The sequence below is a fragment of the Oryctolagus cuniculus genome, chromosome 1 (genome assembly GCF_051225735.1).
Source record: "Oryctolagus cuniculus isolate XC-2025 breed Fujian yellow rabbit chromosome 1, ASM5122573v1, whole genome shotgun sequence".
NCBI lineage: Eukaryota > Metazoa > Chordata > Mammalia > Lagomorpha > Leporidae > Oryctolagus > Oryctolagus cuniculus.
Window position 1 is genome coordinate 46,183,243 of NC_142867.1, and position 127,811 is coordinate 46,311,053.

The following is a 127,811-nucleotide window of genomic DNA, read 5'->3' on the forward strand; positions in this document are numbered from 1 at the left end:
GAAAATAGCAAAAGCTGGCAAGGACATGGACAAAGAGGAACACTGCACACTGTTGATGGGAATGTAAATAAGTACAGCCACCGTGGAAAACAGTGTGGAGATTTCTTTAAAAAGTAGAAATAGAATTGAGCCGGCGCCGTGGCTCAATAGGCTAATCCTCCACCTAGCGGCGCCGGCACACCGGGTTCTAGTCCCGGTTGGGGCGCCGGATTCTGTCCCGGTTGCCCCTCTTCCAGGCCAGCTCTCTGCTATGGCCAGGGAGTGCAGTGGAGGATGGCCCAGGTGCTTGGGCCCTGCACCCCATGGGAGACCAGGAAAAGCACCTGGATCCTGGCTCCTGCCAGGATCAGCGCGGTGCGCTGGCTGCAGCGGCGGCCATTGGAGGGTGAACCAACGGCAAAGGAAGACCTTTCTCTCTCTGTCTCTCTCTCTCACTGTCCACTCTGCCTGTCAAAAAAAAAAAAAAAAAAAAAAAAGTAGAAATAGAATTGCCATATGATCCAGCAATCCCACTTCAGGGTAAACACCCAAAAGACATGAACACGTTGTATCAAAGAGATACCTGCACCACCATGTTCATAGCAGCACTGTTCACCATAGCCAAAGTTTGGAGTCGGCCAAGGGGTCCGTCATCAGATGAATGGATAAAGAAAATGTGGTCTATATACACAATGGAATGTTACTCAGCTATTAAAAAGACTGAAATTCTACCATTTGCTACAAAATGGATGCAACTGGAGAAACTGATATTGAGTGAAATAAGCCACAGAATGACAAATACCATTCTCCCTTACATGTGGGAGATAAAATTGAAAAATAAAAATAAATAAATAAAATGACTATGTGTATCAGTATTGCTGCAAATATAGTTTTGTCAATTTTTGTTTTGTGTCTTTGCCCAACCATTGGTTAAGAATATTATATTGTTATAGTTTTAACGATCTGTACTTTGAAATTTACTGCATATGGGTGAAATGATCATCTTTCCATTTGAGTACTGTTTACAGTCCTTGCCCATATTCCCCCTCAACTAGGGTCTTTTTGCTTTTTCCTTGTTAAATTTTTTATTTGGTGCAGCATTAAGCCCTGATTGCAATATAAATTTTAAATATGCTATCTTGGGGCCGGCACTGTGGCATAGCAGGTACAGCCGCTACCTGCAGGGCTGGCTTCCCATATGGGCATTGGTTTGAGACCCAGTTGCTCCACTTCCGATCCAGCTCTCTGTTATTACTTGGGAAAGCAGTAGAAGTTGACCCAAGTCCTTGGGCCTGTGCACCCGCATGGGAGACCTGGAAGAAGCTCTTGGCTCCTGGCTTCAGATTGCCCCAGTTCCAGCAGTTGCAGCCATCTGAGGAGTGAACCAGCAGATGGAAGACCTCTCTCTCTCTCTCTCTCCCCCTCTCTCTGCCTCTCTGTAACTCTGCCTTTCAAATAAAATCAATAAATCTTAAAAAATAAACTTCTTTATGCTTTTCTGTATCTTTTAACGTTAAGGATGCTCCTTTGTAACTTTAAGAAAGTAATTAAAACTACTCTGTGTTCAGACTGGCGAACTATACTTGCAAGTATCAACACCTGTGATTTTCTTCTCAATGTCTAACCTTACCTAGATTGGGGTTGGTGGAGGGCAGAGACCAGGGGACTGCTGCATGTATTGGGCAGTCGTATCTCCAGCCACGAAATGACCCAAAGTAGCTGTGACACGGGCATTGTGAGCACACAGTTCCAGGACAATGACTGGCGGCAGAGTTGAAAGAAGGGAAACTCTGTGTCCCTCCTGGTATAAGGATTGAGGAAAGGCTGCTGTACACCCCGAGACTGACAAATGGAGTCAGAGCGGATGCGGTCAGTGAACTGAAAAGCCAATCAGAATCCGATCGGCCCGTTGCCCACTCGGCAGGAGCCCAGGAGGCTTGGAGGAGACAGAGAAGGCCCAGGACACCTTGAGAAAGACTGAGGATGCTCACAGGGCATGTGTGAGGATTTTTCTTTGTGCAAGGACTTGCCTTGCTCTGGAAGCTTTCACTGTTGGCTGCACTGTGCAGGTTGGATTCTTACAGGCTCTCTCTACTGTCCCTGGCCTCTGATTCGGGGACCATCCTCTTGGACCACCTCCCGTCTGTCCTCCAACGCCCTGTGGATCTTTTCCTCACCCATGGGAGTGTGTCAGCAGCATTTCCACTAAGCAGCCCGCTGCAACACTGCCCATGATGCACAGAGCGCTGACACATTCCCGACAAACGCCCCACCAGCTGTGTATCCCAGCCGAGGAATGCAGCTGCACAGGCTCCCTTCATTGACTCTGCTTCCAAGTGAAAGAAGTAAAATTGGTTCAAAACCGCGCATTTGATGTACACTAATTAGCATAAAATTGCTCCTTTGTCTCAGCTGTGAGGGAGGATAATGGCGCAGGGACTGAGACTGCTGCCCGGCCCTTCCTTCCCGCACCCTGAGCTCAGCAGGCTGCTCCATGCACAGAGCCCGAGGCAACAGGGATCAGCCACCAGCGGGGCCCTCTGGCCTGGACCCCTTTCATCCCTGGTGGAAGCGTAAAACCCGACCTAGTGGCCTGCCTGGCACAGAAGACCATCTGCCCCCTGGCAGTGAAACAGGTCATCAAGTCATTCCTTGACTTGACTTTCCATTCCTTGACTTTCCCAAGAAGAACTTGGGAAATTCACCAGCCCTACAATGCTGAGACTCAGGTATACAATTTCGATTCTAAAGTGCACCATTTTCTACATCTCACTACCTCTTAAATAAGGACACATCCTATAATCAATAACACTCTAATTTAAAGAGTGGTGTGTCTGATAATGGAAGAAAGTGTCTCGAATTAGATGAGAGCTCCACAGTAAAGTCAATAGCAGAATGTCTGAACTTGAGAAAGAAAAAAGCCCCCACTGATAAGCTCTGCCCATCTCATAGGCATTCCCTCCCAGTCCCAACCCTCCCCAGACATGTTTTCCGGGAGACAGAACATGCTTATCAATCTGAACACAAGGTTGTATATCGGACATTCTCGAAGAGTGCCTGGCTCCTGGCCGACACTGCATGAAAACTCAATCGACTTTGGGCAGATAGACTTGATTCTAAATTCCGTTTGTGGCACCTTTGATTCTTCTCTTTTTGAGTCCTTATTCTCCTGAACTGTATAAAGTAGCTGCCAAAGTTTCCTTCCTTGTTGTTGTAGGAATAATTGAGATAAAGCATGGTACATAAGAAACCCTCAGTGAAAGTCACTGTCCTCTCTATACGTAATTATTATACTGGACACAGGTTCCAGCTACCAGACCTGCCCATCAGATAAGGAACTGAGGGAACTTGAGCAAGGTTGCACAGCTGGTGAACGAGGCAGAGGTTTGGGGCTTCCAGACAGATCTTGGGAAGCCACGTCTCCGGTCCCGTCTTCCACACACCCAACGACTCCATCAAGATCCTCATCACAGGATCTGCACCGACCAGTGCAGGGTCCCCAGCAAACCCTGCATTCTGTCTTTCAAGAAACCATGACCCATTCAAAAATCAAGCTCAGCAGACACAAATCCAGAGAATGCCATTAAAAAGGCGAGGCTGCTTATAAGACATTGATTGATTCTAGTGAACATCTGGGTGAGCCATTGTCATCGTGTCAAAAACGCAGGGGTCCTAATGAGCTCTGATAGGAGCCAATGCCTGTGACCCTCTCCTCCTGACACCCTCTGGGGACCACGAGTCCTGGCCTGACACAGCTGCACGGCTACCCCAGTTTGCAGCTATATTGACACAGCCATTTTCATGGTAGGCCTGTTGTAAATTTGTTGTTACATGGTGCGTCTGCCCCAAATTGCACGGTATACGTAAATTTTTGTGTGTGTGGTGGGGCTGGCACGAGGGTTGGGGGGGCGGGGAGTACCAAGGCTGAATGGAGCGTGTGATGGGGCAACCCGCAGGAGACCTAACCCTGATAAATTGTTTACTTGTTAGTGATGGGGCTCAAGACTGGGCTGGGGGCTGCAGGCTCAGCAGGACAGACTAGAAGGTGGACCCACGCCAATTACCAGCCATTGTGGCGTCCCACCCCATGATTGACACCAATGTCTCCCCTCTCACCATGGGTCCTTTTACTATCCAGACCCAACACAAGCCCCACTGTGCTAATACCATGGTGTCTTCAATTTCCTTTGCTGCTAGCAAAAATTAACCTAGGCCTCCAGCCTGTAGAAGACCTAAGGGCTTTATTTTATTATGCATTTTCCCCCAGTTTTTCAAGGATGAGTAAAAAAAATAGAGGTTGCTAAGGCCAGTTGGGCAACAAAGGAAGCAAAGGGACAAACATTATCTTTGGATGACTGACTTCAAAGTTAATGATCTCCCTCACGGAATTGTGCCCTCTGCAGTTCAATGAGGTCTTTGCCATCAGATAAAGAAGCGTCTCTTTAATCCACTAACACTTCTTTGTCCCTTTGTGGCAAAATGATCATTTCATCAGTTGTGGGTACACTCTGCCCAGAGAGTTTTTTAGCCTGAGTGATTCAGAGCAGGAGAGACAGAGAAGGGTATTTCTCGACTTCATTTTTCCTCAAGTGACGGCTGAATAACTATGCAAAAAAATTAAGGCATAATGACCCGGCAACAGTGACAAAACCTAATTAGTCACGGAGGCCACTGGGTAATGAGCCGCAAAACCCAGCTCTTGAGTGTGTAATAACTGTATTTTTCTCCATTTCTTCCCCTTTAGTCACAGCCTTGTGTGGCATTTTTAACTAACTAAAATGGCACCAGATGCAACAGGGCTCAGACATTTTAACTTGAATTAAGAAACCATATGTTCCGATAAGTCATGGTCTCTTCTTTCCCACAGGCTGGGTCCTCCATCTGTGAGGCAGCGCTCCAGCGGTGAGGACGATGGCCGTGGGGACGATCCGAGGCTGGGTCTCGGGTGGAAGATGGCAGCAGGGTCTACACAGCCCTCCCCATACGGAGGTGGCAGCTCCTGCGGGTGACTTCACAAGGGGAGTCCCTGACCTGTTCTGAACGCACCCAGCGGCCAGCAAAGCTCAAGTGGCAGGAGAAGGCGGGAGGGAACAGGGGCAGGAAGGACCCCGACAATTGCCTTTCACGTCCCTACCCGCTTCCACGTCTAAGTCCTGAAGCAGGTTGAGGCACGGAGCAGCCAATTCAGAGATGTAAACATCCTGGGCTTTTTTTTAGCTCTCTTTTGTTGTTGTTCGCTTGTTTTAGTTTTAAGATGAAGCGAGCCAGGATCAGTGAAGGTAGGAAATTGCCTGGGTCATGGCTCGGGATACAGGACTCATTCTTACAATCCCGCCCGTGATGAGTAACCCATGTGCTGCCCATGTATGTGCTCAGTTCTGTTACTGGTTATCAGACTTTCTTCTGAACACCAGAAAAATGTTCAAGGGAAGAAAGCTGACCCATCACACAGTTTGCCATGATAGCTCTCTTTAACACTCAGAGAGGGAAGTCCTTCCAAAGTCAGTTTGATAAAAACACCATGCACATGCATCACGCTTACTTTGAGTACGGGGTCATCCACCATGGGTCCAATGTGAGAGATTTCACATCCCAGCCAGTGAAGGAGACCCTGCCCCCACTTTGTGTGTTGTGTGTCTGCTCTGTCTCTATGAATGTCTTCTGCCACTGTCACTAAAACTGGGATCGGGCTTGCGTTTAGAAAAGAGCAGACAGCGTAATCTTGGTTCTCTGAGACAAGGCGGCTGACTTTTCTTTTGTACCGCTCCACACCCGGGAGATCAAGAAAAAAAAAATCCCCCCAAGATGAATTCCCAAGTTAGTCCCTGGATTTCAGTAAGAGCCTCATTTCCTGCTGCGCCTCTAGCTGTGGAATCTCCTAAGGGAATCCTGAATTAAGGAATTCCATATGGAATACGGAGAATAGAATTAATTGCACAACACAGACACAGGTTTGGACAGGGACTCTTGTCCCCTTGGAAAGTCTTGAAATAGCATGCATTAAAAAATTACAACAAAAACTCCAGGACCTCTTTCTCACAGTAATGGGGATATGATATGAAATGAAAAACACAAGCAAAGCAAAGTCAGAAGTAGCCATACAGTTCTTAGTGATTCATTTAATGTAAATTGTACCCTTACCCTCCCCTTCATATAATTGGGACACAGCAAAGGTCTGATGTCTGGGACTATGTAATGTGACAGCTCTTTGTCTCTCTAACCTAGGTCCAACTGCATAATGTGCTGGACCCAGTGCAAGATGAGGAAATGTTTCAAAAAATTCTTAGGATTTTCAAGACAGCTAACAGAGCATTAAACCAAGCACCCCGGACCCCACACCCACGAAGCCAGCCCTGCACGGAGAGCGAACGCAGCAGCAGCAGCAGCCATGTGGCAAAGGCATGCGCTCGACGAGTATGAACGGGCCACAATGGACTGTGGGCCGGCCAGCAGAGCAACATCCCACTCATAACTGTTCCAAATCGACTCTTTCTTCTCTCCACTTTGAACTTCAGAAAGTCCACTTCTGCGTCTCAGCAGAACCGTATGTAAAACGGGGAGTTTCTCCGGGCAGACAATGCCGTTTCTTCTCAACTCTTCCCCAAACTTTCATCTATTCTAGTCCTGGCAAGCTGTGCTGCTCTGCTCATTGGGCCTTTTCCTGCACTCAGGCCAAGTCATTATCCTCTTTTTATATACTGCACTTCGTGCCCTTGTGAACCTGTTGAAAAATAGTGAAAGAGAGTTGAAAAGTACCACTGGCTCCTAAAAATAGTGCTGACTAGGAGGCAGAAAGGGGGAACTCCGGTTTCATTCAGTGCTAAAGATAACACCAGCAGAATGATAGACTCCTCCGAATTGTTTGTCCCCACTGGCCATTGTCCTCAGGGCACTGAATGAGCCTCTTAGCAGCTCTTGAGGGCCTGTCACAGGTAGGCACCCAACAGAGATAATTCCCAGCCTATGGTTCACTGCCCCTTTATAGACACTCACTCTGGCTCTGAAAGGCCTCAGACACTGTTGAATAAACTCCTACTCGCTTCCATAAACTTTTTCTCCCACTGAATTTTCCGGGGATGTGAACAGCTTCCCAGCCTCCCCAGAGGATGCTTCTGAATGCACTCCTGCTCTGAATCAAAGCCTGACAGCCAAGCCTCTTTTCAAAACAAGAGAAAAAAATGGGCCATCGGTGCCCTGGCAGAATCGCCGAGCCTTCTCCTGCAGGTAACGGCAGCTCCCAGCGGCTCTCGCCCGCTTCCTGCTCCGCATCCTCCTTACATCTTCTTGGCTACAGGAGGTTCCTCTTACTTACGACAGAAGAAGCCTTCTGTCTGTTGTCTGCACCCTGCCCCCTTGGTTTCTTGAAAAGAAGGGCGTCTCCACGGGGCATAGGGACTCTGGACGGCATGTTTGACTTAAGAATGGGCTGGAGGGCCTGGGCCTTCGAGCTCTGTCATGCTGGACTGGAAGACAGACCCACCACTTAGTAACTTACAGAGCCTGGGAGCGGCCCCCTGCCTTTCTGAAGCTCGGTTTTCTCATCTATAAATCAGGGCTACCAATAGTCTATCTCGCAGGCTCTTTCCCCCCAAAGGTTGACATAGATAATGTATTCATAGTAGAAAAGTATTTAGCATGGTTCTCAGTAGGTAACAGAGCTGAATAAAAGATACTCTTTATTACTCTAAAATTACTAGAGGTTTTTCTTCTGATTACCCTATCTTAGAAGCTCTTTTAGGGCAGTTCTTGCCTTCTGAAATTATTGATTACCTACCTACCCTTCAGGTCATCCTAATCTGGCTTCTAAGTAAAGGAGATATAGTTTCTTTCTTTCTTTTTTTTCTTTTTTTTTTTTTTTTTTTTGACAGGCAGAGTGGACAGTGAGAGAGAGAGAGAGAAAGGTCTTCCTTTGCTGTTGGTTCACCCTCCAATGGCTGCTGTGGCTGGCACACCGCGCTGATCCGATGGCAGGAGCCAGGTACTTCTCCTGGTCTCCCATGGGGTGCAGGGCCCAATTACTTGGGCCATCCTCCACTGCACTCCCTGGCCACAGCAGAGAGCTGGCCTGGAAGAGGGGCAACTGGGACAGAATCCGGCATCCTGACTAGGACTAGAACCCGGTGTGCCGGCGCTGCAAGGCGGAGGATTAGCCTAGTGAGCCGTGGCGCCGGCCTTTAGTTTCTTTCTTAATACTTACAACTCAGTTATTTAAAATGTCCTGGATAGATCCATTTTGTTATATTTTCTCATCCAAATAATGGAAGTAGAACTGACTGTGACCTCTAAGAGCTCTTTTAGGTTCACTGAGGCAGTGGGCATGAGGATGCCTGGGAGATTCTATGGGACTTTGAATCATGGTTCTTTCTATTTTGTATTTCTTTCTCAGTTTTTGTTTCACTTTGTGAGATAATGTGAACACTCTTGCTCCCCTCTTCTGGGAGGATCAAGAGAGCAGAAAGAGGAAAATGAGGCCACAGATGGTAGTCCCCTCTTCAGTCTCCCAAAGATTCCCACATGGAATGTCATTCATACATTAAGACTTCAAGAAGACGTATATCTGAGACCTTAATTTTTTTAAGTTCCTTTTTTTTCTTTGTTTATTATATAGTTATTTTTTATTTAATAAATGTGAATTTACAAAGTGCAACTTTGTATTGTTGTGGCTTCCCCCCCCCAACCTCCCTCCCTCCCATGGCCCTCCCCTCTCCCACTCCCTCTCCCATCCCACCCTTCATCAAGTTTCATTTTCAATTACCTTCATATACTGAAGATCAACTTAGTATAAACTAAGCAAGGATTTCAACAGGCTGCCCTCACACAACCGCACAAGGTATAGGGTATTGTTCGACTAGTAGTGTTGTTTTTAAGTTTCATAGTAGAACACATTAAGGACAGAGATCCTACGTGGGGAGCATGTACTCAGTGACTCCCGTTGTTGATTTAACAATTGGCACTCTTATTTATGACGTCAGCAATCACCCAAGACTCTTGCTATGAGCTGTCTAGGCTATGGAAGCCCCTTGAGTTCACCAACTCTGAACTTGTTTAGTCAAGGCCGTATCACAGTGGAGGTTCCTTCCTCCCTTCAGAGAAAGGCACCTCTCTCCTTGATGGCCTGTTCCTTCTGCTGGGGTCTTGTTCACCAGGATCTTTCATTTAGATTGTTTTTTGCCACCGTGTCATGGCTTTCCATGCCTGTGAGACTCTCATGGACCTTTTAGCCAGATCCGAATGTCCCAAGGGTTGATTCCGAGGCAGGAGTGCTGCCATTCTATGAGTCTGCTGTGTGAGACCTTAATTTCTAAATATCAAGCATCAGCAACACTCCCTTGATGGACTCCCAGGGGACTTGCTCAACAAGCCAATTGAGCTACTATTCTTCAAAAATCAGCAGGGCTGATGGTTAAGGAAGAGGTTGCTCCACTGAGCACATCAGCATCCTTCCTTTTTTAAAAAATTTTATTTAAGGTATACAAATTTCATGTATTTCATATATACAGATTTAGGAACTCAGTGATACTTCCCACCTTACCCTCCCTCCTGCCCACACTTCCACCCTTTTTCCTCCTTCCTCTCCTGTTCCCACTCTTAATTTTTACAATGATCTACTTTGAGTTTACTTTATGCTCATAAGATTAACCCTATGCTAAGAGTTCAACAAACAGTAAGAAGGAAAAAAACACTGTTCCTCAGCAGTAGAGACAAGGGCTATAAATAATCATCGAAGCTCAAAATGTCAATTTCACTCTTACACGTTACTTTTTTGGTACTCTATTAATTATCACAGATCAGGGAAAACATATGATGTTTGTCTTTTTGGGACTGGCTTATTTCACTAAGTATAATGGTTTCCAGCTGCATCCATTTTGTTGTAAAAGACAGAATTCCATTCTTTTTTATGGCTGAGTAGTAATCCATACTGTATACATACCATAATTTCTTTATCCAGTCATCAGTTGATGGACATCTGGGTTGATTCCATATCTTAGCTATTGTGAATTGAGCTGCAGTAAACATGGAGGTACAGATAACTCTTTCATATTTTGATTTCATTTTCCTTGGGTAAATTCGCAGAGTGTGATTGCCAGGTCATATGGTAAATCTATTTTCAGGTTTCTGAGGAATCTCCATACTGTCTTCCACAGTGGCTGTACTCGTTTAAATTCCCACCAAGAGTGGATTAGGACACCTTTCCCCCCACCCCACATTCTCAGCAGCATTTATTGTTTGTTGATTTTATTTATTTATTTATTTATTTATATGCAAGGCTGAGTTACAGAGAGAAAGAGTCAGGAACTTCTTCTGGGTCTCCCACATGGGAGCAGGTGCCCAAGCATCTGGACCATCCTCCACTGCTTTCTCAGATGCATGAGCAGGGAGCTGGATTGGAAGTAGAGCAACCAGGACTTGAACGGGCAGCTATCTGGGATTCCTGCCAGCTATGCCACAGCACCAGCACCTGTTTGTTGATTTCTGGTGAGAGCCATTCTAACCAGGGTGGTAGAATGTGGTTTTGATTTGCATTTCCCTGATGGCTAGTGACCCTGATCATTTTTTCATGAATACATTTGTATAGGATTCTAATTGACACCCCCCCCCCCCGGCTTGAGGACTAGTACAATCTTCCCTGGGGTAAAGTACCAGAGCAGGTTGATCTCAGCCATCAGGAAGAATCCACGCCTCTGCCTCCCTTCACTCCAAGCTTCATAAAGCAGGAGGGCTTGTGAGTAATCACCAATTCTTCTGTAATTCTTTACTGAGCACCTACTCTGTGCCTTGTGGACTGTGTGGAGATAGAGAAACAAGTCAGCAATAGACCCCATGGCAAAGAATTGTATATAATGAACTCTAAGATGTGCTTTTTCCAAAGTTTCACTATGCCACCTAAGGGATATAGATAAAATACTGTGGGAGTTCAGAGGAAAGATTAATCCAATTTTGAAGATTAGGAAAGGTCAGGAAGATCCTCTTGAATTATATCTTAACAGATGAAGAGGACCCGTCCTTGTGGAGATCAGCCCAGAGGAGGAAGAGAGCTTCCAGATGGAGAAAGAGCAAAGCAGGAAAACATGGATCAAGGGCATGGTCAGGATCCAGGGGCGTGGCCTGCGTCCATGCAGTTCTCTAAGAGAAGTGAATGCGGAGAGAAAGCAGCCAGGCTCTTGTGCAGCCTTGGAAGTTATGCACCTTGTTTGGAGCCACCTTCCTGCTCTTGGTTATATTCCACCAATGCCTACTTCTCTCCATAATACACAGAGTTCTTCCAAGAGGTCTGGGAAGTCAAAGCAGGGTGAGACTGGCCCCGGCCCCTAGAACTCACAGCCATATTTCCCAGCTCTGTTCCCTCCCAATCACAGTGTTTAACATCTTCTTTATTACACTGAAATTATCTATACATGATATACTTAAAAAGTGTGCATAAAATTATATTAAAAATAAGTTTATTTTGATGCAAAGATTTTTAAAATCCATGTATGTTTTTTCATTAACCCTCTGAAGACTTTTCATATATGTCACTCCCCCTCTTCGTGGAGGAGCGACACAGGACCCTGCGTTGTTCTTTTGTCTGCTCGGCCCTTCCCGGGTTTGCTGCTGGTTCTTCCCGGGTTGGCTGCCGTCCTTCCACCTCCGTGGAAGGGCAGTTCCACCTGCCACTTTCCCCACTTCCGCGGGGGAGCGGCACACCGCCGGCCGGCTCTCTCGGGGGCTGCTCAGATGTTATTCGGATGTTCCCCTTAGATGTTCCTGGTGCATGTTGTCTCTCTCCTCCTTTATAGTCCTCTTCCACCAATCCCAACTCTGCTACCCACACGCCGAGTACGCTGCTCTCCTCCAATCAGGAGCAGGATCAGCTCCTGCAGGTTACTGGTCGAACTGGAGGCACCTGTGTAGAAGTTGTTTACTCCTCTCCCAGCGCCATATTGTGGGAGAGCAGATGCATAGAATAAGTCTTAATTCGAGTAACTTAGTCTAGTCCGAGTTGCTCCCCACACATATATATGGATTTCAAAAACTTTTTCACCACAATAAACTTAGTTTTTCTTCAACTTCCACAAATGTGCTAAAGTATGCCTATATATTGCTATATATGGTATATTCTACCTGCACATATGATCCATATGATGCCCCATGGGTAATCTAAAGGAGAAAGATGAAGAAAATATTGTATAATGAAACAGAATGTGCTTCAATTTGTAAGTGCTTCAGAAAGCTTTAAATAATAGTTACGGGAGGTCAGAGGTTTTCATCTAGGTGTAGAAACACTGTAAGTGCAGACAGCTATAAAAGCAGACTGACACAGCTGTGTTTTGTTGGGAGACTCAGGTACCAGATGCAGTGTTGTCCATCAGTGGATGTAATTTTTGGCATTGGTGAAGAACTTTCAACCAAAGACCCAAAACTAAACAAAGTATAATTATGCTTTTTAATTCTTAACGACACAGTAGTAGCTGCATTCCTAGAGAATTCTCAGTGTGTTCAAACTGTGCAAAAGTTATTTGGTGTCTATAAATAAAACAGAGTTAGGTTTTAGCCCTTGGATGAGCATGTTTTTAACCTTGGATGTCTGGTGGGACAGTGGGAAGTCTTGTGGGTTGTGGGATAATTCTTTATTGCCTGATACTGTCTTGTGTATTATACAGTAAATGACAATGGTGCTCCCCAATCAATGTGATAACCAATCCCTGCAAATGTAAATTTCAAAAGTGTGTCCAAGGAGCAGTATCATCTCCATTGAGAACCACAGGGTTAAAGGATAGTTGGGGAAGAAAGGTCCATATCTCAAAAGACAATCAATAGTATAAGTAATCTTTGGGATGAGAGTAATGGCTCCTACTTTGAAAGGTAAGTGGAGAGGATTTGATGATACAAAGTACCTAGGAAAATACTTGGTACGTACCAATACTTGGTACTTGCTTAACAAATAGTAAACATTACTGGTATAAAAGCAACAAAGCTGGACTTTGAAAGATGGCATGAGTGAGGAGAGCTAGGAAGGCACCGCCTGATCAACAGTCTGGAGACAGGCCTATTAGTGGCAGATTTGGGGGTCAAATAAAGAGGTAAGTTGGGCTGGCAGAGAAGGTGAAAGTAGGAGACAGGATTGGAAAGGTGGACACATTTAAGAGTCTAAACTTTGAATGTTTTGCTTGGGGGGCTGGTATTTATTCTTACTGGCTAAAGGAAATCAATGAGCATGGAGCATCCCTGGACCCAACATAGATAAAAGCAAAGTGCAGACAAGTCAAGCAACACCTAAGCCCTTGCTGCTCTAAACAGCCACGTTCTGGGCCAAATGCTTCTTCTCACACCACTCTATACCTCCCTTATTGTGAACTAGGGTGGCTTTGGACTTAGCAGCCTGTCCAGACATCTATGATTTACGCTTTAAAAGCTTGCTTTGTAAAGTTCAGCTGACACAATTAGAATCCTCTCTTGAGAAGTTGAAAAGAATAATGCAGGGGCCAGCACTGTGGTGTAGTAGGTTAAGCCTCCACCTGCAGCACCTGCATCCCATATGGGCCCCCGTTAGAGTCCCAGTTGCTTCACTTCCAATCCAGTTCCCTGCTGATGGCCAGGGAAAATAGTGGAAGATAAGTCCAAGTGCTTGGACCCTTGCACCCACTTGGGAGACCTGGAAGAAGCTCCTGGCTCCTGGCTTTGGACTGACCTAGCTCCAGCTGTTGTGGCCATTTGGTGAGTGAATCAGCAGAGGGAAGCCCGCCCTCTCTGTCTGTCTTTAACTATGCCTCTCAAATAAATAAATAAAATAAAAGTAAAAGGAAAGAATGCAGTTAGCACTACAGCTGAGTAGAAACATCTTGAGGCCGATCTGGGGCAGCAGTATATAGCTGGGGCTGTGAGAGGAAATTAGGAAGAAGACAATGAATAGAGACCTAGAAGATTGGATTGAACATGCACAAATGCAACAACATCCTTAGGAGGAACCAGATGGCCCATAAGAAATGGACCAAATGAGTAGCCTGTGTTCTTGGTGGGTTTCTGGTTCCAGATCCAGTTTATGTACCTCCTTACAAAAACCCCCCTTTCCTAGGCCCCCAGACTTCTCTAAATTCAGTGGTGTTTATCCTCTCAGGACGTATAAGGACTAAAGAATTCCAACCCCTTAAAAAGTCTTAAGCATATGAATGGTTTCAACCTGGATACAGCCTATATATGGAAACAATATGCCAAATTATAATTTATAATACTATAAGAAATAAAAAATGGATTCTGATTGGAGAATGATATGAAAAATCTTATGTTTAATGTTCTGTGCCTCAACAAAATTTCTACTAAAACTATCAAGGAAAATCAACTGCTGTGGGTGTTGTGGTATACAGTGGGTTAAGCCATCACTGGGACAACTGTATCTGCTGGTTTGAGTCCCAGCTTTTCTGCTTCCAATTCTGCTTTCTGCTAATGCATTTCAGAAGACAGTGGAAGATGGTCCATGGACTTGGATCCCTCCCTCCTTTATGAGAAGATCTGGAGGAGTTCTGGGCTCCTGGTTTCAGTCTTCCCTATCCCCAGGTGTTGGGAGCATCGAGGAATAAACCAGCAGATTGAAGGTCCCCCTCACTCTCTTTCTCCCTCCCTCTGTGTCACTCTGCCTCACGAGCAAACAAACAAATCTTTAGGGGAAAAAGGAAATCAGCTGTTATGGGGGAAAAAGCCATCTACTGCTGGAAACTAGGGAATGCCGACACTCACATGCTAGCAATTTTGAGGAATTTCTGCAGATCATAGCATAGGCAGAAACAACTTGCTGGGGAGACTGCCAAGCTGCCATGTGGCACAAAGCACTGTCCGAGTTGTGAGTGAAAATAGCTCCAGTGGGATGCAGATAGCAATCACTTGCTTGCATCATTTCTTGGGGAAATCAGTGAAAGGACAAATGTCAAGCTTTCTAAAGCCTCTAGAAACGCAGGGTGCTGTCATTCCAGAGGATTAGGGATGCTGCTGCAGCTAAGCACACCTGACAGGGATGGATGAACTGTCAAAACATGGAGACAGCCACCAAAATGATTCTAGCAAGAGCAGTCCTCTAAGTTACGGAAGAGGATGGTGGTGAGGTTAGTCACACAACTGCATCCAAAGAAACAACTCACAAACAAAAGCAAATGCCCCTGCTTTATTACCTCTGGTAGCCACTTCTCTCTACCTCATGAGCTGACGATAACTCTGGTCAGTGAAAGAATGAGAGATCACTGGTCACCCCCATTGCCATTCGCCTCCTCTTCCTTAATAATTAAATGGTTGGTGGAGCACACTGCTGTGCACTTTCCAGAATCTTCTTACAGATACAATTCATAGGACTAAATTCTAGGCAGTGGGCTGTAAGTAGAAGTATGATATTGCAGCTGCCACAAACTTCCCTCAATCTCCTTTTCCCTAAATCCTCCATCCTGTTATTTGGCACATGGATGTGACAGTTGGAACTCTATCATGTACCATGGGAATAAGAAATATGTCCCTATATATTGACCCTCCTTACAATGGCCAATCCTTATAAAGGAAAGTTATAAAGAGCCTGATGACTTGGAAAGAGCTGTCTTGCCAGTCCTAGGTAAATATCTCTGGACTATTAAAAGAAACAGAAGTTTCTGCCTCATTTAAAATACCGTTATTTCATATTTCATACAGATGCACCAATTTCCAACCGCTTCAAACAGTAAAACTGGAGTGTGTACTTTCTTCTTTAACTACATTTAAAAAACTCTATAATGGCCATGTATAGTCATAGGACATTCAATGCTGGAAAAGTAAAATAAAGACTTTGTAAATATGAGCAAAGAAGAGAATTCCCCGGATGTCTAAAAATATTCACGAATTGGGCCACGCTGTGGCACAATGGGTTAACGCCCCGGCCTGAAGCACCAGCATCCCATATGGGTGCCAGCTCGAGACTCGGCTGCCCCACTTCTGATCCAGCTCTCTGCTATAGCCTGGGAAAGCAGTAGAAGATGGCCCAGGTCCTTGGGCCCCTGCACCCATGTGGGAGACCCAGAAGAAGCTCCTGGTGCCTGGCTTCAGATGGGCACAGCTCCAGCTGTTGCAGCCATCTGGGGAGTGAACCAGCGGATGGAAGACCTCTCTCTCCCTCTGCCTCTCCTCTCTCTGTGTAACTCTTTCAAATAAATAACTAAATCTTTAAATATATTCACAAATGAAAAAAGAAAGGCTAGTATTAGGAATGCAAAGAACCCAACTATAAGAAGCAAAGGCAAACTGTGGAAACATTTCCAATATGTACTGTCAGTAAGCTCTAGGAGCTACTGATCTATACAACAGGATCAAATTGGCAACATAAGAAAAAAATCTACTTCGAGGAAAAGGTCTTGCACAAGCTGAACGCGATGGATGAGTCTCAGAATACAGTGAGGGCAATGAGCAGCAGCTCGAGTGCTGCAGAAAGGTGGATGGCCCTGGTTACCGACCTTGCACACTCCACACTTACACTATTCCTTCTCAAGCTCACAACACAAATGCATCCTACTCTCTACAACACGGGGCTTAACCTATTATCACTATGAATATTAAATCTACAATAAATCAAAAATTCATGGAAGATGAGTTAAAAATGTTCATCTTTGTGCAAAAAAATTTGAAATCCATAGTTTCTCATGAACTCTTTGAAGACCCCTAATATACATAAATTTCAATTTTTCCACAAACAACTGAACTCCATTTCCCACAATCATTTTGAAGTACTCCTGTATTTTGCATGAATCCATCAGAGTTTTCTCTATACATCTATACTTCTCCTTCTGTCTACACTCTCACTGAAAGGCCTTCTGATTTAAAGGAAAGATTTATGTGTTTCCCTGTTTTAAGACCAATCCTTTAATCAGTATCCTTAATCATCCCCTTCCCTAATTTCTCTAAGATCAAGACCTAGGCCAGCACCGCGGCTCACTAGGCTAATCCTCCGCCTTGCAGCGCCGGCACACCGGGTTCTAGTCCCGGTTGGGGCGCCGGATTGTCCCGGTTGCCCCTCTTCCAGGCCAGCTCTCTGCTGTGGCCAGGGAGTACAGTGGAGGATGGCCCAAGTCCTTGGGCCCTGCACCCCATGGGAGACCAGGATAAGTACCTGGCTCCTGCCATCGCATCAGCGCGGTGTGCCAGCCGCGGCGGCCATTGGAGGGTGAACCAACGGCAAAGGAAGACCTTTCTCTCTCTCTGTCTCTCTCACTGTCCACTCTGCCTGTCAAAAAAAAAAAAAAAAATCAAGACCTTTCCCCTTCCTCCTTCTCCTATATTTTCAGCCTCTCATCCTTCAGCGAGTCCTTTTGTGCAGATGATAAATATATTCAAGTCATTCATCTTTCAGAAAATCCTGCCATGCTTCATTGTCCACTAGAACCACATCACCTGTCATCTCCTAGCTCAGACTTAGTCACCGTAAGAACAGGATATACCTGCTACCTCTGTCTTCCCAATTCTCAAGCACTGTTTTATAAAAAAGAAGTTGCTTTTCTTTGTTTTAAAATTTTGAGACTTTAGTGATACACAACACAAAAATTATCCATAGTCCTATGACTCAATGACAATTACTGTGACTATTTTAGAGTTTTTAAAAATTGACCTAGTGTTCATATATTGGACAATAGAATCAAATCCTACTGTGATCATAACTTTATAAGTTTATTTTCATTTTCTATAATATTTTACAGTCTTTTATATAATGAAATGTTCTTCAAAATATGATATTCATTGAAACAACTTGTATATGAATGTTCATAGCAGCACTACTCACAATAGTTAAAAGATATAGATAACCAAAGATAATTATCTGATGAATGGACAGACAAAATGTGGTACAGCCACACAATAGAAGATTATTCAATCACAAAAAGAAAGATAAGTTTCAACACAGATAACTCTTGGAAATATGTTGAGTAAAATAAGCCAGACACTACAGGCAATGTATTGTATAATTCTCTATATACAAAAATACATAGAGACAGCAATTAGATTAGTGGTTGCCAAAGGGATTAAGGGATGGGAAAATAGGAAGTAACTGCTAAAATGGGTATGATATTTCCTTATTCTGAAAGTAGATAATAAAGATGATGGCAAAACATTCTGAATAGAACTAAATGACATTGAACTATACACCTCAAAATGGTTAAGATGACAAATGTTTAGGACTTGTGTATTTCACCACCATTGAAATATGATATTCAATGACTCCAAGAGGTTATATTGAGTGGTCATGCCATAATTTAATTATTCATCTATTATCTAGTATTTGAGATATTTCAAATTTACTTTTAGCCCAATATTACAATAAATTTACTTTGTTGTTGTTGTCAGATGATCCTTTATTCAAAAAATTTCTCTGTACTTCTTAACTGGCTGGGCACTCCACGGCACCACTGTTAATGTCATCGATGATGTCATGATGGTGGTGGCTGTCAACATTGCAGCCCACAGACTGCACGGTCCCCAGGATCTCCTTAATGGTTCTGGAGAGTTCTCTGGCTAAAGACTGGTGGCGCCTCTGCTGGCGATGTTGACAATCTCATCGAAGGTGATGTTCCCACTGTGTTTGATGTTCTTCTGTTTCTTTCTGTCTCTGGGTAGTTCCTTGAGGGCTTTGGTGATGAGAGCAGAGGTAGAAGGCATCACCTCGATCTGGGCCTGTCTGTTCTGAATGGTCAGTTTCACAGTAATCCTCAGCCCCTTCCTGTCACCGGTTGCCTTGGCAATGCTATCACCAACCTTTTTGGGAGACAGACCCAGGGGGCCGATCTTGGGGGCCAAGGCAGACGTGGGGCCGACCTCACCGGCCAGTGCACTGCAGTTATACGACTTTGATCTTGTTGGGATCAAACTTGGGTGGCATGGTGGAGGCATCTGATGTCAGATGAACCTGGATTTGGGACGACTGAAAAAAGTTGCACCTTGGCATCCTCTGAGCTGAATACTGAAAGCTAAATTTACTTTTAATAATTTGACTCAGGATATAATTATTACCATTGATTTGATATACACTCTTCGACTAGATTGAGGAAGTATCAATCTATTCCTAGTAGTCTACAAATTTTGGTCAGAAATAAGTGCTTAATGTTATCAAGAACCTTCTCAATATCCACTGGCTGAGATAATCACTTCCTTGTTATGTGACTTTTTGTCACGATATACTTTCTTTGTGTATTTCCTTATAGCAAACTGTTCTTGCATTGCTATTGTATGTCTCACTTGGTCATAATGGACCATTGAACTTTGTGTAATAGCATTTTATTTTGGACTCTCCCAAAGATGAGATGATCTACAAAAGTATTTCCATATTTCATGTCTCAGAATATCTACCAGTGACAAACACATTTTTTAAAAATTTGGGTGAACACATTTCAGGCACTTATTTATTGCAGGGATTCCCTGACGCTCCCCCATTCACGGAGGAAGGACACCGGACCCTGCGCTGTTCTCTTTGCCCCGCCCTTCCCGGGGTTTGCTGCCAGCCCCCCGCCTCCGCGGAGGGGTGGCACCCCCGCCGCTTTCCCCGCTTCTGCAGAGGAGCGGCACGCTGCCGGCCAGCTCTCTCGGGCTGCTCAGATGTTCCTTAGATGTTCCTGGTGCATGTTGTCTCTCTCCTCCTTTATAGCCCTCTTCCGCCAATCCCAACTCTGCTACCCACACGCTGAGCATGCTGCTCTCCTCCAATCAAGAGCAGGATCAGCTCCTGCAGCTTATCGGTCGAACTGGTGAGGCAGCTGTGTAGAAGTTGTTTGCTGTCTCTCAGCGCCATATTGTGGGAGAGCAGATGCGTAGAAGTAGTCCTAGCAGTTCCAGTAATTTAGTCTAGTCTCGGTTGCTCCCCACAATTCCCAGAGCCCTTAATTGGCAAATATAAGTATGCCTGTCCAAGGGAAATATACAATGTGAGAATTTCCCACATTCATTTGACCTAAAAAAAGTCTGACTTCATTTTTCAAGTCAAATCTACTAAAGGAACTATGTTCTGTAATATGGAGTGTGTTCCATAGACTATCATTAGAAAAATCTGCCTATATTTTTCTTGAATGCTAAATTTGAACATACTAATAACACATTTATTTCCTAAAATAAGTCAGGCATCTTTTCCTCTTGTCCATTGAGACAAATATGTACATAATGTAGACACACATATACACTTGTTCTCGATCTTTCAAAATATGAATTTGCAGAGGTTTTTCTCCTTGCTCAATTTTGTCAAAGATTGACTGCTTCGATTTACTTGTTTTTATTAGTTTCTTTTAAACTCTTTTTTTTTTTTTTTGGACAGGCAGAGTTAGACAATGAGAGAGAGAAGACAGAGAGAAAGGTCTTCCTTTACCGTTGGTTCACCCCCCAAATGGCTGCTACAGCCAGTGCTGCGCCAACCTGAAGCCAGGAGCCCGGTGCTTCCTCCTGGTCTCCCATGAGGTGCAGGGCCCAAGCACTTGGGCAATCCTCCACTGCACTCCCGGGCCACAGCAGAGAGCTGGACTGGAAGAGGAACAACCAGGACAGAATCCAGTGCCCTGACCGGGACTAGAACCTGGGGTGCCAGTGCCGCAGGCAGAGGATTAGCCTAGTAAGCCACAGCACTGGCTTGACTGCTTGGATTTACTGAAAGGAATAAAATAGTAAGTTGTTCCTTGACAGTCGGGACAAGGGCTGATCAAGTCACTGTTTCTCATAGTGTCCATTTCACTTCTACAGGTTTCCTTTTAGGTGCTCAGTTGTCACCGATCAGGGAGAACATATAATATTTGTCCCTTTGCGACTGGCTTATTTCACTCAGCAGGATATTTTCCAGATTCCTCCATTTTGTTGCAAATGACTGGTTTTTTACGGCTGTATAGTATTCTATAGAGTACATATCCCATAATTTATCCAGTCTTCTGTTGATGGGCATTCAGGTTGATTCCATGTCTTAGCTATTGTGAATTGAGCTGCAATAAACATTGAGGTGCAGACAGCTCTTTTATTTGCCAATTTAATTTCCCTTGGGTAAATTCTGAGGAGAAGGATGGCTGGGTCATAAGGTAGGGCTAAATTCAGATTTCTGAGGTATAGGAGAGTATTTTAAATAATATAAATTGTATAGGCCATTTAAAGCTATATAGAATGTGTTGAACTTTTCCTTGTGGCCTAGTATTTTTTCAGTATCATATATGATCCATGAATGCTTAAAATAGTTTGCTTTACTGTGTACATTTTGCTAATTTAAATCTGCAAATTATCTTATTTCTACTTGATATCAGAAAACATCAATATCTTTCACTGTAACTTTGTCATTATTAATTTCTCAACAGTTTATGTAACTTTGGCTTTAAATATATTTGATGCTTGGTTAGTTGACTCACAGAAATCCTGATAATTAATTCTTCCTTGGGAATTACACATTTTCTCAATTAAATTATCTTATTTATTTAATCAACTATTTTTACCTTGAAAACACTCCAGAAAAGGTAGTTCCATGCTTTTTACTAGTTATCTTTTCTTCCTAGGCTACTTTCACAATGTTCCAACCATTAACGCTGAACTACTTTTAGGTTAATAATTCAGTGTTAATTCCACTTTTAACTATGCCCCTAAACATTGACTCTTATGCCCCAGGCAGGGTGTCTAAAACACACATCTTATTTGGTTGTTGGTGAAAAGAGAGTGGAGAGATTTTGCTTTGAGTTAACAACCTAATAACATCTGAAAATAGCAAATGTTTCCTGATCATTTCATATATGCAAAGACCTGTTTTTAAAATGCTACTGACATGAAATGATTTAACCCTTATAAGCACTGTCTGCTGACCTGACATACATAACAGCTTCCCTCCTCAGCTGCTCTGAACACATCACCATCATCATCTCCTCCTTTGGCAGAGTCTTTTCCTAAATCCCCTGCTGCAAAATCACACTCACAGAGCGAGCCAAGTCCTTCCTAGCCACAGCTGATGGGACTAGGACCCAGGGCCACAACCTACGGATTAGACTGAGCTGTTCCTATATTTTGACCAAGAGACATGGAGATATTGTTATGCGTGGGCTCTCGTACAGAAAGGGTAAGTGGAGTCCATGCCAGGCGGCCCTCTCCAGCCACATGAATGTTGATAATACAGTCCTGGGAGGCGGAACCAAATACACAGAGAGCAGCAGTACCAGAGGCCATCTGATGCCTGGAAGAGAGGCAGATGGAGCGAGCTGTCTGACAAATTCCAGCTCCTATGATGCTGAGCTATACTTCATATATTTTGCTACTCTGATTTCCTTGCCACTTTTTTGATAATCCTCATTTAAGTTTCACTAGTTTTAGGTAGCCTTCAGTTCCGTGGGTGAGCTTTGATTAAAATGGAACCCAGATTAGACGCATTCTTTACCTAGGGGGGATGCTTCAGCACATTCTATTTTCCAAAGATTGACACCATCCTATTTCCCATACTACATGCTCTTCTAGAACCTATTTCTCTACTAAAGGATGGTACCTACATCCTCTGTCATTGAGCCTGGGCAAGTCCTGGTGATTTTTTTGTGGCATGATGGACATGGAACTATGTGACTCCCAAGGAGAAGTCATGAATGTGCCTTGTTTCTTGAGTACTTGTTGGAACCCAACACAATGCTATAAAGGAACCCAAACAGTTAATGGAGAAGTCTGTGTATAGAGAACTGGGCCCATGGCCCACATTCCCAGCTGAACTCCCAGTTGGCAATCAACATCATCTTGTTAGCACAAGGAAGGAGCCATTTTTAAAAAGTATCTTTCGCTCCTAAGTTAATGCCATTTGAAGCATAGACAGAGCTGTCTCTACCAAACCCTCCCCTAATTGCAGGTTCATGAACAAAATAAATGATCATCATTGTTTTGGGGATTACTTCTCCTAGGACTGAGTGCAAATGACATAAACACCAGATTAAATTACACAAAGTCATGAATACATAGCTATTCCTTAACAGGGATCTATGAAAAAATTGCACTTGAAGAGGGTATTTTAAATGGTGTCAATCTAAATAATAGATTCTTGAGATAACAGGAGGAAAAGCACCACAAAGAGACTGTGCATGTCATAGTAAACCATGGCATCTTCAAGGAGGTCAAGATGAGGAGAAATTTTTTTTAAAGATTTATCTATTTATTTGAAAGAGTTACAGAGAGAGAATGAGAGAGAGAGAGATCACCCATCTGCTGGTCCACTTCCCAGATGGCTGCAATGGCCAGGGCTGGTTCAATCTAGAGCCAGGAGCCTGGAACTTCTTCTGGGTCTCCCACGTGGGGGCAGGGGCCCAAGGACTCAGGCCATCTTCTGCTGCTGCTTTCCCAGGCATATTAGCAGGGAGTTGGATTGGAAGTAGAGCAGCAGCTGGGACTCCAACTGGCTCCAATATGGGATGCTGGCACTGCAGGCAATGGCTTTCCCTGCTACACCACAGTGCCAGCCCCCCAAATTGACTTCTAAGCCCCATTGTATTCTTCAGAAGTAGCTTACAATCAAAGAGGAGCTAGTTGTTTATTAAAATGGTAAATGTGTGTGTGTGTGTGCGTGTGTGTATGTGTGTCAGAGAGAAAGAGAGGGGGGGGGAGGGGGAGGGAGAGGGAGAGGGAGAGGGAGAGAGAGAGAGCGCAGAAAGAGTGATTTACTCTCCAGATGGCTGTAATGGCCAGAGTTGGGCCAGGTTGAAGCTAGGAACCCAGAACTCCATCCTGGTCTCCCACATATGTGACAGAGGCTCAAGTACTTGGGCCATCATCTACTGATTTCCCAGGTGCTTTACCAGGGAGCTGGATTGAAGGCTGAGCAGCCAGGACTCAAACCTGTGCTCTGATATGGGATGCTGACACTGCAAGTGAGGGCTTACCTGCTGCACCATATGCTGGCTCCTCGATAACTGCTTTTACTATTTGGGTCATTTACAAAAGTTTAACACACGTTGAGTTATAAAGCTAGACAGAAAAGAACGACTCAAATATAGTACATTTTAATACTCGCTTGGACATGGATTTCTGATAACAGCTGAACAAAATTCAAGTTAAATGGGCTTTATTTTTTTTTAAAGATTTTATTTATTTGAAAGAGTTACAGAGAGCGGTAGAGACAGAGAGAGAGGTCTTCCATCCGCTGGTTCACTCTCCAGATGGTCTCAACAGCCGGAGCTGCGCCGATCTGAAGCCAGGAGTCAGGAGCTTCCTCCGGGTCTCCCACATGGGGGCAGGGGCCCAAGGACTTGGGCCATCTTCTACTGCCTTCCCAGGCCATAGCAGAGAGCTGGATCGGAAGAGGAGCAGCTGGGACTCGAACCAGCGCCCATATAGGATGCTGGCACTGCAGGCAGGGCTTTAACCTGCTGCGCCACAGCACTGGCCCCTGAATGGGTTTTAAAAATTGTATTTTCCTTCCTGCATTATAATTACTGTGATAATAGGAATCTCAAAGCCATAATATGGTTTAAGTTTTTACAAAAGTACTTACTAGTGAAAATTGCAAAAGCCAAGTTTAGAGCATTTTAGTTTCCAAAATGTCTCCTGATTGATCATCTTGTTTCTAAAATCTTTGTCAGTCTTGGAGAGAGGTCAGTGCAGAAAAAGACCCAATAAACTCTTCTTGCCTCAAAATACTTTTAAAAATTCTTTTTAAAAATCTTTAGAGGTCCAGGCTGTCGGTTAACTGAGAGAGCGCCTGGGTTGATTGACAGTATCTGTCCAAGGCAATGAACTCCACTTCAACAATGCCTTTATGCTGGTGTGTCAAGTTGTTCAACTGTGACCCTTCCGTCTGTTCCAGCTAATCTGAAAGTCATCTAGACCCGCTTCCCCATTCATTGGAAACACAGCACATTCTCCAGTTAACACACATATGCAAAGTCGTCCGCTGCCAGCAACCTCAGGAGTTTTTTTTGAAAAGTCTCACTACAACATCTGTATAAACATTTACACAACAGAAAAAATCCATTAATGGACTATTACAGCCTCTCTAACTTAATTGTTTCAAATATTTCTAAGCAAGGGTCATTTTGAACAGACATTTAGAGGTTTACCTCCTCATACTAATTTTTCAAAAGGTATGGCCACTTGCCTTTGAAAGTCTGGTATTCAGTGTTTTCAGATGTGAGAATCTGCAGTCAAATTTCAAGTTAAAACTTAAAATGCCTCTGTGTTGATGTTTTTAAAGCAAGTTTGGAAAGAGTTGGTCATGTTCATCAGATCTACTGTGAGTGGGGCCCAGTGAATCCATGTCTTCAAAAACTGCCCCAAATGATTCTGAGAATCAACCAGGCTTAGAAACAAGTGGTCTGTTTCACTAAGGTTTATTTATTCCACTTTGTGATTCTACTTTCTTACCTGTATAACTAATGTAATCCCATTAAGCAAATTACCTAGCTACATGTAAACGTGTTCGAGTAAAATAACAAAAACAGGAAAGCTTATTTAAGTGGTTTACATGGATGTTTTCTTATGTCATGTACAAATCAAGACTGAATCTATGCCAAATGAATTACAACCTCCTTTGGTCCAGAACACAGTGATAACTGCTTCCCTCTGTTTAACCTGTTTCTAGCTCTCTGTACAGTCTGTTGCTTAGTTCTGGCCTGAACCCTGACATAGAATCTCTGTATGACCTTGAATGAGCCACTTACCTTCTCTGGAATTCGGTTTGTATGAAGGAGGTAGAAAATATGAACCCTAAGGTTCTTTCTAGCTCTGCTGTTCTCTAGGTGTCGGAGACAGCTCCATACATCCTTTCCTGGGTGATAAAATTACCGCCAGCTTTGAACGTGATCTCCTACCACATGGAAGTGGAGCCCCCAAAGCACAAGTATATCAGTGCATGTTAGGAATTCATTTCTGAAGTATAGGAGCTTCAAGGACCACTCTACATGAAATTACCCTAGAATCTAAAGTTGTGCCTCAAGCCCCAATAGTCTTATTTTTATTGCTCTATTCACAAAATGCTCTAGTCTCTCCTTTGAGGTTGCATCTGTGATCTCTGGTGGTTTGTTCTACTCCGTCTGTCCCTCCACTTCCCCACCTCTTCCTTTTCTGTGTTAGCCTTCCTGGTGTGGTTAAGAGCATGCAAAGAGCCTCTGAGAGGTCGTCTAACCTTGAACAAACAAGACGTTTAGCCTTTTTGATGTTTAGTTTTTTCATCTGTAAGATGGAAGTAATACTTGCTTGAGTACAAAAAACAATGACCGAATGTAAAAGCACTTTCTAAACCATAACTTGTAGAGATGTCATTATGTTTAATATAATTAATACCACTGCTGCTGCTATACAAAAATTTATCCTCTCTTTCACTATTGGGAGTAAAATACCATCTCATAAATTGCTATTTGGGACATGTATTGGAAGAGGCAAAAGGGACTACAGACATGTGTATCAAAAGCTTTCAAAGCATGTATAACTTTTGGCACAATAAATTCACTTCTAAGAATATATCAAAATATATATCCTACATTTTACACAGGTCATTCATCAAAACACAAGAGCCCACATGAAAACTCATCAAGGTCCACAAATAAATCATTATCTGGACATCATGGAGATATTATATAGCTATTTTTTGGAAAAATATTTAATGACTTAGAAATATTAAATTGTGGGACCAGCACTGTGGTGCAGCAGCTGGCATCCCATATTGGCACAGGTTCATATCCCAGCTGTTCCACTTCCCATCCTACTCCCTGATAATGTGTCTGGGAAAGCAGCGGAAGATGGCCCAAGTGCTTGGGCCCTGCTCCCATGTAGGAGACCCAGATGAAGCTCCCGACTTTGGCTTATGGTTGTTGCGGCCATTTGGGAAATAAGCCAGCAGATGGAACCTCCCTCCCTCTCTCTTTCCCTCTCTCCCTCTCCCTCTCTCTCGGGAGTGCTCTCTCTCCCCCATTCTCTCTCCTTCCCACTCTCTAACTCTGACTTTCAAACAAATAAATTTAAAAAGAAATATTAAATTGTAAAGACTAAAAAGATGCAAACTTATATTTAACTATAACTGTAATTTTATGATGAAATATATCACTTAAATATATTTTAAGAAAAAAATCTGATATCCTTAAGTATTCACAAGGGGTGTCAGTAATGGGAGTATAAGGAAATTTGTTTTCTATTTTTAATTTCTAAATTTCCTTTTTAAGATATTTTAAAAAAATCTGCTACACTTTCCCCTCTCCCAAATTTCAAATCATTTATTCATTCAGGCAACAAAAGCCTTCTCAATGTCTCCTGTGCACCTTCACACCCTGTTGGACATGGTGGGGACATGGGTGGATAGCATGGTCATAGGCTTCAAGTAGCTTACAGCCTGGTTAAGGAGGATTTGATCCTAATACAAAGACAGGCAGCAATGGGAAAGCATCCTCAAACAGTGTCCATGAAGTGCATAGAAGTTAAGAGAGAAATTTTCTTTCACAATGTGAAAGGATGGTTATTAAGACAATAAACATTTGATAGAAATATCTGAATTTGCCAAGACTCTGCATAGACTGCATCCTCTCACCAGGAAATGGGGGAGTATTGTGTTTAGTTTTTACTCACTGAAATTTTCTGTCAAATTAAGCCTTGACCTGGCCAGTCCTTTATTGGCTGAGAGTAGATAAAAATTTAACTCATGAGCAATCTACTGTTAGGAGGCGAGACCCCCAAGAAAGAATTTGGGGGGTCTCAGAATAGCACAGGGTCACCAAAACCATCTGAGGGCATCTTAGGATTTTTACTCCACCCCCTAAACTGAGGAATACAGCTCTGAACACAAATGAGCAAGTGCGAACAGGAGGAGGAAGTGCTCACTTTTGATCCAGCCTGGAACTCTCTAAGTAGGACAATAAATATGTGAACTGGAGTTGGAGTCTAGGATGCTGGACCCCACAGTAAGAATGTGAGTAGAAGTAAAATCATCCACATTCACCAGCATATTCTACTTGTGAATAAATGGAGGCTAGAATATTCCATTTAGATGAGCACTTCTATGTCTAAGCATAGGTCATGAACTTGGGTTACTAACACTGGCCAAGCAGCTAAAATGAAAGTGTGAACTAGGTGGGTATTAGACACTGATACCAAGGCAAGTTGGAGAACACGTGCCTCCCCTAGAGGTATATTTTTAGAGTGTAATATCAGCATGCCAGTTGAACATGTCAAATCCGCAGGTCAGATTTGCTTCCTGGTACTGCAGCCACTATGTTGCCCTGCACAGAGTGGCCCACTGTAAAGCATACTCATCCACCCCATTAGTCAAAGTTCCAGATAAGGACCATCGATTTTCCCACCAGTTCTAGCATTCAGGTCCTGGACTTGATTCCTCTTCAACTGGAACTTTGAATAAACAGAAACGAGAACCATCCCAATGTGATCGGGGCAGAGGAGTATAAAGGGTAAGGGAAATCCCACCCAACAAGTTTCTGAATAAATCAGGCCCATCTTCTAGCCATACCTGCCTTTTACTGATTTGTTTTATTTTGTACAGGCCTTCACATTTATGCCTGAAGTATTAACTCTGCCAAATCTAAGTCCTAGCTTTTGACATAATGTAGCAGGCTGAATAATGGCAATCCCAGAGATTTCAGGTCCTAACCCTTAGGACCTGTATGATTAAGTTAAGGGTTCTGTGATGACTCTGGACTATCCGAAGGGAACCTAAATCACATCACAACTACCTTATAAAGGAGACACAGAAGGAATATTGGTACACAGGGACAAAGTGACCGAAGAAGCACAGGTAGAGTGTTGCTGTCACAAGTCAAGAAATGCCATTAGCTCTGAGAAGCTGGGAGAGACAAGACCGGGATTATCCCTCCAGACCCTCCAGAGGGAGCACAGTGCTACTGATACTTTGACTTTGGCTCAGTTTGGCATATCCAGCATCATGAGAGAACCAATTTCTGTTCTGTTAAGCCAAGCATGGGGTCATTTGTCACAGCAACTATAGGAAACTATCATAATGGATCCTAATTCCTAATCTGATGAATGAATTATATTGCCACAACCTTCATCTAGAAGCAATGTAAAAGATCTTGATCATCATATCGTCTAGATACAGTCATGTAATTTCTAATTAGAGCCATGGAGCTGCCAAAATGTAGGCCAGACCTGAGACCACTGCTACATTCTAAGCGTTGTCAGGAAATGCTTATAGGATGCTGGTTTCACAGTAGGAACTAGCAGACAAAAGGGGCCGAGTGGTTTAGTAATGAAGTTGGGAAAACAGTGGGTCAAAAACATTTGTAGTAGTTTCTCTACTAGGAATTCTCAGAGCCATTAATATGCTAACAGACAATGCAAATCTACTAGTAGCGATAAGGTCTGGTGTGTTTCTCAAATTTATTTGCTCACAATCACCCTACCCTTGGCAAAACACTTCTAAAAGTGAGTATTGCACAGACCACTGTTGGGAGAAAAATATGTCTAGCCCAACCAACTCCCATACTGATTATAACACTGTAGTCTAAAGCAACTGCTTTTCCAAAAATCCATGCTTGTGGCACATTCAGGGCTATAACCTAGGTCTCCTGAGAGTTTATTCTCTGTCCTGTTAAAGATGTTGAACCCCGCAAAAGAAAGCACTGAGTGCTACCTTTAAAAGAAGGGAAAGGGATTCTCCAAAGACAACTTTATTGAAGGGAAACACTTTCCACAGTGAGTTAACAGCTTATAGATACGAGGAGAGTGGATTTTTCCTACCTTTTGTTATTGGCATTGACCCTGAAGGTCCTTAGTCCTCCACAGAAGCTTAAGGGGCTTAGATCAAGGGCAGATTTTGAAATTGAATTTATTCAGATTAGGCAAAACCTTCAGTGAGAGGATTTACTCCCCACAAGCTGTTGCCAAGTTGGGACTGCACAGGGTCATTTTCCTGAGCTACAATCAACTTGTTCCCAAGTTGCTGGTAACGTCTGGTCAGACAGTTTCCCGGGACAGAGGAAATTCAGAGCTTCCTTGCCCTGCTGCATCATTTTCTATTTCTCTAACATTTTTAGGCAGGTGTTTTGCAGGTGCAGTTTTCCTAACAATTATTTTGGAAGATGATCTCAGGGAGAAAAGCCAGAGATTCAAAGTCTAGGCAAAGGCTCCTTCCTCTTTGGTCAGCATTGGATTTCACAGTGAGATTGCTCCCGGCAAGGAGGATGTTAAAGAATCCAGGAGACAGAGGGCAACTGGGAGCCCAGGGTTACAAGTGGTTGTTCGTTTGGGGATTTTTTTTTCTTTTAATGCCATATTTCCCTGTTTGGTTAAATTTTATTTTGCAGGTCCGGAAAAATGCCAAGGATTCTGAGAGGTCTGCATTTAGCAGAGATGATACTGTCCCTCAAAGTGGATGTCTTGTGTCCAGGACACAGCATGACCTACCATCTATCACGAGTGTAACCTACCTCTAAGATGGAACATTTGGAGGGTCTTAAGTTTTGTCCTTTTGTGTCTGCATTCTTAAAATAGCCCCCCCCATTACAAAATACATGCTTCCTTTTGAAACGTTGAAAATACAAGGAAGCAGAAAGTCAAAAACCAAAAACTTCTGTATTCTCATCACTATGAAATAAAGGTCATGAACACTTCAGGGCCCAAATCCTCTTAGAGTCAGTATAAACACCTCTACAAGGTGCTATTGAGGACAGACTTCAGGCTCATCCCTCTGATCCCCATAAGCTGGAAAGAGGCCAGTGTGGGTAGGCTCTGCCTCAGCACAAAGAGAGCTACCTATAATGCACTGGGCTACTGTTTGTAAAAATCGTAGATTGTGAAACTGCGCCAGGTCTGCAAACCCCATAAACGGATGAGGAAACTGAGGACCTGAGGAGTATCACTGGGCAACGCAGAGTTCACAGGACCAAGACACTCTCCTGGGTCTCATCTGCCGCCGTTCCCTGCACTCTACCAGCTGTCTCACTGCTCGAAGAATTCCAGTGACAAAATTCAATTTGGGTAGGCCCATTTGACTATATCCCCAAAGCATGAGCAATTTTTATGCACTAATTTGGCATGATGGGGAAAGAAATCATCTCCATATAAATCCAAATTTCCAAACAACTAAAGGTCAGCTTTTTAAATGCAAAGGCTTTTATCTTAATTTTAACTGATCTCAGTGGAAATTATTCTAGCTATGTCATGTTAAAGCGAGGCATATTCAACAATATCTAAACTTTTCTTTATGATTCCAAGTTATAATTACGGGCACTGGGTTTTATTCTGTGCTGTGATAGAGAGAGACCTTGTGGGATTGGTAAATGGTGAAATCTTAAACAGCTTCAGACTGCTAAGCTGTTATAGTTTTATGTTTGCTTTATATGGATTTTCTGTCTCCCTTCACAATCAAGCTGTCAGCTATTATTTCTTGCTGTTCCCAGTATGTCTGAGATCTTTCTCCATTTATTCCCCATCTGCTATGCTCCTTTAATCTGTTACATGGAGGGAAGTAGAGATCCATGTTTGTTAGAAGTATTTGTCATATAAGCATAACAGGCTCTGAACGAGAGCTGAGCAGCTTTCTTAGACACAAAATTAGCAAGCACCCAGGGATATGGATTTCAGTTTCTTAGAAGCCTTGTTAGGTTTATTATCTCTTTAGACTGGCCAATAAATAACATTTAGATAAACGCTGGATGACAGTTCTTCAAAAAGTAATAGAAAATGAAAAAGATGATTTACTTTGGTGCAAAACATTTTTTTGAAATCCATGCATAGTTTTTTCATGACACACATCTTCCGTGAACTCTGAGTTCTCCTCATATGCATGGTTTAGAAAGTTTCTGTCCCACAATAAATTTAATTGCATTTCACCATGAGCCTTTTGAAGTACCCTTGTGGTACAGTGCTCTTTTAAAAAATATAGATATAAATGGGCATGAAGAATTCAGGCATGCTTTGCTTATTTATGAACCCCAGTCTTTCCTTGGGAAGAAATCCAAATCTCTAAGCAACAGAGTGGGTGCTGGGTTCTTTAAGCTATTTCTTTTATCTCTTTTAAATTTCTAAAACCACTTTCCAACCTAAAATCGGTGTTTTCTAGACTCAAGTGGACAGCAAATGGAAACACAGCCCAGGCAGCCAGCCCCAAGGACTGGCAAGGACAGAAGACAGATCTCAGGGATCCAGGCTGCTTCTCTCAGGTGTGGCTACCCCACCCTCGCCAAACTTTTCACTTGTTGCTTGTGTGTTTTTATAAATATTTATTTTATCTGAAAGGCAGAGTTACAGAGAGGGGGAAAGAGAGACAGAGAGATCTTCCATCCATTGTTTCACTCCCCCAAAAGGTTGCATCGGCTGGGGCTGGGGCTGGGCCAGGTTGAAGCCAGGAACTTCTTCCAGTTCTCCCAAGTGGGTGAATGGGCCCAAGCACTTGGGCCATATCTGCTGCTTTCCTAGGCACATTACAGGGAGCTGGATGAGAAGTGGAGTAGTCGGGACTTGAACCGGCATCCATATGGGATGCTGGAGCTGTAGGCAGTTTAGTCTGCTGTGCCACAGAGCCGGCCCCTGCTTCTGTATTTTTTGCAGACATGAATACCCATTTCCCTTCATCCAGTCTTTAGCATGTCTTTAAATTCCTTTAAACAACCAACAAGATTGATTCTCCTATTCTCCCAGATCCTAAATTTCTACAAATATACTCTAAAAGCAAGAACCAACAAGTAAATGAGGACTGGTAGCCTTCAAGCTCACGTGACACTGAAGTCATTTTTAAACCTACCATTAGAAGTCGTGCTGTGGGAGCCCAGCAATTTGCAAACTGATGCCAAGACCAGGAATTACTCAATGCAAACACCTGCTTCAGAGTGATTATCAAATTATCCACAGCCTAACGATGACCCCGCAAGTTGAGTTTCCTTTACCCTCGTTCCATGGTCGTTTGGATTCACCAGTAAACACCCGCAGACCCACTGCACTCTGCTCAACGCAAAGGTGAAATTAAACAACTCATACCAGAGTTAATGAGGGGCTGTAATAACAACGGCCCAGCAACTTTTGAACGGTGCATTAACAATTTGCAAAGGACTTCCACCCGCAGGATCTCACAGTGAGCAACTGCGGCACACGAAGGCTGCTCCCTGGGAAAGTTGCCACCTTTGAGTTTTCCTAAAGAATGCACAAAACTTTCAAGTAAAAACTGAGCTTAGAACACCCCCCCCACACACACACACGTCTCCCTTCCACTCCATCCTCTCCCTCGCTGCTCCTCTACCTTTCTTTCCAGCTGTCAGTGGCGAAAGTGTATGTTTTAATTTTCCACGGCTGACCACATCCAAAGCTGTTTTAAGAGGCGAGGGATTCTATTCATCTCAAATCTCTGTGCAGCCCTGGTTTACCACAGCTGGCTCTGGTACCATTTGCAAATTCTGACTTGCTATCTAAGGCTATTTCTAAGGCTATTGTGAGTGACATTAGGCCCATTTCTGGCAAGAAATCCTCTAGTTGAAATGTATACTATTTTAAATGGCCTTTTTGTGATCATGGTCTCTACCCTTAAACAAACGAAGGGCATAGTTCCCCTGATGGGGATCCCAAGGAGAGCTTGGGAAGAAATCATCATTATCAAGGCGGTTCACCCAGACACACAGGCTTGCTTGTTACCGTATTTAAAGAAGTGGCCACAAAGAAATAGTCATTGGATTGACAATAGGGGGAACCTAGTATGCATTTCCAAGGAATCACATTTTGGGGAGAATTACAGAATAATTACACATATGCTTAGATCGCGAGCATTCAATGAAGCGGACAGTATTTTGAGGATTTAAGATGTTGGTGTTGTGGTCGTCTCTAAGAAACCGGGATAATTCAGACATTCAAATGCAAAACCGCACCATTTGGAGAGTGTAATGCGGTCTGTTCTGGTCACTGTTACAAATTCGGAAAGGATTCCCTGGCTGCAGACATTAGAGGCACTTAATACTTAAATCTGTTTCCAAATGGAAAGCATAGAACAAAAGTGCGGGGCATTAATGAAACGTATCCTAACACTGGTGTGCTGACACATTTCATTAAAGTGTCACTTTGGGAGAGTAAAAAATAATGACAAGAGCTGTGCTGGATGCAACTTGATAAGGCCCTCAGATGAAATATCATTAGCTAATAACACATTAAACATCCATCTTAATACTATCAGGGTTTTCAGATTGGGGTTGAATTCATTTCATGCCCAGGATGATGTCTATAACCAATTACTATAAATGGTCTAAATTCATTCATCTAAATACTGATTGTTTATTCATGTTAGCTTTATTTTAACTGCCAGCAAGTCAAGTATCAGGAGAAATTATGTTGCAATTGTCTTAAGAAAAATACCTTAAGACAGCAAGTATCTTGTTTACTTAAAAGCCTAGCCATTAGTTGTTTCCTGAAAGAACCTATTTTGTGTATTTTTAAAAATATGTACTTTTCTCATTTTGTTGGTAACTAGCAAAATACTTTTCTACTGAATTCTAAAAAGTGAAAGTGCTCTCCTAAGTTTAAGGTGGTTTCTTTTTTTAATTAAGAAATTTTGATAAAAATAAAAACTCAACAAAAGTGGTGCAGAAAAATCAGCATTTTTGGAGGTTCAAAAAAATGTCTGATTTAATGTATTGATTTAAGGCTATGCAGCTCTCTATTCAGAAAAATTTTCCATGTGTAAATATGTATACTTGGTATTTTCAGTACATTTTTGAAACTTCCCCCTCTAAGATCTTGTATTCTAAAACATCAGAATAACAAATCTTTGCAACTTTAGTAGCTATCTCAATACTCTCAACTGACAGATTTATGTAGGATGTTTTCTCACATTTATAAATTTGTTTTGTTTTGCATAGTAGAGTCAGTTCATAAAATGTAGCGAGCCAAGAAATTCTTCCAATAGCCAAGAATCAAGTTGCAAAGTAACACAAAACAGGAGACACGAAACAGAGAAATTAGTCCACAGCAAAACAAGGGAACCGCACAAGGAACTCTGGGCTGGCAATCTCGCAATGTGAAAGGTTAATCACAAGATTTAAAATCTAATCTTGCTTTCAAAGGCGGCTCATGTAATTGCATACATTGTAAAGGAACATGAGAACAGTGGGAACAGAAAAAAAAAATTTTAAACAAGCGGGCTTGATATAAGCTGTAAATTTAATATGGAGGAAAGCAAAAAGTTAGCCTGAGTAAGCAGAGACGGCCGTTAAGGGTCAGCCAGGGAACTGCGGCGGTAGAAATGGCTACAAAGAACCATTTCTAAAGAAAAGGGAACTTTTAATTTTGGTTGAATACGTTTTCCAATGGGATACTCCCTAAAGACCCTTTAAATTCCATTCATTCATCTTGCCCAACTGATATTTATGGGAGCCCTATTTTGCACTGATATGATGGGAATACAAAGACAAATGAGACACTAGAGGAAGGAAGTCCTAGCTCTGAGAGCACAAAGCAGAAAGTGAGAGTGCGGGAGTGAAAGACATGACTCCACAGAGGGCTTTAAACTACGCCCTGAAGCGCCCGACTTGGCGGGAGGAGGTGGGAATGAGAAGGTGTGCGTGGCAGAGGGAACTGCAGGAACCAGATCCCGCAAAGGGAAAGGTTGGAGTGTGTGCAGAAGGCAGGGAGCAGCCGGGGCCAGAAAGGTAGAGGGTTAAGATCATGGGCCCCAGGGGAGTTGGACTTAATTCTATGGAAGGGGGGAAGCTTCCGTTTGCTGTGTAGGGACCCAGGAATGGTTTGATGCAAAAGGTATTGGAAGAGGTAGAGCCTGGCGGCAGGAAGGGGTGGGGCAGCCTAGAAGAGGAAGAAAACATAATGTAGGCAGAATGTATTTCAGGGAAGTAAAATGTAGAAGTTTGTATTTTTGGGCTAAAAAAATACATACATTCTGAAGTTTGCCACTTCTTGTGAATTGCAAAGGCAGTGTGGAAGTGCCACTGAGGAACATGGAGTTTATCCAGGAACAGTGGAAAACTCTGACCAGTTGGTGTCACTCAGACCCAACACCTGGTCTTGCATCTCTCTTGGGGTGATGGCCAGGAGCATCCAACACCAATGCCAGGGACATCCAACAGACAATAAGCGCTCCCAAGGTGGGCATGTAATTCTCTACCACAGCATGAATGTGGGTGTCTTTTAGGCCCATCCCCCACACAGAACTATCAGCCAATCCAAGAGCACCCCTGTGCCCAGAAGTGTGCTAGCAAGGAAGGAAACCGGCTCCACCTTAACATCAAGGAGCGGGAGCTGGCCTGTGTTGGCAAACACATTCAGAGGTCCTTGGTAGTAACTGCATGGCATTACGATTTGTGGGAGACATTACTAAAATGGATAATGGACAAACGAGTAAACAAAAAAACTTTGTTTTTATAGGTGCATTTCTTTTTTTGTGAAGGTTTTTATTTAATGAATACAAATTTAATATGTACAGCTTGTAGGGATATATTCTTTCTTTCCCCTATTCCTGCCCTCCCACCCCGACTCCCTCTCCCATTCCATTTTCCATTAAGATTCGTTTTTAATTGACTTTAAATATAGAAGATCAACTCTATACTAAGTAGAGATTTCAACTATTTGCACCCACACAGACACACAAAATATAAAGTACAGTTTGAAGACAAGTTTTAATAGAGGCATTTCGTTACCTGTTATATTTACACAGCATTTTATACTTTCCAAGGTGCTTTTCAATATCTGGTATTATTTCAGTTCCATCACTAACTCCACTCTTGTAGAGTTCTAGGAGCCTAGAGAGGTTGTGTGGCTTACCTCAAATCTCACAGCCACCTGGTAGGGAAACGAGTGCTCAGAACCTGAGCCTTTTGGCTTTTTCATCACTACCATCATCTGGCCTTTTCCAGTTTATGAGGGGACTTCAGGAAGCTTGCAGATAATGGAATTAAAAGTTGATTATTTTAGAGCAAAAACATTCTGAAATCCATGCACCGATTTTTCATGATACACATTTTCCATGATCATTTTGAAGATCTCTCATATAGATGAGAAATGTTTATTTATCAAAAGTCTATTCTAGAGGCCAGCACTGCGGCAGAGCAGGTAAAGCCACTACCTGCAATGCCAGCATCCCACATGGATGCCTATTTGCATCCCAACTGGCCTACTTCCCACCCGGCTCCCTGCTAATGTTCCTGGGAAAGCAGCAGAAGACAGCCCAAGTGACTGGGGCTCTGCACCCACACCGGAAACCAGGAAGACGCTCCTGGCCTACTCCCAGCCACTGTGGCCCTTTGGGGTGTGAAGCAACAGACAGAAGATCTCTCATTCTTTATCTCTCCCTTTATAATTCAAATAAATAAAATAAAACTTTAAAAAAGTCTATTCTAGGGGCAAGTGTTGCAATGCAGCAGGTTAAACTGTTGCTTGGGATACCTGGGTCCCATATCAGAGTACAAGTTCAAGTCCCAGCTGGTCCAGTTCAGATCCAGCTTCCTACTAATGCAAACCCTGGGAGGCAGCAGGTAAAGTAGTTATAGGGACTCAGGTTCTTGGGCCTCTGTCACTCATGTGGGAGACTGAGTTCCAGGCTCCTCGGTTTGGCCTGATCCAGCACTAGCTGATGTGGGTATTTGGAGAGTACACCAGTGGATGGAGGACCTCTCTCTCTCTCTCTCTCTCTGTCACTCTGCCTTTCAAGTAGATGAAAGTAAATAAATCAATCTTTTTTAAAAAAATTCATTCCATAGAAAACATGCTTCTAAATTTGAGAAAATTCTCAGGTTTTCCTGAGTTTTAACAGAAAAAATCCTAACAGAGCTTTAAATGTTAAATGAAAACCTAGCTCGTTGTGCCCACCTGGAGCCCCCTAGTGGCAGGTAAAAAGCAATCAAGAAAATTTGAGAAGGTTTTAGGATACAGACATCTTGGGAATTTGGGGGGATCTGATTTTATAGACAAATGAGGATACTAACTCACAATTTTCAAAAGGGGCTCATCTAATCTAGTCCATTCACTAAGAAATCAAAGACCAGGAGGGTCAAGCAATGGGTTCAAGCGCCCAAAGCTAGTACTTTCTCTAGTAAAAAGGAACTTAGCATCTTCCTTCTTGTCTCTCTTTTGGATTAACATTCATACCACCCAATGTTCTTGGGAAGTAAGGCACGGATAAGCTCCAGGTAGTTGCAGAAATAATTGTACAGATAGACACATTGTAGCTCCTGCTCTTAATACCTATATAGCCTATGTGATTTCATCTCCCCCATCCCCACAGAGCCTCAGTTTTCTCATTTGTAAACCAGATACAGACTGATTCCTCTTCACTGGGTGGAAACCTTGTTTCAAGGATTAAGTGAAATTCTGCAAGAATGGCACATACTAACCTACTAACCATTCCTCACGTGGTAGTTATCACTCTGTGGAATCAGCCATCTCTGCTTTGGTAAACTCAGAACCACTAACCATTAAGCTTCTTATGTGCCTTCTTCTGTATATCAAAAATAAAAAAAATTTCAGGAGAAGTGAGTGTTTTGAAGATGCTCTTGTCTCCAGACTGAGAATGGTTATCACATGACCTCTGAGACACCAGCACCTAGTGAGCCCAGGGGGCCTGATTCTTCTTCCAGGCTTAATGTGAGGGTCCACCTGGAAGCAGTACCCAGGGAATTAATCTCTTGCCCATTGCTCAGCCTCATGGTGGTGTTGGGGAAAAGGAACAGCAATATTTCCCCATATTTCATCACCTGATCCTAGTACCTCTTCCAATTGAAAAGCCTTGTTGGTATCTCTTCTCCTCAGCTGTAAAAAGTAAATAAATGGAAATACCCAGCTCTTCCCACCCCACATAGTAGTTCTGAGATTAAATAAGATCCAGTCTGAATCCCAGAAAGCTCCAATACTTTAGAGGTTACCAGCACCATTGTGGTTCAATACTTACTTCCTATCTCAGTTAGTTATTATGGGTCTAGCGTGTGCCATGCATTGAATACAAAGAGCAAATGAACATGGTCCATGCACACCCAGTTCAAAATCTAGTGCTCCCTTGGTTTTCTATTATTCTTGTTACTATTGACTAAATTAAGATGAACTATATACCATATGTAATAATAAAATATTTGCAATGAAACTAAGGCCCTATACAGTGCCTTGGATGCAGATGCTAGATACCGGAGAGGTTGAGTAGCTTGTCTCAAATCTCACAGCCACTTGCCAGGGAAATGAGTACTCAGAACTTGAGTCTCTTGATTTTTCCATCTCTACCACTTATGACTTATGAGGGGACTTCAAAAAGCTTGAAGATAATGGAATTAAAAGATGATTATTGTGTTTGCTTTGGCAACACGTGTACTAAAATTGGAATGATACAGGGAGGATTAGCATGGCCCTTCCACAAGGTTGACAAGAGGATTGTTTTGGAGCAAAAACATTCTGAAATCCATGCATAGTTTTTTCATGATCCACACAGATACTAGTGTCCCAGTTTCCCAGCTTCCCTCCCTTAGCTTAAATTACCTTGCTCTGCTTTTATGATTGCAAATCAACATTTTACTAAAATTAGCTTACTGAAATGAGGGAGTGGTGCAAGCCAGCCCTATGAGGTCCCCAGTCTCCAGATTCTTGAGATCATTTACCTCCCCTATAGGTAACATCTTCATGTTTCATCTTGTCTTGAGAGGTTTCTTTTCCATGAACTCCAGATCCTGAGCAAGAAGTAGCTGCCCCTTGTAGGTAGCTCCAAGACTGACTGGACCCCACTTTGCTATCATCAAAATTCCCTAAAAGACACCCAATCACCAACCAATCAAAGGAGACACAAGACTGCAGACATCCGTCTAGAAGAACATCTACCCCTAACCCTTGGAGAGCCCAGGAATGACCCAATAGTTGCCTGACTCCCAGATATGCAGCATGCAATAAATATCTCCTTTCTTCCACCACCCCAATGTCAGTGATTGGCTTTCTGTGCGTCAGGTGAAGTTTGGGAGTTCTATAGCAACTCTTGCAGCAAGTTTTGGGGGTTGCTGTATATCAACAATAGCTATCAATAGAGTGCCTAGTGTAAATTAGACATTTATTGTATAAACAGTAAAAGGCACTTTGTTGGAATGCTTAGTTTTCTGCAAGTATTATGTAATTAGCTCCCAAGAAACCAATAAGTGGGCATTCACAAATGAAGCTTTCGAAGCTGAGATAGAGGAGTAACTTGTTGGAGGTCTTTCTTCAAGTAGCCAGCAGGCCCAGATCTAGAAGTTAAATTCAGCATTCCTTTCACTACACCATTAACAATTACTGAAAGATTTCTGTTCCCTTTAAATCATCTGGGGACTGTTGCAGGCACTAATTCTGAATTTAGCTTTAATGTAACATCACATTGATTGGCTCTTCAGTCCATCACTTGGAATCCCTTCTAAGACTCATATTTTTGAAATACAATAGCAAAAAAAAAAAAAAAAAGATCCCTCCAAAGGAACAAAACTATTGAAAGCTTTTCAGATTCTCTGTAGAATTAAATCAAATAAATCTGGTGGACATCTCTTTCTGTAATAAATATGTTGGCCCAGCATTTCTGTGATGCCTTCATAAGCTAACTTGAATTCATCTCCACAGCAGACGCCTAAGTGAATGCTGCCTGTATCTTTGTTAGAACCTCAGGGACCTGTGGTACTGACAACAGAATATGGCCTTCATAGAAAGGGTAACTATGTCCCAGTGTGCTTAGAATTTCAGTCTATGCATTTTTGCTTCTGTGTAATTATCAAACATACCATCTTTAACTCTCAAAAGGGTCCAGGTTTGAACAAAAAACATATAATGACCCTATGAATAGATCGTAGGGGTAAAGAAAAATTTCTCACTTTCTTAGGAATTAAAAAGGAAAATAGTATATCGGACTACTTCTCAGCATCCATCGTACAAAAATAGGCAACATATCTGAAACAACCATGCGCATACATGGACAGCCGTCAGCTCAAGACTAGAAGGTAAGTTCTTTGATCATCCCAGACTTCTCCCCATAGGCATTTTGCAAGCCTCAGTGAAGATATGGAGAATCCAAGAGAGAACAATAGTCTCTCTGGGCAAACAGAGGACAGTTGTAAGGGAGAGAGAGATAATCAGCGTCTGGAGGGAACGGTACTTTCTACACAGTGAAAGAGCACTGTAAGTCTTTATGGATCCCATGAATCTCAGACTGAATGTTAAACTGCACGTGCACAGGGTACAAGTTCACGAGCCCGGGCAAAGAGCAGTTATTGCAATGCTCCACGCTGAGCAACTGCAGCAGCTCGCACAGATCTCAGGGACACCAGACTTCTCCAGAGCAGTGAGGGCTAACAGAATAACAAGGGCATCTACTAGAGACCCCAAAAGGCTGCATCTTAAAAGCAGAGTTACAAAGAGACCAAGATGGTGGAATAGGGAGGGAGCTTACTGCTCTAGTCTAGGGGAAGACATTTGAAAAAATGTAGAGAGAGCGCAGTCTCAGGGAAGAGTTAGGGAGAAAACGGCAGAGGAAACTCCATACAACTTAGAGGGGCAGTGTGGACCTGCATGGAAGATGTGGATGCACACAACTCAGGATCCCAGCAGCAGAGAGCCTCAGTACCAGCTTTGGAGTGAGGTGAAACTGGGCCGCAGCAGCCCAAGCCACTGGAGATAAAGCTGCAGTAAGAGCCTGGCAGGAGTCTGGCTTGGAGCCCTGTGGGAGACAGTGTACCTGCCAACCTAGAGGGAAAAAAGCGGGCACTTTTCTGTCTCCCCAGACACCCAGCACCAGCATCCTGTAGCTGGCTGAGAGAGGGCAGTCACTATTTTGGACACACGTCACAGCTGTGCCAGTTCATGTCCGCATACCCAGCAACCAGCCAACAGATGTGTGAGTCTAGCTGGGAGAACTGATGGAGGGCTGGGTGCTTGTGACTATGGGAGCCCTGTGCACCGGCACTGTGGCTGTGTGGGAGGGCACAGGGTGTGGCTGGGTCTTTGGGCAGTCACTGTGGGCAGTTCCACATGCTCAGGGCTCCCTGATTCCCCGGTGGGGATGATTGCTGCAGGATCCTTTGTGAGGTTCTTGTGGCAGTGTGAATGAATATTATACCCACTGGGGCTAGGGATCAGGCATTGGTCTCCTTGAGGAGAGGAAGTGAGCTGACAGAGCAGATTAAACCTCCCCTCTGATGATGATGATGATGATGATGAAGGAGGAGGAGGAGATGAAGGAGGAGGAGGAGGAAGAGGAAGAAGAAGAGAATGGCAAGATATATTCTGTCTTAAGATAAAAAACTGTCAACCCAGTATACTGTACCCTGCAAAGCTCTCATTTATGAATGAAGGTGAAATAAACACCTTCTATAACAAACAGAAATTAAAAGAATTTGTCACCATCCTCCAACTTTACAACAGATGCTAAAGGATGTGCTGCACACAGAAACACAGTAACATGGTCATCATAAAATAAGGCGAAGGCAGAAAATCTCTCAATGAAAGTACAAAGAAAATCCAAAGTAAACAATAGGAATATTTATGATAAAATGGCAGAGCCAAGTCATTACTTATCAATAGTCACATAGAATGTAAATGGCCTCAACTCTCTAGTTTAAAGAGACAGACTCAGGGCTGGAGCTGTGGCATAGTGGGTAAAGCTGCCCTCTGCAGTGCCAGCATCCCATATGGGTGCTGGTTCGAGTCCTGGCTGCTCCACTTCTCATCCAGCTCTCTTCTATGGCCCAAGTAGAGAAAATGGCCCAAGTCCTTGGGACCCGGCACCCATGTGGGAGACCTGGAGGAAGTTCTTGGCTCCTAAATATGGATTGGTGCAGCTCTGGCAGTTGCCAGTGGATAGAAGACCTCTCTCTCTGCCTCTGCAACTCTGCCTTCAAATAAATAAATAAATAAATAACTAAATAAATAAATAAATCGAGAGAGAGAGAGAGAGAGAGAGAGAGAAAGGGAGGGAGGGAGGGAGGGAGGGAGGGAGGGAGGGAGGGAGGAGACAGACACAGACTGGCTGAATGGATTAAAAAACAAAACCCATCTATTTGTTGCCTACAAGAAACACACCTCACCAACAAAGATGCATGCAGACTGAAAGTGAAAGGATGGAAAAAGATATTTCATGCTAACAGAAGCCAAAAAAGAACTGGTATAGCCATCTTAATATCAGACAAAATAGACATTAACATAAAAACTGTTAAAAGAGACAAAGAAGGGCACTATGCAATGATTAAGGGATCAATTCAACAGGAAGATGTGACTATAATAATAAATATATGCACCTAATTATGTAGGGCACCTGGCTATTTAAAGGAAATGTTAATGGATCTAAAGGGAGATACAGACTCCCATACAATAGTAATGGAGGACTTTAATACCCCACTTTCAGCAATGGACAGATCAACCAGACAGAAGATCGGCAAGGAAATGGCAGATTTAATTGACACTATAGTCCTAATGGACCTAATGGATATCTTCAGGACTTCTCAACCTACAGTTGCAGAATACACAGTCTTCTCACCAGTGCATGGAACTTGCCTTGGATAGACCACAGGCTAGGCCATAAAGCAAGTCTCAGCAAATTAAAAAAAAATCAAATCATACCATGCATCTTCTTTGACTACAAATGGAATGAAACTGAAAACCAACAACTCAAGAATCTCTAGAACATATGCAAACACATGCAGACTGAACAATATGCTCCTGAATGAACAGTGGGTCAGAGAAGAAATCAAAAGAGAAATCAAAAAACTGTTGAGGAACAGATTTTTTTTATACTATTTAACTCTTTACTTACTATAGAGTTAACCTTCCATGTATCAAGTTAATCGAAAATAGATTTTAGTAAAAAATAAGAATGGGAATAGGAGAAAGAGGAGGAGAAGGGTGGGATAGTGGGTGGGAGGGGGCAGGTATGGTAGGAAGAATCATTACATCCCTAAAGTTGTATTTATGAAATTCATGAAGTTTGTATTCCTTAAATAAAAGGTTTCTGGGGGGAAAAAAAGAACAAACAAAGTAGAGTTACATTATGCCAAGAATAAAATTTTTTCTAATCCAGTCTTAACAAAGCTTTTTAAAAAAAATTGAAGTTTTTTTTTTTTTTAATCTACTTGAAAGGCAGAATGAAAGGCAGAGAGACATAAAGACAGAGAGAAAGTGGGAGGTCTTCCATCTACTGGTTTACTGCCCACATGCTTGAATCAGCCAGAACCAGGTCAGGCTGAAGCCAGGAGCCTGAAGCTTCATGCTGGTCTCTGACATGAATGGCAGGAGCCCAAGCACTTGAGCCACCATCTGCTGCTTCACAGGAAGCGATATTGGAAGTGGGGCAGCTGGAACTTAAACCAGGAACTCCAATATGGGATGTGGATGTCCCGAACAGTGGTTTAACCTGCTGCAGCACAACACCTAGCCCAAAGCTTTCGTGTCTTTTCCCAGTGAAGACAAATATGACCTGCCAGAAAATTAACTACCTGTAGTGATAAAACTTAACATGCCTTAAAGGAAGACAACAGAATCCAGACCCTCCAAGGTTTAGCATCCACAATTTCTGGAAAAAACTTTAAAATTACTAGACTGTAAAGAAGCTGGAAAATATAGACAAAATTTGTAGAAGAATAAGCCACTAGAACAGACCCAGACATAAGAGAAGTGATGGCAGAAGAGGACTTTACTCATCTATTAGAGGATGTAAGGAGAAACATGAACATAATGAGGAGACAAAGATAAACAATAAAGCTGAAACGAAAGGAATCCTAAAAATACAACTTCTTAAATGAAAATTTTACTTCATGGCTTAGTAGAAGATCAGATACTGCACAATAACATTGGTGAATTTGACATTGCCTCAGAAATTATTTCCTCTGAAGCATTAAGCCTTAAAATTTTTATGGTACACTATGGAATAACATCAAGTGGTAACTGGACTATTTTGCAAGGAAAGGAGATGATGGGTGGGAGAAGATAAAATTTAATAAGTTAATAACTGGAAATTTTCCCAATGCAATGAGAAACACCCACCCACAGAATACAATGAATTCCAAGAAGGATAAACACAAAAACACAAGTATCTTAATCAAATTGCTGAAAACTAACAATAGATGATTTTTAAGAGCAGTTGAGGGTAGGGGGAGACATGATACTTAGAGGAATAAAGATAGGAGTTATCACTGATGTCTAATACAGATGCTCCTTGGATTTATGTCTCAAAAACTCATAAGTCAATTCACCTAGAATGTCAGAGCTCAGCAATGCACTAACATGGAGTACTGGTCATTTACCATGCTCACAGGGTGGGTGGAGCTGCCACTGCCCAGCATGGTGAGAAAGCTTTGTATCGCATGTAGTTAGCCTGGGAAAAGAGTAACATGTAAAATGCAAAGTATCGTTTCTACAGAATGTGTATTGGTTTCACACCATCATAAAGTTGAAAGCTCGTAAGGTGAACTACCATAAGTAGGGGACAGTCTATACAAACAATGAAAAACCAAATGATAATAGGATGACACTTCTTAAATATTAAAAGAAAATGAAAATAATGACTTTAGGTCTGTAACTAAAGCTGTAGTTATACCAATAGGCACTTTATCCTATTATTTTTTTTAAAGATTTATTTATTTATTTGAAAGGCAGAAATATGGAGGGAGGGAGGGAGGGAGAGAGAGAGAGAGAGAGAGAGAGAGAGAGAGGAAGAGAGAGAGAGAGAAAGAGAGAGAAAAAGAGAGAAAGAGAGAGAGAAAAGAGAAGAGAAACGAGAGACGAGAGACGAGAGACGAGAATCTTCCATCCACCGGTTCATTCCCCAAATGGCCACAACAGCCGAGGCTGGGCCAAGCAGAAGCAGGGAGTCAGGAGCTTCTTCCAGGTCTCCCATGTGGGTACAGGGGCCAAAGCACTTGGACCTCTGCTGCTGCTATCCCAGATGCATTAGCAAGGAGCTGGATCAGAAATGGAGCAGCTAGGACTAGAACCAGCATGCATATGGGATGCTGACACTGCAGGTGGAGGTTAATCTTCTATGGCACAGTGCTGGCCCCTCTATCCTGTTCTATCACCATAACTATTATGTCTCATTCTATTTGTGGATAAAATACCATTCAAAAATAAAGGCAAAATTAAGACATTTTTAGACAAGCAAAAGTTAAAATAGATTTCCTGTACACTTATACTTTAAGAAATGTCAGGGCCGGCGCCGCGGCTCACTAGGCTAATCCTCCACCTTGCGGCGCCGGCACATCGGGTTCTAGTCCCGGTCGGGGCACTGGATTCTGTCCTGGTTGCCCCTCTTCCAGGCCAGCTCTCTGCTGTGGCCAGGGAGTACAGTGGAGGATGGCCCAAGTGCTTGGGCCCTGCACCCCATGGGAGACCAGGATAAGTACCTGGCTCCTGCCATCGGATCTGCGCGGTGCGCCGGCCGCGGCGGCCACTGGAGGGTGAACCAACGGCAAAGGAAGACCTTTCTCTCTCTCTCTCTCTCTCACTGTCCACTCTGCCTGTCAAAAAAAAAAAAAAAAAAAAAAAAGAAATGTCAAAGAAAGTACTTCAGAATAAAGACAGAAAATACTAGATAAAAATGTAGTTGTACACAAAAAAATGAAGAGCACTAGAAGTGGTAATGGGTTTTAGATTCTAGATAATGCTATAATATTATTTTAGTTCATATATTGCTTATTAATTTATATATAATTATTATAATTAAAAGGGAATTTTGGGAGGTTACAAGTTGGGTTCAAAGCCACATAAGTGTATTTTTATATATTAAAAAATTGCAAAATTAAATTTAAAAATGTATAAAAGTACATAGGAAGGGGGTCTGCACTTGTGGTGTGGTAGGCTAAGCGTCTGCCTGCGGTGCCAGCATGCCATATGGGTTCCAGTCTGTGTCCCGGCTGTCCTTCTTCTGATCCAGCTCTCTGCGGATGGCCAGGAAGGGCAGTGAGGATGGCCCAAGTGCCTGGGCCCCTGCACATGCACTGGGGATCTGGACTTAGAGGAGGCTCCTGGCTTTTGACTGGCCCAGCTCTGGCCATTGTGGCTAGTTGGGAAGTGAACCAGCAGACGGAAAACTTTTCTCCCTGTCTCTCCCCCTCTCTCTGTCTGTAGCTTTACCTCTCAAAATAAACTAATTAAAAATCTAAAAAAAGTACATAAGAATAAACTTAATAAAATATACCCAGGAACAGTATTGTGAAAACACACAATAATAGCATTACTGCTAGATATTAAAGGATGAAATGTCCATATGTAGGAGATCTCACTGTTACTAAAATATCTTTAAGCCACAAATTGAGCTGTATATTCAAAGCAATAGAAATGAATATTAAAGCAGGCTCAAAAAATGAAAACATTGAAAAGTGGATTCTGAAGTTTACATAAAAATTGGGCCCAGCCCTGGCCATTGAAGTCATTTGGGGAGTGAACCAGCAGATGAGAAGATCTGTGTCTTCTCTTCTCTCTGTAACTTTGACTTTCAAATAAATAAAAAAATGTTGAAAAAATTTTCATAAAAATGTAAAATAATTAGAAGAGCCAAAATAATTTTGCAAAAGAAGAACAAATTGAGGGTTTTTAATATCTGAGTTCAGATGTATTATAAAACTATAGTAATCTAGAGAGTATGATATTACAGTAAGGCTAGGCATATAGATAAATGGTAAATGGAGAAGAATAGTACATGCATATCTATCTCTCTCTGTATATATACACACACACATACATACACATATTCATGAGTGGGTATAAATATACATTTACACATAGATACTTAATCTTCTCTTTAAAAAATCTTTTGCTAATATAATGCTTAATGGAAAGATCACAAGCAAGGCAGACTGGTCTATTCTTACAACTTTTATTCAAAATTATATTAAAGGCCCTAACCAATGTAATAAAACAAAAAAAAAGTGTTTAGATTTAACAAGAAGTAAAACTCTCATGAATGACATTATCATACAGAGAAAATTATAACGATTCTATAAATGTGTGTATGCAGTTGCTTTTCAAAAAAAAATGCCAACATAATTCAATGAGAAAAAAGAAAATCAGGGCTGGTGTTCTGGTGCCTGCAGTAGCAGCATTCTCTATTGGAGCGCTGATTTGAGTCCCTGTTGCTCTGCTTCCAATCCGGCTCCTTGTTAAAGTGCCAGGGAAAGCCGAGGAAGATGGCCCAGGTATTTGCTTCCCTGTCACCCATGTTGGAGACCCGGATGGAGTTCTGGGCTCTTGACTTTAGCCTGGTCCAGCCCCAGCAATTGTGGCCATCTGGGGAGTGAACCAGCAGATGGGAGATCTGTTTCTCTCTGTCTCTCCCTCTCTCTTTTGGTCACTCTGCCTTTCAAATAAATAAAAATAACTCTTTTAAAAAAGAAAAATAAAAGGTCATTTCAACAAATGGTACTGGAACAACTGGATATTCCCATGGGATAAAATGAACCTTAACTACTGCGTCTTACCATATACAAAAAGAAATTCAAAATGGACCTCAGACCAAAATGTAAGAACTAAAATGATTAAATTTCCAGAAAGTTAAAAAAAAAAAAATTTCACTGCTTTGAGATAATCGAGATTCTTTAAGCATAAAAGTGGTAACCATAGAAAATACTATTGACAAATTGGATGTTGTCATCAGAATGAATAAACAGGGACCAGTACTGTGGTACAGTGGGTCAAGCCACTACCTGCAACACAGGTACCACATATGAGTTCATGTACCTGCTGCTCCACTTCCAATCTAGCTCCCTGATAATGGCCTGTGAAAAGCAGTTGAAGATGGTGCAAGTGTTTGGGCCCATGCACCCACATGGGAGAACTGGATGAAACTCCTGGCTTTGCCTTGGCCTAGCCCTGTTTTTTGCAGCCATCTGGGGAGTGAACCAGTGGGTGAAGGATCTCTGTCTCTGTCTCACCCTTTCTATAACTCTTTCAAATAAATAAATAAATCTTAAAAGATAAGCAAGGATAATGAATAAGCAAATTGTGATATACTCATATCCCTAGAACTCTATATCCCTAGAACAATAAAAAGAAACACAGATGAAGTTCCAGAATATTCTACAGAGTGAAAGAAGTCAGACATAAACAGAATGTATACTGTATGGTCCTTTACATGATGTTCTAGAGCAGGGAAATTGAGTCAACAGTTGCAGAAAACGAGTTTGTGGTTGGTTGGAGGGGGATTTGGAAGCTATGGATGAGTGGAGAAATATAAGGAATATTTGAGGGTTATGGAAATTTCTTTATAAAATGCATTTGTTTATTTGAAAGGCAGAATGACAGAGAGGGAGAGAGAGACATCATTCATCTGCTGGTTCACTCCCCAGATGGCTGTAACAGCCAGTCTCAGCCAGGCCACAGCCCTGAACCAGCAACACCTTCTGGGTCTCCCACAGGGTGACAGGGGCCCAAGTCCTTAGGCCATCTTCCAGGGCCTTCCCAGGTACATTATCAGGGAGTTTGGTCAGGAGCAGAGAAGCCACTACTTGAACTGGCTCTGACAAGGGGCGCTGGCATCACAGAGGTGGCTTAACCTCTGTACCACAAAGCTGACCCCAGACATTTTTATTATCTTACCTGGAAAAGTAGTTACATGGGTCCATACTCATATATTTTGTGGAAACTCAAACATGTACCAAGTACTGGTAGAAGCATTTTATAGATATGAGCAGACTGAAGCTTGTGAAATAAGCATTACTATGATTTCACACATGAGAAAACACATAGAAGTAACTTGTAACTGCATAACTAAGTCACTTGCCCAAAGTCCATACAGCTAGTAATAACCAGAATGAGAAAGGAGTCCAGTGGGGCCAGTGTTGTAGTTGTTGTGGTGTAGCAGGTTAAGCTGCCACTGGAAATGCTGGCCTCCCATATCAGAGTGCTGGTTTGAGTTCTGGCTACTCTGCTTTTGACGCACTACCTGCTAGTGTGCCTGCGAAGGCAGCAGAAGATGGCTCAAGTACACATAGGAGACCCAGATGGGGTTCCTGGCTCCTGGCTTCGGCCTGGCCCAGAGCTGGCTATTGTGGCCATCTGGGGAGTAAAGCAGCAGTTGGAAGATGGCTTTCTCTCTGTCTCTCCCTCTCTCTTCATTATTCTGCCTTCTGAATAAATAAGTAAATTTTAAAAAAATAAAGAAAAGTTCAAGGAGTAAAGACATTCCTTTATACAACAGTTCTTTTAACACTTTATTAAAAGGTTTTTGCCATGATTAACAATAAATTTTGAAAGGAAATAAATACCTCTATCTAATTTCAAAGTCATATGAGTAGTTAAGGAAATGCAAAGAAAAATAAATCTATTACTTTAAATGATACCTAAGCTTCCCCAAAAATTGCTCCTTTGCACTTTGATTCTGGAAAAGGAGTTTAGCTTTTTTAAGCACTAACAGTGTATAAAACTAACAGTATAAAAACTGGCTTCACAGAAGACGTGACCTCTCTGTTACCTGAGGGGATTGGCTAAGGGGATGGGAGTGTGGGGCATGGAAGATGGGGAGTAAAGCCCACCCTTGGCAGCAACTTGAAGGAAAAAGAGAGCCACGGAAAGCCTACACCCAGAGGCATGTGTGTGAGTCAACATGAGACACGCCATATTTCTGATGAGGTCTTCACGCCCCCCTTGCCTTCAAGTGAAAACTGGAGCCATGAAATCCCCTTTTTGTTAATGTTAAGATATGGTAATGCCAAGCATTCATGACCGCAGGCATGGAAAATTGATGAAATTACAGTCTGTTCAGGGAAATAATATGGTGATGAGAGAAAGAATCTTTGCCTGTGTCAGGATCCTGGTGGCAGCTTTTTGAAACAGGTGAACATTTTCTTCTCCTTCGTCTGAAAAACATCCCTTTGTATGATATGCCAAGTAGATGTCTATGGGGAAAGGTCAAAGGAAAACGGAGAACAACACAAATAATTGAGATATTTTTAAGGGCATGTAAGTGAGGGAGCATTTCATTAGTATCATTTCAGCAATTTTCTGCTCTCAAAGAAGTAGCCAAATTGAAATCATATCCTTCTACATAATGAGCAAAAGAATGTGATTATGTTGCCATAACATTAAGATTTGAGACAGTCACAGGATGGGCATCATGAAAGTCAGAGTTAAAAAACCTCAGTGAAACTAACCCAGTTCTTTCCCATGAATAATTTTCAGCAGAATTCATCAAAAACTAATCACCATTTGATGTAATAATGACAGCCACCACTCAATCTTCAGCATCACACATTTCTAGTGTATGTTACTTTGAAGTTTTTAGCAACTGAAAAACGTCTTGGTGTATCTAATCATAGAGCACAGTGCCTCCACCTTAAGTAACATCTTCCAAGGTTCAAAGCAATGCAACTGTATTGGTTATTTCTGCTCAAGAAAGTCAAATCATTGTGACTTAACCACCACCACTTGCTAATTCTCATGAGCTGTGCTGGTCTGCATAGGTGTTGGCCAGTCCCAGCTGGGTCCATTCATATCGTCATGTTGCTATATCAACTATGGGTTGATTGGCTTAGCGTGACTTTGGATAGCACAACTTGTGTTTCATCCAGTAGGAAAACACAAGTTTATTTTCACAACAGTGGCAGAGTTAGGAGAGATAGAAAGCAACTAAGGTTTCTTGATCTAGGCTCAGAAATGGGACATGGTTTACCCCATTCTATCGGCCAAAGGCACAGACTTAGTCCAAAGGGTCGAGAAACAGAGCCCATCTCTGGATGAGAAGAACTTGTGAAATAATATTGCCATGAGAAAGAATTGAAGCTCTTTTTGCAACCAGCCTCTATAATTACCCAATTGGAAAACAGATTGCCCCAAATCTAGACTGGGATCCCAAAAGGACACTGGTACCCCATTCTGATTCTTGAGCACGTACTCCCAGAGCAACAAATGTTAGATTAAGTTCTCAGATTAATCCATGAATCTGTTATCCCATAAAATTAAAGAAATGATTATGTATTGACAACATAATCTAAAAATAAATGACATAAGGACGAAGAAAATAATAATAATAAAATAATTTTTTCCATTCAGTTGTTGTTTATATTCCCACTAAACTAAGATCTTTTTGCTTTTTATTTGTTAAACTTCTATTTGGTGGTGTATTAAGCCTTTTTACTGCAATGTAAATTTAAAATGTTATCACAGAAACTAAAAACAAAAAAGACAGAAAGGTTGAAGGAAGAAGAGTGGGAGGGAGGGAGGAAGGAAATATCATTATGCCTTAAATTTGTATCTACAAATCATATTGAGTCTGTTAAATTTTAATAAAAATTAAAATGAAAAGGATATTTAAAAAGGAAAGCAATACACATCAAAAAGATCATTAATTGTGTCAAGTGGTATTTATCCAAGTGATACAAGGATGATTTGACACAAGCAAATAAACATGACTACATCAACAGAATGAAGCATAAAAATCATGTTATCACTTCAATAGATACAGAAAAAGCATTTAATAAAATTCAGCATCCATTCATGATATTAAAAAAATACTCTGAACAAATTAGGTGTAGAAGGAACATATCTTAACATAAAAACGTTATATAAGGGGGCCAGCGCTGTGGCGTAGCGGGTAAAGCCACTGCCTGCAGTGCTGGCATCCCATATGGACACTGGTTCAAGTTTCAGCTGCTCCACTTCTGATCCAGCTCTCTGCTATGCCTGGGAAAGCAGTAGAAGATGGCCCAAGTCCTTGGGCCCCTGCACCCACGTGGGAGACCCAAAAGAAGCTTCTGGCTCCTGGCTTCAGATTGACACAGATCCAGGGAGTGAACCAGCAGATGGAAGACCTCTCTCTCTGCCTCTCCTTCTCTCTCTGTGTAACACTGACTTTCAAATAAATAAATCTTTTTAAAAAAATGCTATATTTGAAAACCCCTCAGCCAACATCATACTGAATGGGGAAAAGCTGAAAGCATTTCCTCTAAGTCACAAAAATGAGGAAGATCCAGTCTGTGGACCATCTTAGAGCCATGAAATTATTTGGTTTAGCCCTGGCAAGGCAGCCATGAGTGGGACTCAAAATTCAATAAATCTATAGTAAACTAATTTTTAAGTTGATAATTTTGTATGGCCCACAAATGATGTTATAAATATTCAAATGGTTCTTGACAGAAAAAAAATTCCCCACCTGGGCAAAAGAGCTAGACTCAGAGAAGAAGGTCCAATTTTTTTTTTAAAGATTTATTTATTTTATTTGAAAGGCAGTTTATTTGAGAGGGAGGGAGAGAGAGAGAGAGAGTTTTCCATCCACTGATTCACTCCTCAAATGGCCACAATGGCCAGAGCTGTGCTGATCCAAAGCCAGGAACCAGGAGCTTCTTCTAGATCTCCTGCGTGGGTGCCAGGGCCCAAGGACTTGGACCATCCTCTGCTGCTTTCCCAGGCCATAGCAAAGAGTGCGATTGGAAGTGGAGCAGTCAGGACTTGAACCAGTACACACATGGGATGCCAGCAGGGAAGGTAGTGGTTTTTACCTGCTAAGCCACAGTGCCGGCCCCAATGTTCATTGTTACCACTCTCATTCAATATAGTACTAGAAGTTGTAGGCAGAACAATTAAGCCAGAGAAAAGGGGCTGGTGCCATGGCGCAGTGGGTTAATCCTTCGCCCATGGCACTGGCATCCCATATGGGCGCTGGTTCTCATCACGGCTGTTCCTCTTCCCATCCAGCTCTCTGCTATGGCCTGGGAAAGCAGGTAGAAGGTGGCCCAAGTCCTTGGGTCCCTGCACTCATGTGGGAGACCTGGCAGAAGCTCCTGGCTCCTGGCTTCAGACTGGCGCAGCTTGGGCTGTCGCAGCCAATTGAGAGTGAACCAGCAGATGGAAGGTCTCTGTCTCTACCTCTCTCTGTAACTGTCAAATAAATAAAAACAAATCTTAAAAAAAAGTGAAGGGATGAAGAAGATATTCCATGCAAATGAAAATGAAAAACAAGCTGGAGCAGCCATCCTAATATCAGAAAAAAAAGACTTTAAGACAACAACTTAACAGGGACAAAGGGCACTATGTAATGATTAAGGGATCAATTCAACAGAAAGATGTGACTTTAGTAAATGTACATGCACCCAATGCTAGCGCACCCAGCTATTTCCGGAGCACCCAACTATTTACAATATTAAGGGATCTAGAGACATTTGCTCCAATAATAACAGGGTACTTCAACATTCCACTTTCATGAATGTATCAACTAGACAAGAAAAAAAAAAAAGAGCCAACCTACACTACTGAACAAATGGACCTGTTACCTACAGAACATTTCATTGCACAGCTGCAAAAGCTATTACAAACTAAGTATCAGCAAGGCACAACTGACATCTAATCTTTTTAACCAAAAAGTCCTGCCTACTCTTTAACAATGAGGAAACAACCTTTGATATCTATATAAGTTGTATGATTACAAAATTTAGAAATACAGCACTATGGCAGGTCTATTAAATCAACATTTCCACTTCTTCCTACATTGTATTTTTCAGCCTTTTTCAGCCTTCAAGTGTGGCCAGTTACATTCAGTGAAGATGATTAGAAGAAACTGATGCCACTCTCAGGTTTCATTTGAAAACAAACAGAACAAAAACTAGCTTCCACTCAATGTTCCATACTTTTTCTGTCAGCCAGAAGTCAATACCCAAACCACCCTTGGAGGACATTTATTGAAGGTACAATGTAACTGATACTTCACAACTGACTCTATAGAGCTTCATTTGGTCTGTATCTGCCTTAATCTAGACACATGATTGAGGAATCTAAGTCTGTTGTTTGGACACATTACACATAGTAGGGTGTCTTTATTACCACTGCTGTTAGCTTGTCTCCACTTAATTTTGTCATGCACAAGTAATCTTCTAGATGAGAAGCATTTTACTTCTTTATATTCTTGTATACTAACAATTTATTTGTAGATCCTTTTATCTCTTCCATGTTGATAATCACAACACCTGCAAATAACGTTGGTTGGTTCTTTCTGGTCCTCATATGTTTTATTAAACTTTTCTTGCCTAAAAGTACTGTCTGGAACATCTTTCTTTTTTCTCACTTGAATAATCCCAACTTAATCTTTCATACTCCATTCAAGCATCACTTCCTCTGGGAAGCCTTCCCAAACCCTCCAGATTAGATTACCTCCCTCCACACCACCCTATAGAACCCTATGTTCAAACATCATTACATTCTAAAAGCTCATTCTGAACTAATTTTAGACTTAAGCAAAGTGCAATAGTACATTCCTTCCCCAAATATTAACCAACACCTTACATAATATTAGAAAAAAAATTACTACAGTGTTATCACACACCTTATTCTAATTTTACCAGTTTTCCCCATAATGTTCTCTAATGTAGCTTACATACTACATCATACTATATCTACTTATTTCTTTGGTTTCCTCTGTCCTTCCACGTTTTTATGATCTTGATACTTCTGAAGAGTACCAATCAGTGACTTTGTAGCCGTTCCTCAATCTAGGTTTATCTGAGATTTTTTAATGACTGGCATAAAATTACACATTTTGTCAAGAATAGCAGAGAAATGGATATCCTCAGTTGTCTGCCAGTTTTTGGGTTTTTTTTGTTTGTTTGTTTGTTTTTTTTGACAGGCAGAGTGGACAGTGAGAGAGAGAGAGAGAGAGAAAGGTCTTCCTTTGCCGTTGGTTCACCCTCCAATGGCTGCCGCGGTCAGCGTGCTGCGGCCAGCGCACCACGCTGATCCGATGGCAGAAGCCAGGTACTTATCCTGGTCTCCCATAGGGTGCAGGGCCCAAGTACCTGGGCTATCCTTCACTGCACTCCCGGGCCACAGCAGAGGACTGGACTGGAAGAGGGGCAACCGGAACAGAATCCGGCGCCCCGACCGGGACTAGAACCCGGTGTGCTGGCGCCGCAAGGCGGAGGATTAGCCTAGTGAGCCGTGGCACCGGCAGTTTTTGGCTCTTAAAAGTTATGTCTTTGAAGTTAATAAAGTTTCTTAGGGAAGATACTTCACTTTACACAAATCCTGTTTATCCTTAAATTTCTGTCCACTAATATTAGCTTTCATTGGTTAATCTTTTCTGAAAGCAATTATTGTTACGCTTCTTTAATGGTGGTTTTCCATTTTTCTCTTTCCTTCTGTATTTATTAATGGGAATTTTACTCTAAAGTCAAACTCTAGCTACTCCTCATTTATTTGGTTTATTATTTATGTCAGTATGGACTCAGGAATGAGCTAAAATCCAATTTCATGATCATTTTCTGTGTTGCTCAAATCATTCTAGCTCTGGCATGAGGGGTTCCTTCAGGAGGCTTCCTGTGTTCCTGATAATCACTCCCTCTTTTTTCCAGCACTTCCTCCTGGAGAAGTCTTGGTTCATCTTACTGGACAATAGTGTTGGAAACAAAGAACTGGGCACTGAGTGTGCTCTTTGATCATGGGATTTTTCTAGGCCCCCTCAGTAGAAAGCCAGGAAATATATGCAAATATACCAACACATGCACATACATCTCTGTTTCTGCATCTATATATCTGTATTTACATAAGGACCATGAATTCACACTGATAATGCTGATTCCAATCTATCACCACAGGATTCATTTCATTCTCACTACCTCAAGATCTCTTCCTCTGGAAAGGAGCAACATGGCTCTTATTACCCACAGTATACTGACTTGTTCAATTCTAGTATACACAAAAAGTAGTGTCAGAATTGCTAACCACACCCTATGAGAAATGCCTTCCTTTATATTAGTGCTTTTTGACCCATCAAATTACTGAGTCAAAATTCTAGTACATTAGTGGTTCATCCCCTTAACTGTAAACACATACATTCAATGCCCCTCAAGGCCTAAAACCTTGGAGAGTACCGCAAGTCCTTCGGAGCCTATGTTTGCTCCTATATATACATTCCTATGATGAAATTTAATTTTAAATTAGGCACAGTAAGAGATAATAAAAAAAGAACAATTATATAATATGCCACAATCAAATAAAATGTATGAATTACTTATTTCTAGAATTTCCCGTTTAATATTTTCAGATTGTAATTTTTACTGCAGGTAACCCAAACTGTAGAAAGGGAAACTGGATGGGGGGAGGGCTACTGAGGTTCTCTTTCCCAATCACTTCAATATGTTATGTTATTCATCTGTAATACAGTCAACTTCGTTAGTGTTTTGATTCCATTTTACACCACTTGCCATCTCCTCCAGTCCAATCCTGTTTTTTCCTTTTTTTTTTTTTTTTTAACCTACATGAGAGAGGGGCAAATACAGCAGCTCCTATCTGTTGGCTCACCCCTCCAAATGCCTGCTATGTCTGGGGCCAGGCCAGGTGGAAGCTGGGAGCCATGAACTTAATCTCACATGTGGGTGGCCAGGATCCAACTACCTGAACCATCACCTGCTGCCTCCAGTGGCTGCACCAGCAGGAAGCTGGACTTGGGAGCCAGGGCCAGGATTCAAACCCAGGCATTCCAACATATGACTCTCAATCTTCTCAATCAGCACCTTAACTGCTAGGCCAAATACTGTGCCTTGATTTTTGGACTATATGAAAGCTACGAGAAACATTACAGTAATCCTAAAAGTTGGAGCCAAACAAAAATATACTCAGACAGTGCCACTCTCATTGTTCTGTTATCGAATTCCCAATATATACTTTTCCTATCCCTTCCCACATTAGCACCCCTTAAATAACTAATCTTTTTTAGCTTCCCTATTCCTTTTGCACAAATGGCAAACATGTGCATTTTCTTGAATTTTTTTTTACAAGAAAAGCACATTTTAAGTGTTCTTTGGGTTTTAACTTTTTTGCATTTAACATTATGTTCTGGCTGTCACTCTCATCAGTTCACAGAGCTATTTGTTTTTTAGCAGGTGTATACTCTGCTATGCTGTGGATGCACAGTTTATATGACTCTCCTATACACGGGAATTTGGTCAATTCCAATATTCTGAAATTACAATAGTGCAATGAGTAATTTTTGTGTATAGGTACTTTCAGAATGTATCTTCAAGAAAGATTCTTAAGAGTCAGACTGCTGTGTTAAAGTATAAGTGCAGGGGCCAGCACTGTGGCGTAGCAGGTAAAGCCATCACCCGCAGTACTGGCATCTCATGTGGGCACCGGTTCAATTGAACAAAATCAAATTAAAAATTCACTCAAAATTCAGAATTATAGTGCAGTATTTGTAAAAGCGATAAAATCAAATCTGAGTTATTTCAAGTCTGCCCGTCTATATGAACATTTGGGGTTTTTATTTACCTTTGAAACAGAAAACAGTGAAACTTAGTGTGAACTGTGAGGAGTTATACTTTTGTTATCCAGGCTTTAAACTCCTAGAGCAGCAGCTACATGTTGAGTTATTTTAGATACAAATGAAGGTCCATTGTCATTCTGCAGTGACCTTGAGAGTCCAGAGCACCAGAAACATCCTAAAGCAGTGTGCGAGTACCTTAAGACATTTATGCAAAATAGAATTAAAAGATCAGTTTATTTTGATAAAGAATATCAAAATCCACACACATAAGTCTCCAAAAAGTACATGCCTCTTGGAGACCTCAGTCACCCAGTAAAGTTGAGAAGGCTAATCAGAGTCTTAAAATTCTAGCTAAGCTTTTCCAGGAGACCTCAGATACGTGGCTTAACCTACTGCCTATTGCACTTCTCAACATGAGAACAGCACCCGAGACTGCCTTAAAGCCTTGTCCATACGAGCAGCTCTATGGAAGGCCCTTTCCTCACCTCTGATATCCTCTAATTCACAGGTTCAAGATCAGATAAAGTAGATTATCAATTTAGGCCAGGCACAGAAGGCTCTGACAGAGCATGGTAATACAGTTCTCCCAGAGCCACATCCTAAGACTCATGAGCAGCTTGTTTCCCTCCGGAGATTTAGTTTTACTAAAAACTTGGCAGGAAGGATCCCCTTCGGACCAGTTGCAGCCTAAATGGAAGGAACTCTACCAGGTGCTACAGAGCACGCCTACCTCAGTGAAATTATAGGGCATCCCAAGCTGGGCACATTTGTCAAGCATTAAACTTCCACCTCTCAAGTCTTTGCAGGTGAACTTGAAGACGCATCTGTTGATTCCTGTGAACCCATTGAAGTTCTTAAGTACCTCTTCCAAAAGCAAAAAGATAATTAAGGCTTTTGCTTTCATCACATCAAGAATGCTGTACTTTAAGGCAGACATGTTGTACCTACCTTTTCCTTTGATTCTCTCTGGGAACTGTTATTGCCGGGAAAACTCCTTAATAGTTCTTCTATTATAATGATTGAAGACCCTGGTGAGCCACACGAGGCTGACTTTAAAAACCTGACCATAGCTTTAGGTAATCTGGCCTACACTTCAGGCCAGCTTTTACAGCAAGTATTTATGTCTGTGGACACTCTGTCCAAGGTAGTATGGACAACAGACAAGCCTTGGTATATGTATATTAATAGAATAAGGAGGAACATGTGCAGTGATTGATGGAATCTGCCACCTTTACTTGAACAGTAGCATGTCCACTGAGACATTACAAATCTCTATGCTCAGGCTAAGTGGTTTTATAATCTGCACAAGGATGGCCTATCACCACCCAGTATCTGGAGTCTGTAAAATACATTCTTTCCATCTTAAAGGGCACTCCACTTGCAACCTGTTTTGTTCCAGTTTTGCTTATGCTGATTGATAAACTTTATGTTTCAGAACCCAACGACTTCTGAGAGTAATGATGACCATGCAGGGGACACAGCCATTGGCGGTGACTCAAAGTTCTCCAGTTTATGAAACAAATTCATTAGATGAGATAGGAAGAGATTTCCGAACCCAGGACAGGCAGGGCCTGCAGCCCTGATCAGCAGGAAATAGCTATAGGAGATGTGAGCATATGTCCTTCAGCATCCCCTGAAGGGTCTGGCATCTCTGAGGGGGGATTGATAGGGGATCCAGTCAGGGCGCAAGGATTAGGCTCAGGAGCTGGAGGCCACCCTCCACCCCCTGTGTGATCTCACCTATATCCACACACCTGTCAATCAGACTACCGAACTGGAAGTGGATAAGAGGCCGGAGCATGCTGAGCTGGCCCTGTTTTGTCCCTTCTCGTGCCTGCCCTCCCCCGCTGCCCACTGCAGCCACTCTCCTGCCCACGTGCCTTCTCTCGCTTGCAGCCTCTGGCCCGCCCCCCTGAAAAATCCTGGTATGAAACCCGTTTACCCTCCTTGGGCCCCTTTCCCTTAATAAAACCCTCATGTTCCTGTCTATATCTCACACTTTCCAAACCCTGAACTAAAAAAAAAAAAGGATGCTTGTGGCACCTCTGAGTGAAATAACTAAATGGTTTAAAATAGATTCCATTATAGTACAGATTATTGTAACTTGAAAGATCATCTGTCTGAATGACACAATTCTTTCCCATAACAATTTCCTCAAAGATGTGATGATCAAAAGCCCAACATCAGTGACAGAAGTGAAGGGCACATCCATGACACACGGACAGAGTAAAACCAGCAGATTTACTGACACTGACAAACAAATTTGGCTTCTGTTGCCAAATCCTTCCCCAGTGGAAACCTTCTCCCCTGGGGTAGGAACATTTTACAGAAATGTCAGTACTCCAGACTCCTGGAGGACAGAGTTAAGTTACAATGTACAATCAGCCAAGAAAGGAACTTGAAACTTTTCATCTGGTCATTTGAGGTCAAAACAAAGTAGAAAAGTTCACAGACTGCAACTGAAAATCATTTTCTGTTTCCTGCATTTAAAATTAAAGGAGAATAACATAACATAAATGGAAAACTAGCTTCTCTCATGACCTTCACAACTGCTCTACTAAAATTCACCATGCTGTCTTAATGAGCCCACCCCACCCCTCACACACACGCACACACACGCACACACACTCACACAGCATACTTGGGTTGAACTTCAGCAAAGAAACAATTTGTCACAGCAACAGCTGAAATAAGTGTCAGCAAGATTGATTCCACTTATTATAACAAACTCCAGTGCCCAGCAGAAGCACAACGGTCGTGCCTTCCTCTTGCAGCATTGCTGGGGCAGGGGGTGTCAGGTAGGGGCAGTAACCAGCCAAACCCTGACGGCCACAGAAGCTGACAAACCCACTCTCTCCTGGGCCACTGGAGACAGACAGCGCTGCCCCCACCGGGCTGCATCTCAGTGACAGGACCACCCTGCCCGTCCTGCCCTATTACCAGCCTCATTAGGTGCTGTTTATGCCTATACAATCCAAACATCACACACCACCACCACCATAATTGATTTACGAGATCTATCAAACAGCAGTGTTGCTCATAGAAATGTTTTTAAATTCCAGGGGCACACCCTCAACATTGAGGATACAGAATTATAGAGTGTGCACACTTCTCTCTTGCTTTGAACTGCACAAGACTTGGGGAGGAAGGGAAGTGGGGGAGGAGGAGGGAAAATGCCCTGTCTGGTGGGGTGGAAAGCACCAGAGCTTCAGAACACTTCACTGCGGACGCTCAGCTCGCAACTCACTGTGTCGCCACAGGCAAGTCCCTCCCACTGGCTGGCTGCGCATTCCCAAGCCAGAATCTGGAGGCAATCCTTCCTCTCCTCTCTCGTTAACCACCCTCATTTCCAACTGCATCTTTAGCAGCTGCCTTCTGTTAAGCGATGTCAATGTCGCGCTGCAATTCAACCAAGCTAACTTCATCAGCTTCCCAGGGATCAGAGAATAAAAGTCTCCAGTGAGTCACAGAGTCACTTAGGAGCTCATTCCCACAGCAAACAGGAAGATGGTGACCAAACCAGCTGCACCTTCCTAACATCAGTCCCGCTCTCAGATTCCCCTCTGTCTTCTCACTCCACACCTTCTCGGTGCCATGGTCTCCCAGCATGGCTGGGTCCCACCCATCATTTGGAACCGAAGAACCCACACACATCCTCTCCCATGAGCCTCAACCCTCTTTTCAGTCTTAAAAATGATAAAGAACCACAAGGAGGTTTTGTTAATGTAATTTGTTGTTTGTTATTCCTCCATCAGAAATTAAAACTGAGAAATTATAAAAGTATTAATTCAGTATTTAGAAAGTTCCAATTTGTTAACATAAGTAACATATTTGAGAGAAAATAGGCATATTTCTAAAACAAAAAATTGGGAAGCAGAGCAGCATGTTTTGTGGTTTGTAAGTGTTTAATATCTAAGAGAAGACAGTTTGGATTTTCCTATTTGCTTCTGTGTTGGATCTGTTGTGCTAGCACGTTGTGTTGTCTCTGGAAAACTCTACCACACACTTGTTGGAGAAGAGCAAACAAATTAAATACCCTCTTAGAATTCTTATGATCCCTGGAAGACCCCCAGGACTTTCAGATCACATCGTGAGAAACTCTGATCTAGTCTAAGTGGGGTGAATTTCCCTGAAGACCAAGAGCCATGGGAGCAGTAGACCAGATGAGGTAACACAGATTTAGGCAGAACTGGATTTGCACCTCAGACTTATCACTTAAAAACATGCTGTGTGCATTACATAAGCCTCAGTTTGCTCACTTCTAAAATAGGAATAATTATATCTATTATATGGAGTTATTGTAAAAACTTGCCACAGTGCCTAAGACATGATAGTTATGAGTGAGTAAGAGAGACTTCCTGTCTTATGTGCTATTCTGATACACTTTGGATTTTGCTTTCTAAAAAAAAAAAAAGGTAAACATATACATAGCATAATATAGTACATTTTATATTACATATAATACATGCAAGAGTGATAGTAAGTCATATAGTTGAAAGAGTAAAGTTAAGGGATCATACACAGGAACACACACTTAATTTAAAACACCATTCGTCTGAAACACGCGTATAAACATTCATTTGTCAGTCTTCAAAAGTAGGGCCAGTGCTTTCCTTTGAGAACAAATGTTCTAACGGTGCTCTGTGTCACCTTTCTTACATAAACTATTTCCATAACACATCAGCTATGATTTTGGCTTCATTTTTTTAAGTATAAGATTTCATGAGAAGAAATCTAAATATAAAATTCTTTTAGATGTTTAATATTTTCACACATATTTACATATTTTCAGTTTTCTGTACTTGAATGCAAATATCTTTTAGTGATCAGCTTGGAACTTAACCCCAAGGATTAAACTGAGATTTTTTTTTTTTTAGAAACAATAGCTCTCTTTCATTTTGTACTTCAATTTCATGGATTTACCTAAATATTTACTTAAATTACATAATTACAGCAAGAACTGGCACGGCAGGTTTACACATCTGCGAAATACAGCTGTCACCTCCCAGCTCCTGGGGTTGCCATCAGGACAAATGAGAGGTTTGGGAACAAGCAACTGACTCTTGGTGAACACGAGGGCGGACACACACGCACAGTGTGTTATAGAGCGGTCCCCACGCCAAGAGTGCTCAGGGTGCCTCAAGCATGGGCCTACTCAATAGAAGTGAAGGCAGTGCTTTATCTGAATAAGTTAACTGGAAATCAAAGAGAGCTTCTATATACACTGCCATGGAAAGATTTAAAAGTCTCAAAGAATAACAGAACACCCAGAATATAACATGCCCCACTCAGTTGTAAACAAAACAAAACCAACCTGGATACTCGCACAGGCTGTCAGTACATGGGGAAAGGTGCTAGCTGCATTCCTGGTAGTGGTCACCTGTGGGACAAGCAGAAATTTAGGATTAAAATAGAAAGTTTCGCTTTTTTTTGTTTATACACTTTTATATTGGTTGATTTTTATAGTGGGGTTATTATAGTAAATATGTAATAAAATAAGCAAAAAAGTAATACATACCCCCTGCCAATAGTAAAACCAGAGGACAGCAAACTAGCCATCTGCAATTGGCCGAGGCAAACCCATCCTATCCTCTGCATACCCTCCCCTCGTTCCACTGCTGTGCTGTTTCTCATCTGAGCCCCAACGAACGCATTCTGTCCCCTCCGCTCCCTACCTCCCAGACACTCAGTGACGTTACAGGCTGGCCTGAGAGAACAACCTTCATCAATGAACTGTTGTTTAAGATGACGAGTTGAGCCTGTATAAAAACAGTAAAAGAAAAGCTCCAGGAGAGAGGGATTAGAACCCAAGAGAAAGAAACGAGAGGAGAAATGATAGTTATGCGTCCTGAAGAGGCAGGATCCAATGAAAGAAGAGCACAGTTCGAGGCTTTGATCCTAAACAACAGGTGAAACACTCCCCTGACTACAGGGCAGAAGGGGTCTGAATAGAGAAGCTGCTGGGAGCGAGGGCAGCGGAGCAGGGAGCTGGCTGCATTCTCCTGTGATGGCTTCTACCTCCCCCAGGGTGAGCCGTGTGCGGGGACGAAGTGTGCCTCACACACACCCAGCTATGAACCACAGCAATTCTGATGCCAAATACCCTCAACACAGGGCCTCGCTCACACCGCAGCGTTGCACACCTTCACTGCAGGGTGACACGTGGAGATGTAACGCCGGGTGCTCACTCACATAGGAACTCAGATACTGGAGTGTTTGTGCACACACACACACACACACTCACACGTTCCCGCACTCAGATGTTCCACACCATGGCTGCAGTTTGGTGGCCAGTCCAGCTGTAAGGCATTCTGGGGCAGGCTCTGTGGTTCTGGCATGAGCTCTGTGCTGAGTCATCTTTCTTTCATCTTCTTTTCTCAGAAGGGTTCCCCCTTTTTATTCTTGGCTTTATTTCAACTTTGTCCCCATGTCTCTGTCCTCAGAGTGTGTGGATACTCACCAGAGGCCCACAGAATTTAGTCCAGCTAATGTCTAATCTCCAGAGGCCTGTGGGCAGCAGGTGAATACTCTTGGGGGTCTGCGGGGACTGTGCACACCCAGGCCAGCATTGGGTCCCACAGCCATCTTTAGGAATGTACACCAGTTATGGCTTCAGGCAGCTGATGGCTCAGGTAACACTGTGCAACCATAGGCCACAGTTTCTTGGTTACCATGCTTACAGATGGCTTCAAATAGCACCTCCTTGTTGACTTTCAGTCTCCCCATCTGTAAGCTGAGGGACTTTCCATCAGTATCATCCTATGATTCTATGCTGCTTTGGTCTTGACCTTCAAAACTAGCTTTTCAATAGAGCAATGTTCACACAGAGGTCAGACCACTTAAGAAAGAGAAACCAAGGTAAAAATTTACCTGTTCTTTCCCAAAGCCCAAAAGATGGCAGGGACCAAATAAAAAAATTGGACCTGAAGTTTATAGTCTCTTTGTGCCTGTAAGATTGAGTTTTAGATATCAACCTGGGTGTTTAAAATATTTCTCTCTCTCATACACACACACACACACACACACACACACACATATATATGGGATGTGTGTGTGTATATCCTATTGGTCTGTTCTCTGGAACACCCTGACTGCCAGTACCTAAAACATCACTGGGGAGTAGGGTGGGTTGGTGATATCCACTCTCACAATGACAAATGCAGCATATGACTTGTAACTGGCTGTCTGTTGCCATCTCAGAAAGAAGCAAGAAAAACAAGCCAGAGATTTCTTTAAAATTTTATTTGAAAGGCAGAGTTACAGAGGAAGAGGGAGAAATAGAGAGAGATCTTCCACCCAATTGTTCACTCCCCAGATAGCTGCAATGGCCAGCACTGGGCCAGGCCAAAGCCAATAGCCAGAAGCTTCATTTGGATCTCCCACATGGGTGGCAGGAGCACATACACTTGGGCCACCCTCTGCTGCTTTTCCCAGGCCATTAGCAGGGAGCTGGATCATAAGTGGAGTAGCCAGGACTCCATCTGATACCCGTATGACATGCCAGCATCGCAAGTAGTGGCTCTACCTGCTATGCCCAAACACCAGTCCCAGGCCAGAGATTCTGATTTTAAAATTTTGTAAGACTTAAACCATTGTAATATCTTCAAGCTGCTGCTGCTACTTCCTTCCTATTGCCCACATTATCAGTAATAACACTGCTCAATGCCAAGGTGTCGTGGTGCATTTCAGATGCAGCATAAAAGGGGCACCAGATGCAGATACACCCTACTCTGTAACAACACTGAGAAGGAGACAACCCTAAAAGGAACGGTAGGGACCAGAACACAAAGTCACAAGGCATGCTGAGTCCCAAAGCCCATGGCAAGGAGGACTGAAATATGCAGGAAGGCAAAGCCCGGGGAGGCTCTGGGGGCTAACAGCAAAAAGGCCTGTGATGTCCCGGCTGCCTTGGAAGTCCATGACTCCCAGCACTGGCCAAAGGATGTGCAGGCATTGTCCCCATGCGCAACACTGCTTCTATCTGCGGCTCTGACTTCAAGGATGAGGCTGACAGGTGTGCCCAGGACACACTGCAGCTTTCCCAGCCTGTCGTTCTTGAAAATCCATGATCTGTCAGGGCCAAGTCCAGCTGGCAACCCTTTCATTTTCCACTAATTCAATTTGGTAGAAATAGCCATAGCTCCTTGCCTAAATCTGCCTTTCTCTTAGAGAGAAATTTGATATGGCTTGAGGTTGCTAGCTTAATTCCCATCTCCAATTACAATCAGGAAGCTATATTTTTACTTGATTAGAATTAAGAAATCTGAGATCTGGAAGGGACCTTAGAATATCAAGTTTAGCCTCTTGCTGTGATGTGAGGACCTGGAAGCCCACAGAAAAAGGCCCAAATAAAGCAACCAAGAGGTAAGTATTGGGAATAAGAAACTGCAGGGTAGTGGGGCCAGCATTGTGGCACAGTTGGTAAGGGTACTGCCCACATCCCATATGGGTGCAGGCTCATGTCCTGGCTGCTCCACTGCTGTTCCAGCTCCCTGCTAATGCCTTGGGAAAAGAATCAGAGGATGGCACAAGTGTTTGGGACCCTGCCACCAACATGGGAGACCTGGATGAAACTTCTGGCTCCTGGCTTTGGCAGGCATCCAGCAGATGCAAGCCCTCCTACTCTCAAATTAAAAAAAAAAAATCAATCCAGGGTACTCTAATAGGACCTCTGCATTGTATGGGGTCAGGCGAAGGTGAGGATGGCACTCTGGTCTGACTTCCCCTCATGTTCCTTTTGCTCTTTCAGATGAGGTTCTAACCATTTAATTAAGCAGATCCAAAACGAACACTTTGCAGGTTTTTCAGGTAGAATCAGATCTGGCTCCTTCAAACTTCTACCCAAGATCTCAGGGCTCTCTCCTTGGCTGCACGTTAGGTTCACCTGTGGAACCTTTTATTTTATTTTTATTTGACAGGTATAGTTATAGAAAGTGAGAGACAGAGACAGAGAGAAAGGTCTTCCTTCCGTTGGTTCACCCCTCAAATGGCCACTACAGCCAGTGCTGCGCCGATCCGAAGACAGGAGCCAGGTGCTTCCTCCTGGTCTCCCACATGGGTGCAGGGGCCCAAGCACTTGGGCCATCCTCCATTGCCTTCCTGGGCCACAGCAGAGAGCTGGACTGGAAGAGGAACAACGGGGACTATAACCCGGTGCCCATATGGGATGCTGGCACCGCAGGCAGAGGATTAACCAAGTGAGCCACGGTGCCAGCCCCTGTGGAACATTTTAAACAGTCCTGACACCCAGGCTATGCATCTGGCCAATCCAATCAGAATCTGTATAAAGAAAACCCAGGCATTTGTGTGGCCTAACACTCCTCTGTGATTCCCAACAGGAAGCCAAGTTTGAAAACCATTGTCTTCAGCTCAGCTCTTGTGTTAGACTGATTGGTTTAAACAACAGAAATATTTTCTCATAGTTCTAGGGATAGAAGTTCAAGACCAAAGTGCTGTCAGGTTTGGTTTCCCCTGAGGCCTCTCTTTGGCTTGCAGATGAGCTTTTCCCTGTATGCATGCATACCTGGAGTGTCCTTTTTCTCTTTTAAGATTTATTTATTTTGAAAGTCAGAGTCACAGAGACAGAGACAGAGAAAGAACTATCTACTGGTTCACTCCCAAGATGGCCACAATGGCCAGCACTGGGTCAGGTTGAAGCCAGGAGCCATGAGCTTCATCCAGTCTTCCATGTGGGTGGCAGGGGGCCCAAACACTTAGGCTGTCTTCACTGCATTTCCCAAGCCATCAGCTGGGTAGAAGTGGAGCTGGGTCAGAAGAGGAGCAGCTGGGACTAGAACCAGCGTCCATATGGGATGCCAGCATCAGAGGCCACAGCTTTATCCACCACACAACAACACTGGCCACTGTCCTTCTCTTCTTACAAGGACAACAAGTACATTGAAATCCTTACAACCTCATTTAACCTTAATGACCTCCTTAAATGCTTTATCTCCAAATATAGTCTCATTGGGGTTAGGACAATAATGTATGAATATTGAGAGGATACAATTTAGTCTACATACTTCTGCTCACTGATTGTAACTAGTTGAATTTCAGCATTTTTATGCAACGTGCCATGGCAACTTTGTGTATCCTGAGATGTTGGGCTTCAGAGGTGGCCCATGGGATTCTGGGGCCAGCAGAGGGCCTAGGATAGCTGTCTCTGGCATTGTGCAGCCTACCCAAGAATTCTTAGAAAGCAGCTCCACTGAGCAAGGCCAGATACCATGCTCAACAGTATCAGGATCCCAAAGGCAAACTAATGATCAGTGTCTGGCCTCCGCTGATGGCCCAGTGAGCTGAGTGTGGCCAAAGCGCTTTTCTGCCCCCCTGGATCTTCCTTGGAACCAGCTGCAGGCATCTTTGAGATTCTGAGTTCCCGGAATCACAAACACAGGCCATGAGGTGTAGCTGCAGGTGGTGGCTTCTACCCACCGCCTTCACATATATCAGATGATGCATCACAACCAGCAAGTCAGGGTCAGGCAAGCAGATTCTGTAAATTAGAGCTTCATCATTATTTTGAAATGCTCGATATTTATCTGCCTAGAACAGTACCTATCACATAGTGAGCCCATGAAATATGCTGAATGAACACATAAACGGGAACATTGATCAGATTTGAAATGCATTTAAATATTAGAACAAAGTTTAACATTTAAGGTTATGAAATTTAACTGAAAATTTTTGAATGGTTATAAAAATATTTTGAAATTTGTTTCCTGTGTGAACAGATTTTCATTGATTGCTCCAAGGATTTTAAGAACCTATCTATTGGCCGGTGCTGCGGCTCACTAGGCTAATCCTCCGCCTGCAGCGCTGGTACTCCGGGTTCTAGTCCTGGTTGGGGCACCAGATTCTGTCCCAGTTGCTCCTTTTCCAGTCCAGATTTCTGCTGTGGCCCAGGAAGGCAATGGAGGATGGCCCAAGTGCTTGGGCCCCTGCACCCATGTGGGAGACCAGGAGGAAGCACCTGGCTCCTGGCTTCAGAACAGTGCAGTGCACAGGCCGCAGCGGCCATTTGGGGGTGAACCAACAGAAGGAAGAGCTTTCTCTCTCTCTCACTGCCTAACTCTGCCTGTGAAAAATAAAAATAAAAATAAAAATAAATAAAAGAACCTATCTTTAAGTAGTCTGATCAGAATGGCCTATAGCTATTTAAAGGTTAAAACCAGATTCTAAAAAAAGACAAGTTCATTGTAATAATTTTCATCCCCTTCCTAAGCAGGTTCCTCATTACATTTTTAACAAATTTGGGAGTTGACATATTTATGTGTTTTATATATTTGAAATTTTTATCTTCCTAACACTAACATTCCATGTTTCTTAAAATAACTACATAATATATGGAGAAAATAAATTGAAAAATTTTACCTAGTCTTCAACAGACCTCTGCAAATCTATTCATGATCAAGCAGCTTTATCTGACAAATGTTATGATTTTTATATGTGTATGACAGGAAAAAGGTTAGGAGGCACTGCCTTCCCCCTGAGTAAATGGCAACACCACCTACATTACTGAGCCAAAACCCTGAGCCACCCCAATTTCTCTTTTCTCTTCCTGTTCTAAAGCTGAGCCATTGGCCAGGGCAGGAGTGCCTGCTTTCACATTTATCCCCTCTCTGCCACTCCTTTCCACTCCCAATACTCCCACCTGGAGTAAGCCACAATTATCACTTGCCTGGAAGAAAAGAATCCCAGCTGGTGTTGCCCTTCTCTGCATGGCAGCCAGAGTGTCCTTGGAAAGCCTTGATTAGACTGCATGGCGTCTCCCCAGCCCCTACACCTCCTAGAACCTTCCAAAGGCCCTTTAGATCCAACTTAGACCTCCTCTTAGGGGCTAAAAATTCTCCAAGGGATCCAGCCTTTGCATCCTGCTCTCCCTAGCAGTTTCCTGGCCTTTTCTCTTGCCATCTGGAGAGATACTCAGAATAAAGGTCAAGGCTAAGTGGAGAACCAAGCAAGCAACGCCACATGTGGAGAGTCTAGAGATCATGGCAATGACTGAGCTGGAGATGTAACGTTGGGAGCCTAATAAACACCCATGAGGCTAGATGAGATCATCAAAGAACTGAATCTAAAAAGAGAATAGATTGAAAGGTGAACCATGATGCTCTCCCAATATTTGAAATGAAAATATATCTGTTGGGGCTGGTGCTGTGGCGTAGCGGGTAAAGCCACTACCTGCAATGCCATTGTCCCATATGGGTGCCGGTTCAAGTCCTGGCTGCTCCACTTTTGATCCAGCTCTCTGCTATGGCCTGGGAAAGCAGTGGAAGATGGCCCAAGTCCTTGGGTCCCTGCACCCATGTGGAAGACCCAGAAGAAGCTCCTGGCTCCTGGCTTCGGATAGGTGCAGCTCCGGCATTGCAGCCATTTGGGGAGTGAACCAGTGGATGGAAGACCTCTTTTTCTGCCTCTGCCTCTGTATAATTCCACCTTTCAAATAAATTAATAAATCTTTAAAAAAAAAGAAAGAAAATATATCTGTTAATTGCCTTGCTTCTTTCTTTAGTGCATACATACAAAAAAGGCATTGTACCCCATAAATATACATAATCCACTATATGTCAGTTAAAAATAAATTTTAAAAAATGTTTAAAAGATTTTGCAAAACAGCAGCACATAAAAGATTTGGGGGCCTGAGACATCCCCTGAGATGGTTGTTTAAAATATATACTTTTGATACCTTTCCACTGGAGTTTTGATTCAGTATGAAAATGCACACCCCAAATTTTTTTTTTTAAGCAAATGCTCCTAGTCTTATCATCAGAGGAGTCTGGGAAATCAGCACTTTTAACCCAATCAGAAAAATCACCTGCATGGGATCCTCTTTATATACCTCCCAGGGACCTTGGCCCCCAAATGACACAAATCTGAATCCCCAGAGAACTTTCAGTTTGGCAACTCATGACCCAAACTTGTTATTTTCTTAGGATTCATTCCAAATAAAACACGTGATTTAGCTTTTGAGCCAATGAACTTCTCTCTGCATTTACCAAGGCTGACATGCCCTCTCACCCACCTTTCAACCATGCAGAATTTACTACAGCACACGTGGGCTATGTTAGGGTGTGGGCCGAGAGTCTTAGGCTTGATCTAGAATTACCAACAACAGAAATTCTCAGTGTAGACACACGGGTAAAACCTAAGAGTTTGCCCCAGTTTCTCAGCAGATCTCAGCTTGCCAATCACATGGAGTGATTTTCTGGGAGCCTTGGCAAGCACATTTACTCTCCCCCAAAGTTCCGATGCTGGGGAGGCCGGGACGGCACTCAACAACCCGTCCTGCTTCTCCCAACCCAACCTGCATCCTCTGGCTTTTCAGTCTCTGTTCAAACTTTCTAGATTTCCTTGCTCGGAATGTTAAAAATCCAAACTCCCTGTTCATGTGATCAAAATGGGAAACTTTTTGCCCTCTTTGACAGAAATCATTCCATGTTGGCCACCTGATGGGTACTTGGGGTTAATTAGAAAATCCCCATCAAGAGTTCAGAGGCCAATATCAGCTGTCAAAATCCTACATCCCCCTCTTTCCCCTCTTTCAAGTGCAAAACAACCTGTGTCCGAAGATGTGCCGGAGATAAAAGGGCACACACCAGCGCCGGGGGCTTTCACTCAGCTCTATACAAGGCCCCACCACCATGAATACAGCAAAATCTCAAATGAAAGTTTTAATCTCCCCACTGCATTCAGCCGAAAGAGAAAAGGGTTTCCTTTTAACAATCTCCCCCCTTAAACCCTTTGTGTTGCAACGCTCCTGAAAAAAGCGGAGATTTCACTCTGACCCGGCCAGGGCTTTACGCCAAAGAAAGCAATGCACCTCAAACCTTTTGTGCTGAGACAAGAAGGGCTGGCGGCCCGAAGCAAAAGTGGCAACCCAGTGATGGGACATGCGGTGGGGACAGAGACGCCAGGCGTCCCACCAAGCTTGGACCTGTTGGCGGTGGTGGCTGGACCCTATGGGAGGAGGATGACCCCAACCACGGGCCCCCACGGCTCCTCACAACTGGGGAGTCTGCCACAAAGGTAGAAGACTTCCCAGCCGGGACACCGGTGTGAAACACGCCAAGAGCAGCAGGGAAGAAGCCCACTGAAGTCTTTGTTTTTCACACGGCTCCCAAAAAAGGAAAAACGGAGCTGCAACAAGAACCCGAGGTTAAACTTGCCCAGGCCACGCTTTGGGGAGAACCTCAGCGGGCCGAGGAGACCTCCGCAGGTCGTGGCTGATAGCTAGGACGCTGGGACGCAGACTTCCAATTCCCTGCGCCATGTCTACCTTTGGGAGCAGACCCAGGCGGCTCCGGGAGCAAGTGCACCTGCACTCCGCAGGAGGCTTTGGGTGCAGGGCTCCTCTCCCTCCCAGGCCCGCCATTCCCAGCACTTACAGGATAGGCAGAGCGAGGCTTCCACAATTACTTCCTGCGGGCATCATTAAATGCGGCTGGGATGCTCGTGGCCAGAAACGCACCCCCACCCCCACCCCTTCCTGGAAAAAAAAAAAAAAAAGTTTGTTGACTAAGTAGGACGTTCCTATTTTCTTTCTCCCAAAGAGGTGCCCTAAATGTTTGAAATTAGCGCCTGGTATGAATCCAAAGCGGCGGGATTAAAACCAGCGGCGCAGCTCTGAGTTCAACACGGTTTTATTGGCGCCTTAATTTGGTGTTGTTTAATGCTGACAGCCCAGTGAATGCCACCTTTTCAAAAGGGTGTTTTTGTCGAACGGCCGGAGTTCAAAAGGTCCTAAGGGAGCGCCAGGCGCTTTCTGCCCGAGCTGTGTGCAGGCGCGGCCCGGGGCCGATTCTAAAGCCGGTGCCCGCCCGACGTGCAGGGAACCATGACCGGGCGCCTTGCCTCCGTGCGTCGGTCTCCCGTTTGCTAGGTCTGCTTGCGAGCCTTTTTCTCCGTTTCCGAATGCGATTTTTTTTTTTAAACCGAGGCTTACGGCACGGCAGGGTCCCTGGCAAAATCGTCTTCCATTTGTTATTTTCTATTTTTTAAAATCTGTAGAAAGTCTCCTGTTTTCTTCCCTGGCCGGTTCTTTTTGGTGTGTGTGACTCGGGGTGTGTGCAGCTGTCAGGACAGTGAGAAGCAGCGCGAAGTTGACGAGGTATCGCCAACGCAGAAGTTTGAGGATGGGAAGCGGGTAGAATGGGTGTGGCGGCGTCGTTATTTATTTATTTTTTTAAAGAAAAGTAATACCAAAAGCCAAACAGCATTAAAAATTCTTGCACATACCTGTGCAAGAAAATAAAACGCACATATCAAGACTTAAAGCTTTCTTCCTTTTTATTTACCATTTGCTGAATAAAGGGTTATAGAAGATGATCCGTTGATTGTTTGGGGGCTGCAAAATTTTAACCAAATTCTTGCCCCAGATACACACTAGGCACACACCGCCACACTTGAGAGCAAGGATAAATTATCAAAGTGATGAGAATGCGGATCAATGGTTCGAATTGCAATAGAACACTTTGTACATCTGATTTTTCTTAAGTCAGATTTCTTGAAGACCTGGCAAAGCTTTCTTATATACAAAAGTGGTCGTATTCAGAATATACTCAAATTAACAACTCCCCAGAACCAAATGCAAAACAGAAGAGCCAGGCTTGTGGTTACTCTGTAAATAAGGAAAAAACTGGGGGGGGGGGTGCCCAAATGTCATTTATGTAAATATGTCACAAAAAATGTATAAGCATGCATGCTTTTAAAGACATTTGATGTCTTTTATCATTAGAAAAAAACAATGAGAAAGAGATATAAAACTCAGGGTGTCTCTTGAACTGAAAAAAAGCCACTCAGGGAATATAAAAGTATTCTACCCTCCACCAAATATGGGAGACTGAACTCACACCTTTGTGAAAGAAGACACCTAATCTAAATCACCTGCAGTTTAGCTGCTTTATCACTGATGTGTCCTTCAGTAAATTTAACATGGCTCTTTGAGAAAAGTTTTCCTTTCGCCTTGGGGCTTTCTCTAGAAGTTTTAGGAAAGGAGAAATTGGAAAAAAAAAAAAACAAAAACAGTACAATTGTAGGGCTTGGAAATTTCAGTTACACCAAGGTGGAAAAGGAACAAAGTAGTAGGCGATGGTGATACCACAGTTGTTATCTTCTAACACGGAAGACACTAACATGCCTTCCAAATTCCACAACTTGAAAATCAAGGTGAGAATCTTGCTCACAACCTAGCATACGATTTCTTACCTAACCATGTTTGGTTCTTAACGCAAAGAGAAGGAAGACTCGGTACAAACCACCTGCTGTGCTACCCACCTAGTCCTGTGAGACCGGCTCTTGCCTCTGTGGCAATGACTCCCACTGAGTTACTACTTTCAGACTCGCTCAATCTGCAAACCCCAGGCAGAGCGGCCTTTTCATGCTCACGAAGTCAGCAGGCATCTCGCCTCTTACAAAGCTTAAAATCTATCAAGCACATGCACAATAATGCACATCACTGCCCCTGAAACTCTTTGAAGCAAATAAAGAGAAAAGGCTAGGGGAAAAGGAGAGAGAGAGATTACGATTAGATCTCAATTTAAACATGTTAACAGTAACCCTGTATGATTCCAGATTTTACCCAGCTGTTTTGCATCTTTAGTGAATTTGAACAAGGGAGCAAACCTGTTTTAAGGATTAGAGGATACAGAGGTTGAAACGGAGTCGAACCCTTCCCTGAACCGCACAGCTCCCACTCTGGCTTCCTGCTCCTCGGCAGATTATTGAGACGAGTTGCCACTGATCTTTCTCACCGTGTTTTACTGCGAGGACCTGGTTTTCTTATGATCACTTCCAAAATCAGATCCCTCTTACTCTTAAAAACTGTGAATGGCTAAAGTCACCCAGAGGAAGTACCAGATCATCCTGTCTTGTAGGGTGTTGGGATTGATCTCTGAAGCCAATCATAACCACTTATGTCAAGTAAAGTACAGTGAAAGAGGGTCTGTTTTGGTTTCTTTCTTTTTTTTTTTTTTTAAGGAAAAGACATACGAAAGAAAATGACCAAATACTAGCACATGTAGGGTAAAGACGCAACTGCTTATCAGATCATCACTTCCCCTAAAAGAGTTAATTTTGATGTTTAGCAGAAACCGATTATTCACGTTCAATTCAAATTTAAAGCAAGAAAGATTTAGGTGTAACAGGAGGAGAAAAGAAAAGTTTAAAATGAATGAGAAGCATCAATCACTGTAGCTATTGATCAGAGTCATACTGATCATTACCATTGGGATGTTGCAGGCACTACAGCAAAGAAGAGACATTTCATTTCAGAGACAGACTTGCACCTGAAAAGAAGCACTTCACTGTCTTGGAGGGAGAAGAGTGAGTAGGGATGTATTCATTAAAGAGTGCTGTTATACAGGAAACTACCACAGGGATTTCTATGATCTCACAGATTCTATGTTCCCCACTTTTACAGACGAGTAAAATAAGTTTCGGAAAATTTTATGTTTCTTGCACAACAAAGACAGCAACTACTTGGTGAGGTAAAATTCTGATTCGAACTTAACCTTTTAAAAATACCACGTTGGTGGGGGCCAGCGTGGCACAGCAGGTAAAGCTGCCACCTGTGAAACAGGCATCCCATATGAGCAGGATGGGCACCGGCTATTCGAGTTCCAATCCGGCTCCGTGCTAATGGCCTGGGAAAAGCAGCGGAAGATGGCCCAAGTACTTGGGCTCCTGCCACCCACCTAGGAGAGCCAAGTGAAGCTCCTGGCTCCTGGCTTTGGAGTGGCTCCACACTGGTCATTGCTGCCACATGGGAAGTGAACCAGCAGATGGAAGACCTTTCTCTTTCTCTCTCTTTCTCTCCCCCCCCTCTCGTAAATCTGACTTTCAAATTAATAAATAAATCTTTAAAAAATACCATGCTGCCTCTCTACTCAAGAGTGGAAGGCACATTTCAAATGTTCATAGGAGGTCATTTATCTAGGGAAATAGGTAATAAGACCTCTGTCTTTTCCTGCTATCTGTTGTTGAATCATGCATTTCAATACCTCAGTAAAAATTGATTAGGCATCTTTTACTTTAGGATAGGTAAGCGCTGTGCCCATGGTCTCACAGAATCCGAGCAAGGCGACTCGAGTCCACACTCATTAAGCACCATTTTTATCCGCCTTTGCTATAGTTGCCAAGAAGAATTAGACAGATCTGCAAATTGTGCTCTGCTTTGAAAAACAGGCAATGCAGCCAAAAGTGTGTGTGTGTCGGGGGGGGGGGGGGGTTGTTGTGTAAAGATGATATGAGAAGGCGTGAACCTCCTCATTCAGTGGGAAATGTGACATCTGAGAAAGATTGCAGAGTGGCAAGAAGACAGCATTGGCCAAGGTGAAGACATTCTTAAAAATGGATAGATTCCCTACAAAACAAAGCAATAGCATCAGTACTATTCCATTAGATTAAGTGCAAACTGCAATACATACAAAGGAAAAAGTACTTTTTGTTCATATGGAAAATTTCAAAACTATAGAAAAACTTTCAAAATAAAGAATTATCCATGGAGCCCTCACACTGAAGGTAGTTACTTCTTTCTTGACACTAAATGTGAAATCTACAAAAACAATACACACCTAAGGGTACACTTTAATCAGAGTTAAATCTTACATAAAATTTTTAGCCTGACTTTCTAATCATTTATGGTAGATATATGCTATTAAAAAGTCTAAAAAAATCCTTGTTAATATTACACATTGATTTATAATTTCTTAAACCAAATCCCCATAGTTCGATATTTAGCAATTCTCATTTTTTGGGTTTTTGTTTGTTTTTTGCTATGCTAAGTTTCATGTTGTATGAGTATATTGTATCTTTGTGGACATTTCTTGAGACATCACTTGTTGCCTTCTATTGCATTAGCAGAATACTGAAATCAGCAGTCAGGGGTGGGGCTGGATCACTGACATTCTGACATGGGATGCGGGTGCCCTAACCAGAAGCTTAATCACCAAACATCTACCCTAGTCCTTTCATTATTAAGTTGAATATTTTAAGATGTTTCTTGATGTCTGCCTTTGATTAATTATCCTTCTTATCCTTTGCCTTTGTAGCTATTAGTAAGCTTGTCTTGTTTTTAATAGCTCTTTGCATATTAAAGCTATTAAATAACGGAATAGAACTACTTTTGGACCTGTTTGTCAGACCAAATTATGCACCACTTATTATGATTTTCTTGATTCCCTCAGGCTACACTCAAGACTTTTGCTTCCATGCCCTGGAACATTGATCAATACTGAGTCATATACTATTTGCAATCTGTTAGTTTTTTCTCTTATTCTCCATAATCACTTTCCAGAGCAGAGTTCATGTACTCTAATAACCTGATACGTCTGAGTTCTCAGTGTCACTCATTGTGGCGCAGCCATTCTCTGCATCTGACGGTGGGACGGGGCGGAGTTCAGCCCAGGCTCCTCCGAAGGATCAGGCTTTCTGATCCGTCAGCAGTCCTCCTTCAGTGCTCACATCAGTGTGCCACCTTGAGGAAAAATCCTCCTCCTATTTAGCCATCTTCTCATAAGTGTATAAGACATGATTCAAAGACATCTCATGGTAAGGAATAAAATCAAGTCTGAAACTTTGATATTTTTGTAAAGAAAAAAAAAACTTTTTTCTGACCTAACTACATTAATAATCCTTTGTCTTTAGCATAAAGAACACACATTTCCCCAAAGCTTGATTTTATGAATTGATTGCAGGTAGTGTTTATATGACTCACCCCAAAATCACAGCAGAAATCACAATAATAAGAATGAAATTAAATGTCCTATGGCTCTCAACATTTTGTTCCCTCCAAAATCTTGCTCTAAAGCCAATTCTTTAGAAATTATTTGAGTGTCCTTAACGAATGGCTTTATCTTTCCTTGTATTAACAATGAGAACTTACTCAATGTTCACACATAAAAAGCTTTTATTTAGAAACACTCTCTCTGAAGTGGAGGTGAACCAGGGGTGGTCTGGAATCCATCCGAGAGGAACACACAGTCCCTGCCTGTGAGGGGGAAAACATGTTCTGTGGATCAAGGAAGAGAGAAAGGACTCAGCCCTTGTCTATGGCTTTGACATTGCTGTGCGATCAAACGTGATTTAGCTGGGCAGAGGATGAATATGGGGAAGCAGCATCACACAACAGGTGAGAGGCGTGCCTCGCCTTTGGATTTGGGCAGGTGTGTGCTTTAGGAAGGGCTTCGGGCTTCCCCTGGAGAGAAGGCCTGATCTGAATGTCGTTAACATAGCTGGGCTTGTGGCCTTCTAAAATGGTCTTTCATTTCCATGTGAATATTGGAAAATGCCCCGCATGAGGGGGTGTGTGTGTATGGGGGGAGGGGGCACAGACCTCTTTGCCTGCATCTCAGTAATTTATCGGCTCTCCAATGGAGGTCATATCGATATGAGCCCCAACCTCTGTCGGCTTTGTGGGTCCCTTAACCTGAGAACCCTGAAGCCCATTGAGAGCTATTCACACTTGGCAGATTGATTTCTTCAGTCATTTTGTCATAGTAACTGACAATGCACTGCCATCCGAGTGTATCTGGGAGCACAATGCCCACATAAATATTGTTGGCAATTCTGAGCACATCCCTTTGTGGAAACAGTGGGTTCATTTACTTCTGCCACTTGACTTTCTATAGCTCTGTGGCAGGAGAGCATTTCCAGTGGAGTCAGATAGTCGACAGACACAGCAGGGCCTGTTTGGAAGAAGCACAAAGTTCAGAATCCCCTGTGAGCACACAATGATATGAATCAAAACTTCAAACACAGGTTAATCTGGAAAGGGAGACAGGAGGTCAACAGTGACATCAAATCCCTGATGGGGACCAGGTGCAGCCTAAGTCCGAAAGCTGTTCCAGAGAGCTGAGGGCCTGGAAATAATAGGTCCCAAGATCAGGAAGCCGTCTCTATAAATGATCATAATTGCGCAAACTTCCTTACTCACACCAGCCAGTCTGAAAGGTGTGCTCCAAGCAGAGGTGACTTCCCGGAAGCAATGCAGAAAGCTCTGGGGTGGTGATGGTCTATGCAGGACTTCTTGGTTGATGCCTCAGCTGGTAATGGAACCATCACTGAATGGAGAGGCCGCCCGGTTGCAGCATGGCACAGACTTGACAGTTAGCTGTGGTAGCCTAAGCCCCTTAACTTTTCCAAGCTCAGTTTTCACAATCTGTAGAATGGGATTGTGGAGGTACCCACTTGATAGCGGTGACTATAAGGATTAAGTGAGATGATTTATTCATTCAGCAAATCTTTTTGGATGTTTTCTCTGCATCAGGCACAACATTTAGCACTGGGAAACAAAAATGCTGGGGCAGGATTAGAAGGGGAACATCTCTTTGATGCTAGTGCACCCAGCTGGAATGAGGAATAATTGGCTTCAATGCCAGACCAGAGTCTCTGAGTTGGCTAACGGGGAGTTAAAGAAGCTCTTGAGATTTGAAGAAAAAGAAGTTTGTCAAACAGACCAGCAGAATGGTGACAACCCAGCCAGGGGAGCAGTACTTGGGAAGGCCAGAGCTGACAGTACTGCTACTGTTGCTGGAGTACATGGGCAAAAAGAACATGGGAGAAGACACAGCCGAAACGTGTGACAAGAGCCAGGTGACACAGAGCGTCATGTGTGTCCCATGCAGAGGAGTTAGGTTTTTTTAAGACTTATTTTTTAGAAGATTTATATATTTATTTGAAATGTATAAATACAGAGAGAGAGAGAGAGAGGGAGAGAGAGAGGGAAAGGGAGAGAGAGGCAGAGACAGAGAGAGAGGCAGAGACAGAGAGAGAGGCAGAGACAGAGAGAGAGTCCATCCAGTTGGTTTACTCCCCACATGGCTGCCTCTGCCAGAACTGGGCCGAGAGCTTCTTCTGGGTCTCCCAGGTGGGTCCAGGGGCCCAGGGGCTAGGGCCATCCTCCGCTGCTTTCCCAGGTGCATTAGCAGGGAGCTGGATCAGAAGTGGAGCAGCCAAGACTCAGACCAGTGTCCATAGTGGATGCCGGTGCTGCGGGCAGTGGCTTACCCATTACTACACAGCGCCAGCCCCCTGAGAATTAGGTTTTATTCTGCAACCACAGGGAGCCTTGAAACATGCCCGCCCCTGTTGAGCTTGTGCTGTATACCATGCACCATGCTCAGTCACTCCATCCCCTCGTCTCGTTCATGACGGCAACAGGCCCGGAAAGCTGCCATAGTGTTGCTAGTCGGGGCTCATCAAGGCTGATGTCACCATGAGACTTGATTCTCCACTTAGTTCCTTATGATGAAAAACAGTGAACCAAGTTTGTGAGTGGGTATGTGGGGAGACGGACAGGCTGAAAACCTCTACCTGTGTCCAGGGTTGGCAGGCATGGATCCACCTCTAAGTGGTTTCTCCATCTCTCTGAACCAACCACTCTGTCACTCTGGTTGGTATGTGTGTACACGGCACCTGCCAAGCCTCCGGGTAGAACTTTTATGGCATAAGGGATGGAAACGGCTCAGAACTGGGAAAGCTCAAGCACCATCTCTGGCTGCGATGTGGTCCAGTGTTCTCCTTCCTGTCCCTGGGGTGTGTGACTCAACGCTCTGAAAAGCTGAAAGAGCCTGACAGGAGTTTTCCAAGACTCCCAAGCCCAGTTAAATGGAAGTCAGAGCCCCTCATTTGATGGGAACTCTCCTATTTCTAAGGCCCATGGGGAGAGTCAGTGCCCTGGGTGCGAGGAACACAGTTCTTAGAAATCCAGACCCTGGCACCTGCAAGTGGTGCAGCAGGTGAGCTGCCGCCTGTGACACTGGCATCCCATAGGCACTGTCTGTTCTGCTTCCGATCCAGCTCCCTGCTAATGTGCCTGGGAAAGCAGCAGAAGACGCCCAAATGCTTGGGTCTCTGCAACCCCACACGGGAGACTCAGATGGACTTTCTGGTTCCTTGCTTTGGCCGTGCCCAGCCACAGTTGTAGAGGCCATTTGGGGATGAAACCACCCCTCTCACTCTCTGTTACTCTGCCTTCCAAATAAATAAGTAAATCTTTTAAGAGTGAACTTTAAAAAAAAAAGATTTATTTATTTATTTATTTGAGAGATAGAGTTACAGACAGAGGGAAAGACAGAGAGGTCTTCCATCAGCTGGTTCACTCCCCAAATGGCCAGAGCTGAGCCAATCAGAAGACAGGAGGCTGGAGCTTCTTCTTGGTCTCCAATGTGGGTGCAGGGAGACCCAGAAGAGCCGTCTTTCACTGCTTTCCCAGGCCATGGCAGAGAGCTGGATAGAAATGGAGCAGCCGGGTCTTGAACTGGCACCCCTATGGGATGCCAGTGCCACAGGTGGAGCCTCATGCTACAGTGCCAGCCCCAATAAATCAATCTTAAAAAAAAAAGAAGAAGAAGAAATGCAGATACTGATGCTGATGCTGGAGTTTACCACTGACCAGCTATGTGACCTTGGGTCAAGCACTTAACCCCTGTGAACTTCAGCTCCTGTGTGTGAAAAATGGTAATAAGTGCTACCACCTACCCTACCCTACTGACTGCACAGAGAGGCAGGGCCTGAGATGACAAATGTCCTGGGCATCTGTTGCAGCATAACAACCACTCCAAACATAGTGTCTTAAGACCCTGACAGCATTTGTCTTGTCCTTGACTCTGAACAGGGCTCAGTGGGGACAGTTTGTTTCTGCTGCACTAGGGTCAGCAAGGGCCACTTCACCGCTGGGGTTGGAACCCCAGGAGGCTCGCTCACTGCAGGTCTGTCTGCTCATGGCAGATGAGGGCTGGATCTCTCAGGGCTTCCTCGCAACATGACAGCAGGTCAAAGTGCAAGCGCCTGAGAGAGGCAGAGCAGCAAGCTGAAGCCACAGGATTCTTAGGAGCCAGGCTCCGAAGTCACGTGGCATCACTTCTGCCACTCCCCTTGGTTAGAGCAGTCTCCGGCCCCACCGAGGATCAAGGGAGGGAACACAGATCCCAGGAGTGCTGATGTTGTAACAAGGGGCTGTGGGATGAGAGATTGACGGGACGGGACCCTCTATAGGAAATAGCAGCATGAAATGTACAGCATCAGGGCCAGCGCTGTGGCATAGCGGGTAAAGCCACCACCTGCAGTGCCAGCATCCCATATGGCTGCCAGTTCAAATCCTGGCTGCTCCACTTACAATACAGCTCTCTGCCTGTGGCCTGGAAAAAAAGTAGAAGATAGACCAAGTGCTTGGCCCCCCACAGCAATGTGGGAGACCCAGAAGCAGCTCCTGGCTCCTGGCTTCAGCTCAGCCTAGCTCCAGCTGTTGCAGCCACTTAAGGAGTGAATCAGTGGATGGAGGACCTCTCTCTCTGTAACTCTGTCTTTCAAATAAATAAATAAATCTGAAAAAAAAAAGAAATATACAACATCATTGGAATGCTTTTGCTAACACTCGACTCCCACTCAGATGCTGTTTCACAGATTTAAGGAGCGCTGTTCCAATTAAGCTCTTTGTTCAACATCTACTGATGCACATGACATGCAGCCATTGCCTAGGATGCTTCCAAATACCAGACTTCATGTTATCCATGTAATAGCCATGAGAGGAAGGTCTTGGGACCCCTATTTCACAGCAAACTGAATCTCAGCATTTAAAGCAACAGCTTGTATTCACTCCCATAATAAATATGTAGTGCACATCTGCTTTCTGTCAGGCCAGAGCTTAGAGAACAATCGTAAGCAAAACAGATCTCTGTCTCATCTAGCGGAGAGAATAATAAAACCCAAGGCCTCACCCAGTAACTTCATGGCAATTATGATCAGCACTAGGACAGGAAGGTCCTCTTGGAGACTGGAGGTCAGGAAATGTTTCCCAGAGGGAATGGCATTTTCAGTGGTGGCTGAAGAAGAGTAGGAGTAAGATGAAGGTTTGGGGGCAGGAGAGCATTTCCGAGGGATCCGCCCATGCAAAGGTCCTGTGGTTGAGGGAGAGGGATACAGCTGGTGTACAGAGAGTGAGGAGGAGCTTGAATTATGATGCAGCTAGGGAAGTAGACAGGATAAAACCACACAGCGCTTTGCCCAATCGTGGGGCAGGAGCTGCACAGTTAAAACTTAGGGTTCTGAGCATCCACTGAGAGCAACTTTCCTGTCATCTCCAGCAGAGGATTCGCACATCTGGGTGAGCCACAGCCTCTTGAGGGGTTGTGTGTTTCCCCTGAATGATCCGTCTCTGGGTGTCACAGTACAGACCCTCAGCAGGTGTGGAGTGAGTTACTCAGCCAATTATTCCTGGGCTGCAAACTCATGTATCAATCTCCTCGTACCAAACACACACACACACACACAAGGCTGATAGCCAGGCACTGATCAGATTCCCTTGGAATTCCGATGGCCCTTTATGGTGTGGAAATAAGAAAACGGGGCCTTTTCAAAGCCTCAACCTGCCATTCTGTGAAATGGGGAAAACATCCTGCCCAATTTGTTAAATATTAATAGCTCCAAATCTGAAATAATCAGCTCAATTATGCACACAGTAAAGAGACAGGGTTGTTTGCTATTTCTGCAGAAGGACCAGCGAGGTAAAGAGGGCAGGACAGGAGGTTCCCAGGGGAGAGGTCTCAGAGCTGAGAGCATGCATCATCAGAACAGAGTTTGTACGTGGTAACATGCTTACTACGGAGTGTGGGGAGCAACTCGGACTAGACTAAGTTACTGGAATTAAGACTTATTCTATGCATCTGCTCTCCCACAATATGGCGCTGAGAAGGGAGAAAACAACTTCTACACAGCTGCCTCTCGCCAATTTGATTGACTGAGCTGCAGGAGCTGATCCTGCTCCTGATTGGAGGAGAGCAGCGTACTCAGCGCGTGGGTAGCAGAGTTGGGATTGGTGGAAGAGGACTATAATGGAGGAGAGAGACAACATGCACCAGGAACATCCATCTGAGGGAACACCTGTGCAGCCCCCGAGAGAGCTGGCCGGCGGTGTGCCGCTCCCCCGCGGAAGTGGGGAAAGTGGCAGGGGGAACCGCCCTTCCACGGAGGTGGAAGGGACGGTAGCCAACCCGGGAAGAACCAGCAGCAAACCCGGGAAGGGCCGAGCAGACGAAAGAACAGCGCAGGGTCCTGTGTCGTTCCTCCACGAAGACGGGGAGCCACAACGGAGCCCACTGCCCAGCAGTCTCCTGGCTCTCTTACCCAGCTGCTGGAGCTGTTTGCAAAGAGGTTCTGTTTAGGCTTCTGAAAGAAATCTGCTTGGTTTCTCTGCTGGTAGATGCTTAGGCTACCGACAGCTTAGAAGTGCATCTCTCTCTCTCTCTCTCTCTCTCTCTCTCTCTCTCTCTCATCAAAGATAGATTACTGGGTCCTCAGACATTAGGGAGAGAGAGTTCCTTACAGATAGGTACTATGTAAGAGTACCTGATTCACACCATCACATCATTCAGTTTTCAGATCTGTTTTAGTGTCAAGTAGCAAAACAGGTGAACTGCAATCCTCTACCTGCATCCCTTTCTTATGTGCTTATTTATGACCAAAAAAATAAAGTCTATAAACAGCCAACTTGGGTCTGCTGCTGTGGCATAAGAGGCCAAGCCTCCGCCTGTGGCACCGACATCTTATATGGGGGTCGGTTCATGTCCCAGCTGCTCCTCTTTCAATCCAGCTCTCTGCTAATGGCCTGGGAAAGCAGCAGAAGATGGCCCAAGTGCCTGGACCCCTGAACCCACATGGTAGACCTGGAAGAAGCTTCAGATTCCTGGCTTTGGATCAGCCTAGGCCATTGTGGCAATTTGGGGAGTGAACCAGAGGATGAAAAACATTTCTCTGTCTCTTCCTCGCTCCATAACTCTACTGCTCAAAGAAATAAATAAAATATTTTAAAAAGTGTCGCTCCCCCTCTTCACGGAGGAACGACACAAAACCCTGCCTAGGCTTCATATCTGAGTCACGGCACCATTATGTCGCTCCCCGTCTTCGTGGAGGAACGACACAGGACCCTGCGCTGTTCTTTTGTCTGCTCAGCCCTCCCTGGGTTTGCTGCTGGTTCTTCCCAGGTTGGCTACCGACCCTTCTACCTCCATGGAAGGGCGGTTCCCCCTAGCCACTTTCCCCACTTCTGCGGGGGAGCGGCACACCGCCAGCCGGTTCTCTCGGGGGCTGCACAGGTGTTCCTTCAGATAGATGTTCCCCTTAGATGTTCCTGGTGCATGTTGTCTCTCTCCTCCTTTATAGTCCTCTTCCACCAATCCCAACTCTGCTACCCACACGCCGAGTACGCTGCTCTCCTCCAATCAGGAGCAGGTCCTACAGTTTATTGGTTGAACTGGAGGCAGCTGTGTAGAAGCTGTTTCTCCCTTCTCAGCGCCATATTGTGGGAGAGCAGATGCATAGAATAAGTCTTAATTCCAGTAACAGTCTAGTCCGAGTTGCTCCCAGTTGCTCCCCACAGATCCCCCTTTCTTTTTATTTTTTGGCGTTGATACGCGCCTGTCTTCGGTGCCCCGTGGCACACACTCTGCTCTGCTTGCTAGAGTTGCCCACAGGTGCTTACAAGCCCTACCAATCAGGCAAACCGAATCCGGGTCCTCTCTTCGCCATGTTGTGAGGAGGTTTTTAGGCATTGATGCGTGCCTGTGTTTGGTGCCCTGCAGCGCATGCTCTGCTCCGCTAGAACTGCCTGCAGGTGCTTACAAGCCCTAGCAATCAGGCAAACCGAATCCAAGCCCTCTCATTGCCGTCTTGTGGGGAGACTTATTGGTGTTGATAACGTGCCTGTCTTCGGTGACCTGCAGTCACCCACAGGTGCTTATCGTCTTACTAATAAGGCAGACCGAATCCAAGCTTTCTCATTGCAGTATTGTGGGGAGACTTATTGATGTTAATTCGTGCCTGTCTTCAGTGACCTGCGGCGCATAAGCTGCTAGCCACCCACAGGTGCTCACCACCTCCCTAATCAGGCAGACTGAATCCAAGCTCTCTCATTGCCATGTTGAGGGGAGGCCTTATTTTTCTTTATTTCTCTATCTCCGGGCATTCCTATCTCTCCCATTTTACTTCTATCTACCAGCATTCCTATTTCTCTCATTTTACTTCTAAACTTCTGTTTCTCTTATCCCTGCGGCTTCTCGGCGCCTCGCCGCCCCACGGCGGCTTCCCGGCTTTGCGCTGCTTCAGCCCGCGCTTCTCTCATCTGCACGGCTTCCCGGCGCCCGCGGCGGGCTCCCGGCTCTGCGCAGCTCGGCTTTGCGCGCTCTGCGGTCTCCACGGCCTTTCGCGCCCACACCACGGCCTCGCACTAGCCCCACATTCCCTATCTATTCACGCCCCGCGCGCTCTCTCTGCACGCGGCAGCTTCCGCGAGTCACACAGCGTAGCTTACGTTTCCGCCACCACCGGTATTCAATCTAAGTTCCCCGGGCTAACCTGGCGAATTCAACCTAGCTTACACGTCTCCGCCTTATGGTTTGGCTTCCCGTCTTTTGCTCCCCGGGCTAATCTGACGGATTCCAACCTGGCGGCCCACGTCTCTGCCTCTGGTTCCAGATTTTTGCCTTTTGCTCCCCGGGCTGACTTGAATCCCAAGATAGCTTACGTCTCCGCTTCAGCCTGCACTCGCGGCTTCGTCCTCCCTAACATTTTTCTCTACCCGGTATGTTTCCCTAACTTTTCTTCCAACAACAATATTCCCCTCTCATTTCTCCTGGCCTCTCCCCACAGTCCATATCCAAGTCTAAGTTTCTTATAGGTTTCACTTTCAGTTTCAACCTTAGAGATTTCTCCCAACTTTCACTTTTGCTTTCAATCCTAACGTCCAATCCTAACTTCTTTCCCACAGTCCATATCCGAGTCTATGCCTAGGCTTTCGATAGCTTCTTCCGGCACCTTTTCCGTCCGGCTTTTCCCTAGGCTCTTTGCTAGTCTCTCTCTCCGGTATTTTCCCACTTCTTCCCGTTTCTTCCCTCCTAAGTTTCCTATCCGAGTCACGGCACTATCATGTCGCTCCCCCTCTTCATGGAGGAATGACACAGGACCCTGCGCTGTTCTTTTGTCTGCTCGGCCCTCCCTGGGTTTGCTGCTGGTTCTTCCCAGGTTGGCTACCGACCCTTCCACCTCCGTGGAAGAGCGGTTCCCCCTAGCCTCTTTCCCCACTTCCGCGGGGGAGCGGCACACCGCCGGCCGGCTCTCTCGGGGGCTGCACAGGTGTTCCTTCAGATAGATGTTCCCCTTAGATGTTCCTGGTGCATGTTGTCTCTCTCCTCCTTTATAGTCCTCTTCCACCAATCCCAACTCTGCTACCCACATGCCGAGTACGCTGCTCTCCTCCAATCAGGAGCAGGTCCTACAGTTTATTGGTTGAACTGGAGGCAGCTGTGTAGAAGCTGTTTCTCCCTTCTCAGCGCCATATTGTGGGAGAGCAGATGCATAGAATAAGTCTTAATTCCAGTAACAGTCTAGTCCGAGTTGCTCCCAGTTGCTCCCCACAAAAAGAGAGAACGAAATTGTGTCTAAAGTCTGGCCATCAGAAATCCTCAAAATAAACACTGAGTGCAGGCTGAAAATAAAAAGGCAGCCAGGAAGTTATTCTGTGGGGGGAAATGTCCTCCCTAGAGTCTGAACTTCGGTTGATTCTTTCCTTGTGGGAAGAAGCGCTTTCTCCAAGAGCACATGCTGATGCGCCGCTGTCTGGGAAACAGAAGATCGCACGGCGTGGTCATCCACCTCTCCTGGGCATACATCCCATTTCCTACCACGTTCTGGTGCCAAAGGAGGTTGCACCTTACTGCCATCGGGTGCTAGTCAACCAGAGTGAAAGGTTCTAAAGACAGCCAGCTCATAAACAAATCTGAGTCAAAGGTAAAACGGTTGCTTTTAAGGAAAACTCCCAAGAACATTGTAACCATGGTCCCTTGTTACCAATATGAAAAAACTCATGTTTTCAGACTAACCTGCGTTGTAACTGTCTAACCAATCAATTAACACAGTCAACCACGTGGTCTGACTGTGAACTCTAAGTCACATACATGTCAGCCCAGGCTGCAGTAGGACCGCTGTGATCCAGTATGGCAAGAGCTTAGAAAGCAAGGGCAAGAGTGAGGCTGGAGAGATGGCACCAGGGAGCCCTACAATGCCAAGTGTACCCCAATAGGCTGTTGGTATGCATACAAACTGCCAGAACCATTAAGAAGACAGTATGGAGATTCTTCCCAAAACTAAAAATAGATCTATCAAAGGCACCAGCAATTCCGCTCCTGGGAATGTAGCCAAAGGAAATGAAGTCAGCATATGCAAGGCACACTTGCACTCTCATGTTTATAGTGGCTCAGTACTCAATAGTTAAGATGCGGAATCAACCTAGATGTCCATCAACTGACGACTGGATAAAGACAATGTGGTATATATATATTCTATAGGATAACTCCTCAGCCATCAAAAAGAATGCAATCCTGATACCGGCAACAAAATGCATGTAACAGGAGATCATTATGCTATGTGAAATAAGTCAGACCCACAAAGACAAATACATGTTTTCTCTTATTTGTGGTAGTTAGCATATAGAGTATGAAAACTGTGTAGATGTCATACCATTTGGTATATAATTATAATTGGTTCACTGAATTATATCAAGCATATGACACTACTCTTCTTTCCCACATTAAAAATAAGAAACAGGGGGTAGTGAGGACCCTTGGGGTACTAGTAACATTTTGTTAATTTGATTATTGGTTGTTAAGTGTGATGAGATGAAAAAAAATCCATTTGTCTGTATACTTATGTGCATTTCTTAGTATATGCACTGTATTTCAAGAACATGTGTTTTTTTAAAAAAGCACATAGGATTTAAAAATCTCAACCTGTGACCATGAGCCATTCATGTGATTACATTCAAACAAATTTTCATTTGCCCACATATAACTGAATATTTACAATGGGCCAAAATCAAAATATTATAAAAAATTATTTCCCATAGGGATAACAATGAGGCCTTAAGTGTTGGACATCTGAAATAAAGTGATAAACAAGCTAGACATTGTCCCCTGCCATCATGGAACTACAAGCTGGAATGAATGCACTCGATGAACTCGTAAATTCAAATGTGGTATGTGTTAGGAGAGAAGTGCTGGGGCTCAATTTTTCTGCATGGGTAAGGAAAGTTTCCTAGAGAAAATGGCATTTGAAGTATCCAGTGATGAGATTTGATGTTATAGGGAAAGGGGGGAGTGGCAGAGTGTGCCAGACAGACAGATGAGCACATTCAATAGTCCCACATGGAGGAGACAATACTTGACAAATCTGTTGGAAGGAACTGAAAGTTCTCAGTTACATCCCATGTACTGAGAATCTGGGGGAGAGAGATGAAAGCTGAGGCTGGGGAGATTATCAAGGGCCAAAAATATGCAAGGATTTGCATACAGGTAAAGGTATTTGGATATTATCCTAAATTCAGTGGGAAAGCATTGAGGGTTTGTGAATGGAAGAGCAACAGATCTATATTTTTCAAAGATCCCTCTATCTCTGAAGGATTTGATATGGAAAAAAAAAACAGATAGAGGCTGTTTTTGCTGTTTTTTTTTTTTTTTAAGATTTATTTATTTACTTGAAAGGCAGAGTTGGAGGGAGGGAGAGAGAGAGAGAGAGAGAGAGAGAGAGAAAGTCTTTCCATCCACTGGATCACTCCCCAAATACCTGGAACTGTACCAACTCGAAGCCAACAGCCAGGAGCTTCTTCAGGGTCTCCCATGTGGGTGCAGGGGACCAAGGACCTGGGCCACCTTCTACTGCTTTCCCTGGCCACAGCAGAGAGCTGGATGGGAAGAAGAGCAGCTGGGACTGGAACTGGCACCCATATGGGATGCCGGTGTTTTAGACCACAGCGTTAACCCGCTGCTCCACAGCGCCAGCCCCTCAATGAATTTTTTGAAGTGTCATCATATATGCCATTGTACTTTTCCTTCAACTGTTCTCTGAGTTTGATGTTTTTTTAAAATGCAGAGAGTCCTCAACTTACAACAGATTGATTTAATGGAGATTTTTCAACTTTATGATGCTGTGAAATGGTCTGCATTAAGAAGAAAACAGACTTGGAATTTTGGATATTAATTTTTTCTGGGGCAGGCAGTACACCAGATAATGATAATGTCTTGTGAGGCAGGGCCGACAATTTTTTAAGGGGCTATCCTGAGCATTCAGTAGCAGCAGCCCTGGCCTCAACCATTAGATGCCAGTAGCATTTTTTTTTTAAAGATTCATTCATTTATTTGAAAGGCAGAGTTACAGAGAAGCAGAGGCAGAGAGAGAAATCTTTCATCTGCTGGTTCACTCCCCAATTGGCCGCAACGGCCGGAGCTGCGCCAATCCGAAGCCAGGAGCCAGAAGCTTCCTCTGGGTCTCCCACATGGGTGCAGGGGCCCAAGGACCTGGGCCATCTTCTACTGCTTTTTCCAGCAGAGAGCTGGATGGGAAGAGGAGCAGCCGGGACTATAACCGGCACCCATATGGGATGCCAGCGCTTCAGGCCAGGGCATTAAACCGCTGCGCCATAGCGCCAGCCCCAACCAGTAGGATTTTCTGAATCTGCCCTTCCCATCTGCGACAACCAAAAATATCTCCAGGGAAGGCACTTGGGTGCATGAAGTTAAACTACCACTGAGGATGCCATGTTCCTTATTGGAGTGCCTAGTTCGAGTCTCAGCTCCTCCACTTCCAATTCTAGTTTCCTGTCAGTGCACCTGGGAGACAGCAGAAGATGGCTCAAGTACTCAGGTTCCTGTTATTCATAGGAAGCTCGGATGCAGTTCCTGATTCCTGGCTTTGACTAGGCCCATCCCTGGCTGTTGCAGGCATTTGGAGAGTAAACCAACAGATGAAAGATTTTCTGTCTCTTTGCTTTGTCTGTCTGTCTGTCTCTCTCTCTCTCTCTCTCTCTCTCTCCCCCTTCCCTCTGTGTGTATGTGTGTTTCCCTCTCAAATAAAAAAATAAATCTTAAAAAAACCTCCAGATATTAAATATTGCCAAATGTCTCTTGGAGGGAAAATCACTCCTTGTTGACAACCACTGAGTTAGCGAGTATGCAGTGCTTTGCCGTGGCCATTCCAAGCAGAGTGACTCACGCAGAGAATAAGTTTGGGGGTCAAACTGAGAGTGACTTCCTGTAAAACCTTTTTCTGAATGGAAAAAAAAAATGTTGGCCACCAGGGGAATGGTCATGATCTAATATCTCTCTGTTTTTCTATTCTAGTTGTAAAAAGAAAAAGAAGTAGAAAGCTACCAATAAAGTAAGAATACTAAGAACAATGATGGTGGTGGTCGTAGTATCAGCCATTTCAGCATTTGCTGCGGTAGTAGTGATAAAATATTGATGGTGGGTCCGGCGCTGTGGCATAGCGGGTACAGCCACTGCCTGCAATGCCAGCATTCCATAGGGGCACCAGTTTGAGGCCCGGTTGCTCCACTTCTGATCCAGCTCCCTGCTATGGCCTGGGAAAGTAGCAGAAGATGGCTCAAGTGCCTGGGCCTCTGCACTTGCATAGGAGACCAAGAAGAAGCTCCAGGCTCCTGGCTTCAGATAGGCACAGCTCTGACCATTGTGGCCAGTTGGGGAGTGAACCAGCAGGTGAAAGACCTCTCCCTTCCTCTCCTTCTCTCTCTGTGTAACTCTGACTTTCAAATAAAAATAAATTTATCTTTAAAAAAATTAATGGTAACTAACAAACATATATTGGATATTTTCTAATTCTTCAAAATCCACTAATTTCTCCCTTATAATATTCCTTTGAGAAAACTAAATGTAACATTAACTTTCTCCACTTTACAGAAGACAGAATCGGAGGACAAGGGTTAAATGATTGCACAAGATTCCTGAACACTAAAGTCACAGCTGGAGTCATAGCCTAGGTTTTCTCATCAGTCACTTTCTCCCCACCGCATCTCCTGGGGGCAGGATCCAAATTAGAGAAATCATGTTGTTGGGAGGAAATAAGCAACCAATTAGTCCCAGAGGAGCTTGCCTTGCAAACCCAAGTTCACCTGTATAACAAAGAATAAAAATAATCATTCTACCTTAGTTTGGTTCTACCTTAGAATTGAATATTTTGGGGGCTGGCACTGTGGCAAAGCAGGTGAAGCCACAGCCTGCAGTGCCAGCATCCCATATGGTTGCCGGTTCTAGTCTCGGCAGCTCCACTTCCAATCCAGCTCTCTGCTATGGCCTGGGAAAGCAGCAGAAGATGGCCCAGGTCCTTGGGCCCCTGCACCCACATGGGAGACCCAGAGGTAGCTCCTGGCTCCTGTCTCCAGATTGGCCCAGCTATGCCCATTGCAGTCATTTGGGGAGTGAGCCAGCAGATAGAAGACTTCTCTCTCTCTCTGCCTCTGCCTCTACCTCTGCCTCTCTGTAACTCTGCCTTTCAAATAAATAAATAAATCTTTAAAAAAAGAAAAGGATAAAGAACAGAGAGGGAAGTGGCTGTTCCATGCAATGCTGTTGCTTTGAGAGCACCCCCACCCCAGTCTACAACCCCTTTTCTTTGAGCTCTGCATTTCCCACCCCCTGTAACAAGTGCACTCAGTCAAAATAGGTCATGAACATATGAGTTTTATACATCCAATTATTTAATTTTTCTATGGAACAGCAAACAGACCTAAAATTCTTTACAGCATACCCAACTGGGGTAGGCAATGTGGTGCAGTGGGATAAGCTACAGCTTGCGATACTTGCATCAAGTATCAGAGCACTAGTTCAAATCCTGACTACCTTCTGATCTTGCTTCCTGCTAATGACCCTGGGAAAGCAGAAAAAGGTAATCCAAGTACTTAGGCCCCTGCCACCCACATGGAAGGCCCAGATGGAGTTTCCAGCTCCTGTCTTTGGCCTGTCCCAGACCTGACTGTTTCAGCCACTTAGGGAGTGAACAAGCAGATGGAAGATTTCTCCATCTCTCTCTCGCTTGCTCACTCTCGCTCTCTCCTTCTCTGTCACTCTGCCTTTAAAATAAAAATAAATGAATCTTCAAAAAGAAAATAAATGCCCAATGAACCTGTGTAAATCAGAAATTAATCTATATATTTGTTTTATTTCTCTAATTATTTATTTGAAAAGCAGAGAGAGACAGCCAGTCAGAAAGACACATATACACAGAGTTCTCATCCATTGTTCATCACCGCAAATGCCCACAATGGCCAGTATTGGTCCAGAATGAAGCCAGGAGCCTGGAACTCAAAGCAGGTCTCCCATGTGGGTGGCAAGAACCCAACCACGTGGGGCATCACTTGTTGCTTCCCAGGGTATACACTGTCGAGAAAGTAGCATCAGGAGCAGAGTGGAGATCGAATCCCAGGATGGGATGCAGGCATGTTAATAATTAGGCCAAACTCCCACCCCTATTTCTGAAACTATAGTGTCTTTTGGTGGGATCCTGAAGCAGGGGGGATAGTTCACTCTGGGCTGTGTCTCCTCCTCTGAACCAGACACTGCCATCTGAGCCCAGAGCTAAGATCCCTGCCCCCTGGGAAGCAGGGGACGCTTCCCAGGAAGAGCTAAGCTTCCTAAGCAAACTTCCCTCAACTCCAGCCCTTCTGGTTCCAGAAAGCCACACTGGGAGCCCCAGAGGGGGCTTCTGCTGCTCTGACTTCTCACACTCTTCTTTCAAATGAATTTAAACCTTTTCTTGTCCAAATCCCTGAAGAAGAAAAAAAAAAAAGTAACCACTCTGCAGTTTTTCTACTATTATGCAAATAGATTAATCAGGCAATGCTCCTGGGAGAATTAATTTATATTTGAATCCAACAAGGCCTGGGTGCTTGCTAACCGGACCCCCAGGCCAAAGCCTCAGCTAGGTAGCACCTCATATTCTTCCTTTGACGAGATGTGAACTGACAGAAAGACCATGGCTCCCTTTCAATCCGATTAGCCCGTTCCCTCACATCAATGCTACCCCAGCATCGGCTGTGGCGTCCTTCCTTTCACGGGCTCCAGGAACAACGCACAGCTCCTCCTGGATAAACAAGCACCCACGCTGCCACCTCGGACCCCCACTCTTAACCCATCATCCTCCCTCAATGGGCTCTATTCGACAAGGTACTTTATTTTGTTTGTAGGAATCAAGGACTGAAAAAAAAAAAAATTCAAAATCAAGCCTGGCTGTGGCTATGCATTCAAAGCTGCCCGTTCACACACAGTCCCTGGAGGCTCTGGAGACAGCACCCCTGAAGGACCCACCCTTCAATGAACGTCACTCCTCAGGGACGCCCCTCTGCTGCTTCTCCCTCCCTTCAAGTCTTCTGATCTCTTTTACAAAACACACAAAAACAAATAGCAGCCCAGGTTTCCCTGGCTTGCGTGACCTGAAGCTCAGTCAAAATGAACCTACGTCTTAAACCATACCTTTGCACTAAACTCATGTTGACAACCACTAAATTCTTTCCCTTGCTCTGCATAGAAACTTAAAAAAAAAAAAAAAGATTTATTTCTCTCCCCCTCCCCTGCCCTCACTCCCCTAGAAAATCTCTGGGCATTGAAAAATCTTGGCTAAACAATCCGCCAGGTGGGGGAAAGCCTTTTCTCTGAGCAGCTCTGTTTCTGGAGCGCCTACCTTAGTAATTAGATTAACAGGCAACATGTGAAAAGCTGTGGCCGGGGCTGAGCCACTCCTTGGCACTTTATGCACATAACGGAGAGCAAAATATCTTAGGAGGGAAGATGGATTTGTGTGCTGCTCTATGATGCAAATGGGAAAGAGGAGAGGCAAACAAAGCATGCTTTCTTTTTTAAAACACTGCCAAGTAAGTGTAGTATGTGCTTGGTTTTTGAGAAAGAGTCAGAAGTTACGGATGATTATAAACTGGGGCTGTGGGCTCGTTTGGGAGCTTGGTGGCAAAGCAGCGTGCGTGGTGCTGGGTGCTGCTGAGCGGTGTCTCCAGCAGAGGGGCGTGACCCTGCAGGTGAAGCCTGTGGTTCTGGACAGACAAAGGCAGCAACACCTTCCCTGCTTCTCCACTCTTTTTCAGTTCCCCAGTGAAAGGAACGGCCGAGAGCCAAGAGCCGCCATAAGAATGGCCTTAATAAAACAGTCCTGGGAAATGGGGAGTAAACTAAGTTCACAGAGAAGGCAGATAGCTACTACCCAGAGATAAGGGCTACTACCCAGAGATAAGGGCGACAGAACATCCTGGTACGCACCTAAGCCCCCTCCCCTGTGCTTGTTCAAGCTTAACAAAGAAACCGCGAGGCACGTAGGGCACTTAGCCACCCCTTTCTGCTCTTCAAGGACCCCCTCCCCATATCCAAGCTTAGACACGTAGGGCACGTAGCCCCCTGTTTCTCCTCCTCCTCGACGACCTCCTCCCCTTGTAGTTGCCCAATAAACTTACGCCACCCTATAGTATGTTAATTTTGTGGTTTTGCCCTTTAAAAACTGTGTAAAATGGTTGTTCGGGGCTCCTCTCTGCCCCCGCTGCTTGCAGCAGCAAGAAGAGGGCCCATTTGCGCAAATGAAATAAAACTGCCTCCTGCCTTTTGCATCGTCTGGTCTGGAGTCTGTGTTTCTGGGGTTGTCACAAAAGGACACCACTTTTGGGGTCCTACACCCAGAGGCTCAGAAACGCTTTGATTTTAGCTAGATGTGCCTGCTAAGAAACAATGTTGCTGGGGCCAGCACTGTGGCATAGCAGGTTAAAACACCGCTTATCTCAAGAGCACTGGTTCAAGTGCCATCTCCCCCGCCTCCGACCCAGCTCCTTGCTAATGTGTCTGGGAAGGCAGTGGAGGATGGCCCAAGTGCTTGGGTCCCTGCCACCCATGTGGGAGATCCAGGAAAAGCTCTGGGCTTCTGGCTTCTGTCTGGCCCAGTCCCAGCATTTGGGGCCATTTGGAGAATGAACTAGCCAATGGACGACCTCTCTGCCTCTTTCTCTCCCTTTCTCTCTTTTGCTCTGCCTATCAAGTAAATAAATTTTTTTTAAGATTTAGTTATTTTTTATCTACTCAAAAGAGTTACCGGGTGGGGGGAGAGAGAGAGAGATCTTTCACTCACTGGTTCACTCCCCAAATGGCCACAACAGCCAGGGCTGGGCCAGACTGAAGCCAGGAGCCAGGAGGTTCTTCTGGGTCTCCCAAGCGGGTGCAGGGGCCCAAGCACTTAGACCATCTTCCACTGCTTTCCCCAGGCACATTAGCAGGGAGCTGGATCAGAAGTGGAGCAGCCAAGACTTGAAACAGGGCTCACATGGGATGCCAGCATCACAGACAAAGGCTTAACCCACTACACCACAGTGCCAGCCCCAAGTAAATAAATATTTAAAAAAAATTTTAAGAGAAAAAGTGATTTACCTTGTAGAAATAAGAGAAAGCAAACTAAGCACTAAGAGTTGAACAACATGAACACTCACACTTAGCTATCTTTAAGGAAAATGACTGTTTTTGCCAAATACCATTCATATTTTTTTCCCAAGGCATCTTGCTTTCTGCTACCCCAGAGGACAGTTCTGTTTTCACACAAGGTAAATGCTCATTTAAGACTAGAAGAGGGGCAGGTGTGTGGCCCAATTAAGTGGCCACTCTGGACACCCACAACCCATATCAAAGTACCTTGAATTCAAGTCCTGGGGACTCTGCTTCTGATCCAGCTTCCAGCTAATGTGCACCCTGGGTGGCAGCAGATGATGCCTCAAGTACTTCGGTCCCTGTCACTACGTGAGGGACCCAGACTGGGATCCAGGTTCCTAGTTTCAGCATGACCTCACCATGGCGGTTGTAAGCATTTGGGGAATGAAACAGGGATGGAAGATCTCTCTATTTGCCTATCTGTTTCTCTGTGCCTTTGAAATAAAGTTAAATTTAAAAAATAAATAAAACTAGAAAAGACACTGAGCAAATGTGTTAGGTTGTAACATTAATTTTTACTAAAAGGGTCACTCCCTTGTCTGCTCATCCTAACCCTCGTGCCTTTGAACACATCTGAAACCTGTGGCTTAGTGTCTGCTGATTTCAGGCTTAGTGGGCATTTGGGAATTATTTAATACCATGTTTTTACTCAAAAATAATTGCAACCCCTTTTGTTCCTTCTCTCATTCAACACTCTTTTTTTTGTATTTCTTTTTTTTAACTTTTATTTAATGAATATAAATTTCCAAAGTACAGCTTATGGATTACAATGGCTTCCCCCCCATAACTTCCCTCCCACCCGCAACCCTCCCCTTTCCCTCTCCCTCCCCTCTTCCATTCACATCAAGATTCATTTTCAATTCTCTTTATATACAGAAGATCAGTTTAGCATATATTAAGTAAAGATTTCAACAGTTTGCACCCACATAGAAACACAAAGTGAAAAATACTGTTTGAGTACTAGTTATAGCATTAAATCTCAATGTACAGCACATTAAGGACAGAGATCCTACATGAGGAGTAAGTGCACAGTGACTCCTGTACAAGCACTCTTTCAGTAGCTAGTGATTACTAGATGTCTGTAGGATGACCATGGCCGTTTAAATCCCTCCCTCACTCCACATCCTTCTGTATCCACAAGAATCTTCTGCAAACTCAACCCCACTTCTTCATAGGAAACATATAAGAGATGTCCTTCAACAGCCTGGAGGACTCGGCATCCAACCCCCTCTTTGGTGTCTCCTTCTGGGGCAAAGCTCCCACCCCACTCTGAGACATCCTGGCTCTCTAGGCTCCCACCATGGACCCCTTGTCTCTGCTTTTTTTTTATTATTGTTTTTTTTTTTGCCAGGTAGAGTTAGACAGTGAAAGAGAGAGAGAGACAGAGAGAGAGAGTTAAGACAGTGAGAGAGAGACAGAGAGAAAGGTCTTCCTTCCGTTGGTTCACTCCCCTAATGGCCGCCACAGCCGGCGCTGCGCCAATCCGAAGCCAGGAGATGAGTACTTTCTCCCAGTCTCCCATGTGGGTGCAGGGACCCAAGCACTTGGGCCATCCTCCTCGGTCCTCCCGGGCCACAGCAGAGAGCTGGACTAGAAGAGGAGCAACCGGGACAGAATCCGGCACCCCAACTGGGACTAGAACCCAGGGTGCCGGCACCACCGGCAGAGGATTAGCCAAGTGAGCCATGGTACCAACCCCCTGCTTTCTTGTTCTTCAGTCGCTTCCAGGACACTTGCCTGCCTGGAGTCAGAATTGCTCCAAACACCAGGCCTGCTACCCTCTAACCCAGTAGTTCTTAACTGCAGGCAATTACATCCCCCATGTGAACAACTGGCAGTTTCTGGAGACGTTTTTGATTGTCAGGATGGGGTTGGGAGTTGTGCTACTGGCATCTAATGGGTAAAAGCCTATGATGCTGCTATACAGCCTACAATGTCCCACATCAGCCCCACAACAAAAACTGGAGAAACTCTGCTCCAACCAGTGCTTCCCCCAACAAACAAAAACAGGGTCAGAGAAGCAAGGGGCAGCTACTGAGGCTCACCCGTGGGTCTAGCTCTGTAAGGCACAGTTCACACATTCTACTTTAACATGTAGTAGTAACAGACACCGTTTGGTAACCACCCAAACCCATACTCCTTTTCCCCTGATAGTAAGGGTCTTATTTGTTCAGACTCTAACACTCATGTGTTTCCAGGAAGTCAAGCCCTTTGTTAGCCCCAGGGGCATGAACTTTGATCTGTTTAATCCAATAATGGTGATGCTATTTCCCAACTCAGTGATTGGTCAATTTGCATGATTCGGGCCAGTGATGTAAGAGCAACAATCCTTAGACTTAACTTCTGGAAAAGATTTTTCTTGTTGATAAAGAATAAACTGATTCCTCCTTCTCATGTTGGACACTGTCACCTGCATACACTGCCTGAAGCCAGGGCAGCCATCAGGGACCTTTTGGGCGCAAACCAAAGAGGACAAGTCAAATAATGATGGCAGAGCCGAGAGACAGACAGAACTGAGTCCAATGCCAGCAACAAGCAATGAATTGGTAAACTCTGCAGATGTCTTCTAGAATTTTTGTTTTGTGAAATATTGATTTTTTTCCTTGGAGTTTACTCTATTCAGGGATAGGTCTTTGCTACTTGCAGCTAAAAGAATCGCAACTGATAAATACTAGACCCTTGAGATACATGTTTTTTTTGTTGTTGTTTTTTTTTGTTTGTTTTTTTGTTTTTTTCAAACTGGAGCCAGTGTATAACAGGGATTGACATGGGGGGATTCAAAATATTGACAGAGAATGCAATTTTTTTGAGATATAGACAGCATGAGAGACAGACAGAAAAAGAACTCTTATGCACTGGTCTACTCCCCAAAATCCTTGCAAAGGCCAGCACTGTGCTAGGCTAAAGCTGGGAACCAGGAACTCCATAGAGGTATCCCAAATATGTGCTACTGGCATCTAATGGGTAAAAGCCTATGATGCTGCTATACAGCCTACAATGTCCCACATCAGCCCCACAACAAAAACTGGAGAAACTCTGCCACTTAAGCCTCCCAAGATCTGCATGGGTGGGAAGCTGGAATCAGGAGCTAGAGTCCAGAGTGGGGAAATCATACTCAGGTATGCCTGTGTTGGACCTAGACAACTTCTAGGCTTACTGCCTGCTCCCGCATATAACCTTTTAATTTGATTTTGCTATAAACACGCTGAAGCCCTCTTCTAAATGTCCCTTTGTCAGACCAGAAAACCAGGATCTTTGCAAATTCTTGGCCACTTGAACTCACAAATTTCACTTTTTTTTCCTTTTTTTTTTTTTTTTTTTTTTTTTTTTTTTTTTTTGACAGGCAGCATTAGAGAGAGACAGAGAGAAAGGTCTTCCTTTTTCCATTGGTTCACCCCCCAAGTGGCCGCTACAGCCAGTGTGTTGTGGTCAGCGCGCTGCGTCCATCCGAAGCCAGAGCCAGGTGCTTCCTCCTGGTCTCCCATGCCAGTGCAGGGCCCAAGCACTTGGGCCATCCTCCACTACCTTCCTGGGCCACAGCTGAGAGCTAGACTGGAAGAGGAACAACCGGGACAGAACCAGTGCCCCAACTGGGACTAGAACCTGGGGTGCCAGCGCTGCAGGTGGAGGATTAGCCTAGTGAGCTGCGGCACCAGCCACAAATTTTACTTTTTAAAAATCTAGTGGCTGGCCGGTGCCGTGGCTCACTAGGCTAATCCTCCACCTTGCTGCCCCGGCACGCGGGTTCTAGTCCCTTTTGGGGCGCCGGATTCTGTCCCGGTTGCCCCTCTTCCAGGCCAGTTCTCTGCTGTGGCCAGGGAGTGCAGTGGAGGATGGCCCAAGTGCTTGGGCCCTGCACCCCATGGGAGACCAGGATAAGTACCTGGCTCCTACGATCCGATCAGCACGGTGCGCCAGCCACAGTGCGCCGGCCGTGGCAGCCATTGGCGGGTGAACCAACGGCAAAGGAAGACCTTTCTCTCTGTCTCTCTCTCACTGTCCACTCTGCCTGTCAAAAATAAATAAATAAATAAATAAAAATTTTAAAAAATCTAGTGGCTGGCTCTGTGGCGTAGCAGGTAAAGCCACTGCCTACAATGCCAGTATCCCATATGGGCACCAGTTTTAGTCCCAGCTGCTCTACTTCCAATCCAGCTCTCTGCTTTCTCTGGCCTGGGAAAGTAGTAGAAGATGGCCCAAGTCTTTGGGCTCCTGCACCCACGTGGGAAACCCAGAAGAATCTCCTGGCTCCTGGCTTTGGATTGGTACAGCTCCAGCCATTGCAGCCACCTGGGGACTGAACCAGTGGATAGAAGACCTCTCTCTTTCTCTCTCTCTCTCTGTCTCTCTGCCTCTGCATCTCTGTAACTCTACTATTCAAATAAATAAACAATCTTTTTTAAAAAATCTAATACCTACTTCCATCAATAAAGTAGGTTATGGAAATGCTGTATCAACTTGTCGCGATTTTAAATTAAGCAGGTTGGTTGATTCCTAGCACCTGCAGAGATACCTGAAATTCTGTAAGGGGTAACTACATAGCCGTATCCTTAGTAGTAGTAGCAAAAGAACCCTTGATTTTTAGAAGCCAACTAAATGTAGTTGCTAAATTCTGTCTATTTGGATTATAATGACCTCTTCTTCCTCCCAATGACATTCTAAGCAGAAGAAGAGAGCTCTAGACTTAGAACTGCAACCACAGACGAGGCTCATCAATCACCAGACTCCAAGACTTTCTTAAGAGGTAGTTCTGAATCAGTACAGAATGATGGCATGAACATAGGTTCTGGAGTTGGACAGAGTTCCAAGCCTCAGCTCTGGTGTTAGTTGTGTGTCCTTGGGTGTTGTATCGATTAGAATTCTATCAGAGAAGCTAAACCAATGGGAGACATGATAGGCATAGGTCTCATGTGAATGCCGTATGCCATGCATTTGGGCGTACGGATTTGTTACAGTGATTTACCTTAATATAACTGGGGGACCCAAGCAGTCTTGGCTGTCATTTTCACATCTGTTGCTGCAGTTTATAGCAGTGGAAAGAGACGATGGATGGAAGGAGGGGCAAGGCCAGTGGCAGACTGGAGCCCACAAGTGCAAGCTGGAGCTCCGGGAGACAGACTGAATCCACTGTCAGTCCTGGTTGCCCCCAGCCTTGTTGGTGAGGGTGGCCTGTAAAAGCTGGAGCCCTTCTTAATGGAGCTAAACACACGCATCAGGTCCAGGAGTCCGAGAGGTGGGACAGACAGAGCACTTGCAGGCCTGGCTGCTTCCTCACTTGCCACTGGAAGGAGTCAGTAACCAGCAATCAGATGACTACTGCTTTGCTTTCACCCTCCAAATCACTCTCTTTTATGGCCCTCCCTAACCAGAATTGTTAGGGAAGGAACTCCCAGATACATAGTTCACCCTAGCCAAGCTGACACAATTCAAAGCCATCATAGATTTGGGACCGGCGCTGTGGCATAGCGGTTTAGTAAAGCTGTAGCTGGCAGTGCTGGCAGTGCTGGCATCCCGCATGAGCACCAGTTCTAGTCCCAGCTGCTCCATTTCCGATCCAGCTCTCTGCTATGGTCTGGTAAAGCAGAAGATGGCCCAAGTCCTTGGGCCCCTGCACCCACATAGGAGACCTGGAAGGAGCTCCTGGCTCCTGTCTTTCTTCAGATCAGAGCAGCTCCAGCTGTTGCGGCCATCTGGGGAGTAAACCAGCGGATGGAAGCTCACTCTCTCTCTCTCTCTCTCTCTCTTCCTCTCTCTCTGTCTCTGCTTCTGCCTCTCTGTAACTCTGCCTTTCAAATAAATCAATAAACCTTAAAAAATAAAAAGCCACCATAGCTTAACCTTAAAGTTCTCTAGCTTTCCATGCCCTCTCCTTTAAGTAAGTGGTGATAATAATAGTATCTACCTTATAACACTGTTTTGAAGATTATTTAAAACAATGTGTGGAAAATAACACAGTACCTGGCATACAGCAAGTACTCACTGAAGCTATCCCTATCATTGTTGGTGATAATATCATTGATTTTGATGTCCTTCATGGACATTTAAAAGGAAATCAGGTGTAGTAAAAGAATAGTTTCTCGAGGAGAAAAAGCACAGCATTTATTGCATTACTAAATCTAAGGCAGCCACTGTTCCAGACGAGAATACATTTTTCATTCTTTTAGTGTGGGGACTGTGAAATCTTTCTTAGAGGAAGCAGTTGAAGAAACTAAGGAACAGAAAGGCTAAGAAACTGGACCCAAGGTCACATAGAGGAAGCGGCATCATTATATATATATAAATTATATATTGTATATAATACTAAGAAGAAAAAATAGGGGCTGGTGCTGTAGTGCAGCAGGTTAAGTCATGGCCTGTGGCACCAGCATCTCATGTGGGTGTTGGTTCGAGTCCCAGCTGCTCCAATTCTGATCCAGCTCCCTGCTGTCATGCCTAGGAAAGCAGTGGAAGATGGCCAAAGTCCATGGGCCCCTGTACCACATAGGAAACCCAAAGAAAACTCCTGGTTCCTGGTTTTGGCCTGGCCCAGCCCAGCCATTTGGGGAGTGAACCAGTGGATAGAAGATATCTCTCTCTCTCTCTCTTTCTCTCTCTCTCTCTCTCTCTCTCTCTCCACCTTTCAAATAAATAAATTTTTTTTTAGTATTACTGCAATTTTAAACTTTATTTTTTCATGTGAAACTGATAGTAATACAAAGAGATCAGATTCAATGAAATTAATAGATACAATTCATGAAGTTATAATGGCCAAAGTATATTCAGTTGTTAAGAGAAATATAAGCATATCTTATAGTATAAATAATTTTTATTCTATGCCTTCATGCCTAATTCTTCCTTCCCTTTTTTGTACTCTGTTTTTCATAAAATATTTTTTTTTAAACTTTTATTTAATGCATATAAATTTCCAAAGTACGACTTATGGATTACAATGGCTTTCCCCCCATACCGTCCCTCCCACCCACAACCCTCCCCTTTCCCACTCCCTCTCCCCTTCCATTCACATCAAGATTCATTTTCGATTATCTTAATATACAGAAGATCAGCTTAGTATACATTAAGTATGGATTTCAACAGTTTGCTCCCACACAGAAACATAAAGTGAAAAATAATAGATGATTTTTTTAAAATGATGATGAAATCAGAGCAGACCTATTGTCATGTTTAATCCCAGTGAGAGTCAAGCTGGGAATTGATAATTTCTTTTTTTTTTTTTTTTTTTTTTTTTTTTTTACAGAGGATCAGTTTAGTATGCATTAAGTAAGGATTTCAACAGTTTGCACCCCCATAGAAACACAAAGTGAAATATATTGTTTGAGTACTCGTTATAGCATTAAATCTCAATGTACAGCACATTAAGGATAGAGATCCTACATGAGGAGTAAGTGCACAGTGACTCCTGTTGTTGACTTTACCAATTGACACTCCTGTCTATGGCATCAGTAATCTCCCTATGCTCCAGTCATGAGTTTCCAAGGCTATGGAAGCCCCTTGAGTTCTCCGATTCTTATCTTGTTTAGACAAGCTCATAGTCAAAGTGGAGGTTCTCTCCTCCCTTCAGAGAAAGGTACCTCCTTCTTTGATGGCCTGTTCTTTCCACTGGGATCTCACTCGCAGAGATATTTTGCCAGAGTGTCTTGGCTTTCCATGCCTGAAATACTCTCATGAGCTTTTCAGCCAGCTCCGAATGCCTTTAGGGCTGATTCTGAGGCCAGAGTGCTATTTAGGACATCTGCCATTCTATGAGTCTGCTGAGTATCTCACTTCCCATGTTGGATCACTCTCCCCTTTATTTACTCCATCAGTTAGCATTAGCAGGTACTAGACTTGTCTATGTGCTCCCTTTGACTCCCAGTCCCTTCACCATGACCAACTGTGAACTGAAACTGATCACCTGGAACAGTGAGATGGCATTGGTACATGCCACCTCGATGGGATTGAATTGGAATCCCCTGGTATGCTTCCAACTCCACCACTTGGGGCAAGTCAGCCTGAGCATGTCCCAAATTATACATCTCTTCCCTCTCCCATTCCCACCACCATGTTCAACAGGGATCACATTTCAGTTAATTTTCAACACTTAAGAATAACTGTGCATCAATTACAGATCTAAACCAGTCATATTAAGTAGAACAGATAAAAAAAACTACTAAGAGGGATAATGTATTTAGTTGTTCATTAACAGTCAGGGCTATGCTGATCAAGCCACCATTTCCCATAGTGTCCACCTCACTCCAACAGGTTTCCCTCTTGGTGTTCAGTCAGTCGTCACCGATCAGGGAGAACATATGGTATTTGTCCCTTTGGGACTGGCTTATTTCACTCAGCATGATGTGTTCCAGATTCCTCCATTTTGTTGCAAATGACTGGATTTCGTTGTTTCTTACTGCGGTATAGTATTCTAAAGAGTACATATCCCATAATTTCTTTATCCAGTCTATCGTTGATGGGCATTTAGGTTGGTTCCAGGTCTTAGCTATTGTGAATTGAGCTGCAATAAACATTAGGGTGCAGACCTCTTTTTTGTTTGCCAATTTAAATTCCTTTGGGTAAATTCCAAGGAGTGGGATGGCTGGGTCGAACGGTAGGGTTATCTTCAGGTTTCTGAGGAATCTCCAGACTGACTTCCATAGTGGCTTGACCAGTTTGCATTCCCACCAACAGTGGGTTAGTGTCCCTTTTTCCCCACATCCTCGCCAGCATCTGTTGTTGGTAGATTTCTGCATGTGAGCCATTCTAACCGGGGTGAGGTGAAACCTCATTGTGGTTTTGATTTGCATTTCCCTGATTGCTAATGACCTTGAACATTTTTTCATGTGCCTGTTGGCCATTTGGATTTCCTCTTTTGAAAAATGTCTATTGAGGTCCTTGGCCCATCTCTTAAGTGGGTTGTTGGTTTTGTTTTTGTGGAGTTTCTTGATCTCTTTGTAGATTCTGGTTATTAACCCTTTGTCTGTTGCATAGTTTGCAAATATTTTTTCCCATTCTGTCGGTTGTCTTTTCACTCTCCTCACTGTTTCTTTTGCAGTACAGAAACTTCTCAATTTGATGCAATCCCAATAGTTGATTTTGGCTTTGACTGCCTGTGCCTCCCGGGTCTTTTCCAGAAATTCTTTGCCTGTGCCAATATCTTGAAGGGTTTCTCCAATGTTCTCTAGTAACTTGATGGTGTCAGGTCGTAGATTTAGGTCTTTAAATTTTTAAAAACAAATAAGAAGAAAAAATAAAGGTTGATTGAAATTGAATGACTAGAAAGTAACCTTTGCACTGCAATTTGAAGGAATAAGAATTATCCAAATAAAGCCAGCAGAGGGAAAAGCCTTTTAAAAACAGGACGGTAAGAAATAGCCTGGCACCTTAGGGAAGACAGGAGACTTGGGGTGGCAGGGATGTGGGAGAGGAAGGGAGGGTGCAGGAGCCAGCAGGGTCTACTCCTACCTGGTTATAAATGGTACCAGAAGGCCCTGGGTGGCAGGAACTATGTCTGTCTGCTTTCTCCAGTGTTCCCAGTCCTGGAAGTAGTACCTGGTGGCACATGGTAGCACTTCAGTAAATATCTGCTGACTGTAGGAGGGGATAAAGTGGTGAGATCTCATAGATGTTTCTAAATCTCTCTAGCTACTGTAAAGCATACAATCTGCCCCTCTTGGTTCCTTCTAGTAACATGGAACTGAACCCCACCCCCACTCCCGCCAGACCTTCAAACCCTTGAATGGAGTCATGTCTCTCTATGTTTCCATTTCCCCAGGCTAATAGCCTCAGCTTCTTGGCTTCAGTTTTCCAAATTCAGGAACCCAACTCAATGTTGTCCAAAAGAACTTCCACAGCAATGGAATTGTTCCGTATTTGTGCCCCCCACCATTGCAGCCACTAGTCATGTGTGGCTACTGAGCACCTGAAGTATGGGGAGTGTGGCTAAGAATGTGAATTTTAGATTTTAATTCAATTTCACTCATCTGAATTTGAGTAGTAATTAGTGGCCACTACACTGGGCAGTACAGCTCTAGTTTTGCATTTTTTAGGTATTCAGATGGGTATCTCTGCATTTTTTCTGAGCCTCTCACATTCCTTATCTTCCTCTCCATGAGAATTAACGAATTCAGATGTCCCACGTGTATGTGGATTTAGTATACAAGGTTTATAGAGTAACTGGAGAGGCCTTTACTTGGCACTCGTAAGTGTTGAGATGTGTAGGTCACATGATCTTTCTTAGGATCGAGCTCATTAAAATATATTTATTTATCCATAGAGTTTCTGTCTAAGTAGCTAAGGGAAGCTTGGCTGGGAATCTCTCAGTGCATTTGTTACTCTGAAAAATTAAACATTTACTTAATTTAATGCTGTGACATCAGACATTAATACCTTTGTGTTAACCTTTGAGTTGGCTATCACGCCACAGAATTTGACTCTCTGTTAAACAACTGTAATCAACTAAGCATATTCATGAGTGATGTCCACTAATGGGCAACAGGACCAACAAGGGCCATCCCCTAACCATTCAAATCAACAAAGAGGATTAGTCCAGGCTATGCAAATAAAAGGGCTATATTGGCCCTGGGGAGACAAATGAACATTAGATGGAGTCTTGTGACAAAATCAGGGAGCTTTCCCAACTGGTCATCCTCTAGAAACCAAACAGGATCAAATGAGGAGCTAACAGTGGTCAGACACCAAAACAAGTTAGATCAGTGAACCAACGACACAGAAATGTAACTCAGGAAAGATCCTTAGACATGAGGTAGGGGATGCTCTCAGACAAGCCAACCTGCATGACAGCGCACCCGTGCTCTGACTGCACACGAGTCACACAGTGTCCAAAGATGCGAGGGGATGGTGGTGTGGCATAGTGGGTTAAGCCAATGCTTACAAAGCTGCCATCCCGTATCAGAGCACCACTTCAAGTCCCAGCTGCTCCACTTTTGATCAGGTTCCCTCGAAATGTGCCTTGGAGAACAGCAGAAGATGGCCCAAGTTGTACCTGCTACCCATGTATGTGGGAGATCCAAATGCATTTCCTGGCTCCTGGCTTCAGCCTGGCTCAGCTCGGGTTTCTATGGTCATCTAGGGAGTGAACCAGTGGTTAGAAGATCTCTTTCTTAGCCAGCGCTGTGGCTCACTAGGCTAATCCTCCACTGGGGTGCCAGCACCCCAAGTTCTAGTCCCAGTCGGGGCGCCGGATTCTGTCCCAGTTGCTCCTCTTCAAGTCCAGCTCTCTGCTGTGGCCTGGGAGTGCAGTGGAGGATGGCCCAGGTCCTTGGGCCCTGCATGGGAGACCAGGAGAAGCACCTGGCTCCTGGCTTTGGATCAGCGCGGTGCGCTGGCCACAGCGCGCCGGCCGTAGCAGCCATTGGAAGGTGAACCAACGGCAAAGGAAGACCTTTCTCTCTGTCTCTCTCTCTCACTGTCCACTCTGCCTGTCAAAAAATAATATTTAAGAAAAGAAAAGGTTGGCATAAACTTTGAAGCACTGGCTTCTCACATCCATTTAACGAAAGCAAGACTGGTCTTGACGGAGTCTTCTGGTCTGGAGATGTGTGTATGCCTGGTGGTAGGATCTGCCTCCCAGTCCTCTAGTCCCTCCTCAGCTCCTCCTCAGGGACCACCTCCAATTCAACACAAAACCAGGCTTGCTCAAAGGCATCTGTTCCCCATCCCAGAGTCCTTAGCAACTGCAAAGAGAAGGCAGAATGGATTTCATCCCACCTGCGCACTGACAAAAGCAGTCCCTTCATGCCTACGGAAAGATCCTGTACTGTGTCCCACCCAGTGCCAGCCAGCCACGTTCCCCTTCACCCAAGACTCCTTAACCAGAAGGAGTCCAGGACAGGACATCGATAGTTCCAGCTTGGGGCTAGGGGAAGGGGCACAGGGTGAGGGAAGGGAGGGACACAGCGTGGAAGGGGCTCGTTGTGGCTTCACAAGGGATACTTGGAGAAGCTGAAGCAGGAGGCCCAGGATCCGGGGAGTGAGCCAAGGAGGATCTCCTCCTGTTTTTGACTTGGTGTCCTGCCACACCTTACGGTATGCAGACCAGGTCCTGAGAGGATCAGGCAAGGTGCAAGGTGGCATTCCTGCGGGGAGGGATGTGGGGTGGCATGCAAAGGCCTGGAAACCTTAGGATTCTTGCTCTCTTCATCTGGGTACCCCGAGGGCAGAGGAGCAAAATCTACATCTGTCCATATGGTCCTCCCAGGGCCAAGTATCTGCACCAAGAGTCCAGCCCACTTCAAGCGTGCACCCCTAGGACCTGGAAATACTCCTTTGGGTCATCATCCAGGACCCAGAAGCTGGCGGCTGCAGAGGTCCCCGTGAGGCCACCAAGCCTAGGATGTAAGCCTTAGCAGGTCAGATCTGAGAACTCTTACAGAGCTCTGTACGGTAGCCCCTGGCTTTACCCACAGGGACACTGAGGCTCCAGGAAACAAGGGCTTTCCCTGAACATAGGCTGGAAAGTGAAATGGATCCAAATGTGAGTTAAAAGAACACTGACTTTGCCGGTCTGGGAAAAAGCTGGTTAAGCAAGGAAAAGTACAGGCAATTGATTGTCAAGGAGAGAGGGAGGGACTCATTAGCTCTTAAAGGAAGCAATGCGAAATGAACTTCCCAGACAAGAGGGTGGGGCAGGAATGATGGGAAAGGAAGAGCATTCAAGGCCCAGATCACCACAATCCAATTTTGATGATTCTTGGCCCAACACTCGTGGAGTTAATATCCCTGGGCTGGGGGGGGGGGGGGGGGGAGCCGCCAAGCCACTCTGCGTGCCGCTCTACAGTGATTCTTTCTTTGGGTTAAAAAAAAAGAAGAAGAAGAAGAAAACACAAAAAACCCACAAAAAAACACAACACACAGTTAACCACCTGTCAGGGCTGAGGATACAATGAGGCTCCTGAAAAAAGAGCTTTTCATGCATACGTAATATATTTGTTCAGCTATTCACTTAATGAAGCTGATAAATGTGATGCGAGACAATAGTCAAGTTAATCTATTTAGTAAAATGTTTTGAGACTTTCAGGCTACCTTAAGGAGGGGAGCGGTGGGCGACATTTTCATTTAAATGCGCTCATCTCCTCTCTAAGGCTGCACAAGGGGTTCCGGCAATCTATGTGAATATAATTTCTTATAAATGTGTCTTTAATGGGTTTAATTCATCCTTGCCAGCTGTTTTGGGGGCTATTTTGTAAGAGCAAAACAAACGTGTCAGGCTTGGAAAGCTATTAAAATTAGTTTCGGTCAGCGAGGCCAAGCTATATTTCCTGCAGACCATCTGCTTGATTGGCACAATAGAAGGATTTTCAAGGAAAAAGAGGGGAGTGAGTGTGAAAGGGACTGGGAGTGAGGGGGGAACGCAAGAAAGGGCCGGGGCGGCCGGTAGCTCCTTGTGGCCTATTCTAAAGGTGAACCCCTTAGAGTTGTCTTAATAGAGAGGCTCGCCGACTGGGGCTGCGGTCGGCCGCGGCCGTATGAAGGCTCTTTCAGCCCCAGCCTCGCGCCCTCCTCCCCCACCCGGGAGAACCCGGGCGCCAGGCGGTGCGCGCTTTTCCTGCCGCCCGGCGTCATCGCGCCATTCTGGCACGGTGGCTCGGGTGTCGGGGCAGCCTCCGGGTCCCACACCTGCACAGGGCAGTCTTAGGGTCCCAACCTGCCGGAAACGGACACTCGCCAACTTTTACAAGAGCCAGGAAGCTCGTGCCATGCGCCACCTTGCAGCATTTGTCACCTCGCTTGGTGGCCCGCGCGTACTCGCGCGCTCTGCTCTGCGGCGAGGATGCCGGTAGCGGGGCTGGAATACACCCTCTCTGCCCTGGCTGGGGAGGAAAGAACCTGCCAGGACGGCTTCTGAGAGCCTTTCCTACCGTGCCAGGGACGCTGTGGCCGCTTTGGCCTGGGCTGGATCTGTTGCGGCCTCCCCCAGCGAGCAGCGGCGCAGGCAAGGGCCTGAACCCCCAAGCCAGGGCTTCCAATTCTCTCTCTTTTCCCCCTGAAAGCGCCGCCTTGGGATAAAGCGCGCGCGTGATTTCTCCGAAATAGACTTGAAGATAACGACATTACAATGACTGGCAGGACGCAGAGACCCCTCGGGCTGGGGTCAAACGGCATTAGTCACAGGTCTTAGGCGCAGCCGCCGCGCCGCGCAGCCCCGTAGGCGCTCGCCGAGTCTGAAAAGACGCGTTCAAGGAGATCACTTAAAGTAAGATCCTTTCGTCTGATTTCTTGCTTCCTTTGGATTTATTTGGCCTTTTCACGGGCGGCCAGCCCTTGCTCCCCCACCCCCCACCCCGCCCTTACTTTTTCCTCTTGGACGCCTCAGAGAATTCTTCGGGGGGTTGTGGGGACTCGCTGCAGGCAGCGGGCTCCACGTGGATCGCAGCGAGGGGCTGACCCACCTTCCAAAAAGCGTCAGGGGTGTCTTTTAAAAAGCATAGAAAGGAGCAGCAGTGAGTCCGGACTGAGGCACAACGTGTGTGTGTGTGTGTGTGTGTGTGTGTGAAGGTGAGGGCATGGCGCCCTCGACGAACAAGGTGGTAACTGCACGAGGACACCCAGGGAAATATCCCAGCCGGGGAGGGGCCACTGGGAAGGCCTCAGGCTGGCTTCCGGGCTTTTCTGCCTCCCACCCCCAACAAAACCCAAAAGCTGATTTCTGCAGATACAGGCTCTACTCCAGAGTCTCCGGAACACTGCACAGGCACATCCTTGACCAGAGCCGCCAGCAACCCCTTCTGAGTGGGAGGGGAAGCAGAGGCGGAGGCGCGAGGGAGGAGGAAGAGTGCTAGTCCCATTGAAATAAAAACTTTGTCTCTGCAAGATTCGAGCCAGGTGCTCAGCTCGCGCAGACTCTTCTCAACTACTTTACTGCAAGACTTCAAAAGGGGGAACTTTTGAATTTCCACAATTCTCCCTTTCCCCTTACCAGGGGCTTCCAATTAACCCTAGCAATACATTTCCCGGATTTAAATGGCCACTTATTTAAAAGCTGCTGCTTTCTGAGTTTTCGCCTGCCGTCTCTGCCTGATGCCCAGGACTCCTCCATCAGCAGTCTGGGGCTCAGGAACTCCATACTTACATCGTCTAAGCATTCATTTGCCTCCAGCACCCGGCCCCAAATAACTTTTTAATTTGAATCTAGGGAGAGCTTTAGCAGGCTCCGTTTCTGGTTTAATGTGATATAAATCGCAGATGCACTTTTATTGAATGGTTAAAGCAGCGACATGGAGATCATCAACACAAAACGCCCTGAACAAAACCATCGAGAGAAATAAAGCTGGTTAATAAGATTTTTGAGAAAGCTTTGTGTTAAAAAGCAAAAAGGAAAACCAGCTGAAGGTGACAGTTAGTGCATGGTTAATAGGATCAGGGCGGCCTGGCGGGGCTGCACACTTCTCTTTGGGGAGGTTCAGCCACACTAAAGAAATGAATGGGACATTTAACACATCTGTTATCTCGCCAAGCACAGAGAGAAAGGAGGGACCCAGGCTCAGCGCCACCGCAGCCCCAGCCCAGAGGACAGCGAAGAGACTGTCCCCAAGATCTGGTTTGAGGCTCCAGATTAAGGGGAGACCTTGCTTGTGTGGGCCAGCTTCCTTGCAGCTGCACGCTCCTCCCAGTTTGCACGTGTTTCTATGTTGCCCTTAATTAAGAAGCTGTGAAACCTCAGCCACGTTAAGTGCTGTCTCTAGAGACATCTGGACCTGCTACTGCTTAAAACCTACAGGCTGTGAGCTTCAGCTCACACTGCCCAGACCTCCTTGACGTTGGGGAAGGGCCAGCTGGCCTTCCCAGCGTTGGGTCACCGTGCCCGGGGTAGCTTCCTGCACTAGAAGCCCTTGGAATGCCTGAGTATTGGTGCTGCTCTCTGCGCAGGGACTCTCCTCCTCCCTCCCAGGAACTGTGAATCCATCCATGCAGGGACTGGAGAAACTTCGCTGAAAATCATTTTCCCAGTTGTTGAAAGTTTGCAACTTGTTTTACCACTCAGGGTCCCCAGCTCTCAAACTCCACCAGTCTCCCAAGATGAAATAACCCGAATTAATCCCTCCCCCTACCCTTGAGAACACACACATCCAATAGTCCCAAAACATTGATTTAACCCTGCACTCACATCTGCTTTGTGCTTGGTCTGGAGTAACTCATAGGGCTAGTCCATTTTCGTGTTCACTGACTTGAAATTTTCCAAGGTGGGGGAGGGTGATCTTACTGAGAGCCTGGAGATGTATTTCTATGAATATTTATTGATTTATTTTCCAGGCTCAGCAGGAGAGCTGCAAATAAATTTAGTGCGTTCTTTAAATAATTCCTTTTCTATGAGGCAAGATGTCATCTGAAACTTCTAAATAGGCATTTAATTAGCCCGGGCGTTGCTTCGGAACAAAAACCCCCAGTGAGAGCTTTGGGGGCGCACTGTATTGCAAAGAGGCGGTCGGTAAGCAGAATGGATGCGCGGGTCTTTGTTGCCGGCCCATTGTGCGGGCCATGCTTATGAAGACTAATCCAATCATAAATTGCACCTCTGCGCCAATCAGAGCGCCCAGAGCCGCCAGCGAATGAAGCTCGAGTGGAGAACTTTGTTGAACTTCATTGTCAGAGCTGTCACTTTTCAAAGCGCTTTGGCGGGCGGGCCGCTATAAAACCATCACCTCGACGGGAAGACCACGGAAGACTCGCCGACGCCCAAGTGGGATCGTGACTTAGGGACGTTCGCTAAGCCCCAGAGAGGGCACTGCGGGGGCGGGAGGGGCGGGAAGCCAGGCGTTTACCCTCCGGCCACTGGAAGAAGGGTTATTCCGCCCGCCCCGCGTCTACCATGATGTTCCCGGGCCTCCTCGCGCCCCCCGCCGGGTACCCAAACCTCCTGCGGCCCACGCCCACCTTGACCCTGCCCCAGTCCCTGCAGTCCGCATTTTCTGGCCACTCCAGCTTCCTGGTGGAGGATCTGATTCGCATCAGCCGGCCCCCAGCCTACCTGCCCCGCAGCGTGCCCGCAACCAGCGTATCGCCGCCCAGGCAGGGGGCTCCCGCAGCCCTCACCGACACGGGGGCTTCTGACCTGGGCTCCCCGGGTCCCGGCAGCCGGCGGGGCAGCTCTCCACAGACGGCCCTCTCCCCTGCCAGCGAGCCCACGTTTCTGAAGTTTGGGGTGAACGCCATCCTCTCCTCGGCACCCAGAACAGGTAAGTAGGGGCAGAGTGCTGAGGGGTCAATTCAGCGGCCAGGCCTGTGCCGAGGGCTCTGGCCTCAGTTTCCTTTGCAGAGCGGGTACTAACACAACCATCTACACACGTGCGCACGAACTCCGAGACCCCACGTCGGGCAACAGGAGTCTCAGGTCCCGCGGCTCGCCCGGAATGGACTTGAGCGCGCGCAGTGCTCTCGCGCGGCTGCAAAGCTGAGCGCACCTCCCTGCGCATCTGCGCTTCTGCTCCCTGAAGACAATTTTTTTTTTTTTAAGAAAAACGCCACGATGAACTATTTCTTGCAACAGTTTGGTATTATGGAGCTGCGAGTTTTTCCCCTGCTCTAGTCCTATCTCCTTAGCCTAGGATGCAGAGTGGGAGAGGCGGCGCAGCAGATTCCTTGGGGCGGGGAAAGAAAGCTCCGAACAGAAAGAGACCACGTTGGAAACACGTACTGTACTTTAATACGTGAAGGCTCACACCTGGAACCAGCGGAAGGGTTCATCTTGTCCCACGTGCAATGGGTTTTGTAATACTTAAATACGTGATCGAATTCCTTTTGTCGCTCCCTCTCCCCCAGAAGCATCCCCCGCCTTGCTCCAGAGCGTCCCTCCCAAGACGTTCGCCTTTCCCTACTTCGAGGGCTCCTTCCAGCCCTTCATCAGATCGTCCTATTTCCCAGGTAGGTCTCGCCCCGTCTCCTCGCGCGAGGCCGGGCGGCGCTCCCTTGCCCCCAAGCCGTATTTCTCCGTCCACTGCTCGGGGTTACGATGTGGTTCAGAGGTTGCAAGGCGTACAACATTCACGAATCCGTCGCGCCAATTTGATGCCCTATTTAGCACAAGCAGTGACTGCTTGACACTGTGCACCAATTCCCTGCTCTACAAATTAGCAGGAATTGTCATGGTCCCAGTTTGAGGCGGTTCCCTTCCCGGCGAGGAACTGTTGGCATCCCTTCACGCCGCCGTTTTCCCACAGAGGCAGTGCACTTGCTCACGATTCCCCACAAAGGTTTCAGCACCATGACCAATTGGTCAGCTCCTCCGGGCAGCCACACACAGACCGGCCCTCGGCCCTCCACGCTGCCCAGAGACACCTACCAGCCGGGGCTAATTTCTCATTCAAGGCTTGGGGCTTTTCACAAGACCACATGGGGTGCCCGCTTGTGTGGGATGCCTGGGGTCGTCCAAGGGGGAGAGGAGCGAGATCCTTCCCCAACCCCAACCTTCTCTTTCCGACAGCGTCTCAGACCCTCCCTCCCTCTACCACTGTATCCGTTTCACCACCATTCAGCTGGTAAAATCACCAACAGCCCTAGGGAAATGCGCATGTGGGCCCCAGCCTGAAGGGGAAGACCACAGCTTTCCACCAAGTTCCCATCCTGGAATCTCACTGGTGACTCCAAGGATGACTCAAACTCTGTAGCTAGTCACAACACACACGGACTAGGAAAAGGGGGGAGCCCCTAGACAGAGAAGAGATGCTGGCAGGGATGGCAGGGGAGGGGATGTGGGGAGCCCAGGACAGCACTCCGAATATCAGGAGGGAAATAAGCAATTGATTTTTTTTTTTGTCAAGGAGAGCAAATTCACCAATCCCTACCCCCACCCCGCACTCCACCATTCATGCTGCTGCTGCTAATGGAATTTGCTCCCTTTCTACCTCATCTCAATGCTCTGACAAAAACAACCCGAGCTTTATAAATAGCTTTTCATGTCCATTTAATGAAAATGATTCGGGGAAGAGAAGCCTCTGCCATCAGTATTCTCCCAATAGTCCTGGCCTGCAGTTGTGTTTAGTTTGAAAGTGTAAATCTCTTTTGTCCCAGTAATATAGGGCTTTCGCTGCTTGTTCTCAGTCTTTTTCTGTTAGTTCATTACTACACAATTACCATTCACGCTTCATTAGAGGCTCTGTATCTTTTTAGGTTTTTTCCCCCCCTCTCTCTTAAAGAGAAACTCTCCCCCCTTTTTATCATGCCAATACCCATTGGGAAGCGGTCAGTGTGCTAATTAGCTGCCACTTTTCATGTATTCGGCCGAATTCTTTATGTTTTGTGGGGGAGGGGAAGAAAGATTAATATAAAAAGAGGAATCGAAAGTGAATTCTCCTCCATCAAATTTTCATCAAAAGTGCAAAAAGCCGCCCAGGTGATAGACGTTTTGGGGGTGGGGGTGGGGCGCGAAAACTCAGTGGCCTCAGCTGCTTAATTTTCCTGTAATTTACTTTTTATTTGCGGCTGTTTTGGCCGGCGTACGCGGGTTTGTTTCTCTAAAACCGTTGCACGGAACAACGAAATGGACTACGGTGGGGATTGTTGGCTGCGGCTTCGTGCTCCCACCTAATCCGGGTTTGCACGGTTGAAAGAAAAAGTCATTTGGGCGGAAAGAGCCATTTGGTCTTGCAGGTTCTCCAGCGGGAGAAAGGGGGGGGGGGGGGGTGGTGCTTTAAAGAGATGAAGGGATCTGAGCGGGAGCGAGAAAGACTGGGAAAGCCGCGGTGGAGGACGGACGCCACCGGGTCTCGGCGGGAGACCGCCCACTCAGCGGCCACCTCTCTGCCCCCCTGTAGCGTCCTCGAGCGTCGTGCCCATCCCCGGGACCTTCTCGTGGCCGCTGGCTGCCCGCGGCAAACCACGCCGGGGCATGCTGCGTCGCGCCGTGTTCTCCGACGTTCAGCGCAAGGCGCTGGAGAAGATGTTCCAGAAGCAGAAGTACATCAGCAAGCCTGACCGCAAGAAGCTGGCGGCCAAGCTGGGCTTGAAGGACTCGCAGGTGACGGCCGTGTCCGCCCTACCCCGCACCCTTCCACCCCCGCGCCTCGCGTCTGCCACTGCGGGGAGGGGGGTGTCTCTGAAGTCATCCCATTGTACAGATGGGGAAACCGAGGCCTAACGGGGGCGGAAATGCCCCCGCTAGCTTCTTCGAGGCTCCTAGGGACAGCCCGCTTCCCTCTCCCGGGCTCACCAGCCTAGGTGCCAGAGGGTGGAGGGGCGGGAGGGGGGAGTCAGGGCTGCGCGAGTGCTGGGGTGCGGAGACAGCGAACGGGGAAAGACGCCCCCCACCTCCACAGTCCCGCCGAGCCGTCCCGCACCCTTCCCCAAGACCCCAGCACTCACAGTGGCTTCTCCGGGCCCCGCAGGTGAAAATCTGGTTCCAGAACCGACGCATGAAATGGCGGAACTCCAAGGAGCGCGAACTCCTGTCCAGCGGCGGCTGCAGAGAGCAGACCCTCCCCACCAAGCTCAACCCGCACCCGGACCTCAGCGACGTGGGCCAGAAGGTCCCTGGGGACGACGACGATGAAGACGAGGCCCCGGGCAGCCCCCCGCACCGCCTGGCCTTCCACGCGTCCCCAGAGCCTCGGCACCTGCGGGACGCGCGCCTCGACGGGCCGCTGCCCCCCTCGCCCGCGCACTCCAGCAGCCCCGGCAAACCTTCGGACTTCTCTGACTCCGACGAGGAGGACGAGGAGGGCGAGGACGAGGAGGAAATCACCGTGTCCTAGGACCGCACCGGCGCGCGCCCGGTACTGGTTTCAGGTGCTTTGGCATTGAACAGGTGTGATCCAGTCTGCGCCAATCGCTTTGTGACCCGGCGGGGATGCTGCGGCTCCCCACCGCAGTACCTGCACCACGTCCAGGGTCCAGGGCGACGATTCCGCCCCCCCCCCCTCCCGCGCCCGCCCCAGCACCACCTCAGAGCAGCCCTCCCTCCTTAAATCTCGGGCTTGGTCTCAGACTTAACCCTCCATTCTACCTTGTTGATTGCAAAGCATTTGGAACTCAGTGCGTTGCGGTTCCAGGGGTTCCTCCACCCTATGGCCTGTACTACCTCTGAACCAGGCCCTGATGGTCTTCAGCATCCTCAGCCCCACACGGAGCTACACCAAGCGCATAACTGACGCCCAGCCCCCCTGACGCCGTGGGTCCCTACACCTGCCTATCCTACACTGCAAGGGCCTCCTACCCTGCTGCAGGCTGGGGTACCCCTAGCCCCGACCCCGGCCTTCCCATAGCCAACCCCTTAGGAAGTGCCCTGAGGACCTGTGGCTCTCCGTCTAAGGAACAATGTGAATATTGACTCTTTGTTCTCATTTCCCAAATGCTTTTGGAGGGGGGAGAGTAAGTTCTCAAACTTGGGGGTGGGGGAGGATCAGTCTGTTTGCTCGTATGTGTGCGTGTGTGCGTGTGTGCATGTGTGTGTGAAAGCTTTTCTTTAATGCCTGCATCCACAGTATATGGACAGCGGACTCTACGATGTGCCCTAATATTTTATATCTGGGGAGGGGATTACAAAGTGTCTAAGCACAGGGGGCACTGTGTGGATGGAGGGGTCCACAAGCCTTAGATTTTTTTTTTCTTTCACCGAACTTTGCTGTCTTTGCACAGCTTTTATGAACTTATGCTATTTTGTACACATGTTGTATGGCTATTTTATACCAAGGTTATTGTGAATAACTAAAAAAAGACTGTCTAGAGTGCTTTTTCTCCTTTTTGCAATGGTTTTTAAACTTTAAAAAGGTAGCGGTTTAATTGCATAACTTATAAAGAAATATTTTGTATTTTTGCCATGTACAGAATTTTATATATGTACATATGTATCAAATGAACAAATACCAAATAAAAAGTAGAATGGATACAATGACCCAGTGGTGTCATTAAGTCACAGGGTGCAGGGGCCAGTGCTGTGGCCTAGCAGGTGGAGCTGCTGCCTGCAGTGCCTGTGTCCCATATGGGCTCTGATACAAGTCCTGGCTGCTCCACTTCCGATCCAGCTCTCTGCTATGGCCTGGGAAAGAAAGCAGCAGAAGATGGCCCAAGAGCTTGGGCCACTACACAAGCGTGGGAGACCGGGAGGAGGCTCCCGGCTCTTGGCTTTGGATGGGCCCAGCTCCAATCATTGTAGCCATTTGGGAAGTGAGCCAGCGGATGGAGGATCAATCAATCTCTCTCTCTGCCTCTCTGTAACTTTGCCTTTCAAATAAATAAATAATTTTTTAAAATTCACAGGGTGCAGAGCTAAGGGAACAATGCTATTCAAGTCCAAATGCTGGGTTTCTCTTTCATCTTAAGGGATGCTGAGGTTCAAGGGGGAATGCACTTGTCCGAAGATCCCCAGCTAGTAGGTAGCCGTGCTGGAACTAGAATCCTCCTCCGGCTCTCCGTTCAGTGCACTTTCTGCTTTGCTGTATCATAAAATAACCACATTTCTACGTCAGGTGTCAAGTGGCTCCCGTAAAATGGCACCAAAAAAGCTGAAGCCATAGCGTCCCTTCTGTCTTCTGTGAGAACTGAAATCATGGGAAGAAATCCTTGAGTGGGAGTCTAAGCAGCTCCGGTCTTCATGGTTTTCCTTTCTCTCCCTGAACACCTACTGCCCGGACCCCAGGAAAGCTTCCAAGCCAGGCTCCGCTCCTTGCCTTTTGTGTATGAGCTCATTCTGTCAGGAGTGCCTTCTAGAGCAGGCACTTGGGAGTCCAGATCCAGACGCTGGTGTCTCCCAAAGAAATGAAGAGTTCTGGAATGACCTGCGTTCAGCAGGAGTGCCTTAGCTAATCAGCGAACTGAGCCCTACAGGACATCAGGTTAGGGTCATGGATGGGGCTTTTGTGTCCTTTAAGAGATTGGCCTCAGCCCCTCCATCACACAGATCCAAGTGAAAAAAAAAAGTGGTGATGTTTATTTTTGGTAGTCATACTTGAAGTTTAAATCTGCTCCATTCCAAATTAACTCTGCTTTCAATTAACACAGACCCTGCTACGCTGCAGTGCCCTGCTGGGCTTGCTCCTGACATCACTGACCACTATCTTCATTGTGGCTTATCCACAGTCCTGAGAAGCAGCAGAAGCAAAACTGCTGTTGTTTTCATAATCATTGTAATTCAAGAAACTTCTCACGTTTCCCCCTCTACACTTAGGAAAGCGTTCCGTTCCGTAAGGCTGGCTGGCATTCAACCCCAGTTCGTGCTTCCGTTCACACCCAGAGTTCTCAGCTCCCAGTAATTCACTTCTTAGAGCACCGGCCCTAAACCACTAACTTTCATTCAAAAGACTGAAATAGCTATATCCATGAGCCAGAGAATAATAAATGCATAGTCAAAATAAAGGGAATTTTGGGGCTGGCACTGTGGCACAGTGGGTTACTCCCCTGGCCTGAAGCATCAGCATCTCATACAGGCACCAGTTCCAGTCCCGGCTGCTCCTCTTCCAATCCAGCTCTCTGCTATGGCCTGGGAAAGCAGTGGAAGATGGGCCAAGTCCTTGGGCTCCTGCACCCACGTGAGAGACCTGGAAGAAGCTCCTGGCTCCTGGCTTCAGATGGGTACAATTCCTGCTGTTGCGGCCAACTGGGGAGTGAACCATTGGATGGAAGACCTCTCTCTCTCTCTCTCTCTCTCTCTCTCTCTCTCTCTCTCTGCCTCTCCTGTCTCTGTGTAACTCTGACTTTCAAATAAATAAATAAATCTTTTTAAAAAATAAAGGGAATTTTTGTTGAGCACCTATTACATGGCAGGCAGTCACCGTGCTAGGTGCCTGATCAGGGCTTCTCATTTCTCTCTGTGCAGAAAGACCTCCTGAGGATCCCATCAAAATGCAAATAACGATTCTGGGTACTTGGCATCCCTAACACTGTTAGCTCACAGAACAGACAGTAAGTAGCAAGTATTACACAGGTTTATCCTCCCTTGACTAAACTGGTAACAATCTGCTTAACTAAAAGTCAACCAATAGGAATTCTCTAATAGAGTGTTATATTTTGAAATATTTTGTAGTTTTGAAAAAAAAAGAGAATCTCATTGGCCATTTAAAACCTTTCTCATATTCCTGAATCTCCTATATCACCATGAGACCTCTTCCTTGTGGCCAAACAAGGTCTTCCAGCTTGGTGTTAAAACCCTTTTGTGGCTGGCGCTGCGGCTCACTAGGCTAATCCTCCATCTGCGGCGCTGGCACTCGGGGTTCTAGTCCTGGTTGGGGCGCCAGATTCTGTCCCAGTTTCGTCTCTTCCAGTCCAGCTCTCTGCTGTGGCCCAGGAAGGCAGTGGAGGATGGCCCAAGTGTTTGGGCCCTGCACTCACATGGAAGACCAGGAAGAAGCACCTGGTTCCTAGCTTTGGATCAGCACAACGCACCGGCCATAGTAGCCATTTGGAGGGGGTGAACCAATGGAAGGAAGACCTTTCTCTCTGTCTCTCTCTCTCACTGTCTAATTCTGCCTGTCAAAAAAAAAAAAAAAAACTTTTGTACTCTAAGAGATCGCTGAAAGCCTAAAAAGAGGTTTTGTTCCTATGGGTTTTATCTACTGATATTTACTGTATAAGAAATTCAGATTAAAAAATTAAAATCTTCATAATTCATTTAGAACAAGAAACCATGATGTGTCAACATAAATTTACATTTTATGGAAAATAAGTATGTATACATTATAAAATGAAACAAGAAGCGTGGCACTGTACTGCATTTCTGCCCACTTCTTTAGTGATTGGTTTCATAAAGGAAATCCGGATTCTCTGGCCTGCTTCTGCAGCCTCTTGTGAGACAGACATGCACAGGAGGACTACACAGCCTTTTCAGATTGCTGTGGCTGCTTTCTGATGCAGCAGAGAAACTAGATAAGTGGTAGTTTTTAAAGGTAAGTTGTAATTTGGAATCTAAACATTCTGTCAATGAACTTTTCAACTATTTAACTTACATTAAAATCTATTCATTTGTCTTGTATTTTCATATAGGTCTTTGAGCACGTATGAGGATTTTGCAACAAGGTGCACTGGATGTTTGGGAAACATTGGCTCACTAAGTCTGGAAAGATATTCTCAGTGTTGGCCTTTGTCATCCATCATCAAACATCACACTTCTTAACGGTAGCACCTGTCTCATCACAGAAGTCTTGAGAAGCTATCAAGCTTATGGTGGCAGATACAAGCTTTTCAAAACTGAGATTTTTACTTGAAAGCCAAACTTCACGATTGAGTAAAGTGCTATCAGTTTTTATTTCCAGGTGACAGGCTAATTTTGTTTTTGATAAAATGTCTCAGATAATTCTGAGAAATCATCGTTTGTCTGTTGGTCAACTTTTTTCAAGTAAAAAATGGAGTTTCATAAAAAATGTGGTTAAACAATTGCACAAGTGCTTCATCTTGAGGCAGTCATCACCCCTCCGTGTACAACAGAAGTCTTGTTTTTAAGTTGTAGCTCACAGACATTACTTAGAGGGATTTTTTTCTTTTAATTATCTTTTTAAACATGTATTTATTTATGAGAAAGGCAGAGCAACGGAACAGAGACAGAGCAAGAAATCTTCCATCTCCTGGCTGACTTCCCAAAAGGCCACAAAGCGTGAGCTAGACCAGGCAGAAACCAGAAACCAAGAACCGAACCCAGGTCTCCCACATGGGAGGCAGGGGCACAGGCATCTGAACCATCATCTGCTGCCTCCTAGGATGTGTTAGCAGGAAGCTGGGTCCAAGGAGCAGCTGCCAGGACTGTGCTCCAACATAGGAAATGGGCATTCCAAGCAGTGGCTTAACCCGTTGGGCCACAACACCCACCCCAATGGAAGTCTTTTATGCACACTTCCCATTTCATCATTCAGATTGAAGAAGTTATATATTGTATACTCAAGCGTTGTCATTCAGTAACATTGATAACCTCTCTTGCCTCACCAGACCTGTTAAATGAAACTGGCTGTGTGTGGGCATCGGTAAGGGTCATAGAGAATGCAGTGACCACTAGGATAATTCAGTGCCACTGCCTTGAATTGTTTTAGGGTACACTAGCAGCTTCCATGTTGCTGCTCATCACTTTCACCCTCTCAATACAAACAGCAACATAGTTGTTCTACAATAGACCAAAAGTTTCAAAAAGACACTCTCCTATAAATATTTCACAACACAACACTTGTGTTTATGTCCAGGTTTCAAATAAAAGAAACTCTTGTTTGTGCAAATATTAAGTGAATGCAAGCAGAACAGAAAGTCCAGGGATGTCTGCATATTTTTCCATTTCAAATCAAAAGTACAATTTCATAAATGATTTATGAACTCAGTCTTCGTCAAGTTGCTCTAAGGTTGGAAAGTGACACTGTCGGGTAAAGCTGCCACCTGCGGTGCTGGCATCCCATATGGGCACTGGTTCTAGTCTCGGCAGCTCCACTTCTGATCCAGCTCTCTGCTATGGCCTGGGAAAGCAGTAGAAGATGGCCCAAGTCCTTGGGCCCCTGCACCCATGTGGGAGACCCCAGAAGAAGCTCCTGGCTCCTGGCTTCAGATCGGAGCAGCTCCGGCCATTGCAACCATTTGTGGAGTGAACCTTCTGATGGAAGACCTCTCTCTCTCTTTTTGCCTCTCTTTCTCTGTCTGTATAACTCTGACTTTAAAAATAAAAATAAATCTCAAAAAAAAAAAAAAAAAGAAAAAGAAAACAGAAAGTGGCACTGTCATGATTAAACTGCCTTTTGTCCAACTGGCATTCAGCATGGTAACTGAATGGAGCTTTCTCAGTCTCTCCACTATTGAGGGCAAGCACTTCCTTAGCCAATGCCAAGTGATAACCTAGGTGCTTTAGAAATGCCCTCATTTCTGGTCTGAACAGTTGAAACAATTTTTAAATCTTTAAGAGCACACCACATCTATGTCTCTCAAAAATGATCATTTTAATTCCTTTCTTTAAACTCTGAATGACTGGCCTTAAAATGATTGTGTTAATCAAGACAATCTATGACAAACCTACAGCCAGCATCCCATTGGATGGGGAAAAGTTGGAAGCATTCCCACTGAGATCTGGAACAAGACAAGGATGCTCACTCTCACCATTGCTATTCAATATAATCCTGGAAGCTTTAGCCAGAGCCATTAAGCAAGAAAAAGAAATCAAAGGCATACAAATTGAGAAGGAGGAAGTCAAACTATCCCTATTTGCAGATAACATGATCCAAAAGACTCCACTAAGAGACAATTGGAACTCAAGGAGAGTTTGGTAAAGTAGCAGGATATAAAATCAATACACAAAAATCAATAGCCTTTGTATACACAAACAATGCCACAGCTGAGAAAGAACTTTGAAAATCAATCCCATTCACAATAGCTGGGGAGAAAAAATCAAATACTTTGGAATAAATTTAGTAAGGATGTCAAAGATCTCTATGATAAGAATTAAAACATTAAAGAAATAAATAGAAGATACAAAAAAATGGAAAAATATTCCATGTTCATGGATTGGAAGAATCAATATCATCAAATTGTCCACACTTCCAAAAGCAATTTTTACAGATTCAATGCTATACCAATCAAAATACCTAAGACATTCTTCTCAGAAAATGAAAAAATGATGCTGAAATTCATATGGAAACACAGGAGACCCCAAATAGCTAAAGCTATCTTATACACACACACACACACACACACACACACAAGCCAGAGGTATCACAATACCAGATTTCAAGTCATAGTACAGGGCAGTTATAATTAAAACAGCCTGGTACTGGTACAAAAACAGATAGATTGACCAATGGAACAGGATAGAAATGCCAGAAATCAATCCTAGCATCTACAACCAACTTGTCTTTGACCAAGGAGATAAAAACAATCACTGGAGCAAGGACAGTCTCTTCAACAAACAGTGCTGGGAAAACTGGATCTCCACATGCAGAAGTACGAAGCAAGACCCCTACCTTACACCTTACACAAAAATCCACTCAAAATGGATTAAAGACCTAAATCTACAATCTGATACCATCAAATTATTAGAGAATATTGGGGAAACCCTGTAAGACATTGGCACAGGCAAAGAGTTCTTGCAAAAGACTCCCGAGGCACAAGCAATCAAAGCCAAAATTAACAGATGGGGTTATATATAATTGAGAAGCATCTGTGCTGCAAAAGAAAACACTCAGGAAAGTGAAGAGGCAACCAACAGAATGGGAGAAATTATTTGCAAACTATGTAACTTATATGGGATTAATAATCAGAATATATAAAGAGATCAAGAAACTCAACAACAATAAAACAAACAACCCAGTGAAGAAATGAGCAAAGGACTTAAACAGGTATTTTTCAAAAGAGGAAATCCAAATAGGCAATAGACACATGAAAAAATGCTCAGGGTCACTAGCCATCAGGGGAATCCAAATCAAAACTACAGTGAGGTTTCACCTCATCCCAGTTAGAATGGCTTTCATACAGCAATCAACAAACAACAAATACTGGTGAGGATGCTGGTGAGAATGTAAACAGGAAAGCCACAATGGAAGACAGTATGAAGTTATCTCAGAAATCTGAATATAGATCTACCATATGAACCAGCCACCCCACTCCTGGGAATTTACCCAAGGGAAATGAAATCAGCATATGAAAGTTATCTATACCCTCATGTTTATTGCAGCTCTATTCACAATAGGTAAGTCATGGAATCAACCCAAATGCCCATCAACTAAAGACTAGATAAAGAAATTATGGGATCTGTACAACATGGAATATTACACAGCAGTTAAAAAATGAAATCCAGTCATTTGCAACAAAATGGATGAATCTGGAAAACATCACACTTAGTGAAATAAGCCAGTCCCAAAGGAACAAATACCGTATGTTTACCCTGACCTGTGATAACTTATGGAGCACTTAAAAGGCAATCTGTAGAAGTGAACTTGACACTTTGAGAAGCAATGACTTTGCACAGCCCTTGCCTTGACTGTTGAGGAAGGTTTTTTTTTTTATATTATTTGTTGAACTCTTAATAGAGTCAAACATATGTGTATAAAGTCAGTTGAAAATAGATCTCAATAAAAAAAATAAGAGTAGGAATAAAAGAGGGAGGAAGAAGAGGGGTAGGAGTCTGGGTGGCAGGGTGGGCACAGTGGGAAGAATCACCATGTTCCTAAAGTTGTAATTATGAAATGCATAAAGTCTGTAACTGTAAAGCTGTATAGTTCTGCATGCATTCCTGTGGACTTACTCCAAGGGTACAGTTTATATATATTTTATTTATTTGACAGGTAGAGTTACAGACAGTGAGAGCGAGAGACAGACAGAAAGGTCTTCCATCCACTGATTCACTCCCCAAACAGCAGCGAAGGCCGGAGCTGGGCCAATCTGAAGCCAGGAGCCAGGAGCTTCCTTCAGGTCTCCCACGTGGGTGCAGGGGCTCAAGGATTTGGGCCATCCTCCACTGCTTTCCCAGGCCACAGCAGAGAGCTGAATTGGAAGAGAAGCAGCCAGGCCTCAAACTGGCACCCACGTGGGATGCTGGCGCCATAGGCATAGGATCAACCTACTGCACCACAGCACCAGCCCCAGGTACAGTTTAAAAACTTGCCATGGAAACCCCAAATTCCCTTGAGCTGGGTGGTAAAAATATCATCTTAAGTGTTAAAGTGATCATATGGATAGGATTAAGGGTCTGGTCATAATAATAGATAGAATTAAATAGGAGTGAATGCTCCAACATGGGAAGCAGTCCACACAGCAGACTCAATATGACAATTGCTTTAAGTAGCACTCTGACCTCAGAATCAGCCCTTAAGTCATTCCAGTCTGGTTGAAAAGTCCATGAGAGCATTTTAGGCCTGGAAAGTCAAGACACTGTGGCAAAAAAAATGTCCTACATGAAGGACCTCAGTGGGTGAGACCCCAATGGAAAGAAGTGGTCATCAAAAAGGAGGTATTGACTGGTGACATGGCTCAATAGGCTAATCCTCCACCTAGCAGCACTGGCACACCAGGTTCTAGTCCCGGTCGGGGCGCCGGATTCTGTCCCGGTTGCCCTTCTTCCAGGCCAGCTCTCTGCTGTGGCCAGGGAGTGCAGTGGAGGATGGCCCAAGTCCTTGGGCCCTGCACCCCATGGGAGACCAGGATAAGTACCTGGCTCCTGCCATCGGATCAGCGCGGTGCGCTGGCTGCAGCGCACTGGCCGCGGCGGCCATTGGTGGGTGAACCAATGGCAAAAGGAAGACCTTTCTCTCTGTCTCTCTCTCTCACTATTCACTCTGCCTGGCAGAATTAGACAGTGAGAGAGAGAGACAGAGAGAAAGGTCTTCCTTCCATTGGTTCACCCCTGAAATGGCCGCTATGGCCGGCACACTGTGCTGATCCAAAGCCAGGAGTCAGGTGCTTCCTCCTGGTCTCCCAAAAGAGGAGGTACTTTTCTTTAAATGGAGGAGAGAACTTACGCTTTACTTATGGCCTTGTCTAAATACTGATGGAGCTTGTGGATCCAAAATGGTTCCATAGACTAGGCAGCTCATTTCAAGAGCCTTGGGTGATCACTAATGTTATACATAAGAATGTTAATTACAGCCGGTGCCGCGGCTCACTAGGCTAATCCTCCGCCTAGCGGCGCCGGCACACCAGGTTCTAGTCCCGGTTGGGGTGCCAGATTCTGTCCCGGTTGCCCCTCTTCCGGGCCAGCTCTCTGCTGTGGCCCGGGAGTGCAGTGGAGGATGGCCCAAGTGCTTGGGCCCTGCACCCCATGGGAGACCAGGAAAAGCACCTGGCTCCTGGCTCCTGGCTCCTGCCATCGGATCAGCGCAGTGCGCCGGCCGCAGTGCACCAGCCGCGGCGACCATTGGAGGGTGAACCAATGGCAAAAGGAAGACCTTTCTCTCTGTCTCTCTCTCTCTCACTGTCCACTCTGCCTGTCAAAAAAAAAAAAAATGTTAATTACTAAATTAACAACAGGAATCACTGTGCACTAACTTCCCATGCAGGACCTCTGTCCTCAAAGAGACGTACTATAATTATGTTTAAGTGCTCACAAAAGATATATCATTCTTGGGTGTTTCTTTAAAGTTAATTAACTTTCTGGGGTTGGCACTGAGGCTTAGCGGGTAAAGCCACCGCCTGCAATGCCGGCATCCCATATGGGCGCCAATTCAAGTCCCGGCTGCTCCACTTCCAATCCAGCTCTCTGCTATGGCCTGGGAAAGCAATAGAAGATGCCTCAGGTCCTTGGACCCCTGCAACTGCATAGGAGACCCAGAAGAGGCTCCTGGCTTCTGGCTTTCAATCGGCATAGCTCCAGCCGATGCGGCCATCTAGGGAGTGAACCAGCAGATGGAAGACCTTTCTCTGTCTCTCTCTGCCTCTCTGTAATTTTGCTTTTCAAATAAATAAATAAATCTTTTAAGAAAAAGTTAATTAACTTTCTAAAAAGAAAGAAGTGAAATTAACTTCAAGATGCAATGACTTTGAACAGCTCTTATCTCAACTGTTGAGGAACAGGTTTTTTTTGTTGTTTTTGTGCAAATTGTTGAACTCTTAGTATAAAGTTGGTCTTCTGTGTATAAAGTGAATCAAAAATGTATCTTAGTGGCCGGCGC

General features: G+C 44.8%; 1 protein-coding gene, 1 long non-coding RNA gene, 1 other non-coding gene and 1 pseudogene across 6 annotated transcripts; 2 read left to right on the forward strand and 2 right to left on the reverse strand.

The window, feature by feature from the left end:
* Positions 1-6,029: 6,029 nt before the first annotated feature.
* Positions 6,030-72,900, reverse strand: LOC149128373 (uncharacterized). Of its 4 annotated transcripts, none has more exons than XR_016212726.1 (3): positions 72,418-72,900; positions 63,345-63,410; positions 6,030-6,700 (listed from the first exon to the last, which is right to left on the reverse strand). It is a non-coding gene; the product is annotated as an uncharacterized LOC149128373 (long non-coding RNA). The 4 variants fall into 4 exon arrangements; XR_016212720.1 differs by having other exon boundaries at positions 72,309-72,900; XR_016212725.1 differs by lacking the exon at positions 6,030-6,700 and adding an exon at positions 50,194-50,678 and having other exon boundaries at positions 72,309-72,900.
* On the reverse strand, positions 18,332-18,829 carry LOC100357371 (large ribosomal subunit protein uL11 pseudogene; annotated as a pseudogene).
* LOC127485078 (U6 spliceosomal RNA) lies at positions 39,142-39,248 on the forward strand. The gene has a single exon (XR_007912271.1). It is a non-coding gene; the product is annotated as a U6 spliceosomal RNA (small nuclear RNA).
* A 40,231-nt stretch (positions 72,901-113,131) lies between the features above and the next one.
* On the forward strand, positions 113,132-118,139 carry DBX1 (developing brain homeobox 1). Its single transcript, XM_089305327.1, has 4 exons — positions 113,132-113,498; positions 114,049-114,183; positions 116,073-116,275; positions 116,643-118,139. The coding sequence occupies exons 1-4, from the start codon at positions 113,132-113,134 to the stop codon at positions 117,006-117,008; spliced, it is 1,071 nt and encodes a 356-aa protein (XP_089161453.1). The 3' UTR covers positions 117,009-118,139.
* The last annotated feature ends 9,672 nt before the right edge of the window (positions 118,140-127,811 follow it).

Coding starts and splice junctions, on each gene's coding strand:
- DBX1 (XM_089305327.1), top strand. CDS start 113,132: ATGATGTTCCCGGGCCTCCTCGCGCCCCCCGCCGGGTACCCAAACCTC. Junction 114,184..116,072: donor CAGATCGTCCTATTTCCCAG/GTAGGTCTCGCC, acceptor GCCCCCCTGTAG/CGTCCTCGAGCGTCGTGCCC. Junction 116,276..116,642: donor TGGGCTTGAAGGACTCGCAG/GTGACGGCCGTG, acceptor CGGGCCCCGCAG/GTGAAAATCTGGTTCCAGAA.